The sequence below is a fragment of the Palaemon carinicauda genome, chromosome 5 (assembly GCF_036898095.1).
Source record: "Palaemon carinicauda isolate YSFRI2023 chromosome 5, ASM3689809v2, whole genome shotgun sequence".
NCBI classification, from domain to species: domain Eukaryota; kingdom Metazoa; phylum Arthropoda; class Malacostraca; order Decapoda; family Palaemonidae; genus Palaemon; species Palaemon carinicauda.
In genome coordinates, this window is record NC_090729.1 from 106888029 (window position 1) to 107032207 (window position 144179).

General features: G+C 39.9%; 3 long non-coding RNA genes across 4 annotated transcripts; 2 read left to right on the forward strand and 1 right to left on the reverse strand.

The window, feature by feature from the left end:
* The first annotated feature begins 6572 nt into the window (after window positions 1-6572).
* Window positions 6573-52923, forward strand: LOC137640500 (uncharacterized). 2 transcript variants are annotated; one of them, XR_011044368.1, is made up of 7 exons: window positions 6573-6718; window positions 17984-18200; window positions 18944-19037; window positions 19639-19808; window positions 20857-21036; window positions 51922-52007; window positions 52412-52923. It is a non-coding gene; the product is annotated as an uncharacterized lncRNA (long non-coding RNA). The 2 variants fall into 2 exon arrangements; XR_011044369.1 differs by lacking the exons at window positions 51922-52007; window positions 52412-52923 and adding an exon at window positions 28461-29067.
* A 1607-nt stretch (window positions 52924-54530) lies between these two features.
* LOC137641387 (uncharacterized) lies at window positions 54531-67964 on the forward strand. Its single transcript, XR_011044508.1, has 3 exons — window positions 54531-54649; window positions 57555-59474; window positions 67612-67964. It is a non-coding gene; the product is annotated as an uncharacterized lncRNA (long non-coding RNA).
* Window positions 67965-99980: 32016 nt separating this feature from the next.
* Window positions 99981-114726, reverse strand: LOC137640501 (uncharacterized). The gene is made up of 3 exons (XR_011044370.1): window positions 114628-114726; window positions 102374-102539; window positions 99981-100803 (listed from the first exon to the last, which is right to left on the reverse strand). It is a non-coding gene; the product is annotated as an uncharacterized lncRNA (long non-coding RNA).
* Window positions 114727-144179: the final 29453 nt, after the last annotated feature.

The following is a 144179-nucleotide window of genomic DNA, read 5'->3' on the forward strand; positions in this document are numbered from 1 at the left end:
CAGCTCACATTTTTAAGTCCCTACAGAAGGATGTGAACAGGCTGTGAGCGTGAATGTCCTGGCTGTTATCATGAAGGGACTCGAGATTTTACTTACTCATCAAACTCGTATTCTCTTGCTTATCTGTATAAGCTGTGAAGGGTGAAAGCCGAATCAGCATTTATAAATTACTCTAATTGAAGCCATTTTATTGCCACCTTCTCCATATGTAGGAATAATGCCATCAATGCACCTAAAGCAGGAGCACTGTAGGCATTACTTAAATGTTAGCATTGTCATTTCGACCCCTATCTGGACCTAGATTTTATCCCTCGACTATACTTCAGTCTCCATTTAATTTCTTGCATCTTGATGTCCAGTCATTTGACTTCCTTTCATACAACAACTGCAGAGTTTCCTCCAGTTTCACAGAGGTATTGAACGGCCTCCCAGGCACCAGTGCCTGACTTAAGTATCTCCCTGAAAGGCCAACAAATTTCCATAGATTTTGTCATGAGGTTTATGTCAGTAGACTGGGTTTCAGACGTTCGGATATTCTCCTTTTGGGGAGTGTATTTTGTATAGATTGGTCAGAAACTGTCCAAGGATACTGCAGTCTTGATACGTAGTGTTTGTAAGCAACTTGTAAATGGGACGTTATTATTATTATTATTATTATTATTATTATTATTATTATTATTATTATTATTATTATTATTATTATTATTATTATTATTATTATCATTATTATTATTATTATTATTATTAGCTAACCTACAACCCTAGATGGAAAAGGAAGATGCTATAAGCCAAAGGGGTCCAACAGGGAAAAGTAGCCCAGTGAGGAAAGGAAATAAGGAAATAAATAAACGATTTAAGAAGTAATGAACATTTAGAATAAAATATTTTAAAAACATCAACAACAATTAGGAAAGATATTTCATACATAAGCTATAAAAAGACTTACGTCAGCCTGTTCAACATAAAAACATGTGATGCAAGTTTGAACTTTTGGAATAGTTCATTATACATAACATTGAGTCAGTTCATATTGACTTTTTAATTTCATCCAACAACTATTTATATCCGAGTTATTTCTATTCATATATTACTGTGTATATGTTATAATACCGATTTTTACATGGTTTTAGTCATTTATTTCATATATATATCACATCTGGCTATTATATGAACTTGGGATATTTTGTATATTTGTAATAAAATCATTCGACAGAAGAGATGAAGATGGATGTGGCAGAGATGAGAACGTTGAGATGGATGTGTGGGGTGACAAGAAGAGATAAGATACGGAATGAGGTAATTAGGGGGACCACAATAAGATAAGATCCAAGAAAGTAGACTGAGGTGGTATGGTCATGTCATGAGAAGAGATGAACAGTATATTGGGAGGAGAGTGACGGAAATGGAGGTACAGAGAACGAGAAGGAGAGGGAGACCAAAGCGAATGTGGGTGGACTGTATCAAGGATGACCTTCGATCAAAGGGATTAACCGGTGATGAAGTGTGGGACAGAGGTAGATGGAGAAAGCTGGTCAGAAACATCGACTCCACATAGAAGTGAGAAACGATGTAGACAAAGAAGAAGAAGAAGAAGAAGGATTATCTCACCATCTACACTGTTAGAAAGACAGTAATTTTAGCCGGAAATTCTTAGTGAAATATAAATGGTTCTCAACCGTATTTCAGTAAAATACAGACGACCATAGTTTTACGTTACTTCGTTATTATCTTTTACGTGTCCAAGGTCCGTATTTTATGCCAATTTCTTCAATTCCAAATCATAAGCTTTGCAATTTCTTAAATTCAGTTTATAATCACCAGGTTTGTTCAACTTAGTGTAGTTTATATATTCTATTTGTCATTAGTCTTGAACTCGCAATCATTTTTTTTTTCTAAAATGTCCTTACCTTTGTGAGGGATAGGTGAATATGTGGCACATATAACACGTTATAAGTAGCAGACTTATCTCCTCTTCTATAATTAAAATCTAGCCCAGGTAGCAATTACTTTAAAATAAAAGCATTTACTCCTCCATCTTCATCATCGTATACATTGCATAAACATTATTTTAGGTTTTGATTTTCCCATTTTTATCATCTCTGTGTTGGCCACCATAGTTTGGACTTGGTTTACTTCTTCCTCGCTGACCTTTTCACCAGCATTTCCATTTGAAGTTGACCTCGTATTGAGAACTGGTTTAATCTTCAGTGCATGTTCAACATCATATTCCCTTTTAGTTATTCTAGTTTATCTAGTTATTAGTAGATTTTTCCCTTGACTTTATCAGTATATATAATTTTCTATACTTTTGGGTCCATCAGTGTTTGACGTGTTAACTTAATAGCCTCCATGATCTTTATCAGCTTGTCCACCTTTTCAGTAAAATTGTATATAATCTACAAATTTAATACTTGTGGATTTTTTTCCTTTGTCAGCATATGTCATTTTCTCATGTTTGGGTCCATCAATGTTTGAAATGTTAACTTAATTAATTCCACAATCTTTGTCAGCTTGTCCACCTTTTCATTAAAATTGTATATCGTCTGTAAATAGTTTAAACTTCACTGCATGCTCCTGTAGTACCTCTGATAGACCAATAACATAGATACACAATAAATCTGGGCCCAGTAAACTCCCCTGGGGTACCCCTCTGTTCAATTATTCATATAATGAACGAGTTTCCAATTTTTTTACACAGCATTTTCTATCAAACAAGAAATCTTTTAAATATTCAAATGCTTGATGGACCGTACTATTAGTAGCAATTTTAGACAGTAATCTGATATATTTTAACACAAATCGTAAAAAAATGGTATGGATAATCATATATCAGGGATAAATATGTCTCCACATAGAGTTACTGTGTACGATTATTGCTTTTTATGATAAATTTGGAACCAGTTTTAGCCAATAATCTGATAAATTTTTAATAAAAATCGTATAAAATGTTATGGATAATCTTATAATTTGGCTAAATACGTTTACACATAGAGTTACTGTTTACGATTATTTCTTTTTTAGGTAAATTTGAGGATAATTTTAAAAATTCCATAGACCCGGATTCTCAATTCTCGCCCCAAGAAGTAAAAGAACAACTCTTGTAAACAAGACCGTAGGCGTGCCATTTGTACGATAATTATCCTACATGTACGATTATTTTAGGTCCGGTATGATGTACGATACATACATTAGGTATTTACATAGGTGTGTGTATGTATTTAATTAAACATTTATACTGAAATATTTTGAAATAAGTCAATCATGTAACTCCTTAATAATTATGTAGAAAGCGTGTACGATAATTTTGTTTTGAAAAACGAGAATTTTAAGGCTCATGTACGATAATCCAGTGGCTTTACTCAGTGAAAACCTGTCTCCTGACCGTCCAACAAGTTTATCATATATATCTTCATTTAACTTTGTTCTGTAAGTATGACAAGGTAAAACAAATGAAGCTAAAGCTTTATTTAATGCTATAGGTGTCATTATATTAATTAAAAGCTTGAAAGCTTAATTATATCCTAAGATATTAACCGATATTGAAACACGATTTCTCGTACGATATCGGAGGTGCTTCGTACATACAAAACGTGTTTTTAAATTGAACTAAGACTTTTTTTTAATTAAATATAGATATTTATAAGTAATGAATATATATTATACATGTTTTATGAACAATTACTTGTAGATATACAGTATAATTTGATTTAATAGCTATAATTAGGTGAAGGCCAAGACTAGCCTAGGCTACCCTAAGCTAGTTCGGTGTAGATATTTGCTATTGAAAATTAGGGTAGTTTGTAGCGCTACGGCCAACTGTCCTAATTTGCTTATTATCGCTCCGACTGTTATCTTGTATAGAATAAAAACTTTGGAAATGGTCTACGGATCTTAAATATGTTGTGTAAGGGGGGGTCCGGGGGGGGGGTGCAGCCCCCCTGGGTAAGGACACGGCTTTTAGCATAGGTTAGGTGAGTTTTTTAAGTTAGCTTCTCCCGTCGTACTCGTAGGTAAGGAAACTGTTGTGTAAGGGGGGGTCCGGGGGGGCGAAGCCCCCCAGGGTAAGGATACGGCTTTTAGCATAGGTGAGGTGGGTTTTTTAAGTTAGCTTCTCCCGCCAAAATCGTTTTTAGAACGACGGCCACAGTTCAGAATATTCCTGTTTTCTACGGGATCTGGCCGTCACCCTACAAAGCCTCCGAAAATTAATATTAACTGTGTCCTAGGAATTAAGATGTACCTTAGTATATATAACTAGCTTTTATTGGAAGTAACATTAAATTCTGGTCCAGTAAGTTTTCCAATTGTGATAATGCTTTTTACGGGTTACAGAGATTCCGCGAATCACTTTCAGAAAGTAGGTCCGTCCTAGATTAGGTTAGGTAAGTGGGATACAGAAGCACAATGCCTAAACAAGCATAGATATTGTGGATTAGACCTGGTTAGAATGCGAGATTGCAATATACAGAAGGTCCGAAACTTGAACTTGGAGCCTTTGTACATCAGCGGCCAGTTCCTCACGCGTTCGTTAAAAAGGGATGTCAACTTACCTAAACTTTCCCCCCTAACCTAGCCTACAAGCCGTGTCCTTACCTACTTACCTAACGGGGTGGGGGTGGGGTAACGCCTCCCTGCCACCCCCATTACACTGCCGTATTCTAAGTTAGGCATAATAATACAGGGGGCTGCTATTGTACATACAACCCTTGAGCTTAATTGGTTCCTAGAAGCTGTTTTTAAGTCGATTTTTGTTACATTTTGGCCTAGGGGTGTATGTACGATAACGGCCACCTGTATGTATTATTATGTCTAACTTAGAATACGGTAGTGTAAGTAGGTTTCATATGAAATAGATATCAGGTTATCATAAATGTTTTTTCTTTTTTACCGCATTAAAGGATATAATATTTTTTTTTTACAGTATTTCTTTATCTTATCTTTGTTATTTTCAGTTAGATTTGTTTGTTTGTATAACCAAATATTTGTAAGTTTGGACCTTCTATATATATGTGCCTCTGCGTCGATGACAATTTATGGTAAAATTATACAATAGTACAATGACCTATGGAGAGAACAAGACTATTAAATGATGTATTTTAAGGTGATTTAAATGATTTTGATAGAGATGACTGGTGGAAACCCATAGTTTTTCCAACGCAATCACCAACCTTCGTTTTTTAATAATGAACTTGGCAGTTAAAAACGTACAAATAGATGTTAGCAGTAGGCGGTAGATACTGGGTAGTGGTGCGAAAGCCCCCCGCCTCTTCTGCCGGCTGCAATCTAATTGAGGTTACAGTTTGCTAAAGGGGAGACAACCTTTCAGGGAACTACCTTCCGCAGCTAATTGAGGTTACAGTTTGCTAAAGGGGAGACAACCTTTCAGGGTAACTACCTTCCGCAGCTAATTGAGGTTACAGTTTGCTAAAGGGGAGACAACCTTTCAGGGAACTACCTTCCGCAGCTAATTGAGGTTACAGTTTGCTAAAGGGGAGACAACCTTCCAGGGTAACTACCTTCCGCAGCTAATTGAGGTTACAGTTTGCCAAAGGGGAGACAACCTTTCAGGGTAACTACCTTCCGCAGCTAATTGAGGTTACAGTTTGCCAAAGGGGAGACAACCTTTCAGGGTAACTACCTTCCGCAGCTAATTGAGGTTACAGTTTGCCAAAGGGGAGACAACCTTTCAGGGTAACTACCTTCCGCAGCTAATATAGGTTACAGTTTGCTAAACAGGAGACAACCTTTCAGGGTAACTACCTGCCTGGTGTTCATACCTCGTTAACCCTTTTACCCCCAGGCTATTTGGAACTTTCCAACCCTTAACCCCCTGGGGTTATTTTTTTTTTCAAGCACATTTTGCAGTATATTTTTTTTTTAGATTGCTCTAACAGTCTTAATTTTTGTCATAGAGAGGTCAGGTTGGTCTCATTCTCTTGGAAAATGCCCGAAGTTTCTCAAAAAATTATCAAAAATATGCAAAAAAAAAAAATATAAATAGCAGTTTTTTCCAAGATCATACCGGTACGTCCATGGGGGTAAAGGGATGAGTTTTGTGAAACGTACCAGTACGTCCTTTTGGAGTAAAAGGATTAAAAGTTTTAACTGCCGTATCCTAGCTTCGATGTTATCCTTCTCCTATGAGTAAAGAACTCAGGTTTGTATAATTAGGAAAATACAAATTACTTCTTACATTTTTCATTTTTAATCTGGGTTAGACAAATTAATTTAAAACCTTGTAAAAATACTATTGAGTAGCCGTTCAATGTGAGGATCTGTAGAAAATGCCTTTTACAGTACTGCTACTGGAGGCATCGATGTCGTGCAGTTACCGAGGGGATTGCGTCTAAAATTGAATTGTACATAAAAATTAGCTAAAGTAATTGTAAAATGAAAATTTTGTACTAGAAAATCAATTTTGTTTAAAAAAATTTTTACTCTGATGTTGATATTCATTATGCTTATACATTGCTCTAGTACTTGTTCAGATATAATGCTGTATTTAATACATTGAATTTTATTGATTACTGTACAGTATTATGTGCTGATATTCTCTCTGACCACTTCAGGACTTTTTGCTGTGACATCGAAAATGTACGACGCCGTACGCGAGGCTCTGGGGACGTCGCGCTTCGTCGCCACAGATCAGATTGGAGGCGGGTGCATCAACGAGATAGATCACGGAAAGGTCTATTCGAAGAGAAGCTCCAAGGAAAAGGTACAGTATTTGAAGTACGTTAACTCCTTCACATAAAATCTTGTAGTACGTGGAAAGGGTATTTCATCCTTATGGTTTTTTCAAACGGTATTTTGATAAATTATATGTGATTCAAATGAACGAGTTATTGCACAGTTCTCTTCAATCACATGTCCCTTTTCTACCTTGCTCTCTGAGCCATTATATGAGTTATTCACCGCTTAATTCCATTTAAACCACTTCATTGACTTATCCAATTTCCTAATCATCTCGATTTTTGAAATATCTATGACGTCCATATTATTTTCAATTGTGCTTCACCACACTTCCCCTTGTCTGCACTTCCCCTTCCCCCCCCCCACACACACACATGACCATTATCTTTTGATTTGTTTTAAGTCAAGAGTTTGAATCAGACATATGACAAAAGAAGGAAAGAAGAATTAGACTGGAAAGAGTTTGGGGTGGGGGGGGGACAACAAATGGAAAGACTCATTAGATGTGAAACATGTTGAAATGAAGATCTAGGCTTAAATTGCCTAGAATTCAAGGGAGCTGTGAAAAAAATCTGTATGTCTGACTCCACGTAGAGGTTACTACTCAATGGTTTAGTACAGAAAAGTACACTATAGTTATAGGTCAAATTGTGTTTGCTGCATATTTACAGTGGTTCCAACACGAAGTACTTACCTCGAACTACTTTCTTAGGAGTATCTGGGATCTCCTCCCATCCGACCAGAATTTTGTGTAGTTTACCCTACTCCCGTTTTCTATGCGGGGCATTTCTGGTGGAGTGATACGCGCCCAGAGATGACCCGGGGTCAGGGAGCATGCTTGCTCAGGTCTCGCTCTCCAGTAAGTTTCTGGTCGCGTCGGCGTTAACACCCCGACGCTCTCTCTTAACCTAGTGCGACCCTTTCTGTCCCTGATTCCTTTGTGTCTCAAGCGGTCTCTACATGATCGCTGCATATTTACAGTTTTCATACCATCAGGGTCTTCTTATACAAATATTTTTTCTTTCTTTTTAACAGTGTGATGAAGAAATATCTCCCTTTAAGTCGTCCCAAACTTTAATCTATTTGTCAGTACAAAGGTTATATAGTTTAGTTTCCCCATTTTTAAGTGAAACTTTTGATGGGCAGCAGATAAGGTCAGGGCCCTGAAGTCAGTCGGCATGGGTTGATGGAAAAGCAACAGTTACGAAACTTATGAGCAGTTCGTTTAAGATCAGGTTAGTGATGACAGTAGGGCTATTATTGAGGCAGTTCTCATCTTGCTGTAAACATGTTCCTTGGTAGTGCTATTTTTATAGCTAGAAAGGACTAAAGAGGCTTGTTTTATATATAATTTCTCCCTCATCTGTAATTCCTCTGGTTTTTAATGTTCAAGAATATTGGGCAAAAGATGAAGACTAGTTTATCTGAATAGCCGTAGTATTATTACCAGCTTAGTCACAACCCTAGTTGGAAAAGCAGGATGCTGTAAGCCCAAGGACTCCATTAGGGAAGAATAGCTCAGTCAGGAAACAGATAGAATAGTGTTTATGAGTGCACCCTCATGCAAGAGTACTCTACTCCAGGACAGTGGAAGACCATGGCACAAGCTATGGCACTATCCAAGACTGGAGAACAATGGTTTGATTTTGGAGTGTCCTTCTAGAAGAGCTGCTTACCATAGCTAAGGAGTCTCTTCTACCCTTACCAATAGGAAAGTAGCCACTGAACAATTGCAGTGCAGTAGTTAACCCCTGGAGAGAATAGCTGAAAAGAGACATCTATAGAAAGGTGAAAAAGTCTCATTTAAAAAGCAAGGGGTTACTTGAAGTGCAATGGGTTTATGGTTTTGATCGATGCGATAAGAAATTTATAGTTAAATGGATAAATAGTAGCATACAGTACAGAAAAGGAATGATAATAATAAATTTTTTTTTCTGGGTTCGACCTGTGTTGCTCCGTGAAATGCTCCTTATAGCACCGTTTCTAAGGTATAAATACTGCTAAATATACCAGAGAAAAAAGTTGCATGGAATGGCAGGAATATACCCAGCTCACTCACTCTAATAGAGTGTCGGTATAGTAACTGGGGCGTGTTATAACCACTACCAGAGGTCCCTTACCAATTAGTCCTCTCCTTCCTCAATATCCCTGGATACTACGAGGTGCCATTCTACATCCAACTACTGCCCTCTACTACGACTACCCCCCACCCCTACCACTACCCATGCTTCTTCCCTCATTCCTTTTCTAGCGCCAGTGAGATTCGGACACGTTGCTTTCATAGCTTTGTGTTTCGGTGTTTTTTTGAAGATGTCAGTCGTTTTGGAGATCCCTGCTCCCAAGTTGAGTGTTATAATTGTCTGTTTTGATAATTCTAGGTAGCGACACACGTTAATTTTATAGTTTTGTTTGTTTTTAGTCTCAGCCGCTCTGCATGATGCTTTCCCTTATGGGTATATTGGCGGCCATTGAATAATAATACTGTATGCCATATGAACATTTTCTGTGAATTAGTATATCTCAGATGACAAAAAGAAATTATTATTATTATTATTATTACTTGCTAAGCTACAACCCTAGTTGGAAAAAGCAAGATGCTATAAGCCCATGGGCTCCAACAGGGGAAATACTCAGTGAGGAAAGGAAAATGAAATATTTGAAGAAGAGTAACAACATTTAAATAGATATTTCCTTTTAAAAACTTCAACAAAACAAGAGGAAAGGAAATAAGATAGAATAGTGAGCTTGAGTGTACCCCCAAGCAAGAGAACTCTAACCCAAGACAATTTTTATACATGTATATAATTTCTTTTAATTGAATTACTGGTTTATCGATGCTTATGGTTGAATGATGTAACTCAGATGTTGGTAAATAGAATTTCTTGCTGATGAATTACCTTCAAAATTTTGCGTAGGTTATGCAGTCACTCCTGTCTGTTTGTTTGTATGTAAGCAACTTTTACACAAAAACTGTCTTACCGATTTTGGCCAAACTTGGTGGTCATGTTTGGGATGACCCAAGGATGAATCTGTAACATTTCAGATAAAGTACAGCTAAGTACAAGTACGCAGCGGTACTTTAAGAATAATCACAATGCTAAGTAGATCGCAAATGTTGTGTTAGTTTATTTTTTCGTGAACAACATTATGGAAAAACTACTGAACAGTTTCAACAAAACATGGTGGACATAGTCTAGCCTATTCTTTACAGATTCTCCTCTGTCCTCATACACCTGACAACACTGAGATTACCAAACAATTCTTCTCCTCTCAAGGGGTTATTTACAGCACTGTAATTGTTCAGTGGCTACTTTCCTCTTGGGTTGGGTAGAAGAGACTCTTTAGCTCTGGTTGGCACCTCTTCTAGGAGGACACTCCAAATTCAAACCATTTATCTCTAGTTTTGGTTAGTGCCATAGCCTCTGTACCATGATCTTCCACTGTCTTGGGTTAGAGTTCCCTTGCTTGAGGGTACACTCGGGCTCACTATTCTGTCTAATTTCTCTTCCTCTTGTTTTGTTAAAGTTTTTATAGTTTATATAGGAATTATTTATTTCAATGTTGTTCCTGTTCTTAAGATTTTTTATTTTTCCTTGTTTCCTTTCCTCAATGGGCTATTTTCCCTGTTGAGGCCCCTGGGCTTATAGCATCCTGCTTTTCCAACTAGGGTAGTAGCTTAGCATTTAATAATAATAATAATAATAATGTGGTGTTTGACCCAAGGACAAAGCTGTTAGCTTTAGAAGAAAATTCGTTGAAGTACAAGTACGCATTGTAGTTATGAATGAAATGAGAGTGCTTTGTGTGGCAAAGGCATGCTCTTGGCTGAGTGCCCCTCTAGTTTATTTATGTTGATAGAGATATGTCGTCAGTAATTGCCTCCTACGACAGGCAAATGTTCAGTTATGTATCGTTACATAAACGGTGACATTATATCACCGTGCGTGTAATGCACGAGTAAATCTGTCCCTTATGGTGCAGTGTGCAAGGCATACTTTGAGCCGTTGTGCAAAACATATGAAATGGTTATTGAGCAAGAAAGGTTTTGCATTGGGAGCTATCAGTCCATTGCTATTTTAACCCTTTTACCCCCCAGGCTATTTGGAACTTTCCAACCCTTAACCCTTGGGGGTTATTTTTTGTCAAGCACATTTTGCAGTATATTTTTTTTAAATTGCTCTAACAGCCTTAATTTTTGTCATAGAGAAGTCAAGTTGGTCTCATTCTTTTGGAAAATGCCTGAAGTTTCTCAAAGAAATTTATCAAAAATATGCAAAAAAAAATGTAAATAGCAGTTTTATGAATAGAACTTACCTGGCAGTTATATATACATAGCTAATTATCTCTATTTCGGCAGAATTTTTCTAAAACTAGGCAACCGCCTTGTGGTGGTTGGGTGGTAACACCCGTTAAAGGGTGGTAGGAGGAATCATTCCCGTTTTCTGTTCTTCAGTTCATCTCTGCCGGCCGGATCGACAACACGTTGGTCCGTCATTAAGAGTTTTTCTTCGCTTTCCCTGCTCCGGTGTACCAGTCTGCTTTTTTGGTGAAGTACTCTGATTTGGGGTTTTGGCGATCGTTGTATTTTGTTTTCTCTTAGCTTTTTTTTGCTGTTTTTCATTATGAGTGAAAAGAGTCATTACCGTATCTGTGCGAATGAGGAATGTAAGGTGAGACTACTGAAAATGGCGGTAGATCCTCACACCGTTTGTTCTAATTGTAGGGGTTTTGTTTGTGCCCTTGATAATAGGTGCGGGGAATGTAAGGTTTTGGATGAGAAAGATTGGTTAATTATGAAGCGCTATGTGCGTAAGCTAGAGCTCGATAGAGTTAGGAGAGCTTTTAGGTCTAAGTCTGTTAGTGGTAAGGAAGACGAACTTAGCGTAGATTTATCTATTGATCCTATTATTGATTCCTCTTTGGAAGTTGATCCTTCCCTTGAGGTAGTAACTCCTGCACCTCCTACAGGTTCCGTATCTACGGATGACCCTCGGTACGCTAGCCTGGCGGCCGAGTTGAAGGCCATTAAAGAACAACTGGAGGCCTTTAAAGGTAAGGAAAGTGAAAGTGCTTGTGTTAGTGCAGTGGAGGTGGCGACTGACCGAATCTGTCTTACCCCTAGGCCTAGACCTCTACCAAGCTCCCAGGACCAAGGGAGAAGGTACGTCGATGACCGAAAGGGGGTGAGAGGTACGTACCCTCGGTCAGCCGTCGCCTCAGACAGTCCTGTTGTCGATTCCCAGGCTGCTCTTGACCGTCACGGGAAAGACGTGTCGGATGTGTTGTTTTCTTCTCCGAATTCGTCCAGACGTAAATGGAAGTATGAAGCTTCAAGACCTACTAAGAGGAGATGGAACCGCGACGAACGGTCTCGTTCTTTCTCTCCCGGTTCTAGCAGTTATGAACCTTGTCCATCGGAGGATGATTTCGACTCCGTGCCTGTGAAAAGGGCGAAGCCTGCTGCCGAAGATCCTCCCCCTTCTACGAGTGTTATTCGTCAGCCCCCCCCTTCGGGTCCGCAAGACCCAGCTGATGTTGCTAAATCCTTTATGTCTGTCATGCAGGAACAACTTTTGACCTTAGTACAAGCCTTTAGCCGCCCTCACGCCCAGTCTGACAGACGTAAAGACGACTCGTTGCCGATTAAGAAGTCTGCTTCTAAGAGAGAACGGAGTTCTTCTTTAAAGAAAACTTCTCCCTCGCTACGCCAGGATGAGGAATGTGTGCTTTCGCCAGGCGATACTTCTTCGCGATACCAGGGCGATACGTTTTCACGTTCTCGATACCTGGACGATACCTTATCGAACGACGCTGCTTCTCGTTCTCGATACCAAGACGATACCGCCTCCCGTTCGCTTCGCCACGACGATACCTCCTCTCATTCGCTTCGCCACGACGATACCTCCTCTCGTTCGCTTCGCCACGACGATACCTCCTCTCGTTCACGACGCCACAACGATACCGACCCTAGTTCTCGACGCCACGACGATACCGCCTCTCGTTCACGACGCCACGACGATACCGCCTCTCATTCTCGCCACCACGACGATACCGCCTCTCGCTCTCGACGACAGAACGACTCTGCCTCTCGTTCTCGGTCCCAGGGCGATACCACCCTGCCTCTTCGGGACGATACTGCCTCTCGTCCCAAGGATTCTTCTAGCGCGGGACTCCAGGATGCAACCCATCTTTTGCAGGATGATGCCTTTGATTTGCCCTTGTCGGGTTCTAAGGATCCTTCTTCTCTTTCGAAGGATATTGCAGATGTGGATCAGGACCTCGAGGATGTTTCTGATGACGATGATAATCCTGCCGACGCGCTGTGGGAGATTACAAAGTTCTCTCTCGCTCCCTTCTTGAACTTTTTGGAGAGGAATTCCAACCTGCTGCCCCTCAATCTCCTCAGTCCCAATTTAACAGAAAGAAGGCCAAGAAACAGTCGGCCTTCATCAAGATGAAGCTGTCTATCTCCGCAAAGAAGGCTCTCACGAAGATTGATGACTGGATGATGGAGCGGAGACAAACAGTTAAGACTTCCTTCTCGTTTCCACCAGCTCGTCTTGCTTCAAGAGCGGGTATGTGGTATGCAACTGGAGAACCTTTGGGTCTGGGAGTGCCTTCCTCCTCCAAGGGTGACTTCTCTGGTTTAGTGGACTCTGCTAGAAGGCATGCTCTCAACTCAGCCAAGGTCATGTGGTCGATGTCGGAGCTGGATCATCTCGTCAAAGGTATTTTTAGAGCCTTTGAGGTTTTTAGTTTCCTAGACTGGTCGCTTGGGACTCTCGCAAGGAAAACTGAACACATGGAAGGATCTAGGGACCTTACCAGTATTATGTCCTGTATGGATAAGGCCCTCAGAGATGGGGCGAATGAGTTGGCTGCTCTGTTCTCAGCTGGGGTCCTAAAGAAGAGAGCTCTGCTTTGCTCTTTTGCTTCTAGGTCTGTTACCAATGCACAAAAGTCTGAGCTTCTTTACGCCCCCCTCTCTCAACATCTTTTTCCCGAGTCCCTGGTTAATGACATTACGCGTTCTCTGGCCCAAAAAACCATCCAAGACCTTTTATCTCGTTCTGCTCGTAAGCCCTTGGCAGCCCCTCCTTCTTTGAAACGGGAGGAAAGGAGATTCCAGCAGCCCTTTCGGGGCAGGACTACTTCAAGACCAGATTTTAGAGGGAGAAGGCAAGATTCAGGACCAAGATCTACCAGGGGTTCTTTCAGACCTCGCTCCAGAAAATGAAGTTCGTCTCCTCCAGACAGTAGGCGCAAGACTGTCAGGTTTTTGGTAGTCTTGGAAGAGGAGAGGGGCGGACACCTGGTCCCTCTCAGTCATCAAGGAAGGATACAAGATCCCCTTTCTGAAAAAACCTCCTCTTGCAGATGCTCCGCTGGCCTTAGTAGCCCGGTACTCAGATACGGGGAAACAGAAGGCCCTAGTAGACCTTGTCAACCAAATGCTAGACAAGGGGGCGATAGAACCGGTTCGGGATCTATCCTCCCCAGGCTTTTACAATCGCCTGTTTCTGGTCCCCAAGAACTCGGGCGGATGGAGACCCGTCCTGGATGTCAGCGCTCTCAACGTATTTGTGGAGAAGACAAAGTTCTCCATGGAGACGACTCAGTCGGTGCTGGCGTCAGTACGTCCAGGGGACTGGATGGTGTCCCTCGACTTGCAGGACGCATATTTCCATGTCCCCATCCATCCGACTTCGAGGAAGTACCTGAGATTTGTAATGGAGGGCAAGTGCTTCCAATTCAGAGCTCTTTGCTTCGGTCTCAGCACGGCTCCTCAAGTCTTCACCAGGGTAATGGCTAATGTTTCAGGTTGGCTGCATCAGGAGGGGATAAGGATATCCTTCTATCTGGACGATTGGCTGATTCGTTCACGATCGAGGGAGAAATGTCTGGAGGATTTACGGAAGACTTTTATGATGGCTCAAGATCTAGGCCTGGTCATCAACAGGGAGAAGTCTCAGATCAGACCGAATCAGACTATTCTCTATTTGGGGATAGTTCTGAATTCAGTTCTTTTTCGGGCTTCTCCCTCTCAGGAAAGACAGACCAAGTGTCTCGTAAAAGTCAGAACTTTCCTGGACAAGAAGAGATGCACAGCGAAGGAGTGGATGAGTTTGCTGGGGACTCTATCCTCCCTCGAACAGTTTGTCTCTCTGGGGAGACTCCACCTAAGGCCTCTTCAGCACTTTCTTTCGAAGACATGGAACAGAAAGATGCAGGAAGACTCCTTTTCCTTCCCCATTCCAATAGAACTCAAGACTCTTCTGAAGTCTTGTTAGGGGAAGGGATCTCCTTACACAAGAAGAACCCAGACCTAGTGTTGTTTTCAGACGCATCAGAGTCAGGCTGGGGGGCAACACTAGGAAGCAAGGAGGTCTCAGGCTATTGGGAAGGAATTCAGCTGGGATGGCACATCAACAACAAGGAGCTAATGGCCATTTTTCTGGGGCTAAAGGCCTTCAAGGACTTGGTGTCTGGGAAGATTGTGGAGGTCAACTCAGACAACACCACAGCTCTTGCTTACATCAGGAAGCAAGGAGGGACTCACTCTCTGTCTCTCTTCGAGACAGCAAGAGAGCTCCTTCTTTGGGCGAAGGAGAACAGGATAAACCTGCTGACGAGGTTTGTTCAGGGACAGAAGAATGTGAGGGCGGACATGCTCAGCAGGAAAGGGCAGGTCCTTCCCACAGAATGGACCCTCAACCAACAGGTCTGTCAGAGTCTCTGGAGGCTGTGGGGGAGACCCCTCATCGATCTTTTCGCCTCCAACTTATCCAAGAGGATCCCCATCTATTGCTCCCTAGTTCCGGACAGAGAGGCAATAGCAGTAGACGCCTTTTTGATGGATTGGACGGGGATGGACACTTATGCTTTTCCCCCGTTCAAGATCATCAATCTGGTAGTCAGGAAATTCGCCCTCCGCGATTCGGGACGGATGATCCTGATAGCTCCGTTCTGGCCGATGAGGGAATGGTTCACGGAGGTGGTGGACTTGTTGATGGACTTTCCAAGAAGCCTCCCTGCAAGTCCAAATCTGCTCAGACAACCCCACTTCGAGAGATATCATCAAAACCCCCTTCGCTCTCAATCTGACTGCCTTCAGACTATTGAGAAGCTCGTCAGATCGAGAGGCTTTTCAGCGCAAGCTGCGAAAGCTATCGCCAGAGCGAGGAGGGTCTCTTCGCAGAGGGTCTACCAGTCCAAGTGGGAGACTTTTAGGGCTTGGTGTAGGAAGCACAAGATTTCCTCATCCACTACCTCTGTGAGCCAGATTGCGGATTTCTTGTTGTACCTCAGACAGGACGCTAAGCTAGCTGTGTCCACTATCAAAGGGTACAAAAGTATGCTCTCTTCCGTCTGTCGGCATAGAGGCTTGGACTTGTCTCGCGATAAGGACTTACATGACCTCTTGAAGTCTTTTGAGACGACCAAGCAGACCCAGTTAAAGCCCCCTTCTTGGAACCTTGATGTGGTTCTTAAATTTCTGTGCACCAAGAGATTTGAGCCCATCTCACAGGCTCCCCTTAGGGAGGTTACCAAGAAGACCCTCTTTCTTTTGGCCTTAGCAACAGCTAAAAGAGTTAGTGAAGTCCATGCAATTGAAAAACAGGTAGGCTTCAATCTGAATGGGGCAGTTTGTGCCTTGAGATTAGACTTTCTCGCTAAGAACGAGAACCCTTCTAAGCCCTGGCCGAGGACCTTTGAGGTTCCTAACTTGACCAACCTAGTGGGTCAAGAGCAAGAGAGGCTGCTCTGTCCAGTACGAGCCCTCAAGACCTACTTGTCTCGCACGAAAAGTGTGAGAGGCTCTTCTAGCTCCCTGTGGTGTTCTGTGAAAGATCCTCAAAAGCCCCTTTCCAAGAACGCTTTGTCCTTTTTCCTGAGGGAAGTGATAAGAGAAGCGCATCTCTTGTGTGAGGAGGAACACTTCGGACGTTTAAAAGTGCAAGCTCACGAAGTGAGGGCCATTGCGACCTCGCTTGCTTACCGCAAGAACATGTCGCTCCGTCAAATTATGGATGCGACATTCTGGAGGAGCAACTCTGTGTTCGCCTCTCATTACCTCAGAGAGGTGAGGGTGGATTATGAGAAATGTTATACCTTGGGACCATATGTAGCTACGGCTTCTGTATTAGGCAAAGGAGTTACTACCTCCCCTCAACCTTAGTTTTGTTTACTTGTACATAGGTTGGTGTATTTTTTATTGGTTGTCTGAGGACTTCGACTTGTGTACAGTCACCTCAGTCTAGTTAGATAATTTTTATCTACTTTGCAAATGTTAGGTGGTTGGTTTGGTAAAGTTGCGGTTTTTTATTTTGGGCAATAGGTAGTCCTGAAGTCTAGTCAGATTGTTGGTCTCACCCCGTTGACAGACTCGATTGAGTGTTTTCAGCACTGCAGGTCACATCCTGGCTGACACTCCTAAGGGAAAGCGACTCAAGAGGCAGGAACCTTTGAAGTCAGCTACCTTAGCAGGTAAGGAATCAAGGTGTTTATATTTATCCTACAACTTTTTTGGTTGTTTCCCCAACGATGTTACTGTCTATCACCCTCCTCCAAGTGTGTTAATCAGCTATGTATATATAACTGCCAGGTAAGTTCTATTCATAAAAATGGAGTTTTTATGATAAAACAAAGTTTTATGAATACTTACCTGGCAGTTATATATACATTCGAAGGCCCACCCACCTCCCCTCAGGAGACAGGTCGGGCATAGATGAACTGAAGAACAGAAAACGGGAATGATTCCTCCTACCACCCTTTAACGGGTGTTACCACCCAACCACCACAAGGCGGTTGCCTAGTTTTAGAAAAATTCTGCCGAAATAGAGATAATTAGCTATGTATATATAACTGCCAGGTAAGTATTCATAAAACTTGGTTTTATCATAAAAACTCCATTTTTTTGCAAGGATGTAGGCCTACCGGTACGTCCATGGGGGTAAAGGGATAAGTTTTGTGAAACGTACCAGTACGTCCTTTTTGAGGTAAAAGGGTTAACATTTATCATATATTGAATATGTATGTACTGTATAGTTTTTCTTATAGATACCAGTCATCTGACATTATCCGAGGGGATAATTTGAATGCTGGATTTTGGATACTTACACCTTCAATTTATATGTATGATTAGAAAAATGATGGTATTTATTGCCAGCAGTCAGTCATTTTATATATCATTTGTAGATGTCAGAGTAAGTTAAATTTCAATTTATATGATTAAATAAATGATGGTTTTATCACCAGCAGTTTGTAATTTTATTAATCTTGTTTTTAGATATCACAGTTAAAACATCAAATTCTCGTCAGGCGAGTGTGATGTTCGACGGAGAGTTCGAAAGTCCGAAGGCCACGAAATTAACGGGGATAGTGAGGGTCCCCACTCCGCACATAGTCGTAGACGACCCCGCGGGCGGAGCCGTGCCGTGCGTGGAATACCTAGACATGCGCAGTTTGAATCGGCACACGAGAATGCTCGGGAAGCAGCTGGCAGAGTGAGTGCTTCTTGCGTTTGAAACTTGGAGATGTTGTAATGTTCTAATTCTTGATTGAAAGTATAAATAATGTAGAAGGTTGTCAAATTAATGCTATTTAACTTTTATAACATATTTGCTTTTCTGGTTTTAATTGAATATTCTTTTAATCTTTATACTAAACGATATCGGCGTCAATGACCTTCGATGTCAAGATGCCAGAGAACTTCGAATCAATCAATCAATCTCAGCTTTTAAAACATTTAGAGATACAAACAAAAATCTAACTGAAATTATAAATCTTTGATATTGTGTCAAAAGTTCCTAATGAAATACTGTATTAACCCTTCTACCCCAGGCTCTTTGGAACTTTCCAACCCTTAACCCCCAGGGGTTATTCTTTTTTCAAGCACATATTGCAGTATATTTTTTTTTAATTGCTCTATTCTATCTGATTTCTCTTCCTCTTATTTTGTTAAAGTTTTGATAGTTTATATTGGAAATATTTATTTTAATATTGTTACTCTTCTTAAAATATTTTATTTTTCCTTCTTTCCTTTCCTCACTGGGCTATTTTCCCTGTTGGGGCCCCTGGGCTTATAGCATTCTGCTTTTCCAACTAGGGTTGTAGCTTAGCAAGTAATAATAATCATAATAATAAATAATAATATAAATTATTATACAAGAGTGAGAATACTGTATATCGGGTCTGCAGTCAGGGTTACGATAACCACACGTTTTCAAGTCACTTTTTTTCCCCGCAGATGTTTTGCAGGGAAGGGGAGGAAAATGCCGCAGCGGCCATCTGGTTCCAGACGCCCGAAGAGAGCGTGAGGTCGTTGTTTCACGAAGGCTCGGGTGAGTACTGCTATGCCAAAGTGAAGTCTGAGTGTTTAGCATTTTGGAGTTATGACTTTGAGAAACAAAGTTACGAACATGTTGGGGCCCTTTGGTTTATAGCATCCTGCTTTTCAAAGTGGGGTCTTAGTTTAGCTAGTAATGATGATAATGTCCAGTCGCAAAGGACATAAGGTCGTATCTGCGACTTCCCTCGTAGTAGCTACCATCGGTATGCCTTACTTACGTCTTCCTTCTAAGGGAAATCCCTTGGGAGGATTTTAGTATTTTGGAGTTATGGCTTTGAAAAATTTTAAAAGTTGATGACATGTTGGAGCCCTTGGGGTTATAGCATCCTGCTTTTCCACTTGGGGTCGTAGTTTAGCCAGTAATGATGATGATAATGCCCAATCGCAAGGACACAAGGTCGCATCTGAGACTTCCCTCGTAGTAGCTGCCAACAGTGTACCTTATACTGTGTGTAGTATGCTGAATAGCTTCTTGGCCCCATCTCCAGGTCATTTACCTTAAATATAATCAATTCAAAGCCTATTTAGCTTTTACAACTTGAAGGAAAGGTTACCAATATCAGCACCACCATAATGACTTCGTGTCTCGGCAGGATCCTTCTCGTGGTTGACGTTGAGCGTGTTCTTCGTCTGCTACTACTTTCTGGCCTGCTGGACCTACGGCCTCGGCATACCCGCCGGCCTCTTCATCCCGACGCTGCTCTGCGGTGCAGCCTGGGGCCGGATCGTCGGCAAGACCATGGCCACCCTCTTTCCCGACCAGGTACGAGAACTTGAGCAGTCGCTGTTGTTGATACTCACTTGTGAAAACATTCGTCTTTTTGTTCTATCTTGTTTTTCTTTGCTTTTTCTCTTTTATAATTTGTTCTCCACATCTCAATTTAATGTTTCTGCTTTGTGTTGTTTACTTTTGCTTTTTTACTTTTATAATTTGTTCTCTACATCTCAATTTAATGTTTCTGCTCTGTGTTTTTTATATAAATGATCTTGGACAGTTTGTGTGACCTGGGTACTTCCAAGATAAACTCAATTTGCAAATCTTTATTGTAATTGGAAATCAGAAACTTAATGAGTAAAATTAGTGCAAAATTAATATCACGATTAACTCAAGTTGCAAATCATTATCGTATTTGGAAATCAGAAACTGAATGAGCAAAATTAGTGCAAAATTTATATTACAGTTTAACTTCTGATATATTTTGTCAAACACATTCGAAAGTAGAACATCAAAATGCAGATTTACACCGACTCGCAGGGTTGCCCTTTTAGCTCGGAAAAGTTTCCTCATCGCTGATTGGTTGGACAAGATAATTCTAACCAATCAGAGAGCAGGAAACTTTTCTGAGCTCAAAGGGCACCACTGCGAGTCAGTGCAAATGCGCCTCATTAAAAATAATTGAGTATAGTCTCCATCTTCTCCATATGCCACTTTCCGCTATTTAAATGAAGACAGATCCACTAGTCCATACTATAGTTTACATAGGAAATATTTATTTTAATGTTACTGTTCTTATTTTATTTTTCCTTGTTTCCTTTCCTCACTGGGCTATTTTCCCTGTTAGAGCCCCTGGGCTTATAGCATCTTGCTTTTCCAACTAGGGTTGTAGCTTAGCAAATAATGATAATAGTCAATTCTTTTTAGTGTGGCAGATTTACACCGACTCGCAGGGGTGCCCTTTTAACTCCGAAGAGTTCCCTGAAAGGGGACTGCTGCGAGTCGGTGCAATTGCGCCTCATTGAAAAAAATTGAGTATAGTCCACCTCTTCCATGGTACATGTACAAAGATCTAATCTCGATTGCAACTTCGCAGGACTGGGTTGACGAGGGGAAGTACGCCCTAGTCAGGGCGGGGGCCATGCTGGGAGGTGTCGTGCGCATGACGCTCAGCCTCACGGTGATCCTCATGGAGGCCGTCGGCAACATCACCTTCGGCCTTCCGCTGATGATCGTCCTGATGGTGGCCAAGTGGGTCGGGGATTACTTCAATGAGGTGACTTGTGTTTTTTTCTTATGAGTGAGGGGAACCCTAAAGTAGTTTTATATGCAGTCATTACATTCTCTCTCTCTCTCTCTCTCTCTCTCTCTCTCTCTCTCTCTCTCTCTCTCTCTCTCTCTCTCTCTCTCTCTCTCTCTCTCTCTCTATAAGTAAGAGGAACCCTAAGGTAATTCATTATATGTAGCTGTTACAAGTCCCTTTTTTTATTTTTATATTTGAAGAACCTTTAAGTAATTCTACTTGATTTGTAGCCTTTAAAAGTCTTTTTATAAGTAAGAGGAACCATTTATCTAACTCTACTTATTTGTATCTTTTACAAGTCTTTTTATTTATAAGTAAGAGGAACTGTCAAATTAATCTACTTTAGTATTCATGGCCGTTAAAAAGATTTTATGTATATTCAGTCTAAGAAAGATTTATCAGCACATTGTACAGTGTCTTTGCAGCATCCCATTGGGCCTTAGTTGCAACTGCTTCAGGTTTTTCAATATTAATCTTACCCGATGATCATGTAGCTGTCAACTCCGTTGCCCGACAGAAATCTACGGTCGGGATACGCCAGCGATCGCTATCCAGGTGGGGGTGTACACAACAGCGCCATCTGTGAGTAGGTACTCAAGTACTTCTTGTCAACAAGAACTCAATTTTTCCTCTGTCGTGCTGCCGGCAAGACCTACTTGGATACGCTGTTGATTCTGGAGTTTTTGTTCACGATTTGGTGATGTATTCACTCTAGAGTTTAGCCTTCGCTATTCAGGAAGCTTTATCATTAGCTTAGCAAGCTTTTGGAATTAATTTGGATTAATTGTTAACGAACTTTGCTAGATTTTGGAATTCCCCCTTGACTACTTCTTAAATTCAAGATGTCTGACCAGTCTCAAGTCCCTAAGTACAGGCAGTGTAGCGTTAGGACTTGTGCTAGGCGTCTTCCGAAGGCCTCTATAGATCCTCACACCGTTTGTTCCAATTGTAGGGGTAAATCCTGTCAATTGGAAGATCGATGTGGGGAATGCGCTGGGCTTTCGGAATTCGATTTTAACGAATTCCTTAAAAATGCACGTAGGTTAGAGAAGGAGAGAATCAGGAGGAGTTCTTCTCGCTCTGTGGATTTTTCCTCTCCCCATGCCCCTCAACCTTTTCCTTCCCCTGTGGTGGTGACTCCCGAACCTGCTACTAGTGCTCAGCCATCCATGGCGGATATGATGCGTGCCATTCAGGCTCTCGGTGACAGAGTGGAGTCATTGGCTAATGACCGTAATCAGCTCTTGGCAGATGTCAAAGAGCTGAAAGCGAAAAGTGCAGTGGGAAGTGTTATCAGTGCTAGTGATGTGCAAAGTGTCAGTGTCAGTGTTGCGCATGAGGGTACATCTGTGCGTGCCAGTCGTCCTCCCAGTCCGGGACCTCTTGCAAGCTCCCAAGCCCAGGGGAGAAGCAATGTCGAAGGACCAAAGGGTTCGGCAGGCCTTGATCGGCGCACGGATGTATCCTCAGTGGTTGCGGACGTATCTGTCAAAGATCGTCCCATCCACAAACAGACGAATGAGCCCTTACATTCCTCGTCTGTGGAAGAAGTTTCCAGGAGGAAACGATGGACCAAGGTTTCACGACCGCTCAAACGTAAGGTCCCTTCCGAGCGAGTCCAACGGCCCAGGTGTAGCCACTGGGTCAGTTCGGACTCGCTGCAGTCATCCGATGACTGCACACCTCCCAAGAGAGGTAGAGTGGTTCCACAACAGGCTACTGCTCCGTCTGTTGCTGCTCCAACCACGGTAGACCCTAAGTGGTCCATGCTGCAGACTATGCAGTCTCAGCTTGCGGTTTTCATGCAGGAGTATCATGCTGAGAAGGTTAACACTGCACCTGTTAACCTACAACCCGCCGAGGTTGTGCGCTCAGCAGATACTGCGGCTGCCTGCTCACACACTCCACCTGTGAGAGCTCCACCACCGATGCGCAGTCCACCCTGCCAGACGCATGTTCTTGCTGCACCATCCGTTGACATGCGTGAGCTACCGCATCAGCAGTGGGAAGGTGCTGTAGAGCTGCCGGGTTCTGTCACTATGCGGCATTCTCCGCATACCATACAGCATGCTCCGCATACCATACAGCATGCTCCGCAACCCACCACAACCCCTCCCACGCACCAGCACTCTGCTTTTGTTGTTGCCAGCTCGCAGACTGACCAGCAGCGGCATGATGTTGGATCCTCAGCAGCTACGCATGCACCCGTACTGCCGGATTCAGCCGTTCAGCTTTCTGCTATGCCTTTGCCACTTCCTACTCAGCTTTCGGATGATGGAGTATCAGATGACGAAGCTGCACATTTGGATGAACCGCACTCCGACTTTGAAGGGCCCAAGTCTACGCCTCCCTCCTTAGACTTTCGTAAAGTCCTTGCCTTGTTCAGGGACTTGTATCCTGAGCAGTTTGTGTCTGCAACCCCTCGCTCTCCTCCCTCCGAGTTTGCTCTGGGCATGCAGTCTGCTGCTCCTGCCTTCACCAAGCTTGTTCTCGCACGCTCATCCAAGAGAGCTTTGAGGGTTATGGGAGAGTGGTTGCAGTCCAAGAAGCAACTGGGAAAGACTGCTTTCATCTTTCCTCCTACCAAGCTTGCTTCTAAGTCGAGCGTCTGGTATGCCACGGGAGAGGAACCCGGCTTGGGAGTTCCTGCCTCTGCCCAGGGCGACTTCTCAAGTCTGGTTGACTCTCCCCGCAGGTTGGCTATGAGACGATCGAAGATCTGCTGGTCCTTTTCTGATATGGATCATCTGTTGAAGGGAGTCTTTCGTGCCTTCGAGATCTTCAACTTTCTCGACTGGTGTTTGGGAGCTTTAAGCAGAAAGACTTCCCCTTCGGATAAGGACTCTGCCATGCTGATCATGTCTAGCATGGACAAAGCCATTCGGGATGGGTCTGGTGAGCTTGCGGCTTCGTACGTGTCGGGAGTGCTTAAGAAGAGAGAACATCTTTGCTCCTTCTTATCGGCTGGTATCACCCCTTGTCAGAAGTCAGAGTTGTTGTTTGCTCCTCTCTCCAAGTGTCTGTTTCCGGAGGAGCTGATTAAGGGGATGGCTGCCTCTCTTATCCAGAAGGATACCCATGATCTGATGGCATCTTCTGCACGTAAGGCTAAAACCTTACCTTCCGTGCCTAGACCCTTCCGCCCTGCAGCAGTAGACACACCTGCAACCAGGTTCATCCCGCCCTTTCGTGGCAGAACCTCCAGCAGAGGAGGTACCCGTGCCGACAGTCACCGTGGCAAATCCAAGAAGGGTTCCAAGTCCGCAAAAGGCAAGTTGTGACTGCCTTCCTCTCCAGACAGCAGTGGGAGCCAGACTCAAGACCTTCTGGCAAGCTTGGGAGAGCAGAGGTGCAGACTCAGTCTGTGAAGTGGCTAAGGGAGGGATACAGAATTCCGTTCTGCCGCAGTCCCCCTCTAGCTACAACTCCCATCAACCTCTCTCCCAACTACAAGGAGAAGGACAAGAGGCTAGCGTTGCAACAAGAGGTGTCGCTCTTGCTACAAAAGGAAGCGGTAGTCATAGTCCGGGACCATCAATCCCCGGGCTTCTACAACCGTCTCTTCCTGGTAGCGAAGAAGACAGGAGGTTGGAGACCGGTGCTGGACGTCAGTGCTCTCAATGCTTTTGTCACCAAGCAGACGTTCACGATGGAGACGACGAAGTCGGTCCTAGCAGCAGTCAGGCAGGAGGACTGGATGGTCTCGTTAGACCTGAAAGACGCGTACTTTCACGTCCCCATCCATCCAGACTCCCAACCTTTCCTAAGGTTCGTCTTTGGAAAGGTTGTGTACCAGTTCCAAGCCCTGTGCTTTGGCCTAAGCACGGCACCTCTTGTGTTTACCAGACTGATGAGGAATATTGCGAAATTCCTTCACTTGGCAGACATCAGAGCCTCCCTCTATTTGGACGACTGGCTTTTAAGAGCTCCAACAAGTCGTCGCTGTCTGGAGAATCTCAGATGGACTATGGATCTGACCAAGGAATTGGGCCTCCTGGTCAATTTAGAGAAGTCCCAGCTCGTCCCATCCCAGACCATTGTCTATCTAGGTATGGAGATTCAGAGTCGAGCTTTTCGGGCTTTTCCGTCGGCCCCAAGGATCAATCAAGCCCTAGAATGCATCCAGAGCATGCTGAGAAGGAACCGATGTTCAGTCAGGCAGTGGATGAGTCTAACAGGGACACTTTCATCGCTGGCCCAGTTCATCGAGTTAGGGAGACTCCACCTCCGCCCCCTTCAGTATCATCTAGCTGCTCACTGGATAAAGGACATGACGCTAGAGGCGGTCTCAGTGCCTGTTTCCGAAGAGATGAGGTCTACTCTAACGTGGTGGAAGAACAGCATTCTTCTCAAGGAAGGCCTACCATTGGCTGTTCAGACCCCCGACCACCGTCTCTTCTCGGACGCATCGGACACGGGCTGGGGTGCGACACTGGACGGACAGGAATGCTCGGGCACATGGAATCAAGAGCAAAGGACACTTCACATCAATTGCAAGGAGTTGTTGGCGGTTCATCTGGCCTTGATAAACTTCAAGTCCCTCCAGCTAAACAAGGTGGTGGAGGTGAACTCCGACAACACCACAGCCTTGGCTTACATCTCCAAGCAGGGAGGGACTCATTCGAGGAAGTTGTTCGAGATCGCAAGGGACCTCCTCATTTGGTCAAAAGATCGAAAGCTTTCGCTGGTAACGAGGTTCATTCAGGGCGATATGAATGTCATGGCAGATCGCCTCAGCCGGAAGGGTCAGGTCATCCCCACAGAGTGGACCCTTCACAAGAATGTTTGCAGCAGACTATGGGCCCTGTGGGGTCAGCCCACCATAGATCTATTCGCTACCTCGATGACCAAGAGGCTCCCGATGTATTGTTCTCCGATTCCAGACCCAGCAGCAGTTCACGTGGATGCCTTTCTGCTGGATTGGTCCCATCTCGACCTGTATGCGTTCCCGCCGTTCAAGATTGTCAACAGGGTACTTCAGAAGTTCGCCTCTCACAAAGGGACACGGCTGACGTTGGTTGCTCCCCTCTGGCCCGCGAGAGAATGGTTCACCGAGGTACTGCAATGGCTAGTCGACATTCCCAGGACTCTTCCTCTAAGAGTGGACCTTCTGCGTCAACCTCACGTAAAGAAGGTACACCCAAACCTCCACGCTCTTCGTCTGACTGCCTTCAGACTATCGAAAGACTCTCAAGAGCTAGAGGCTTTTCGAAGGAGGCAGCCAGAGTGATTGCCAGAGCAAGGAGGACATCCACTCTCAGAGTCTATCAGTCTAAATGGGAAGTCTTCCGTAGCTGGTGCAAGGCGAATGCAGTTTCCTCAAACAGTACCACTGTAACCCAGATTGCTGACTTCCTGTTACATCTAAGGAACGTAAGATCCCTATCAGCTCCTACGATCAAGGGTTACAGAAGTATGTTGGCAGCGGTATTCCTCCACAGAGGCTTGGATCTTTCCACCAACAAAGATCTACAGGACCTCCTTAGGTCTTTTGAGACCTCAAAGGAACGTCGGTTGTCCACACCAGGCTGGAATCTAGACGTGGTTTTAAGGTTCCTAATGTCATCAAGATTTGAACTGCTCCAATCAGCCTCTTTTAAGGACCTCACATTAAAAACTCTTTTCCTTGTGTGCTTAGCAACAGCTAAAAGAGTCAGTGAGATCCACGCCTTCAGCAGGAACATAGGTTTTACATCTGAAACGGCTACATGTTCCTTGCAGCTCGGTTTTTTGGCTAAAAACGAGCTTCCTTCCCGTCCTTGGCCTAAGTCGTTCGAGATCCCAAGCCTGTCCAACTTGGTGGGGAACGAACTAGAGAGAGTACTTTGCCCAGTAAGAGCTCTTAGGTACTATTTAAGAAGGTCAAAGCCATTACGAGGACAATCAGAAGCTTTATGGTGTGCTATCAAGAAGCCTACTCTACCGATGTCTAAGAACGCAGTTTCTTACTACATCAGGCTTCTTATTAGAGAGGCACATTCTCATCTGAAGGAAGAAGACCTTGCTTTGCTGAAGGTAAGGACACATGAAGTGAGAGCTGTTGCTACTTCAGTGGCCTTCAAACAGAACCGTTCTCTGCAGAGTGTTATGGATGCAACCTATTGGAGAAGCAAGTCAGTGTTCGCATCATTCTATCTCAAAGATGTCCAGTCTCTTTACGAGAACTGCTACACCCTGGGACCATTCGTAGCAGCGAGTGCAGTAGTAGGTGAGGGCTCAGCCACTACATTCCCATAATCCCATAACCTTTTTAACCTTTCTCTTGAATACTTTTTATTGTTGTTTTTTGGGTTGTACGGAAGGCTAAGAAGCCTTCCGCATCCTGGTTGATTTGGCGGGTGGTCAAATTCTTTCTTGAGAAGCGCCTAGGTTAGAGGTTGTGATGAGGTCCTTTAGTATGGGTTGCAGCCCTTTATACTTCAGCACCTAGGAGTCGTTCAGCATCCTAAGAGGACCGCTAGGCTCAGTAAGGAAGACGTACTTAAAAAAGGCAGAGTAATAGTTCAAGTCGACTTCCTTACCAGGTACTTATTTATTTTATGTTTGTTATTTTGAATAACTGATAAAATGAAATACGGGATACTTAGCTTCTTTGTTAACATGTATACTGGTCTCCACCCACCACCCTGGGTGTGAATCAGCTACATGATCATCGGGTAAGATTAATATTGAAAAATGTTATTTTCATTAGTAAAATAAATTTTTGAATATACTTACCCGATGATCATGAATTTAAAAACCCTCCCTTCCTCCCCATAGAGAACCAGTGGACCGAGGAGAAAATTGAGTTCTTGTTGACAAGAAGTACTTGAGTACCTACTCACAGATGGCGCTGTTGTGTACACCCCCACCTGGATAGCGATCGCTGGCGTATCCCGACCGTAGATTTCTGTCGGGCAACGGAGTTGACAGTTACATGATCATCGGGTAAGTATATTCAAAAATTTATTTTACTAATGAAAATAACATTTTTCCACACCTCCATTCCTGGTCTCCAACTTTTTTTTAACTTGAGCACCAAATGCTCGCACAATTCCTAACACCAGGCTCTAGATGCCAAAATCATAAATCCAGGTTGCAATTGGTGCATCGTCTGTTCACGTAGTTATATAGAGAATTTATTTACCTTTTTATTGCTATTTTCAGTTTTTTTCTATCGATATTCCTTTTTAAGTTTCGCTAAAAAGAGTCAGTATTAGTATGTTGACACGTGACTACATTACTCCCTGGTAAAGTCATGAGCTTAACGGCCATTTCTACACAGCCCAGATCAACGGATGGTTAATCTGTGTTAATATAATAAAATAATTCCCAATCTTGCTTTTATCGTCTTGGTTTCTCGGTATAGAAAAAACTACATCTTTGTATGGCACCCAAACCTCCTCCTTCGTCCGCAGGGTCTGTACGATATTCACATCCAGATGACGGGTGTTCCCATCATGGGCTGGGACGCCCCGCCCCTTTCCAACAACATCTACGCTTCGGAGGTGAGTTACGCCGAGCTTCGGAGTTTTGCGGGGAAGTTAGGGTAGTGTTTTTTAACTCGGTGAAGCTTGGGTGATCAACGGTAGAGGATGTCGAGGTCAGAATTATGGGGAAGTTTAGTAACAGAATGTCTAGTAATATCGAAAGATTAATCACAGACAGACAAAACAGATATCTAAATAAACAGATCATTTTATAACTTTGGCGGAGGTAATAATCAGATAAGGAAATCAGGTTATGCAAGTCTGCCAACGTTGCAAAATATCACTAGGTATTTATTCAGTTTGAGAGAAGAGCGCTGTACAGTGAACCCTCGCTACTTCGCGGTTCGACCATCGCGGATTCACCACTTCGCAGATTTTTTTCATAACCCATATATATATACATATCGCGGATTTTCCGGAAATTTCGAAAATACCGCGATATCTGAAGACCTCAAATACGATATTTCGTTACCTGTAATTCCATTAATACTGTAATTAGTAATATCTGCTCTTACTGATTGTTCATTGCATTACATATGACATATAATTAAGCACAGAAAGAAATAAAACACGAAAAGAGAATGTGATCATACGATAATTCAGTACTGTATACAGTACGTAGTAAAATTAAATCGAACATGAAACGCAAATCAGATGCAGTCATACCATATTAGAATGGTGTAAGGCTGCTGTTGGCTACTACTGTACTACAAATGTAATGGATGTGCTTCTTTTCCATGAATCTTTTGTATGTATACGTACGTAGTACTGCATCCAATAATATTCTTTGTTGCAAAAATCACATTTCGAATAAGCGTACGAGAGAGAGAGAGAGAGAGAGACACATCCTACAACAAAAACGTAAAATAGCGTACGTAAAGCTGTATTATTATTGTTATTATTATTATTATTGTTGTTGTTGTTGTTATTAAAATTCTTGTTATTATTATTATTATTATCATTATTATTATTATTATTATTATTACAGCATCATTATTTATTATTATTATTATTATTACTGTACAGTATACTGTACACAGGGTATCTTGTACTTTGAATTGGTAACCTACGTAGCATATAAGACGGGTTGTGATTGGTTCAAGCGCTGATAGATGACGAATCAGAACTCAAGTTTTGTTATCTAGCCTGTGATTGGTGTTTTGCCCGCATCTCCAACCCGCAGCATCTACGTATTCGCGGTCACTTTCTCTCCCGCCGTATCGCTGTGTAGACGTTGTTAAGTTTGTGAACTTTAATCTGTGCTGTGCGTGACTGTTTTAAGTTGAACTTTTCGTTGAACTTTCTGTTAAACCCTACTGTACTATGCCTCCCAAGCGTTCTGCTTCTACTAAGGCTGGTAGTGAGCCTAAACGCCACCGAAGGATGATGATGATTGCTGAGAAGGTGACGCTTCTCGATATGTTAAAAGATGGTAGAAGTTATGCGTCCGCAGCCCGCCATTTTGGAATCAATGAATCCACCGTTCGCTATATCAAGAAGGACGAGGCGAACATTAGAAAGACGGCTGCAATCACCTTTAGCAGATCAGCGAAGCGAGTCGTTACCACGCGTAATAAAACGATCGTACGCATGGAAGGTGCTTTAGCTGTGTGGATTGCCGACTGCCGGAAGAAGAACATAGCCTTGGATACGAACACCATCCGAACAAAGGCTTTAAGCTTGTATGAGAATTTTGCGGCAAAGGAACCTCAAGACGATGATGGCGACCATGCTGAAGATGATGATGATGTAGATGAACCTCAACCAGGGACATCCACTGATTCTCAGCGTCAGAAACAACGTTTTTCCGCCAGCAAAGGATGGTTCGCGAAGTTTCAGAAACGCTTCGGCCTGAAAAGCGTTTCCCTGCATGGCGAGGCTGCTTCCGCTGACACTGCCGCTGCTGAAACTTACGTGAACCAGACGTTCAAGAATATTATCGCCGAAGGTGGATACAAGCCGGAACAAGTCTTTAATATGGATGAGACCGGCTTGTTTTGGAAGAGAATGCCGTCGCGAACTTTCCTGTTCAAAGAAGAAGCCAAAGCCTCTGGCTTTAAAGCATTCAAGGATCGCGTTACCCTCGTGATGTGTGGCAATGCTGCTGGATTTTTGCTAAAGCCGGGGCTTATTTATAAGTCGAAAAATCCTCGCGCTTTGAAAAATAAAAACAAGAATTACCTTCCCGTGTACTGGATGCATAATCCAAAAGCATGGATTACGAAGCTGCTGACCTCCAACTGGTTCCACCAGTGTTTCATCCCGCAAGTCAGTGAATATCTCTTAGAGAAGGGCTTGCCATTCAAGATCCTTCTCCTTATAGATAACACTGGTGGACACGCAACTGACCTGTCGCGTGAGGGCGTTCAGGTTGAGTTCCTGCCACCCAACACCACGTCATTAATTCAACCGATGGACCAGGGGGTTATCAGGGCGTTCAAGGCCCTCTACACGAAGAATACCTTGGCGGACCTCGTTGCGTGTGTGGATGCTGCCCAAGATGATGAGGATGAAGATTTTAACTTGAAAGCGTACTGGCGGCAGTACACCATAGCCACGTGCCTGAAGAATATTCAGAAGGCACTGCAAGAGATGAAACCTGCAACTGTGAATGCGAGCTGGAAGAAGTTGTGGCCCCAGATTGTTTACGACGACGAGGGATTTACTCCGTCTGAAATCCAACACTCTGCAATACGCAAATCTGTGCAGTTGGCTGCCATAATTGGAGGTGACGGGTTTGGCGACATGACGACTGAAGACGTCGACGAGTTGTTGGACTGCCATCCCCAGCCGCTAACTGACGCAGACCTAGAAGACCTGACGAAATCAGCCAGTGAAGAAGAGAGTGAAACGCAGGAAGAGACCCAAGAAAATGTCGAAGAAACGGGCTTAACATTAGAACGGCTTGCCAAGTTCTGCAACCATATGAAGGAGGCGAAAGAAATGTTGCAAGAGTGGGACGAGGATATGGTTCGGTCTATGCAATTCTCCAACAAGGTCGATGACATCATGACTCCCTACAAGATGCTCTTAGAGCGAAAAAAGAAGCAGCGGCAGCAACTTCCGATCACAATGTTCTTCCAGCCTCGCAAAAAAGAGCCAGTTCCTCCTGCTAGTACGCCTTCGGAAGAAATTGAAGAAGTTTCCCAGGAAGAAGTTGAAGAGGTGTCCCAGGAAAAGACACCTCCGTCTGAAGAGACGTAAAATACTACTATCATTGGCTGCACAGTAGAAGACATCATCAGCTTCATCATCATCATTTCTACTGTGCAGCAAATTCATTGCCATCATCATTCAAGTTTTTCTTCAACTTCTTTCGTGGTGAGTACAGTAACAATCTTTATTTTTTACTTTAATATTCTAACATTTTAATTTTTGTGCCTGTTTTAGTTTAGTACTGTATGCATTAAGTTAAAGGGAAGGTTTTAAAAGTCTGAAGAGTATACATGTTGTAACCTATCATATTTTTTTGTTTAAGATTTACATTTACGTACGTAAAACAATCTCTCTCTCTCTCTCTCTCTCTCTCTCTCTCTCTCTCTCTCTCTCTCTCTCTCTCTCTCTCTCTCTCTCGTAAATTGTTTTCCTGCTTTGCTACGTACAGTATGTACTGTATGATTTTATATAGATACGGTAAGTAATATATGTTATAACATATTTTCTAAAAGCTTTTACTGTAGATATCATTATTTATCACTTTCATCATGCGCGTTAAATGCCTTCTTTGTTCTGAGCGTGGTTGTTTACTGAGCGTACTTTATGACGCCGTCGTTTCAGGCGGCGTCATAAAGAAAAACATTTCATTTGGAAGTCCTAAGAAAAATTAAGTAAAACATTGGTAATAACAAAATCAACATACTGTACTGAATAATCAATATAATCAATGCAAAAATATACATGTTAAATAAATAGGTAAATATGGTGTCACTACTTCGCGGATTTTCACCTATCGCGGCCGGGTCAGGAACCTATCTACCGCGATAAACGAGGGTTCACTGTATTTACATAATCTTGAAGGATATAATATCGTTTGAATTATGTCATCGAATAAAATCACAGGTTTTTATGTAAAAGTTTGGTCATTTATTGTTTATATATATTTATATATAGTTACACCCCTCCTTACATTGTTAACCCTTTTACCCCCAAAGGACGTACTGGTACGTTTCACAAAAGCCATCCCTTTACCCCCATGGACGTACCGGTACGTCCATGCAAAAAAAAAGCTATAAAAATTATTTTTTTCATATTTTTGATAATTTTTTGAGAAAATTCAGACATTCTCCAAGAGAATGAGACCAACCCGACCTCTCTATGACAAAAATTAAGGCTGTTAGAGCAATTTAAAAGAAATATACACCAAAATGTGCTGGGAAAAAAGTAACCCCTTGGGGGTTAAGGGTTGGAAATTTCCAAAAAGCCTGGGGGTAAAAGGGTTAATCATTCCAAGAGACCTGACTCAGCAATTTTTTACGTAGGTGGGATTTTCCCATAATAAAGTGACATGTGATTAACACAAGATCATGTAATCTAATGCAGTAAGCAAGATGACATTTGTAATATGAAACAGGGTTGTTTGTTGACCTTTGCAGCTGAAAATCGTAGGCATGTGTGTTAGGTTAGCCCCAACCTAGGACAAAATTTAACAAATTTCGACTAAAACATCTTCTTTGAACCTATTAAGTTCGTTAGTTGAAGATTGATTGAGTGATTTAAAGTTTTCAGCCATCCTGACATCTACGGTCATTGACGCCGATTGTTAGTTGAGGACTTTTGAACGCAATATCAGTTAGGATTTGCTACTTTTAAGTTTTTTAGAACTTTCTTATCGCTTTTTTAAGATATATTGAATATGTTGGTGTGATTGACCTCGATGTATTTAACAGACTTTTGAATTATTATTATTATTATTATTACTAGCTAAGCTACAACCCTAGTTGGAAAAGCAAGATGATATAAGCCCAAGGGCTCCAATAGGGAAAAATAGCCCTGTGAGGTAAGGAAATAAGGAAGTAAATAAATGATGAGAATAAATTAACAATATAAATCATTCTAAAAACAGTAACAACGTCAAAACAGATGTGTCCTATATAAACTATTAATAATGTCAAAAACAGATATGTTTTATATAAACTATAAAAAGACTCATGTCAGCCTGGTCAACATAAAAACATTTGCTGGAACTTTGAACTTTTGAAGTTCTACTGCGGTTTGAAATGCTTTCGGATTTTCCTTGCTGTTGGCATCCACAAAAACATGTCAGTTATCTGTCTGTTGTTGAATGTTTTAGTTATTTTTCAGTTTTAAATACCTGCATTGACTAACGTATTTACGAGCGGGCCTTCAGGTTGAAATCTAACGATAGTAGAACTATTTTGAATTTAGAGTTGCATCAACAGAGAATTCCACAAGCAGTGCCTTATCTGTGTGGTGGTAATCATGAGCAGACATCAGCCAGGAAGGTAGAACATCGTAGAGCAAAGTGACCAGGTGGTTTTGGATGCTAAACAGTCAAGAACTTATTCTTTGTTTATCTAAGGACATTTGAAAGGTTTAAAAGCTGTTCATGAATGGAAGAGGCAAGGGACGAGACTATGTCCTAGAGCCTGACCATATACTGTACACATATGATCAACACTTGATCCCTTTTCCATTAAGATATGATACATCTCTGCCTGTCCATATTCATTTCTTATTTACTTGAGTAATAAGTTGTTAGTTGAATTATGTAAATTGTAAATTAATTTCTTCTGAGTCCTTGTCAGTGACTGCTCCCGCCTGCCTGCCGAAGCAGAGCGATCGTCGTGGCGAGTAGAAGCCGAGGCCAGAACAGTTGAGCGGGCGCAAGACTCTTAGTCGAAGACCTTCAGACTCTCGCCGGGGGTTTGGTCTAGGCAGATGTCTGCTCCCTTCGAGTGCCCAACCGTAAGGCCTCTCGCTGTCTTGCCTTGCACGGGAAACCCGTGAGCCCCAAGGAAGGTTGCTCTGAAAGAGAAAAAGACATTTTATGAAGCATCAGGAAAGTTGCTTTTAATCATGAACCGGTTAAAATGGTTGAGGGGTGAGAAAGACTACGTCTTTACCGAGCCAAAATAAAAAGTGACAGTCAGTCGCTAGTGCTAGTGAGAGCAGGGTGGCTAGCTGACCCCACTATCCCCTCCCCCTACGCTAACTAGCGGTGGGTGGTTACACCTCGAAAAAGCTTTAACCCTTTTACCCGCAAAGGACGTTTCACAAAACACATCCCTTTACCCCTATGGACGTACCGGTACGTCCTTGCAAAAAACTGTTATTTACAATTTTTTTTGCATATTTTCTAAAAATTTTTGAGAAACTTCAGGCATTTTCCAAGAGAATGAGACTAACCTGACCTCTCTAAGACAAAAATTAAGGCTGTTAGAGCAATTTAAAAAATATATACTGCAAAATGTGCTTAAAAAAAAAAAATAACGCCTAGGGGTTAAGGGTGGGAAAGTTCCAAATAGCCTGGGGGTAAAAGGGTTAACAGCTATATTCAGCTCTGCGGAAATAAACACCCACGCGTAAAGAGCTCCAGGTTTTTATCGCTAGGAAAATTACAATTTATTCACAATTTTGTTACTTTTCCTAACTAAACAAACCTAAGTCCTTTAGATTACAGTATACTTCTCTCCTCAGCCACTCCTCTCAGTTCTGTGAAGAAACTCCAAACTCCATAGGTAAGGGGGCGGAGCACCTCGGTCTGCTCCCACTTGTTGCTTAACTGCCCGTTAAAAGATGCAACGGCCATCCTACCTAAACGACTTGTGGTTGATAATTAGGAAAAACACAAAATACTTTTAAGATTTATAATTACAATGTGTGGCTAATCGTATCCTGGGATATTGGTAGCGTGGTATCCGAGTCTCTCAAATATAAAATGCCACAGTTTCAACCCTTAACTTTGTTGACGTCAGACAATAATGTTAATATCAAATTAAATATTCAATAGCTGAAGATCTTAACCCTATGAATAAGTAGAGGAACAACTAAAGTCTGCTGTAGTTGAACAGCAGTCAGTATCCATCTCAGGGAGTCTTTTCAAGAAGAGGAGAGAAATCTAAAGTCAGTCTTTATCAACGTCTTCGCTTGTTTCGGTGAGATGATGATAGACTAGCTTGGAACAAAGCAACTATTTTATGCATAGATTTATGAGTGCCAAAGGGTCATGGAAAGAGAGGTGGATGAGGGAAGGAAGAGGGGAAGGTCAAAGTTCAGATATGGCAAATGATTTGCGGGAAAAAGGATGAAGAGAACAGGAGGGCCTGGACAGAAGATAATGGAGAAGGCTTATACAAAACAGTGAGTAAAGGCTGTAGACAAAAAAGAATTCAGGTTAAGTAAGATGCAGTAGTTAGCTAGGGAACTAAGATGAAAATCTTTGTTGAGGAAACAGTTAATTCAGAGACCGCCAAATAATTTCATAAATATCTTCCACTGTCTTGTTTTAGAGTCCTCTTGCTTGAGGGTACACTCGAGCACAATATTCTATCTGTTTTCTTATTTCCTTTCCTCACTGGGTTATTTTTCTCTGTTGAAACCTTTATAGGGCTTATAGAATCCTGCATTTCCTACTAGGATTGTAGCTTGCTTAGTAATAATATTGCTCTAAGGGAAAAGTATCATCATTAACAATGAGGTTTGGAAAAGATTTGTCAAGTATGCAGTAACATCATAAGAAATTCATTATCTCCTCTTACACCAATTGACGCAAAGGGCCTCGGTTAGATTTCGCCAGTCGTCTCATCTAGAGCTTTTAAATCGATACTTCTCCATCTCCCACTTCAGGCTTCATTGTCCTCAGCCATGTAGGCCAGGGTTTTCCAACTCTTTTAGAGCCTTGTGGAGCCCAGTTGAAAGTTTTGTGAACTGATCTGTCTTGGGGAGTTCGAAGATTATGCCCAAACCATCTCCATCTACCCCTTATCGTGATCTCATCGACATATGGCACTCAAGTAATCTCTTTTGCAGTTTCATTTCTAATCCTGTCCTGCCATTTAACTCCCAATATCCTTCTGAGGGGTTTACTTTAATAAGTATTTTTAAAAGAATGAGATTCTGGTAATTTTATTTCAAGTATGTTATTGGACCCCTCATTATTGCAATATGAAAATCAGATTAATTATCGGGAGAGAGATATGTGATAAATTCATGGTAAGAGGAATGGCGATGAAAATAATGATAATGAATTTCCAAATCCTCACATACTATAACATTCACCGTAGCCAAGCAATTTTACTGTTGCAGAATAATTTTGCAAGAAAAAGATTAATAAGTCACTCATGTTTTCTATTAAGAGGATACTCCAGATTTGAAAGTATTCCTTCCGGCTGGAGTTTCAGAACCAGCTGAAGGGAAAGATTTTAGAATGATTTGTCAAAGCTGTCGATTCAGCTACGCTTAACCCTTTTACCCCCAAAGGACGTACTGGTACGTTTCACAAAACTCATCCCTTTACCCCCATGGACGTACCGGTACGTCCTTGCAAAACACTGCTATTTACATTTTTTTTTGCATATTTTTGATAATATTTTGAGAAACTTCAGGCATTTTCCAAGGGAATGAGACCAACCTGACCTCTCTATGACGAAAATTAAGGCTGTTAGAGCCATTTGAAAGAAATATACTGCAAAATGTGTTTGAAAAAAAATAACCCTTGGGGGTTAAGGGTTGGAAAGTTCCAAATAGCCTGGGGGTAAAAGGGTTAATATGGGCAGACAAAAGGCTGAATCCTCCTGAGATTCAAAGACATGTCTTTACACTTGATATTTGTATAAGTAGAGTTGACATCTTTTTGTTTTCAAGGTCACAAAGTAGAGGATCATCCAAGATGGAATAGAAGTTCTCCTTGTTGATCGTTTGAAAATGAGAAGAATTTCTCACAACTAGTTTTATTTCTTGTATTTGATAGAGGAGATCATATACAGTACTGCACAGTGTGGGGATAGAGCTATGCTAACTCCCAGTGCAAATTGGAAAAAAATATTTTATTTCAGTGCAAGAGAGACAGTCCTTCGAATGATCTCGCCATATAATTCAACCTGAGCTTCTCCCTTTGTTTGGTACAGGGTCATGTAGCAAGTGGCTCTTCTATGAAGCAGAAGTATTATTAAACTTTATAAAATGTGAAGGCTAAGTCTTCTGTTGAGCCCTGTCCACACGATCGAGCATGCCCGACGGGCAAACAGCGATACCAGACCACAATAGTTAGTGAAAATGAAGGTTGATGACGTCAGAAGCGGGAAAACCGCAGACAGGGATCTGGCATCATACAGTGTTGCTAGATCCCTGTCTGTGGTTTTCCCACTTTTGACGTCATTAACCCTCATTCTTACTAACTATTGTGGTCTGGTATCACTGTTTGCCCGTTGGGCATGCTCGATCGTGTGGACAGGGCTTTGGAGTGATTGAAGTTAATACACTGAACAAATATAAGACGATTTGCATATGTGCGTTAATGACCTTTGATGAGGTATCTTTGCATGGCATTGCAAATGGGAACTGTACTGCAACAAACTATTACTTATTATGCATCTGCAATTGTGATGGTCATTTGTAATCCATGCTTAAATATTACAGATGCTATGTAGTCTTTATAACCACACAAGGAGGTACTAAAATTACTTGTGGTTTTCAGTCCAGCACATACAGTGGTACCTCTACATACGAATTTAATTCGTTCCACAACCAACTTCGGATGTAGAAAATGTTCGGATGTAGAAACGAATTTTCCCATAAGAATACATGGTAATTCATTTAATTTGTTCCTCAGCCTAAAAACCCATAATAAATCCTTAATAAATGGCAACACATAATTACACATAACAATAACATAACTGCATAATATGAAAGAAGCATGTAAAAAAGATAATTATTAAGAAAAAATAAATAAAAAATGTGTTTTATTGCCACTTTACCTTAGAGACAGGCCAACGCAGGTGTAGGATTTGCTACGCCAGTAGGAGACGGACGATCGGCGAGAAGGTAGACATGGTGTTAACATGTTCTTTAAATAAATACTCTCTCTCTCTCTCTCTCTCTCTCTCTCTCTCTCTCTCTCTTGTTCTTCTTCACTGTTAGTGTTAGAGACGAGAGAGAGATTAAACAAAAATGAGAGATTAAACAAAAATGTGTTGTGTACATATGATTTTTAACAGCGTTAACGAGTTGAAAGACAGTTAAATGTAACTAAAAAGCAATATCAGCGAATCTGAATTCCTTTATTAACTAAAACAAATATTGATACAAATACACTCGTGTGCGTATGCGCAAACACACACACACGCACGAGGAGACACGATCGGCGAGGAGGTAGAGATGGTGACTGCGATAACATACCGTAACTTACACTACGGAAATTTTAATCTAACTTAGCTTATTTATTTCTTTTTTATTTTTATATTTCATATTTTTTACATTTATTTTTCTTTTGATTTTTTATTTTCATCACTTTCAGTGACGAGTTACGGTACGTTATCGCAGTCACCATCTCTACCTCCTCCCCGACCGTCCCTCTTACTGCGTAGCAATTTTTGCACCTGTGTGTGTGTTTGTGCATACGCACACGAGTGTGTTTGTATCAATATTTGTTTTAGTTAATAAAGGAATTTAGATTAGCTGTTATTACTTTCTTAGTTACATTTAATTGCTTTTCAACTCGTTGACGCTGTTAAAAATCAAATGTACTCTAAACACATTTTTGTTTAATCTCTCTCTCTCTCTCTCTCTCGGAAAAAAAATAATAGACGTATCTAACACTATAACAGCGAAGAAGAACGAGAGAGAGAGAGAGAGATATTTTATTTAAAGAACATATTAATGCTATGTTTAGAGAGAAACAGAAAAGGAGAGAAGTCTTATTTAAAAGAGCTTGTTAATGCTATCATGGTTTTCTTTGCTTCACTTTTTTCTTTTTTTTCTGTTCATCACGCTGGCCCTTCTCACAAATGATCGTTGCCAACAATCTCTTTGTCCTTTATCCTTATCAACAAAATGCGTTCTATCTCTTCCAGGGTATTGTTAAGATGTCTTGTAATAATGGTGATCCCCTTCAATGGTTATTTGCTTTAATGGCTGCCTTCAGCTTGATGATCCTCGAGATCATAGGCCTATTCCGGCCATATTGTTTAACCATACAGTATCACTCACATGCACACTGCTCTCAGGTTTTTCTATAATTTCTTGCTTCAATTCTAATGAAAGAATTGCCTTCTTCCTGTACTGAAACTTAGCTTCTTAGGCACCATGATTATAGGTAAAATCAAAAAGGAAATGTGAGAAAAGGAAGAAATTAAGCACTGTTAATAACAGACCAAACAGAGGACAACCACACGATACACACAAGAATAGAGAACTGAGCACTCGACACTCAATGGCGTAATGTTTACTTTGTGTGTCGAAATAAAATTCGGGTGTAGTAAAAAATTTGCTCGAATTTTACTTCAGATGTTGGAAAATTCGGATGTAGATACGTTCGTGTGTAGAGGTTCCACTGTATCTCGTAAGATAACACATTACCTTTGACTTTTGTAAAATGACGAAATCTTATGAGTTGACATAAAGCAAGAGTCAGGTTAAATTTGTACATACATACATACATATACCAGGCACTTCCCCCAATTTTTGGGGGGTAGCCGACATCAACAAATGAAACAAAACCAAAAAGGGGACCTCTACTCTCTACGTTCCTCCCAGCCTAACAAGGGACTCAACCGAGTTCAGCTGGTACTGCTAGGGTGCCACAGCCCACCCTCCCACATTATCCAACACAGATGAATGAAATCATGTTGTGAGTTCTTGAGAGATGATAAAAAGTAAAAATTTTATTTGGAATGACTTCAGGGGTCAGGTAAAATGTGGTAATGTCCTGGATATTTAAAAATGTCACTTCTTCAAGCAGGGCACTTGAAATAATGTTAGTGACTAAAACCAGCACTGCTTCCTTGAAGTAAAAGCTCCGATCAAAGAACATATATAAGGAGAACTTGTTTTCAGTAAAAGAACAGTTGATGTAGCCGTCAGAATCACTCCTGTAGCTGATGACCCATTATGTAAACAAGAACAGATGTTGAGAAATATTTTTGGGACAAATGTTGGAAATACACTTAGATTACTGTACTGTAATTCACCTGTGATAATGGGAGCTATGACCTTTTTATGTTGGTTTTGATATATTTACAATTGCTTAATACTCTTGATGTGTCACAAAATGCAATTTAGTACTCTTGATATACGATTTTTTGATAGTAGCATCAGTAAGACAATAGCAAGCTATTGTTATGATTATCAAGGAGTACATTCCCAGTCCCCTGTGGCCGCGGGGGCGTAAAAACAATTAGAATAGCGCCAACGTATCCCTGCGTGTCGTAAGAGGCGACTAAAAGGGACGGGACGAGGGGCCTGGGAATCCCCTCTCTATTATATACTCCAGTGAGACATCGATGTACATTCATTATTTGAAGAAGGGGACTTCTTGTGGCACACCTAGTTCTTATGAATGGGACTTCTGTACGTACACCCTTTTTCATGACATGCAAGGATTTCTTCTACAGCAATTGACAAGCATCCTTTGTTTTAGTCATGTCTTGTGTAATCCTTCTTTCTCTTTATATGATTGGTAAAGTTGGTGATTATTTAGCGAATCGACTGTGACATGGATATATCGGCTGTTGATATCTTAAGAAAACTGACGTACAGTGAGCCCTCGTTCATCGCGGTAGATAGGTTCCAGACCCGACCGCGATAGGTGAAAATCCGCGAAGTAGTGACACCATATTTACGTATTTATTTAACATGTATATTCAGACTTTTAAAACCTTCCCTTGTACGTAGTACTGTTAACAAACTACCCTTTAATGTACAGAACACTTAATGCATGTACTACAGTACCCTAAACTAAAACAGGCACAAATATTAAAGGCGATTTTATATCATGCGTTTCCTAAACACGCCAAAAAGCACGATAAAAAATGGCAACCAATGTTTTGTTCACGTTTATCTCTGATCATAATGAAGAAACAAACGCATTTAGTGTACACATCTGTGTATAGGTTAGTTTTTGCATCGATTATATTGATTATACAGTATGTTGATTTTGTTATTACCAATGTTTTACTTAATTTTTCTTAGGACTTCCAAATGAAATGTTTTTGTTTCAGGCGGCGTCATAAAGTACGCTCCATCTTCGATCGTAATAAACAAACGAAGGCATTTAACGCAAATGATGAAAGTGATAAATAATGATGTGACAGTAAAAGCTTTTAGAAAATATGTTATTACAAATATTATTTACCGTATCTATATAAAATCATACATACGTAGCAAAGCAGGAAAACAATTTACGAGAGAGAGAGAGAGAGAGAGAGAGAGAGAGAGAGAGAGAGAGAGAGAGAGAGAGTTGTTTTGCGTACGTAAATGTAAATTTTAAACAAAGAAATAGCCCCATTTCATATAAAATAGGTTATTACAAATATTTTACTTTATCATATTACAGTAGTCTGTATAATACTGTGAAGTTCAGTACAGTATGTTGTTGTTAGTCGTGGCGATGAAATTCTCATGAAACAAAAACACGGCATTCGATTACAACAGCTGATTCATTCTCTCTCTCTCTCTCTCTCTCTCTCTCTCTCTCTCTCTCTCTCTCTCTCTCTCTCTCTCTCTCTCTCTCTCTCTCTCTCTTTGTGTTATACAATACTTACATATAGATGAAGAAACTAAAATTAGTTTTCTTAGTGTCAATTAAATACGAAACGAAAAAATTATGCCGAGTTTACATCCATTTCAATCGTTGCTAAAAATACAGCACCCGATTTCATCAGCAAACCACTATTTTTTTGGGAAACATCATTTTATTCTAGAAAATAGGTACTCTTTGAATAGTTAATTGCACATTAAGAAAGCGTGTACTTTTGTTTTTAAATTTTGGGTGTGTTTTAAAAATTGAGTATTGTTGACTTCTTTTTGTGTTACTTTTGGCTGTGATCAGATCAGCTGACGTATTGCTGCCGCTCTTGAGAGCGTACGAATACACTAACAAAGTATCGTTTATACCATTTCTTAACTTATTCAAACCGTCTATACAGTTGATATTACATAAGCACCAATGTTTTATAACCTATCAAATTTTTTTGTTTACAGTACAGTATTACATTTAAAACAACACTCTCTCTCTCTCTCTCTCTCTCTCTCTCTCTCTCTCTCTCTCTCTCTCTCTCTCTCTCTCTGTGGGCTACTTTTCACTACCTCCCATTCCTTACCTCTTATCTCTCTAACAAATGATATCTTTGTTGCTCCTCAAAGTTTCATTTATATTGAAAATCAATCATGATTCAATTTTCCTTACTTTCTCCAATCTCGCACCATCGGTCACATCGCGGTATTTTCGAAATTTCCGGAAAATCCGCGATATATGTATATACATGCGTTATGAAAAAATCCGCGAAGTGGTGAATCTGCGATAGTCGAACCGCGAAGTAGCGAGGGATCACTGTACAACATCTTTCACGAGCCGTGGCATCGCTTCGGCTTCACGCCTGGAGACACTACGCTGCCTCCTCGAGAAGAGACAACCCGCTACAGTCGCGGAGCGGAGGTCGCGTCACCTGCGATAGTCATCCGCAGGGGTCTACCAGGCGAAGTGGAGAGTCTTCTGTGGTTGGTGTCGTGGGAGAGATACCTCTTCCCTTGAGGCCTCTTCTCCAGCAATAACAGAGTTATTGCTTTTCGGGGGGAGGAAACTCCTTTCCGCTCTCGGCAGTGAAGCCTGTCGCTCAGCCTTTCCCTGGCCTTCAGGCTGAAAGGAATAGACTTTTTCCTTCCCGCTGGACCTTTCTTCACTCATGCGAAGCTGCGAACGTCCCTGCCCCCAGTCGGAGTGAGACCTCCTTCTTGGAGCATGGTTCGGACTTTTTAGTCCCTTAAGAGATCTTCTCAAGAACCGTTACGTCAGGCCTCTGATCGTATTCCATCTTGGGGGACGGTGCTCCTGCTCACTCTGGCCTCGGCCAGTGTGTAAGCAATCTTCTTGGTCTCGTACGACTCCGCCCTTTCTAAGGAATAGGGGAAGGCAACATTCAGGTTCACTCCTGAGTTGTTTGCTAGACTCAGAATATTGGGGTCCCGGCCCTTCGGTCCAACTCCTTCCAGATTTTGAGTCACCATTCTGTATCAGATGACCCAAACCTTCTCCTTCTTGCCAGTAAAGGAATCGAGGGGTTATCTTTGGGAACAGCTGCAGTTTGTCCTCACGTGCAGCCGGGTTGGGAGCACAGGAAGGACACGGGAGAGTCACCAGTATACCTCTTCAGCTCGGACCCAAGGACATTCATCTCGACCTGAATCCAGACCCTCCCCCGTCACGTTGCCCTACAGCACGATGTCGGATCATCGCAACGTCCCTCGCCTTCGAGTAGTACTACTCTGTGACGCAGGTGCTACAAGCTTGAGTCTGGAAGCGTCTAATGACCTTCGCAGCCCGCTTCCTGCAGGACGTGACCCACAGGAGTATCGATACGTTTCTATCGCTCTGTGGTGGCTACACAACAGCTGGTCTAACCTCAGGCTCCTTTTTGGACAGGTAGCAGAAGGTTGAGGGCATTGTTATCAGGTTTTAGCCTGCATGAACGAAAGAAGTATGTCTGGCCCTTACTTCTTTCTTCATCGTCCCCTCTACTGGGGAAGCAGCATCCTGGTCTCTGCATAGCTGACCTCAAACCTCTGCAGGTAAACCATGCTTCCTTGTGTTCCGAGTATTGAGTCAATACTGTCGCGTCCCCCATACCCTGACGAGGTGGTATTGGGAACGTCCTAACCCAGAGTTCCTTCTGGAACTCCAGGTCAACTGCCTAGGACGGGTCACACTTCTTCCTTCACACACAAGCTTATGTAGGCCACACGTTTCCTTGCTTAACAAGGAACTTGTGAGGTGCAGGGACTCCTTTTCTCGAGTGCGACTCACTCGGATTCTGAGTCCCCGGGTAAAGCCAAAGCCAGTAAGGCTGGGGACTTTCCACCCTTCCTAAGGGGTAAGTCACCCAATGTAAATAGCGTGGTTTGTATTTCGGTTACGGAACAAATGACAAATTCGGAGATAATTTGTATTTTTCCTAACCATACAAACCTTAGCTATTTACACATATTTGCCCGCCAGCCCTGTCCCCCAAGACAAGTCCTACCTCTAAGTGAAGTGAAGCAGTTCACCGGTGTGTGAGGGGGGGAGGGGTAGCTAGCTACCACTCGCCTACCCCCCTGCTAACTAGCGCGGGGGTAATACACCCACGTTAAATTCTAATGGCTCGCCATTTCAGCTACGCCGAAAGGTAAACCCAATGTAAATAGTTAAGGTTTGTATGGTTAGGAAAAATACAAATTATCTCCGAATTTGTCATGTTCTTTTCCCTCGGGGTTCCTCTTCGGAGTTCCCCCGGGGAATGAATGTTAACTAATTATTTATTTTATTTTCACAGTTAACTATCTAGTTTTTCATTTGCCTATTGTGCCAACGAAGCAGAGCTGTCCTGTTTGGGCCTGTGGAGTCTGCTGTTGCCGCCTCCTCTCTAGGACTTGAGTCATGGGCATGTTCCCTTCTCCTAGAAGTTCTACCGTGACAACTGTCAGCCCCTTAGTTCATTTAGAACGCTCAGGAGGTTCGCCTCCATGGGTGGGTAACTTCCCTTCTGAGGGGGGTTCCCTTCCCAGGTATGAGTTGTTTTTTCCCCTTCAGGGGGGGAACTTCTCTTACCTTAATAATTCCTGGTTGGTTTTTCCTGGTCCTCGGGCGGTTATGCTCTTGGTGCTGAGCGACCGCTTTTGTAACCATGCTCAATGGGCTGAGCGGTTGCAAGGCCGGACCTTGGAATTCGTGCAATTATGCTCTTGGTGCTGAGCGGTCGCACTTGCAGCTACGCTCAAGGGGCTGAGCAGCTGCAGGGACTCCTCTTCGGAGGACTCCCCTGCTGTTGTTACTGAAGGCTCAGTTTCCCCCTCCGAACATCCTTCGAGGGGGCAGCTGAGTCCAACGGTCTCTCCTGCGAGTGTCTCTCCCCCTCGGGGGAGTTCACTAACTGAGACTCCTCTTCGGAGGACTGATGATGGTGCTCCTGTCCGTGGTCGTCTTTATCTTCAGCCGCAGAAGATCCTCCTCGACGAGAACAGACCGTTGCAGCTGCTTCGCTAGACCTTTCGGCAGATCGTTTGCGATCTCCGACACCTGCCAGACCTTCTTGTCTTCCATCTCCGTTCCTGGACGCAGATGCGCTGTGGGCGCCACTCCACCCCGTTTGCTTATCTCACAATGTGAGTAAGTCCCTTTAGTGCCAGGTTTTTACCTGTGCAACCTCGTTCTCCTGCGCGCAAATTCTCTCCTGCTGTGGACCAATCTTCTGCTGAATCAACACTCCAGCGATCTCCTGTAGCTGAGTCTCGCCGTAGATCTCCTGATCGCCAACGCTTTTGGGACCTTCTGTGCGGCTACGCGCCTTGTGCACCAACGGTCTCCTGAACGCCCACGATCGTCTGCTCGCCAGCGCACATCTGATCGCCCTTTTCTGATGTGCGCAATGCGTGCCAACATTCGCCCTCGCGCCCACGATCTCCGGATCTGGGCGTAAGCAGGGAGACTATTTCTTCGCTGAACTCCACGTTCACCTGCGCTCCCTTTCCTGATGTGCGCAATGCGCGCCAACATTCGCCCACGATCTCCGGATCTGGGCGCAGGCAAGGAGTTTATTCCTTCGCCTCTTCGCCGACGATCTCTCTGGTTCTGCACCTTCGCTGATATCTTCTGGCCACGCAACTACGCGCCTACGATCTCCCGGTTCCTGCCTCGTCGTGCGCAGTTCAAGAAGTTCCTACGCTAGAGTACAGGCGCTCACAGGCTCTTCTGGAGTTTCGCGCCAAGCGCGCCCACGCGCGGTTCCAGTTCCAGCGCTCACACGCTTGCCAACGCGCCAGCACGCTTCCACATCACACCGCGCCGCCCAGGAGGCACCTAAGCTAGCGCACGGGCGCTCACAGGAACCCCTGGGCTCTCCTAAGCGCCTGCGCAATTCTTCGCCTGCGCGCAAGCGTTTTCAACGCGCCAACGCTTCAATCGTCATATGTTTCTTACGCGCCCACACGTTACCTCTCCTGTACGCGATCGGTCGCTTTGCGCCACCACTCGCCAACGCGCCTTCGCCCGCCTACGAGCCATCGCTCGCCAAGACGCGCCATCGCTCGCTTACGCGCCATCGGTCTCCCGGCCGCCTGCGCTCGCCGTTACGACCGCGCACATGCGCACCCATGTTCGCCCGCGCGCGAACCAACGATTTTCCATCTCGCGATCGCGAGCTTCGGCGCGATTTCGTCTGCGATTCCCGTCGGGTTTCACAACACAGGCAACCTGGCGAGTCTTCTGGAGCGCGTACATCCAGATCATTGTCGGCTCGATCTCTCACCTGTAGACGCAAAGCAGCGCACATGCAGAAGCAGGGAGATGCTTCAGAGAGGTCTGGGCAACATTCTTCTTCTTTTCAGGCAGGCCCCATCATCTCTACTCCTCAGGATCACCCGATCCCCTTCCCTCCAGCGGAGTCGCTGACACTGCGTCTGTCAGCCGTCAGCAGACGAGGTACTTCAAGATTATGGGGAAGCCTGGTTTAGGTCTGCCTCTCCATTATTCCATGGAAGGGATTCCAGGGGAATTTCTTTCGAGAAATTCTCCCCCCGGCAGGGGACTTTCTCGGCTTCGGAGATCTTGAGCCAGATGAAGGCCGCAGAGTGTGCCATACAGGCCACTTTGTGGCTGGTCGTCTGGCTTGGATCTCCGGGCATCCTGTTGTTATCCGAGGACTTGTCCAAGGGGAACACCAGGAAGACCATGGAAACTTTCCTCTTCTCGGGCACGAACACCATCGTTTTCCGGCTCACCAAGTTTCGAACTTGTGGGCAAACTTGATGTTGGAGCATTGAGATGCAGTGACCGAGAGGTTCTTCTCGAAAGTCTCTACCATTGACATCGGCAAGCTCAGACACTTCCATCCTTGGAAAGAGCTTGTTTGAGCCCAAGGACGTGGTACGGTCAGCTGAGAGGTAGAGGAAATCGGATCTCGATTCGCCCCTCCAAAGGTGCTTACATCCGGACCCTACAAGCCTCCAGCACCTCAACAACAACACCCGCGTCGGCCTAGGACATCGGAGCCGGCTCCGACGGCAAAGACAAGGTGTCTAAACAGCAGCCCCCTCCTGTCAGGGACAAGAAGGACACGAAGTCCTCCTGGGGAGGCAATAATCCTTGAGGAAGCGGCCGAGGCTGCAGACGCTAGGATTGGCACCCCCTGCCCCCAGTGGGGGGATACCTAAAGTTGCGTGTTCAGGTGGCAGCAACTCGGGGCCGATTCCTGCACAATCTCCGTGATCAGGCAAGGATATCGCGTCCCATTCATAACATCTCTACCTCCCCTGACAGCGAATCCAGTGCGCTGAGCCCCTATGCCATGGGATCGGCAAAGGGGCTAGCCCTTCGGGCAGAATTCGAGACCATACTCTAGAAGATGCTCTCCATAAGGTCGTCGACGGCTCTCCCCGGCTTCTGCAGTCGACTTTTTCTTGTAAAGAAAGCATCTGAAGGCTGGAGACCCGTCATCAGCTCTGAACAAGTTTGTCGAACAAACTTTGTTCAGCGTGGAACAGCAGTGTCGTTCAGACTTGCAGTGAGACCACAAGTCTTCAGGTGCACACTGGATCTGAAGGACGGGTACTTCCAGATCCCAATCCATCCGTCTTCCAGGAAGTACTTGAAATTCAGCCTAGACAACAAGGGCTACCAGGTCAAGGTGCTGTGTTTTGATCTCTCCACAGCACCGTAGGTGCTCACCAGAATGTTCACCCTGATATCTTCGTGGCCACACAGGATTGGCATCCGTCCCCTTCGCTACCTGGATGACTGGCTAACCCCGGCAGTCTCGGAATCGACCCTTCTTCGACACCGAGGCAAGCCTCTGGGACTTTGCCAAGATCTAGGGATCATGGTAAATCTCGAGAAGTCTTCTCTGCTTCCATCCCATCAACTGGGATATGTAGGCAGAATGTTAGATACCAATCTCCGCAAGCCTTCCCATCAGTCGACAGGATAGCAAGGCTGAGGAGAGGCGCAGAACCTTTCCTCAGACGAGGAGAACTTCCAACCCAATCTTGGTTATGTGTCCTAGGTCACCTTTTCCTCCCTGACCCGTCTAGTTCCAAACGGCCGTCTCAGGATGAGATCCCTGCAACGGCGGCTCAAGTCTCGGTGGAACCAAGGCAACGATTCCCCGGACAATCTGGTCCCTTGGGACCTGCAGAACGAATGTACCCGCAGTGGTGGTTGTCCTACGGGAACCTTTGAAGGGAGTGGATTTTCGCGTCCTTCCCCCACATTTGATGCTGTTCTCGGACGCGTCAAAAGAGGGGAGGGGGGCCACGTTCTGAACCAAAGGATCTCAGGCCTATGGTCAGAATCAGTAAGGTACCTCCACTTCAATCTGCTAGGAATGAAGGCCGTATATCTAGCCCTTCAACAATTCCAACAACCATGGCGGATCACTCCGTGAGCGACAACACCACGGTAGTGGCTTATTTCAACGAGCAGAGAGGTACCTTTCATAACAGCTTTCCCATCTTGCAGTAGAGATACTGAGATGAACCGTTTCCACTCATTACCACTATCGGCTCGCTTCATTCCGGGCAAAGGAATGTGCTCTCCGCAGTCTGAGCAGAGCCTCGCAGATGGTGAGTGCCGAGTGGTCTTGGGGACCCTTAGTAGCCAACAAAGTCCAGACTTTGTGGTCCTGTTCGGGACAGCCTTCAACTTCAAGCTGTCGCTGTACTACTTCCCCAGGGCACTCTGGCAAGATGCCTCCATACAACAGTGGGACAACATCGACGTCTACGCCTTCCCACCGTTATGTCTGGTGAGAAGAGTGCTCAACAAGACCAGATTATCGGTCAACCTGTCGATGACTCTGATAGCTCCGCTACGGCATCTTGCAGAGTGGTTCCCGGACCTTCTGCATCCCCTGATGGGACTCCCGAGAGAGCTTCCCCCACGACACGAGCTACTCGAGCAACCCCACTGCAACATCTGCCACAGAGCCGTAGCATCGCTTCGGCTTCATGCCTGGAGACTGTCCAGCATTCCCTCTGAGGAGAGGAGTTCCGCAACAAGTTGCGGAGCGGATGTCTCGACACCTGCTAAAGTCATCCGCAGGGGTCTACCGGGCCAAGTGGAGAGTCTTCTGTGGTTGGTGTCGTGGGAGAGGTATCTCTCCCCTTGATGCCACTATTCCAGCAATAGTGGAATTATTGTATACCTGCGGGAGGGAATGCGCCTTTCGCTCTCGGCAGTGAAAACCTATCTCTCAGCATTAGCCTGGCCTGCAGGCTGAAGGAATAGACATTCCCTCCTCACTGGTTCTTTCTTCGCTCATTCGAAGCTACGAACTTACCTGCCCCCAGTCGGAAGTGAGACCTCCTCCATGGAAACATGGTTCGGGCCCCCAGGGCTCTCAAGAGATCTCCTTGCGAACCATTACGCCAGTCTTCTGATCGTCACCTGACTTGGATGACGGTGCTCCTGCTCGCTCTGGCCTCGGCCAAGCGTGCCAGTGAACTTCATGGTCTCTCGTACGTCGTCGCCCATTCAAGAGGAGAGGGGGAGGTATCGTTCAGGTTCGTCCCTGAGCTGGTCACTAGTCTCAAAATCTTGGAGCCCGGACCCTCGGTTCGACTCCTTCAAGATTTCGATTCTCCGTTCTGTAACAGATGACCCAGACCTTCTCCTACTATGCCCAGCAAGGAGTCGGAGGTGTTATCTTAAGAACAGCTGGAGTTCGTCCTCACGTGTAAGCCCTGTTTGGGAGCACAGGAAGGACGGAGAGGAGGGTCACCAAGAATACCTTTTCAGCCTGGATTTGTAGGGTCGTCCATCACGCCCTGAATCCAGACCCTACTCCATCACATCGCCTTAGGGCACGCGACGCCAGAGGCATCGCAACGTCCCTGGCCTTCAAGAGTAACTACTCTTGTGCCGCAGGTGCTACAAGCTGGAGTCTGGAGGCGTCAAACGACCTTCACAGCCCACTACCTGCAGGACGTGACCCACAGGAGCTTCGATACGTTTTCTATCGGCCCTGTGGTGGCTACACAACAGCTGGTCTAAACCTCAGTCTCCTTAATGGACAGGTAGCAGAAGGTTGAGGGCATTGTTACCCGGTTTTAGTCTGCATGAATGAAATAAGTTTGTCTGGCCCTTACTTCTTTCTTCATCCTCCCCTCTCTTGGGGAAAGCAGCATCCGGGGTTCTCTGCATAGCTGACCTCAAACCTCTGCAGGTAAACCATGCTTCCTTGTGTTCCGAGTATTGAGTCAATACTGTCGCGTCCCCCATACCCTGACGAGGTGGTATTGGGAACGTCCTAGCCTAGAATTCTGTCTAAGGGATTTCAGGTCAACTCCCTAGGACAAGTCACACTTCATCCCTCCACACACAAGCTTATGTAGGCTGCACGTTCCATGCGGAGCAAGGAACTTGCTAGGTGGAGGGACTCTTTTTCTCGAAGTGCTGCTCACTCGGATTCTGAGTCCCCGGGCAAAGCCAAAGCCAGTAAGGCTGGGACTTTCCACCCTTCCTAAGGGGTAAGTCATCCCATGTAAATAGCGTGGTTTGTATTTCGGTTACGGAACAAATGACAAATTCGTAGACAATTTGTATTTTTCCTAACCATACAAACCTGAGCTATTTACACATATTTGCCCACCAGCCCTGTCTCCCAAGTCAAGTCCTACCTCTAAGCGAAGTGAATCAGTTCACCGGTGTGTGAGGGGGGAGGGGTAGCTAGCTACCTCTCCCCTACCCCCTCGCTAGCTAGCAAGAGAGTAGTTGACCCTCGTTAAAAATCTAATGGCTCGTCATTTCAGCTACGCCGAAAGTAATACCCCATGTAAATAGCTAAGGTTTGTATGGTTAGGAAAAATACAAATTATCTCTGAATTTGTCATGTTTTATCACAGTATTTCATTGTGAAATTTTGATACAATATCCAAGATTTACTATATCAGTTGGACTTATGTGTGTATCTCCAAAGATTTGGAAGTTGAAGAACTTCCACTTAATTGATATTTTGTCCTAATGATGATAATAATTATGGTAATGGTGCTTAAGGCCAATTTACTTGGGGATAGTTCACTGGCGCCAGTAACTAGTGGCAAGTAAACTTTCCAGGATAGTAAGCGTTTGCACGATAACACTTTGCCTTTGCACGGGGATAGTTTGCTGATGGTAGTAAAGTATCCCCTGTAAACCAGCCTTTAGATACAGTAGTGTGAGTTACATTAAAAGTTTTCTCTCCCTCAGATGTGAGCGTTGGCATCAGCAGTATGAATACAAACCTTCCCTGCCTATTTCAGGGATGTCATAACCACTTTTAAATACTTTTATTGGTAAGTGTTTTTGTGGCTGGTGTCTGTTGTATTGAAGATATTTCCCATTAATTCTGTTTAGGATTTACAGTTTTGAGCCTAGTCAGTTTACATGTCTTATACTTGTTTCCTTGAACCCTGATATTGATTTTGTGTATTCATCTTTTTGGATTAAACTTTAGTTCCTTTAGTATTCTAATAATGTATAAACTGAATGCAGTATTTGGTCTTAGACGTACGATGTGAAGTACAGTTTCGCACGTGTACGTCTAATGCATTACTATACTAATTTTCATTTACCAAAAAAAGGAGACAGTTCAGTATGCAAATCATGCATTAGACATACCTTATGTTAACTATTATTCGTGTAGTAAGTCCCAGTCTTTTGCATTGCTCGTTACCTTTTACTTTTTCGTCTGCTTCAGGTTTCTTCAAACAAGATCAAGAAATAAGTATACATTGCTGTAATCAGTTTCATCGAAAGGGAATTGTCGGAGTCTCAAGGTGTATTACAAGGACTTGTCAAGTATTATTTTGCAAGGAACCCAATCACATTATTCAAGTGTGATGATGACTGTATTGAACGAGCTCTATGCTTACCTGGCCCCAAAAGGACCTTAACTTTAGTCGGCTCTTGTCCACTCCTAGACCTTCGTCGTGAAACATCATGTGTTTGATAAAAATTGAGCGTTTTGTGAATGATTAGCAGTCAACACAACATTAAAGTAACAAATAGAGATGGAAAATGTAGAAAAAATGTCAGGGCGCCCTCTAAACAGCTTGTATGAAGCAGAGAGTATACACCTCGGGTCAGCCACCAGCCAGTTGGTTTTTGGACTTTAACCCACCATGGAGTGAGTCTCCGCTATAAAGAGCGTAATGGTTTCTTTGTAGTGTCGGAACAAATGACAAATTTCAAAATAATTTGTATTTTTCCTTACTATACAAACCTGGTTTGTATATGTAATATGATAGGCCAAAGAAGTAAGGTTATCCATCTTAGAGTAAGCAAGACCTACTTTTTGTGTATCATTTTCAGTGCTGTTCCTCAGCACTTGTTTCAACGGTTTTCACAGATGATGGCAACAGACAGAACAGTTAGTGTTATAAGATTTTTAATTATCTAAATTTAAGTGGAAGTTACAAGGTTAGTAACTATGTCCTACATATTTTAGGGCCACAAATTAGAAAGCACACCAGCTTATATTTCATCATAGTTGAAGTTGTTGATGGAAAATGGCTAGATCTAATTCTGCTCTCTGGCTTTGCCATATTGAAACCTTCCAGTCGTAGCCTGAAATCGAGGAGTCGTTATATGTGCATTAATGTATGAAAACTTGTAGCCTTTTGGTTTAATAGTTTTGAACCCCTGCAAAGATGAACTGCTTCTCCTGCATTTGGAACCGCGTCGTCTCTGTCCACTGTTACCTCTGTCAGTGTCACTTCTGTTTTAGTTTAAGTTTAAATCTGTCTGACTTAATCCACAGTACGTGTTCGTCTCCTCATGACTTAATCCACAGTACGTGTTCGTCTCCTCATGACTTAATCCACAGTACGTGTTCGTCTCCTCATGACTTAATCCACAGTACGTGTTCGTCTCCTCAGCCGCATTGGTGATGAACTTTCACCCTGTTGTTACTCTTCATTATTATTACTAGCCAAGCTGCAACCCTAGTTGAAAAGGCAACACAAGCCCAAAAAATGCAACAGTAGAAAAAGTTGAAAGGAGAAAAATAAATATCAAGATGAATAACAATGTTAAACATAAAAGTAAATTATCAACTATAAAATGAAACTGATTTGAACTAGGTCAATAGAAAAGCATTTTGTGCCTAGTTTTAACTTCTGAAGAAGATCCACTGATTCAACTATTTGATGAGGAAGATCATGCTACAATTAATCATTGCTTGACTGAAACTCATGGTATACTTTGTAGTATTGAGACTCATGAAAAGAAAAAGTAAGACTCACAAATGTGACTGCCTTTAGGTTTTATTTGAAGCTAAAATTGTAAAAGATGAAGCTAAAAATGTAGAGAAAGTGTAGGGTATAAAGGATGAACAAAAACTGGATTAGCTGCAAGTTTTCAATGTCTTGGACAAGCAGATACTTTTACTACAGAAATGCATCTTTACGTCCTGAACTAATTAAAAGTCTTTGACTTTAAGCAAGAGAAAAGCCATCCCTTCTGGAGCAAGGCTGGGGCATATGGGAACTAAATGTCAAAATCTAGAATCCACACCAAGACTGTCAAAAAGACCATACATATATTCAGTTCTAAAGGTACGGAGAATAATGAAAAATTCTTAAGGTGAGTAGGGTGTAAAACTGTTCAATTTAAAGCAATGCAGTACTGTAGTATCCTGGATTATGATTTATATAAGAAATAACAGAAATTCCCTCTATACATTCCACAAGTCCTCAAGTAAGAATATGCACTCCTATTTAAAGGTTTTTGATACAATGTCCAGTTGAAATTTGTCTTTGGAGCATTTTGGTTTTCTCATAATAATAAGGATCATAGTACATACTGTATCGTGTAGTGTGAATTACAATAAAGATCTCCCTTTTTTCCAGGCATGAGTATTTGTCAACCAATTGTGGACAGTTCTGCATTTTCCAGGGATATATATTTGAAGAACCACTTTTGGATTCTTTAATTTGTGAGTATTTTGTAGTTGGTATTTTTTGTAATAGAAATATTTGTTACTCATCTTGGCTACTTTGATATCAGACTTACTTTAAGGGATATTTGTTCATACACATAATACAAACCTTCAACCATTGGTAAGACTGTGACTTCAACGAAGGTAGAACAGCCGTTCAAACTTTTAACAAGGAATTAGTAGTAGCTAGTGGGTAGGCCCCTCCCACCTGCTGTGTAGCATAACCTTCAGTTGGACTTTGACTGTCGGAGAGTACAGACATACTTCTCATCGGGCTCCTCTGGCTGTTTTAATCTTTTGTTTTTTTTTAATCAATTTTATTAAGTGGAATTGTAGACCAAATCCATAGAGTGCCTATCTAACTAAGGCAAGTGACTCCCCAAAAGAGATTAGTTCACCAAACATTTAACTGGGCTCCGCAAGGTACTAGAAGAGTTTCAGACCCAGGTCTACATGGCTGAGAACTATGAAGCGTGAAGTGGGAGATGATGAGTTGAGAAGTACTGAGACGACTGGCGAAATCTAGCCGAGACCCTTTGTGTCAATAGGCATAGGAGGAGATGGTGATAATGATAGTATTGTAGACAGTTATGTTTGAGTTGTGTTAATGGAAAAAAGTCTAAGTTATGCAGTGGGAAAGAGTGTGGTACCAGGAACCTTCTTTCAAGAGGCTCCCATAGCGGAAAGAAACATTTTTCACACAACTCTCATTTGAACCGAGCATCGGTTACCTCCCTGTCACTTCTCTGGTGGAGACTATCCAGTATCTCCTCCGAGCGAAAGGCTTTTCGCGAGGCAATGTACAGATGTCTCGATATCTGTGAAGATCCTCTGCATCTTTCTACCAAGAAAAAATCTTCAGACCAGCATATCCGGCGTCATTTGAAGAACCAGAACGAATTTTACAAGCACGCGCTTACAAAATCAGGGTGATTGATCTGACACTGGCCTTCAGAACAAACCTGTCACCATTGCAAGTCTTGAAGGCTTGATTCTGGAAGCACCAGCCAACCCTTACCACTCACTACCTTTGTGATTATACCCATAAGTCCCAGGATACTTTTACCCTTAGGCTCCTGGTAGTTTTTCAGCAGGTTGATTAGCAAACCTACCTGTGTCACCGGACAAGAAGCATCTCCTCCAAGATAGCAGTTATGACGTAAGTCCAGGAAGAGATGTAAGAATGTCAGTCATTTTTCCACTTTTGTTTTCCTTCTCTTAGGGTGCAGCGGCCGTGCTTATATTTACTGGATTGGACATTTGATGCCGGTAAGCATCCCAACCAATGAACTTTTCTGTACATTTTAAGTATATAGCTTTTCTGTATATTTCAAGTATAGAACTATATCTCCTGTCCTCCTTTCAAAGATGATGATGACTGGAGATGTATACGAACCCATTGCTTTTAATGACCATACATTTCAAACTTTTATTATAGATATAGGTTCTTCCATGACCGTCTGGCAAGATTTGGTGGAAACCTACGACATCGTTTTCCCAGCTTTCGAATTTGGCAGGAGTCATTACTTCCGCTCCTTTTGTATGTCAAAGTCTTTTGCCGTTCCGGTATTTAAACCAGCTAGTGTTGTTGTTGGACATTCTTCCCTCCTAAGGATAAGTCTCCTATTAAAGGATGAGGTTTTGTATTTGTGTAGGAGCTATTTACCAAACCAGAGTCCTTAAGTTACACATCATGCCTCAACTGTCCTACAAGTTTAAAGGTTTAAAGGCCACTCATGAATGGCAGAGGCAAGGGACAGTCACATTGTCCTATCAAGCAGGACTAGGCCCTAGAGACTGACCATATATACATATGATCAGCGCCCAACCCCCCTCTCCATCCAAGTTAGGATCAAGGAGGGCCAGGCAATGGCTGCTGATGACTCAGCAAGTAGACCTATAGGCTCCCCCAAACACTCCAACTTTAGCTTACAATGATAGTGAGGTTACAGCGACCAAAGAAACTAACGAGTTTGAGTGGGACTTGAGCCCCAGTCTGGCGATCGCCAGTCAGGGACGTTACCACATTGGCCACCACAACCCTAGGTTTAGGCTCGAAGTGGCTTCTCAGTGGACTGTCCATTGGGGACCAGTTTACTTATCGGTCTTTTTCTTCTTTTTCTTAAAGCTTGTCCCTATTTGGGGTCGTTGTAATGTTCTTCAACACATTCTTCCATTTGCTTCGGTCCAGTGCATCTTCCTCGCTCAATCACAGCTCCCTCATATCTCACTTCACACAGTTAATCCATCGCAATTTTGGTCCATGTATCCCTTTCCTACCTGGTACAGTAGTCCCATATCCATCATCTTCCCTATTGGACTGCCTTCCTCTTATTTCTTTATATGTCCATACCATCTCGGTCTACTTTCCCTCACCTTGGTTGAAGCTGGTGCTATTTTGAGAGTGCTTCTATGTTCGTTCTTAACTCTATCCTTTCTAGCAAGTCCACATTGCTACCTCAACTTCATCATCTCAGTTACATCAATCTTGTTCTCATCTCTCCTTCTAGTTGTCCATGTTTTGGACAAGTACAGCATTGCAGGTCTCACAGCCTGGCGCTGGATCTTGCTCTTTAGTTTTATTGACATCTTTTGAGCAAACAGAACCCTGCTGTATTTCCTAGTTACTTATCAGTGACCTTGTAGTAATGACCACCACCTTGAGTTCAGCTTCACTACTCCCATTTAAGGACTTAGGTTTGTATAGTTAAGAAAAATACAAATTGCTAGAAATTGTTTTGATATTCTGATCATTGCAGTAAATACTTAAATGTAAAATACTTTTGACATAAAGAACAAATAGTTTTTAATGTGTCATACATTGAATTTTCTCATTTAGGGTACTGCCATTCAAAAGCAAGTATTGTTTCTTTCCATATTCATTTAACTTCCTTTTTTTCAGATTTCTTCATTCCGTATCAAGATCAACATGAATTCAGCAGAATTGGAAAACTTGTTCCTCATCATGACAGTTCTGCGAAATTTACAGTTTCTTGTTCGTGAGGTAGCTCCCTCCGAAACAAGGCCTGGCTTTAGTCCACCTTCTCTTAGAATCATCTGGATATATCATGTGGTCTTTGAAAGCTTTGTTCGAGCTAGATATCTCGGGAAGTCCTCTGTTACGCATTTGAAATTGAATCAAGCAACAAATAGAGATTGATAAGATTGACCACGTTGATCAGCAGAGATACGAAAATGTCTTTAGAATTGTGGTTGATGAGATAAAAAGAATGAAGTTGCTCTGATCATCGTTAGAAAGCCTTCCATTTATGCACTGTTATCAATGCTGCTCTCAAGCACTTCTTCCAAGTTATCATGGATGATTACAAAGAGCTCTGAACATGTATTACCATCAAATTTCTTTGAAAATAATTCCTGAAATTTATGATTGGAGCTTTAGTCATATCTAGCAACTACTGTATTACTTTAACAATTTATTTCTAATGACTTATTTAGAAGATATTTTTCAAGTCTCTTTATTGAAGGAAGGAAAATTGTCTCCTTAATGATTTGCATCAACAAGGAACAAACACATGGTTGTATGTGGAATGACTGGCTGCCATCTATAATGAAGTTTGTTCAGTCTTCCAAATTAGTTGGACCTCCGAAACTGTAACCATGAAAGAACACCTCTCAAGACATTTAATCAGTGATGGCGAATTTAGTGACTAAATTTTGTTCCTCGACTTTATCAAGTTGAAGTCTTTCAGTTGTAACCTAGAAAGTTTGGAAGAGTTTTTATTATTATTACCATTACTGTTACTAGCTAAGCTACAACCCTAGTTGGAAAAGCAGAATGCTATAAGCACCAGGGCTCCAACAGGGATAAATAGCCCAGAGAGGAAAGGAAATAAGGAAATAATTAAATTACAAGAAATGTAATGAACTATCCAAATAACAGTCTGTCTTTTAAGAATAGATCTCTCATACATAAACTATAAAAAGAGATTTACGTCAGTCTGTTCAACATAGCATTCGATGCAATTTTGAACTTATGAAGCTCCACCGATTGAACTACCTAATTAGAAAGATCATTCCACATCTTGGTCACACGAGGAATAAAACTTCTACACAGTATTAAGCCTTATGATGGAGAAGGCCTGACTATTAGAATTAACTGCATGTCTAGTATTATGAACTAGATGGTAAAGGATGTTCAGAATTATGAAAAACCTTATGCAACATGCATAACGAACTAACTGAACAACAGTGCCAGAGAGTCCTATCTAGATCAGGAATAAGAAATTTAATAGACCATAAGTTCCTGTCCAACAAATTAAGATGAGATTCAGCAGTTGAAGACCAGACAGGAGAATAATACTCAAAACAAGGCAGAATGAAAGAATAAAAACACTTCTTCAGAATAGATTGATCACCAAAACTCTTAAAGGACTTTCTCATCAAGTAAATTTTTTATGCAACTGAAGAAGGTACAGACCTAATGTGTTTCTCAAAAGAAAATTTGATATCAAGAATCACACCTAAAATTTTAAAAGAACCATACAGAGTTAAAGAAACATTGTCAATGCTGAGATCCAGATGTTGAAGAGCCACTGTTCTCTACCTACTTACAATCATACTTTGAGTTTTGTTATGGTTCAATTTCATCTGACCTACCATATTGTGTATATTTCTGTTAAAGTTTTAAGAAGAGCAAACAAGACAAGTATGATGAATGTGTATGCAGAAACAAAATCGGAGGCTAGGAAAACAAAGTCTGCAAGTTTAAATGACACTTCAAGATCTGCCAAAGCATTCCATGTAGACGTGACGCCAGAGACATGGGAAGCAATACAATTTATTAAACGACGGACTTACTAAGGTGAGCGTTGTAAACTACAATTTGATTTCCTATACAGGATTCTTCAATTCCTTAATGTTAATTTTTCCAAAATTGTTATTAATATATTTCAGTTCCTGATGAAATAAACTTTAAGATCAATTTGTTCTTGCGTGAAATACAAACCCTCTTTCTTTAGCATAACATACCTTATTAAGGAGAGCTGCAATGGTAATTGTAGTTTTGAAGCAAGAGAGCTCTTGTTTGTATACCGGGGAGTTGGGGTATCCACCAGTCTTCAGAACGAAGGCTCCTCATTATTCTTCCAGCTGTAGTTTGATATGAATATGTTTACTACTCTTTTTACCTTCTACCTCGATTGTATTCAAACATAATACATGCTTATGTCATGCGTTATTTCTTTGTTCCTCCAAGATTGTGTCTATTGTAGGCTCTAGAGCATTTAAATATGTAGCCCTGACACTATACAATAACCTCCCACTAGACATCCTGAAAAATTAGAAATATTAAGGCTTTCAAGATGAAACTGAAGACTTTCATGTTCTATGAGTGCTTTGATAGTGTCGATTTGACAATAAACAAGCAATATGCGGTGTGGAATGTCGAAAGCTTTCAAACAACTATGATAAAATGACTGTGGAGGTCCTGTAGAGAGTAGGGTTCCCCTGCTGTATAGGGCCAGAAAAGCAGCCCTTAAAGTAAAAGTAAAGTAAGTAATGAACGAATAATGTTTGAGGCTCAGTTTTTGTAATACCACTGTAGTGCAATGGTGAAAGTTAAATCAATGTTTGAGGTTTTAGTTTTCAATATTAAACTTAGCCGGTGATTATATAAGCTGCAGCTCTGCTGCCCGACAGAAAAACTCTACGCTCAAAATCCGCCAGCGATCGCTATGCAGGTAGGGGGTGTACTTCAACAGCGCCATCTGTCGTGCAGGTACTCAGTACTCAATGTAAACACAGAACTCAATTTTCTATCTGTCGTGCCACCGGCAAGACCTACTAAATTCGCTGTTGCTTACTGGATTGGTTTTCACATATTTTGGTGAAGTACACATTTCTAGTTTTGAGCTTTCGCTTTGCAGACGTTATCTTCAATACATCCTTGCATTCTTTTGTTGATATCGGATTATTTGTTGACGACTTGGATAGTTTTTTTGAATTCCCCTTTGACTAATTCAAAATGGCTGACCCTTCTCAAGTCCCTAAATTCAGAAAGTGTAATGCTAGGGACTGTTCAAGGCGTCTTCCGAAGGCCTCTATCGATCCTCACACCGTTTGTTCCAATTGTCGGGATAAAACCTGTCAATTGGAAGATCGATGTGAGGAATGCGTTGGGCTTTCGGAATTCGATTTTCTCGAATTCCAGAAATATACACGTAGGCTAGAGAGAGATAGAGTCAGGAGAAGTTCATCTCGCTCCGTTGAATTTTCCTCTCCTCATGCCCCACAACCTATTCCTTCCCCTGTAGTGGTTGCTCCTGATCCCCCTTCTAGCACTCAACAACCTTCGATGGCAGATATGATGCGTGCCATTCAGGCTCTGGGTGAGAGAGTCGAGTCCTTGGCTAGTGACCGTAACCAGCTCATGGCAGACGTCAAGGAGCTGAAGTGCAAGAGTGCAGTGGGTAGTGATAAAGTGAGTGGTAGTGTTGTGGATAGTGTTGCGCTTGAGGGTTCGTCTGTTCGTGCCTGTCGTCCTCCCAGTCCGGGACCTCTTGCAAGCTCCCAAGCCCAGGGGAGAAGCAATGTCGTACGACCAAAGGGTTCGAGAGGCTTTAATCAGCGAACAGACGTTCCCTCCGTGGTTTCGGGCGTATCTACCCAAGATCGCCCCACCCACACGAAGACGAGAGAGCCCATTTATTCCTCGTCTGCGGAAGAGGTTTCTCATATGAAACCATGGACCAAGGTCTCGCGGCCTCTTAAGCGCAAGTCGGTCCCTTCCGCGCAAGTCCAACGGCCCAGTTGTAGCCACTGGGTCAGTTCGGACTCGCTGCAGTCTTCCGACGACTGCTCACCTCCTAAGAGAGGCAAAGCGGTACCGCATCAGGCAGTAACACCGTCTGTTGCCGCACCTGCTCCTGTAGACCCTAAGTGGTCTTTGCTGCAGACCATGCAGTCACAGTTAACGTCATTGATGCAGGACTTTCGTGCGGAGAAGGTTGACGCTGCACCAACCTCTAGCCTACAACCAACCACGGTTGTGCGTCCGGTGGACGCTGAGGCTACCTTCTCCCGCACTCCAGCTGTGAGAGTCCCGCCACCCATGCGTTCCAGTGTACCCTGCCAGCCGCATGTTGACGTTCAGCGACGCACGGAACCTTCCGTTGACGTTCGCGAGGTACAACAACAACCTAAGTTGTTTTGTTTTGACGCGGTGCGTCAACCTCCGCAACCCAGTGTGGTTACCACTACTCACCCACAGCAGACTAGACAGTCTGGAGTAGACGCTATACGTCCCCGCGCTGCTATGGTTGTTGCCAGTTCACAGACTGGGCAACAGTTCCATGACGTTGCGTCCGGTTCAGTCACGCGTGCACCCGTGCTGCCGGACTCAGCTGACCAGCCGATTCCTACTCCTTTTCCGCTTCCTCCTCAGTTTTCAGATGATGGACTCTCTGATGATGACGACGCTGCACACATTGACGACCCGCATACGGACATCGACGAACCCAAGACCACGCAACCCTCCTTGGACTTTAGAAAAGTTCTCGCCCGCTCGTCCAAGAGAGCTTTACGAGTTTTAGGAGATTGGATGCAGTCCAAAAAGAACCTTGGGAAGACAGCATTTACGTTTCCCCCTGCGAGACTCTCTTCCAGATCGAGCGTCTGGTATGCCACGGGAGAAGTTCTCGGCTTGGGAGTTCCTGCCTCTGCCCAGGGCGACTTCTCAAGTCTAGTAGACTCTCCCCGCAGGCTAGCCATGAGACGCTCTAAGATTTGTTGGTCTCCTTCAGACTTAGACCATCTGTTGAAAGGAGTGTTTAGAGCCTTCGAGGTCTTTAACTTTTTGGACTGGTGTCTGGGAGCTTTGAGCAGGAAGATCTCCCCTTCTGACAAGGAAGCTTCCTTGCTCATTATGTCCTGCATGGACAAGGCCATACGTGACGGATCCAGTGAGCTTGCGGCTTCGTTCGTATCCGGGGTCCTCAAGAAACGGGAAAACCTTTGCTCTTTCCTGTCAGCTGGAGTAACACCGTGTCAGAGATCGGAACTTCTGTTTGCTCCTCTCTCAAAGTGCCTTTTCCCAGAGGACTTGATAAAGGAGATTGCTGCCTCCTTGATTCAGAAAGACACCCATGACCTGGTTGCGTCCTCTGCCCGCAAAGCCACCCCTTTGCCTACCTTGTCTAGACCCAGGATGGACACTCCAGCGTCCAGATTCATTCCGCCTTTTCGTGGCAGAGCCTCCAGCAGAGGAGGTGCTCGTGCCGAAGGGAGACGTGGGAAGAAGAAAGGTACCAAGTCCTTTAAAGGCAGAGTCTGACTGCCACCTTCTTCAGACAGCAGTGGGAGCCAGACTCAAGAACTTCTGGCAGACCTGGGAGAAAAAGGGCGCAGATGCACAATCTGTGAAGTTGCTCAGAGAAGGGTACAAGATCCCGTTTGTACGCAAACCCCCTCTAGCAACATCTCCCATCGATCTATCTCCCAGGTACAGAGAGGAAGACAAGAGACTAGCTTTGAAGCAGGAGGTGTCTCTCTTACTAGAAAAGGGAGCGGTAGTCAAAGTCCGGGACCATCAATCCCCGGGCTTCTACAACCGTCTCTTCTTAGTGGTAAAGAAGACAGGAGGGTGGAGGCCGGTGCTAGACGTCAGTGCGCTGAATGTCTTTGTCACAAAGCAGACGTTCGCCATGGAGACCACAAAGTCCGTTCTAGCAGCGGTCAGGAAGGAAGACTGGATGGTCTCTTTAGACCTAAGGGACGCTTACTTTCACGTCCCCATCCACCCAGAATCCCAACCTTTGCTGAGATTCGTTTACGAAAAGGTTGTCTACCAATTTCAAGCCCTGTGCTTTGGCCTAAGCACAGCTCCTCTTGTATTTACGAGGCTGATGAGGAATATTGCCAAATTCCTGCATTTAGCGGATATCAGAGCCTCCCTCTATTTGGACGACTGGCTTCTAAGAGCTTCTTCCAGTCGTCGCTGTCTGGAGAATCTAAAGTGGACTCTAGATCTGACCAAGGAATTGGGTCTCCTGGTCAATATGGAAAAGTCCCAACTGGTCCCATCCCAAACAATAGTGTACTTAGGGATGGAGATTCACAGTCAAGCTTTTCGGGCTTTTCCGTCGGCCCCCAGAACAAGTCAAGCCCAAGGATGCATCCAGAACATGCTAAAGAAGGAACGATGTTCAGTCAGACAGTGGATGAGTCTGATAGGGACGCTTTCATCCCTGGAACAGTTCATTTCGTTAGGGAGACTACACCTCCGTCCCCTTCAATTTCACCTAGCTGTTTACTGGGAAAAGGACAAGACGCTAGAAGCGGTCTCGATCCCCATTTCCGAGAAGATGAAGTCATCACTGACTTGGTGGAAGGACAACATCAACCTCAGAGAGGTCTGCCCCTGGCTGTTCAGACCCCCAACCACGTTCTCTTCTCGGACGCATCGGACACGGGCTGGGGTGCGACATTAGACGGTCGGGAATGCTCGGGAACTTGGAACTCGAATCAAAGAACGTTACATATCAACTGCAAGGAGCTACTGGCAGTTCATCTGGCCTTGAAAAGCTTCAAGTCCCTCCTTCAAGGCAAGGTGGTGGAGGTGAACTCAGACAACACCACGGCCTTGGCGTACATCTCCAAGCAAGGAGGGACCCATTCTATGACGTTGTACGAGATCGCAAGGGACCTCCTCACCTGGTCAAGAGATCTAAACCTTTCTCTAGTAACGAGGTTCATTCAAGGCAACATGAATGTCATGGCGGATTGCCTCAGTCGGAAGGGTCAAATCATTCCAACAGAATGGACCCTACACAAGGATGTGTGCAAGAGACTATGGGCCACATGGGGCCAACCTACCATAGATCTCTTTGCAACCTCGATGACCAAGAGGCTCCCAATATATTGCTCACCAATCCCGGACCCAGCAGCAGTTCATATAGATGCCTTTCTACTGGATTGGTCCCATCTAGACCTTTATGCATTCCCCCCGTTCAAGATTGTCAACAAGGTACTGCAGAAGTTCGCCTCTCACGAAGGGACAAGGTTGACGTTAGTTGCTCCCCTCTGGCCCGCGAGAGAATGGTTCACCGAGGTACTTCAATGGCTGGTGGACGTTCCCAGAACTCTTCCTCTAAGAGTGGACCTTCTACGTCAGCCACACGTAAAGAAGGTACACCCAGGCCTCCACGCTCTTTGTCTGACTGCCTTCAGACTATCGAAAGACTCACTAGAGCTAGAGGCTTTTCGAAGGAGGCAGCCAGGGCGATTGCTAGAGCAAGGAGGACATCCACTCTTAGAGTCTACCAGTCGAAGTGGGAAGTCTTCCGAAACTGGTGCAAGTCGGTATCAGTATCCTCGACCAGTACCTCTGTAACCCAAATAGCTGACTTCCTATTATACCTGAGGAAGGAAAGATCTCTTTCAGCTCCCACTATCAAAGGTTACAGAAGCATGTTGGCAGCAGTCTTCCGTCACAGAGGCTTAGATCTTTCTAACAACAAAGATCTACAGGACCTCCTTAAGTCTTTTGAGACCTCGAAGGAGCGTCGTTTGGCTACACCGGGTTGGAATTTAGACGTGGTACTAAGATTCCTTATGTCAGAAAGGTTCGAGCCACTACAATCAGCCTCCTTTAAAGATCTCACTTTAAAGACTTTTCCTCGTTTGCTTAGCAACAGCTAAAAGAGTCAGTGAGATTCACGCCTTCAGCAGGAACATCGGATTTTCATCTGAAACGGCTACATGTTCTTTACAGCTTGGTTTTCTAGCCAAAAACGAGCTACCTTCTCGTCCTTGGCCGAAATCGTTCGATATTCCAAGCCTTTCAAATTTGGTTGGAAATGAACTAGAAAGAGTCTTATGCCCTGTTAGAGCTCTTAAGTTCTATTTAAGACGAACTAAACCTTTACGAGGACAGTCAGAAGCTTTATGGTGTTCTATTAAGAAACCTTCTTTGCCTATGTCAAAGAATGCAGTTTCCTATTATATCAGACTGTTGATACGAGAAGCTCATTCCCATCTGAATGAGGAAGACCATGCTTTGCTGAAGGTAAGGACACATGAAGTTAGAGCTGTCGCAACTTCAGTGGCCTTTAAACAAAATAGATCTCTGCAGAGTATAATGGACGCAACCTATTGGAGAAGCAAGTCAGTGTTCGCGTCTTTTTATCTTAAAGATGTCCAGTCTCTTTACGAGAACTGCTACACCCTGGGACCATTCGTAGCAGCGAGTGCAGTAGTGGGTGAGGGCTCAACCACTACATTCCCCTAATTCCATAACCTTTTTTAATCTTTCTCTTGAAATGTTTTTTATTGTTGTTTTTGGGTTGTCCGGAAGGCTAAGAAGCCTTTCGCATCCTGGTTGATTTGGCGGGTGGTCAAATTCTTTTCTTGAGAAGTGCCTAGATTAGAGGTTTTGATGAGGTCCTGTAGTATGGGTTGCAACCCTTGATACTTCAGCTCCTAGGAGTCGCTCAGCATCCTAAGAGGATCGCGAGGCTCAGTAAGGAAGACGTACTTAAAAAAGGCAGAGTAATTGTTCAAGTCGACTTCCTTACCAGGTACTTATTTATTTTATGTTTGTTATTTTGAATAACTGCTAAAATGAAATACAAAATCCTTAGCTCATAATAATGTAAACAATTAATGCTGGTCTCTACCCACCCCCCTGGGTGTGAATCAGCTTATATAATCACCGGCTAAGTTTAATATTGAAAAATGTTATTTTTATAATAAAATAAATTTTTGAATATACTTACCCAGTGATTATATATTAAAGGACCCTCCCTTCCTCCCCAATAGAGACCCAGTGGACCGAGGAGAAAATTGAGTTCTGTGTTTACATTGAGTACTGAGTACCTGCACGACAGATGGCGCTGTTGAAGTACACCCCCTACCTGCATAGCGATCGCTGGCGGATTTTGAGCTTAGAGTTTTTCTGTCGGGCAGCAGAGCTGCAGCTTATATAATCACCGGGTAAGTATATTCAAAAATTTATTTTATTATAAAAATAACATTTTTCATATTGTTTATATCCATCTATTGTTCTTATCTTTGCCCTTTCTTAGGAGTGTAATTTCATCGAAGCTGGAACTCTGTTGTCAAGATTCATAACGAGGTGTCGGTAGTTACTGGCAAGTGGCAACCCTCCAACACACTTGAGAGTTTACTTTGTTCTGGATTTTAATGATCTAATGTTTGAAGAGTTTGGAATCTAGTATAGTTTCATAAAGTCGAGTGTTCGTTGTTTTAATTGAAGGATTCTTGTTCCTGGTTTATTTTCCTTATGGTTTCATAGTTTCACCCTTCGTTTGATTTCTATTTCCGTGTATTTTGGCTTTGCGCTTATGTTACTTTTCTAATTTCTTTTGTTGCTTTTATTTTTCTTTTGTTTTCTTTTTCTTTTGTTACTTTTATTTTTCTTTTTCATAAGATATAGTATTACAATTATGTTACTTTGTTTTCTGTTCCGTTGGATATTTGCAGTATATGTGAATGGTTGGATTTAGTTATTCTTAGTAGCATTTATTCCAAAGAAAAGAATCTTGGAATGTTTAAATGGAGAATGAATGGAAGTTTGTCTGAGACATTAGATTGTTTTTGGGAAGAAACGAGGGAGATTTTATTTTTTATCCAGATAATTTGGATTTGGAAAATCTCGGCCTAAGAAATTTTTATCCACATATTTTGGAAAATCTCGGGCCTAAGATATTTATTGGTAAATAGTTATACTAAACCACCAAGTTAACTAAAACGTAAATAAGTATTGTGTTACAAGTGTACATCAGAAATTATGAAAATTATCTGAACTTTTATGATGAAACTGCTCCACTGTACAATATATTTTTACGAGCATTTATATTAATTTATATAAGGTTTTATTATTTAATATGAAATATTTATAACCGTTTTACTTGCTATGAATATTTTGTTAAATGTTTTAATGCAAATATTTTTAATACCAAAACTGTTTTGTTTCGTTTCAGATAATATCATCTTGTGTGGAATCAAATGCTGTAAAATCTCCCTCAAATACAGACCAGCGCTCAAGTCTTCAGCGTCCTTTTAACTCAACCAGGGGAACCTCCATGCTGGACCATAGCATTTATGCAGTTCAAGAGTCTTCATTGGATTGAATACGAAAATCCTCTCTAATTCTAGCGTCATTAGTTTTGATGTTAAGCTTTCAGTATGAAATTTGAGCATATCTGTTTGTCTGTGTGTATGTATGATGGACATTAGACTAGATACATCATTCATATACATGTCACTAGTTCCTTAATTAGAAATGAGTCGTCTTCAGCTTCGAAGTTTGACACATTTTGTATTATAGTATGGTCGTTCTCTTCACTTTTATATGATAGGATTAGGTCTCTTAAGAGTTCCCTTGCTTAAGGGTACACTCAGGCACACTATTCTATCTGTTTCCATATTTCCTTTCCTCATTTGGGTACTTTGTATAAGGGCGTATAGGATCCTGCTTTTTCAACTAGGGTTGCAGCTTAGCTAGTAATAATAACAGAGATTTTCATTTCATATTAGTTGAAGAAGGGGCTTCATTTTCAGCTAGATTGATTTTAAGTGAAAGTGGGAACATAGACGTGGTTCAGAATTGGTAACATTTTTGTTAGCTAAAGATTTTAAAGAATATTTAACTTTGTGAATGAAGGTGCTTTTCCAGCTAGGGTTGTAGCTTAGCTAGTAATGATGATAATGATAGTAATAATAATGCAAAGGAAAGACCGAGTACTTGCTTGAGGTACGATCATTTAAATACCTGAGTGCTTGGATGATAGAAATGCTATTGAAGATTTTAATATATGATGTAATCAAAACCATGTAATTTTTAATTAATTTTATTACAGAAAGTCCTCAACTTACAAACTTAATAGGTTCAAAGATGATATTTTCAAGTCAAATTGTTTGTAAGTTAAATTTTATTCAATTTTGTCTTAGGGTAGGATTCACCTAATTCACATGACTATGATTTTCAGCTGCAAAAGTAAACAAATAGTCCATTAAAGGCTGCTCATGAATGGCAGAGGCAAGGGACAATGACATTGCCTTATCGAGTAGGACAATGCCCTAGAGACTGACCATATATACATATGATCAGTGCCCAAGCCCCCTCTCCACCCAAGCTAGGACCAAGAAGGGCCAGGCAATGGCTGCTGATGACTCACCAGCAGATAGACCTATAGGCTCCCTCAAACTCCCCATCCTTAGCTCACAAGAATGGTTGCAGCGACCAAAGGAACTAACGAGTTTGAGCGGGCCTCGAACCCCAGCCTGGCGTTAACCAGTCAGGGACGTTACCTCATCAGCCACTACAATATTATACTATATTGTTTTATTACAATATTTCATTATGAGTTTTGATACAATATCTGATATTTATATCAGTTGCATTTGCATTTATATCTCCGAATGTTTGTAAGTTGAGGACGTTCTGCTATTGGCTGAATTGCCTGAAATAATTTGAGTCGTTAAGGCTTTGTAAACAACCAAGTGTCAGGAAGTGTTTAAACTCATTATGGATCATTATGAATCTATTGTTGAAATAAGGGTTTTACTTAAATTCAAGTTTCGGTAAATCTTTATCATTACTTTAGAGAGAATTCTTTTTTGTCTAGAGTTGATTGTCTTGTCTGAATCAACTGATGTAAACTTTAATTTGTAGTTATCAAGGTAAATACCTTCCTGACACTTTGTGTTGTTGTTCTGTTTAATTTTTGCGTTAGTAAGGAGTTATATTAGTTTTTGAAAGTTTTTATAACTGGCAGATCACATTTTACTTATTGGAGAAGAGGTTTGTGTGAGTGAGTGCGAGTGTGTGCGTGTGAATGGGTAAATGATTTTACTTATTGGAGGAGAGGTTTGTGTGAGTGAGTGCGAGTGTGTACGTGTGAATGGGTAAATGATATCCTCTTGTATGAGGAGTAGATGCTGAATCAGGAAGAATAAGAAAAAGTGTATGGACAATTAGTTTGAGTATATGCATGTGTATATTTAAAGGTATAGAGTTAATTACCTCAACAAAACTACCTGAGAATCATATACTATTCATTCAAACGAGGAAAGGCTCAACTGTTTTGAAAAAAATGTTTATGACATAGTGCATGTAAGACACTTTTTTTGCTTGCTAGAACGAGGCACGGGGTTAACGAATATTGCCTTGATTTTATTCAGGGATGCTTGGATTAGTTCCCGTTTGGTTAACCAAATGAAAAGTGTTCTTGTTTGTATGTGAGTGTGTGTGTGTAATCTAGACCTCGACATCAACCGATAACTACTGTAGTTAAAGAACTCTCCTTTTCTGTAGAGAAACTCCAAATGGGGTCTGCCAGTTATAAACATCGTAGGGTTAATGTTAAGGTTTTATTGCAGCAGTGGTCAAATTGTATTTATTTTAGAAATCTAAATTGTATAAAATTTAGATATCTGTGTCGGTCATTATGAACTGCAGTGATTTTCTACACAGGAATCGGTGTCCTGTTAGTTTGCTACACATCAAAACAGAGTTTTCATCTCAAATTTAGGCAGGAGGACAGGTAGATTAATTACTTGTTAAGTAACTTAAATATAGGTTCAGTTACCTTATTTTTAGATTCTTCACAGAACAAAACTGTTTTTTAAAGTAAGAATTAATAATCTGTTCCTTTAAAGTAGAATTTATTATTCTGTAACTTTAAATTCAAATTTAATATATGGTTTTTTAAAGTAAAGTTTGAAACGCACATGCATATCTGTGCGTGGAAATAAACAATTGGCAGATTTTAATAGGTATTTAAAGGAATTTTGACGTAGGAGAAATCTATTTTTGGGTGAGATAGCCATGTCGTCCTGATGGAAGTTCCCTCCGGTTGCTTCCTACTGTATGATATTTCTGCGATTGATATTATAAGAGAATTACTGTCGGGTATCACAGGGTTCTAACCCCCGGAACGACTATCCGAAGATATCGTGTGTAAATTAGGGACGTATCGTAAGATAACCGATTGTACAGTATTTAGGTATCTCGTTTGAATTATATTCACTATAGTATGGCTTCATAGAGGTTATGTTGCCATATGAATGAATATCAGGTTTACTCAAGTCTAGGTTTGTCCTGAGTTAAAAACTATTTGATTTGTCCACTGCTGCAGTAATGTACATTTTTTATATTTATATATTGTACATCAAAACTTACTATGTACAGTAATTTGATCATTGTAAAAGAGAACTTATTTTTATATGTTTAGATTAATTTCTCTTGACATAAATCTGAACATCCTTTAGCTGCTTGATATTTGTAGCTATAGATAGGAATTGTCAGACTTTTATTAATGATTTAGCTTGAAAAAACTTATCTCGTTCATATAGAATATTGTAGATAAGTTGTTACGGAAATGAAAACTGTCGATGTTAGTTTTTCCTTTTGAAAGTTGTAGCATATCTAGATTATTTAGTAATGTTTCTAGGTTTCGTAGCATATCTAAATCATTCAGTAATGTTTCTAGGTTTTGTAGCATATCTAGATCATTAAGTAATGTTTCTAGATTTCATATCTGAACCATTTAATAGTTTTTCCCGGTTTCGTAGCTATTTGTAGATATAAATGAGAATCGTCAGTCTTGGGAGAACTCACCTCACCTGTATATAATATTACAGAAAGCTTCTTAGGGAAAAGAAAACTGTTAAAAGTTAGTTTTGCCTTTTTAAAGAACGAGTTAATGTTAGCGAAGTTGAACAGCCAGGTAGGAACAGAGTAAAATTAAAAGGAAAGAAAATTATGCAGTTTGTGGTTAAATTTTTGCTGCAGAAATAAATTAGTGTCAGATATAGTTGAATAACTTTTAAGAGTAGTAATATATGAACAGTTATTGTATACGCTATTTGATAGTACTGTACATGGAATATTATAGGTGTAGGAATTCATTAAGAATCTTACAACAAAATAGCTGTTGTGTGAGATGAGGTGAGACTGAGGGTGTAGATGAAGTACTAAGTATTTAGGCGTAGAATTCCTGCAATCTTCACTGTTTAGTTATTCTTACGATACTTTGGAAATATAAAACGAATTATTAGCATGACGTTATAGCAACTAAATTCTCAAGTTTAAAGAATTATGTCCTTTACTAATTAGTTTATGAAGTTACTAGGAAATATTCCTTTTATTGCTATTTGTATATTTTCTGATAGGATACTTAAAAACTTGCTAATTGTGGTCTAAGATTTATGTCTAAGGGAAATTATTATATCACTGATGTTATGTGAAATTGCTGTTGTATCCAATCTTAAGACAGAGTTCTCTTTCAGACGTAGTCGTAGTAAACTTGGAAATGTTAAAAAACAATAAAGGCAAGTGCCCGCACCCCTAGGGGCTGGCCTTGGAGGACTGATTGGTTGGCGCCAATGAGCAACCCCCTTCTGTCCCGTCGCCAGAGGCCTCTTGGGAGTCAGAAGCGATCTCGGGGGAACTCCCGCGACAAGTCTGGAGTCGTGCGTCTCTTCGCTTCGCGAGGGAATAGTCTGGCAAGTGACGACTGTATCCGGTTGCCGGGAGCCATTTTCTGCCACTTGAGCAACTTCCATTTGGTAACTCTTAACTGAAATTGGTATGGAGACAGCTTGATAAATTAATCTAAAGATGTTTATAGCCTAAGACTATATTGTTGAGATCTTGTTATTATTGGTAGAGGTTATTTTACATAGCATAATCTTAATTTGCATAGGTTTTTGAAATAGCAAGCAATTAGATAACGCTGAATCTTGAGATGGATTCTGAATCTGTTGTAACTCGCTGAATAGTTTAAATATTTCCCGTTCTACTTTGGTAACTTGGAGCTAAATTACCTCGTACTGTATAAGTCTCCCGAGGAAGTGAAAACAGAATTTGAGATGTTTAAAAGCGCTTTCAGTTATTTAAGACGTCTTTGAAACTCCAATTCATAATTTTTTCAAACTTTTACAGTAAGAATTTCCTCCTTGCTAATATTGTACCTGGCATAAGATTACGAGGAAAGTGTTGTCAATATGACAAAGTTTTTTGGTAATTTTCATATAGGTTAAAGTTTCTTTTCATCAAATGTTTCTTAAGGTAAATCAGTTATGCTCTGTACTATATATGCCATAATACAGTTCATATCCCAAATGTTTAGCTCATTAATTATGAGAACAGAATTAAAAGAAAACAAAATGATAAATTATAGACCTATTATTCTTTGAGAGTAAAAAGATTTTCATAAACAGAATATTTTCTACTGTGAGGATGTCATATTCACTAAAATGTATATCTTGAATAGTACCATCAGAGTTAAGCAAACATTTCTTCATATTGTACAAATGTATCAATTACTTGTAAAACATTTCTCGATTTTTTTTATATGTATGTTCTTTTATTTGGGCTGAAAATGAACAGTTTTCAGTGTGTGTTCAATGTTATGCGTAGATTTGTGGATGCAGTATTGCTATTTGTGGTTCTGTGTTATATAACGTGGAATATATTTACATATATATCATTGCATTTGAAGAAACGCTGAAAAGTCATGAGAAGGTGAATATTGAGAGTCATTATCCATAGGGTATTTTTAGTTCTTAAAAGGAACATGTCCCACTGAAAGTTATGGAGGAACTTTGTGTATGTTTTTATTATATTTAGGATACTAAATCTTTCAGGAAAAGGAAACAGTATTACTATAACAATTAATTTAGAGGGAGAGAGAGAGTTCATGAGATTCCATTTCTCAGGTTCAGAGTTTTGATATAAACCAATGTTGTCTTGTTTCATAAAATGGCGTAGAAATCATTTTGTGATTTGCTTAATGAGAACTTGATATGCCATCAATGGTATCGTTCACAATAGGTATGCAAATAGGAATATTCTTGGCATTTTATAATGTTTACTATATTGTGGGCCTTTTTATATGGATATATGAATCGCATGGAAGCCTTGCTTAGGCATGTGATACGGATATGGTCGCCATTTCATATTTGCTACTGAATGCTGTAGGTAATATGAAGAGAGTTTCCGTTGTCTTTTTGTCCTTGTCGATGATCTTCTAATATCTCGTTGGTCTTTGCGATACATTTTAGATGCTTCGTGAAGTTGAAATTTATGTCTGATGTCTAGGGCAATGGAATACTGTAGCAGAAAATGTTTTAGGAGAAGACTTCTTTAATTCACAGAATTTTCTCTTCACCTATTCCTTTTGTTATGCTGTTTTTGATGTGAACAGCATACTGGTATTAGCAGTTTTTTCCTTGTGGGTGATTCTTGTTGCTTGCTTCTGTCAAGAGATTCTATAGGTTAAAGAGTTGCTTACAGTAGTCATAAGAGTCGGATTAACTTGATCGCAATGTTAGAATCCTTACCTTTCAAAGACTGGTCAGTAAGTAAACTGTATTTGACTATGAAATCTACTTTTGATTACGTGTAATCTACGCCAAAGTATCGTTCTGACGACTTATAAGAATTCCAGTGAGAATTTTTTGTTTTGACACAGCAACTAATCTTGGTTTCAATCACATTGAAATTGTAGGCTTAGGAAGGACTTTTGAAGTTGATTATAATATTCAGAGATTCTCGTATCATTGCTGCGTATTCTTGGTGATCTGTAATTTTATTTTCTCTCTACAACATTTAGAATTCTTCCAGAATGCAAAAATCACTGGGTCACCAGCATTTCCACTTACTGCATAGCTTCTATTACGTTTACAGTGCCTCCCGATGGCTAAGATCAATGGCCGCACCCCAGTTGCACTAAATGCACAGCGTCTGAAGCGATATCAATGTATGTTTGTCGGTTGGAAATATTATTTAGAAAGAAGTATGGGGACGAAGGCATAAATGGGAATGAGCTAATGAAAAAGTTTTTGTTATTTAAAGTTATACCAGTATGTTGCAGTAAATAAAATCCCTATTAGAGATTTTGCTTTTAGAATAATAGGTAACCTAACATTTTGCATTGATCAAAATGCAGTGCTGAAATGAAAGTTTTATTTGAAAATGAGGGATTTTACTTATAAAGGTTGCATTAGTGCTAGCTATATAAACGTACCAAAGCATTTATGAGGCAAAGTTTAACTGTGGAAAAGAATCTTGTCGGTTTTACAGATTCTTTCATATGCACCAACAATAAAACTGTAAAAAATCTGAGATATTTACCCATATTAATAGTAGCTATTTTCTCAGTTTTCTGAGCCAGTATTTTCTTCAGGCAATTTGGCCTTAACCTAACGACAAAGAATTCAAAAGTAGACTCGGCACTTTAGTTGAATACAAAGATAAATTGAGCGGATAAATTATTTTTCTGACTTTTCAAGTATTGTTTCCTTATTTCAAGAAGTTTTTTTGTGTTGTGTAGCCCTGTGACATTCGTAGTAAGTCTCAGAAAGTCACGATACATATTGGAATGAATTGTCTTGAGGAAGTTGCTGGAATGATATACTCCTGTGAGTATTATTTCTCTCATTCCCCCGAGGTCCTTTTGATGTTCACCTCGAACATTATAATCTCTTTTGTTTATAAGTAAACAGTAATTAGCTTATGATTGGCTTCCTTTTTCCTTTTTAAAGGAAACTTAGAAAACTTTTCACTTTACTTAATCCTGTTCTCGCAATGGAGACTTATTCCTAAACCCAGTTCTTGCTTGCATTTCCATATTCTGGATCTAATTCTCTTTTGGCCAGAAGAATTGTGTAGTACAAGTATTCTAATGTCTTTTCTTAATGTTCCCACATAAAAGGAATTTTTCCGGTACTATACCTAAGCTTCTGAATCCATAGTGATTTCTTTCTCTGTGGTCCAAAGGATTTAGCAGACCTAAATTCATTAAAATGTGCCCTAATGGTCGACCTGGTCTTATTTAAAGATTGTATTATACACTGAAATTTACTGTATTTTGTCTTTGCATTTGTAAATCTGCTATGGATTTTAGTCTATTGTATAAAGAATTTTCCATTTGCTTGGATTTATAAGGACATTTCCCTTCATTTGTGGCAATTGAGAGATTTTCCCTTTCGTTTACCATGGAAGTCTTTAAAATTAAGTTGGTTGCTGATGTGTTATAAGAGCTTTCTTATGCTCTCTTTTCACCTTGGTTATGGTACCCTAATGGAAGCTGGATTAGGGTTTGAGACCCGCTCAAGCTTTATAGCTTCTTGTAGTATCTACAACCTCGCTATACTTGTAAACTAAGAATGGGTGTTTTGGAGAAGCCTATAGGTCCACCTGCTGAGTCATCAGCAGCCATTACCTGGCCCACCCTGGTCCTAGCTTGATGGAGAAGGCCCTTGGGTGGTGATCATATGTATATATGGTCAGTCTGTAGGTCATTCTTACTAGGTAGGGCATTGTCACTGTCCCTCGCCTCTGCCATTCATGACTGACCTTTAAACCAGCCATTTTTCAGGTGCTGGTTCAAAAATTGTCATATCAATGACTCTGTTGTTTTGTACAGTACTTCTATCTCACTATCTTTTCTGGATGTCATACTTAAGGTAATGTTGTTTTGAGCAGCTTGTCTAAATACTGTTCCTTTGCCATGTATGATATAATCTAGACTTTGTATTCTTTCACTCTTGGACATTACAAGAGCCAGTTGATTTTATCAGGTATCATCGTAACCTCTGTTATAAGAAACTTGTTTCTCTCCTGTGTCTTTTTGTGTTTTGTATCCTGTAAGAGAAGAGAAGATATTATTGTATTCATTCTCTACATGATAGATAAAAGCGGGATGTTCATCTTGCAGTTTATAAGAAGTAACTATTGGTCACTTCTCAAATTTCATCCATTTTTCCTAACCTGGTTGATTTGTTCGGTCTTAACAGAATACAATTCGGGATCATTAAGAATTTTAATCTTCGTTTGATCCGTGATATACTAAAATGATCTCTCTCTCTCTCTCTCTCTCTCTCTCTCTCTCTCTCTCTCTCTCTCTCTCTCTCTCTCTCTTGGCACAGTTCAACATGTGTACTCTTACAATGTTTTCTCTCTACTGTAGAGGAAACATTTATTATATGGGCTTAGATTTTTTCCTAATCAGGTTGAACTTTCTTTCACTGTACCTGTAACAGTAGCTTTATATTTATGCTTACTGGAACAGATCATGCCCTTCCTTGATTCTTTCATGTTCTATATGGTATCTTTGCTGAATTTATCCAGGTTTCCATGAATTTCCAGTCTTGCATTTCTCCTTGTTCTGACCCTCATGGATTAAGCTGTACCTTACTTTGTGTATTGTGGATATCAGACGTTTCCTCTCTCAATTGTTAGGGTCACAGCGAACCTGTAAATCTCTCTTGCATTTCATCGTCTCTGTAATCATGTTTAGAAACCAGGTTACTTGAATATTTGATCATTACTTAACTGAGAAAGTCAGTTTTTGTTTGCAATTGCTTGTGAATACCACTTTGTGCTTGGATCTGAGATCTTTGTTAAAAGTTCTTCATTCTCCGTATAATTTACATATAGATTAGATTCTAGTTTGGATAGTATTCGTGTCTGTATTATGTACTCTATATTAACTGGTCTATCTTAGTATGTATGAAATCTTTCGTTTTGAAGATTGGCAAAAGTGGTAGCAGTACAAATGTTATAAGTCTTGTCCTGGTTATTACCCAGTAGCCAGAAAGGAGATACAGTATATGGATTGGGCAAAACAGGTTATTTTGGTTTTTTAGTCCATCCCAGTTCTGATTAAGTATTGTGGTGGATAGAAGGTGTTTTCTTTGAGACAAATGAGTATAATGATGGTGACTCCTGCTTCAGAGGTACTTGGACACTTAAGGAAGTAATTCATGAAGTTTATTCATACTATATGCTGGCTCTTTGCTCTTTATTTTCCTGTTGCAAGGATAGCAAGTCTTTACCTATCACAGGGTTCTTTGTGATAGAATATGGTTGAAGGTTTTAGACTTGTACCACATTACAGATGTGTAATGTTGTTGACACCAATTTGGTTTCTTGCAAATTTGACATTGAGTTCTGTACCCTATTTGTATTAGGTTTGACTTTCATGGTGCATTAGTGTATCTTAGAATCCAGTTTAAGGTCACCCTCTGTTTTGGTGTTAGTTTGCTATTTCATATGTTCACACCATGGGAAATATTGTAAATTTCTCTTGGTATAAATGCTGTAATAGCTTGAATTCTTTCTTTGAAATGAGTGTTGAACAGGAGTTACTGTTTCTTAATGGAAGATTTCTGAAGTCCAACTATTTCTCCTAGAATCGCTTGTGTTGTGGCCATATTGTTTTGACAGAATATCTGCCTTTTGTAAAAATGTGGGCAGATTGTTGTATCAATGGTCTGACTAACTGATCCATTTGTGTAAAGCAATAGGTAGTTGGAGCTCTTGTTCAGCTGATAGCCTCTGTGTAGTTCTTTATAGCTGCAGGTGCTAATGCTAGTAAGAGTTGTTGTTCCTCTTCAGTTTGTATCATTGTTGAGATATAGAAGTTAGAGTATTGTATGTTGTAAGCCCTCACCTCCTGTTCTTCCTTTTTAACATCCCTGCCTGTTATTATGCTTGACTGGGATTCAAGACCCTCTCAAACTCGATAGTTTCTTGTGTCTGCAACCTCACCATTCTTGTGAGTTAAGGCTAAGGGGATTTTAGGAACTTGTAGGTCTACCTGCTGAGTTATTAGCAGCCATTTCCCGGCCATCCCTTGTCCTAGCTTGGGGAGATAGGGGGCTTGGTTGCTGATCATATGTATATATGATCAGTCTCTAGGGATTGTTACTGTCCCTTGCCTCTGTTATTAATGAGCAACCTTTAAGTAGACTTACACAGTCCTTGACCTTATTAAGTGATGTACTGTCCATCCTCAATTCATAGCTCGGGATTGGTTTTTTTACTGCCTATTCTGTTAGCTAGGTCATGTAGGCTAATGTCTGCTTGTGGCTGGGATACTATAGTCAAGATGATATCTTAATGATTGTGCTTGAGTCCTTGAAGGCTACTCTTGCGCTAGGTTGGCAGGCTACAAGTGGATCTCTATTCAAATGAGGGCATCAGTTTATTGTATTTGAATAGTCTGTTGTACACTGTCTTTAGTTGAGAGATGGTTTGGCAATGAAGATCCTTTGATCTTGTCTTTTAAGGTTTTTTCAATCTCTTCATTTATGCTAAATTAGAGTTCATAGTTATTCCATAGAAAATATTGTTTCTACTCCAAAATAGAGAGGTACCATAGTAGACTTTGTACTCTAATGAATGAATGAATGATTTGAGGTTCGCTGGCATCCTGACATCGAAGGTCATTGACGCCGTTTGTACTCTAAATGTAGAGGTTCCATAATTTGGAAGTTCTTTTGTGCATTGACATGTTTGAATGCTATTGTCTTGATAAAGTACAGATTTTATATTTTCCATGTCATGGTCAGGGTCCTTTTTGTTTTAAATTGGGACTTTGATGCAGTCAAGAAGACTTTCTTTTCTGCAAGCAATCAAAGTTGAAAGGGACTATACATTCTTTGAAGTTGGTTGAATAAGAATGGGCTGACAATTTCTTGTGGTACACTTAAGCAGTTGAATGAGAATTTCGTTGTTAGATATTAAGTGTGATTACTAGATTGTGTGTATGCACTTTTGTTTCTGAATGCATTCCATACCTAGAGTAATCATCAGTTACTTGTTCTTGAGTGCTTTTTTGACAGATTCTGCTTACACTATGAATTATGATGGCATACTATGTAGTCTGCTCCATCAGTGACAATATCGACTGATGCGTTTGTGTAGTAGGTGGCAGGAGCTTGTTTGATTGTAAGTCTCTCATGTATTTTTTAATATCTGCAGGAGAAAAGACTAATTCTTGTTCACAAGTGTTGTAGTTGACTGCTTTGGGACTTATTCCCCTCCTGTTTGCATCATTGGTTAGATGTTTGCAAGCGTGGCAGTTGGGATATTTTTCCGTCCCTCAATCTATCTCTAGTGAGATCTGCATCTAATACCCCAAGTAGATTGTGACAGCCCTTGATCTTATCAAGTAACGAACTCCCGTCCATCTTTAATAGTCGGCTCATGGTCTCTATTTCTCTAATTTTGGCTATCTTAGTCCAACTTTTATAGTCTGCTCATGGTCACTATATCTCTGATTCTGACTATCTTAGTCCACCTTTAATAGTCAGCTCATGGTCACTATATCTCTGATGCCGGTTATGTTAATTAGAGCTCATAGGTTGGTGTGTCTTCTGCAAGGGAAGCTTAGAGACTTAGTTGCTCTTGATACTTATCTCTTCTCTTCATATGGTGCATGTGCAAGGGTTTGGCTTCCTCAGACTGGATCTGTGTATTTAAATAATGATCTTATATATTGTACATGGAAAGTCTGATGTACTGGTTATCTCATTCTTATACTTGTTCTGTTGAAACTCCGTAGTTTTGATGATTGATGGATAGATATTTGATTACCAATACCTTGGTTACTTTAGTGTTTTGTACATTTCTGTCATAGTCATGACCCTTTGAATTTCAACTTGTGGTTTTTAAATGCTGATGCAATCTGCTTCTCATCATCTGCAAGTATGAAGGAAGTAGAAAGGAGTTTGATTTTCTCAAATTATAAGAATAGACTGAAGATGTCCCATTGCAGTTTGCAGGTTGAGTCATACTTTTTGTCTGCTTCTTAGCATAGTTGTCAGTCTAAGCTCTTGGGACTTGGGTTACTCAATGCATCAGGTACTTCACATCTGTTGCTTTTCCTTGAGTGCTGGTAGTTATTTGTATTGATCATAAATTTTTCATGGCTGAAGAGTACAAAAAGATGGATGTATTTATGTACCCAGCAGGTTGTTTTCATCTCCATTAAATTCACTTGTGTTGAAAAGGGAATATGTTTCGTTTAAGATTAACTCCTCCTTGGTATGTAAGGTAGTCTTTGTACCAGTGATAAGTGTTTCAGTTTATTTTGCTGGTAAGCTTTGTATGATGTTACATCATTATAGGGGAAGCTATAAGCCCTTGATTAAACACCTTATTAGCTGGAACATCATAATTGTACCATTACAAGAGCTATTGAATCATATAGTTTGGGACACGTCTTTAGTTCCACTAGTTTTTATGAAGATATTATCCTGGTATAAGAAATTGTACTTAAAGTGACTCCATACTTTAGTGAACTTGAGACTTTTACCCATACTAGAAATGTCTGAACGATAATGATGTTAGATTCGTATTCAGGTGACTTTTCAGTGTTGATGATGATGCAATGATATATCATAGATAGATTTCAGGTTGTATAGCACAAAGACCACACACAGCAGTACTGCATTCCATAAATCATGTGTTTAATTGAGCAAACACTGTGTTCATTTTCAGAGCAAATAGAAGACATCTCGAAAAGTTGGGAAATATTTGATGGTAATCAGATAACTTTTTGTGTTATGAAGAAACGTTTGCTTGACGCCGATGGTGATATTCGAGATATTGTCATACTTTTGGTGAATTTTGACTTTATAGTTGAACTTATTCTGCTTATGAAAGTATTGTTACAAGAGAATTGTAGAACTATGGTTATATCACGTTTCCTTTAGATTCTGTTATCATACCAGAGCTAAGCATTTGAATATGTACTATATTATGGTCTTTTAAGATACATAGCTAAATTGATTTACCTTAATAAACATCAGATTGAAAGAAAAGTCTTTAATTTCTATGGTGTTTTCCAAATTACCTGTCTTAATGCAACATTGTATGTTAATCTTTGTTAGTTATAATGTTAGTTATGGACCCGTTTTGACTGGTAAAAGTTTAAAGGGATTTTGAATCGAGTAAAAGACGTCTTTTATTACCGATTGCGTTTTTAAATATCTCTATTCCAGTTACTTCATGTGGAGTCATAATTATACAGCACAAGATAACTTTGATTCAAGTTAGCAAAGTGGAATTGTAAAGTTTGCCTGTTCACCAAGTTATAACAGATTAAGAATTTTTCCCAAGTCAGTGTTTCATTTGATTGTGTGACATTTCAAAAACCTAAAAAAATTGGTTATGCTTTGTAATGTAACTCCTACCAATATAACTCTCAACACCAGTCTTGGGGTATTAACATCCTTAGAGTTTTTGAGCTTGTCTTTATACCAACTTCAGTTAAGAGCTACCAAATGGAGGCTGTCCAAATGACACAAAATGGCTTCCGCTAATCGGATGCAGTCGTCGCATGCCAGACTACTCGCTCGCGAAGCGTAGGGACCCGCGACTCCAGACTTGTCGCGGGAGTTCCCTCGGGATCGTTTCTTACTCTCATTTGGTCTCTGGTGACAGGACAGGAGGGCAAAAAGCTCATTGGTTAGCTGCCAACTCAGTCCTTCAAGGTCAGCCCCTATTTTGGGGGGGACACTAATATACACAATTGTAAAAAAAAAAATAAAAAAAAAAAATTTTGGTAAATAAAATAATTTGTTTAAATCTTTTGTTTTATTTTATCTTGATTTTATTATACATTTTTAGTTTTGTTTACAAGATTTGTACATAAAATTATATACCTTTTTCTACATCATATTCAAAACTTATGTGAAGTAATGACAAAGCTTAATTATTTTCTCTTTATCAGGAGAAGCTGAACTCTCAAATAAGGGTAAAAATTTCTATCTGGTTATCAATGTAAATGTGACAGGATTCTCATGTTAAATGCAAAGTCAAGATCACAGTTAATGCATCTAAGTAGGCAGATACATATCCTACATATATGCAATTATAGTAAAGACAAAATAATAATTAACCAAGATCCTTCCTTAACTTTATCACGAGATTCCTGTCACCAATACATTTTCTATAACGGACAATTTTTATGACCGTTTTAAACATATCGGCAACGTGTCTCATGATAAAAGGCACTTAGAAATTTGATTAAACATTTAGTTTTTACTAATATCGCATCTACATAGGATTAGTAATAGCCTACTTAGATGCCTTAACCGTGATCTTGACTTTGCATTTAACATGAGAACCCTGTCACATATACATTGATAACCAAACAAATTTTTACTAATAAAAGTTCAGTTTTCCCCTGATCAAATTTACTGAAAAACAATTGAGATTATTGCTTCATTTGAAGACAAAATTAACTATGATTACTAATTATAAACATTGTTTAATGAAGTCAAATTAGCAAGATTACTTTAAACCTTTTTATCTAAATAGACATACTTTTGATAATTTAAATTCATGATTATGCTGCTACCGTTTGCAAAGTTAATTACTAAAACAGGGTATGTATGATTGTCTAAACTAAGTCTTGTGAATTCTTACAAAACTGTTCCTCACCATAAGATAAAAATAACTTGGTTAAGAAATTGCTCATAATGAAAGGAAATTTAATGATGATGTAGATGTTGGCATTTTTATGCATGTTTTCAAAGATTAAATATACTGATAAAGGACTTACAAATTTCTCAAAAAAAGTTGACTTAATATTTTCTCATTTGGAAAATGTACTTGAAAGTGATAATTTATTCTTTTCTGGGAAAATTAATTTTCATATTGGGAATTGTAACTCCAAAGAAAGGGTCTTTATTTAATCACCTCACAAACCTATAAAACTAAGAATAATTCACAATACTAAGAAACTGATCTGTCTATGGCAATCTATAAATAAAAAATGTATTAAGCTTTTTCAAGATTTTCTAGGCTTTACAGAACTATTCAATTTTCAAGGATAAGGCAAAGATATTTTTACTTCAAACACTATATGGTTTCACTAATTAAGATTGACAAGTGGCCAACAGAATATAGTTGACGAATTTACTTCAAACATATGGTTTCACTAAATATTGAAAAGTGACCAACAGAATTTAGTTACCAAATTTTACTTAGCTCAAATGAAAAAGCAAATGATAATTATGCATAACTGATATATGGCACACTAACGAAAATTCTTTATTGTATAACCTTACAATATTTAGATTAAAATTTACCCATGATAAATAAATCGGATTACCTACTGACAAAAAGCTGAAGGGGACACTACTTTTCTTCCAAATGAAATCATTTGAAAACATGCAATTTTATAAAATGCCAAAAATACACCTTTAGAAATAAGAAAACAAAACTATTCTAGTTATAAAGTCAACCATTAGGCATGCACAAACTCAATCTTCTTTAATAAACCTTTTTATTTCACTTATGCATTTGCAAGAAAGTTGGCCAAGAGGTCTAATCATTTCGAGAAAATGGATTTTCAAAGTCAAGTAGTGTAATCTAATATTGTACTCTACTAGCATATTACCTAGGCATTAATCAAAGCCAAGATGAAACTACAAAAAACATTCAACACAATTTCTTAGGGAACAGTTGCAAGTCTGCCATACTTTGCAATAACGAAGCACACTGCTATCAGTTGTCTATACAAACTTTTAGTTGCTAATTCCTGACTATAGCTGTGTCTACATATCTTTTCCACAAACCACATTCTAATACATACTATGAAGTCCTATACATAAACACCACAAAAAGACAAATGAGATTCTAAAAAAGGACTCTAGAAAGACGTAACCTTGACACCTCTAACCTAATGTTCTACTTCACAAAGCCATAACACTTCTAAATACTCCAAGACACTGAAATTAAACTATACCTTACCCTATCTGCTAGAAATTGGCCTTCTATAAATGCTGACTGTGTTGACATGGGTCAGCAACATTAAAAAAGGATTGCCCCTCAGTACCAAGCACATGCTCAAAGGGTAATGTTGAATACTGTACCATTAGATAAAACTAAACCAACATAAGGAGTCTATACTATCATTCAAATGACTTAGTTCTGACTAGAAAACCAAACAATCTAATCCCAAGACTGCAATAAAATGCTTTACAAGCTTAAAGGTTACACCTAGCTTAACTCCTAGGGCAAATTTTTTAACAAGATTCATTGGAAACAACCCCCGGCCACCAAACACGGGCAACTATACTTTAAACTGGCTTGAACTAGATTCTCTCAGCTGCATAACTGACAAGATGGCAAATCTCTAACCATATTAACCAAGATAACCTCAATGACTATTTCAAAACAGACATTTTTAAATTAACGTTTATTTTACCTAACTATAAAAACCCCAGTACTTCAGTATGAGTATGACTTTGACGATGCTGGAATGGTCGTTTAAACTTTTAACAAGGCAGATATCATTGCTGGCAGGTGGAGAATAGGCCTTTCCCCACTTGCCATCTAGTGACCTTCACTTGGACTTTTAACCTAGGACTTTCTGGGTGGCCAAGATGGACAATGTAAATTACAAGACTAGGGTTTGTAGTTAGGAAAATTACAAATTACTTTAGAAATATGCGATTTGTTCCTACACAAATACACACCCTCATCCTTTAATAGGACACTTATCCTACGGAGGGAGGAAGTCCCTATAACCAAACTGAATGGTTTACATATCCAGGAAATATGCCAAAGCAATTTGATCCTATGGAGAAGGAAAAATGGCGATTCCTGTCAACCTCAGGTCAAAGATGTTGCAGTAGTTATGCTAGGGACCTTACAAGAGATTGGTAGGTGGTCATTGAAGAGCCGATATCCTAAAGGATTTGTTTGAATGCATTGTCATTTTGAGAAATGGATTTCCATCCTACCCTTGTCTGGGAAGATAGCAAGATACCTTAATACAAAATGGAACAACTGCTTCATTCCAATAAATGCGAAGGAAAAAATGGCCACATTTTCACCTCTCCTCCACGACTTACACTGCAACTGGTATCTTAGACGAGATGCTTTTTGTTCCGTGTGGGAGCTATGTTCAGTGGCTACCACAGGAACAACGATAAGATTATCCAGGCTAGTGGGCAATGAAGGTAGTATTGCCATACCAGACTCCTATCTTCAGGACTAGCACCAATGACAGGTTCTTCCTGAAGGTGAGAAACCCAAGACTCAAGTGACATCCCAAAAGGGAATTTGAATTCTTGAAGAGGGAAGACTGTTTGGAGCTACTCTTGAGCAAAGGCTGAACCTCTGAAGGGGAAGGGTCCAAACTCTATAGACTGAAATCTGGTTAAAGGGCAAGTGACAGCCTTTTACCACTGTCCCTTGAGGGAGGAAGATGGGGAGAACCGTAATCCACTGTAGAGAGGCTTTGACTGGAAAAGTATGCCTCCTTTGATGCCCAGAATAATAAAGGCTTACACCACAAATAGGATTATGATCGGGGACCTTCTCAGGACACAAAGTTGACTTATTCTTCGCCTGCTCACTACTCATCAAAGTAAATTCACAATATCACGATATTTCAAATAATTTTGTGAATTTTTAATTATTAAACGCTCAAAATTGGAATCTTCTGACTAAATTGAGATGGGTAGATCTTCCTGTACTTTGAAGATCAATAGCTAAACCAGATACCAATTAGTGTGGCATTAGACAGCTGCCAGGGTTATTCGAGTCATATCATCGACAGACTATTGAGCAATCGGTAAACCAGGTAAATAGGCTGAAAGGCTATGGGAAACATTACTTGGTCAGTGAACGGAATGGGGAGATCCCATGTAGAGAAAGCATAGACGAACAAGTGATCAGTGGTGTCCTTCAATGACTAAATTGTCTCTGGCTCTCCAAGGCTAATGGAGCACTAAATATGTCAGCCTTTGTAAAGCAGACGATAGATTGTACTAGCTTCACAACAGTGGCCATCCTTGGTTGGAGAGGATTCCTGCCAACAGCCACGCAAGCATAATGAAGCATCTTGATGCTGGTATGAGAGTTCAGATTGGACCCGAGGTGTCACCTGCTCCAACAGATATTGCACGAACGAGTGTGGAAACATCAAGGCTTAGACTGGTCCTCGAGAATGGGAAGATCTACGTCGTAGGACAGTCTCAGCAAGTTACAGCTCTCGCGCATTGAAAGAGCTTCAGGCTGGTGGTAATGGGAAGGAACAGATAAATTTCCCAGGTGACTTGAATGTTGCAATCATCTGAAGAACCAATGCAAGTTCCAATCAGGTGGAACCTGACTATGGCGAGGAGCGAACACAGGAAGACTAGTATTACAAGGAACGAACACAATTGAAAAGTTAAGAAGAAAACACAAAGGGAAAGACCACTAAGAAAATTTGGAGCTCGTGAAAGATATCGTAGCCCATACGAGTTATGGGAATGATCAAAGTTTCGTAATCTACCAGTATCTTGGACTCGAAAAGTTATAATGAAACAGAAGCCCAAAGGTCTGTGACCAAAGTCACAGAACAGGTGCGAAAAGTCTAATTGTTAGGTGTCAACCAAGGGCATGTCAGATTGATCATGTAGTGACAAGTCACACAAAGAGCGCTTGAGCAGTGAGGGAGAGCGTGGAGACTGGTGGTGTTATGGACGGAAGGGCATGGAACCTTTGAGCTGTAGTGAACGTGCTTATGGAGAGTGACTGACCACGATGGAACTGATTACATGAAGGCGAGTGAAGAAGTAGACGCTGCTTGCTCAACTGAGAGAAGAGCGATCGGCAGAGATCATCTTCGCTCCAGTACAAGATGGAGCACTGGTAGCATTCATGTGAACACCTGTACTGCCTACTGAAACTCAGTTTCAAGGAAGTAAGAGTTTCTGTAAATAAAATCTTGCCTTATGTAAGAAGCTAAAGAGTCCTGGGATTGTCTTCCTTGTTGTCTGTAACAGTAGGAGCATGAAGTTTCGATACAACTTCCCGGAGGGATAGTTCTCGGCACAATCACGTCTTGGAAGGAGATGGCACATAGGTAGCAATCCCACTTCTCTCTCTCTCTCTCTCTCTCCTTACAAACAAAGAAAAGAGAGAATCGTTCAGGAAGGGGTTAAGACGACCAGCTGTGCATGTGTGCATTTTTGTAAGAGTTGCTCGTGCCATGTTTCTTCTCTCAATGGGACAACTTTCGGCACCTGCTCCTACCGATGTAAGAACAAGCACTGGCAAGTGTAAGTGCGAGTACCCTGACACCTCAAGAGATGCGTGCCGAGGTTTCTTGCAAGGAACAACTCTTGGTACTTGATGCCCTTCTTTGATGACATATTTACTTTTCTCCGCATAGAAATTGCAGCAGACTCCGATGATGATGAGGCAGGTGAGAAGGAAGAGTTATGCCAGTCGATGACTATACAGTACTCTCACCAGGAATGTTACGTAAACAGCACGACTACATGACAAGTCCTTGGCATCTTTCCAGGTGCTAGGATCAGATTGACATTGGAGGAAAGAAGAATATTGGTGCCCTCCCTTTCACATTCAGTCGTCAGCAAAACTTTTCCTTCAACGGCCCACCAGCGATATTTAAGGAAAACCAATTTCCTTAGGGTCGCATTGAAGGATAGAACCGCAACAGAATTGCTACCTGACTGGAGCAAGTACCCTGGATAATGGCAGGTACCACCAAAAACTCACTCACTCAATTATAATTAACAGGAAAAACTGTATATCCTCAGCTTCTTCCATTGAAAATCCCTTGAATATGAGAATCTGCAAGCAGATATATCCAATCCAAAAGTAGAAGATTAAAAAAGCCACATTAAGAGAGCAGAGTAGCACATCTAGTACTGAACTGCAGCCTAGGACAAATTGAAAATTGCTCTACCTGGGGAGTGGATGGCACCTACCCTCCAACTGCCAGCAACTATTTTTACCTCAATAAAGGTTTAAATGATCATTCCAGCTTTGCTGATAGCATACTCCTATCAAAGGACTCTAGTATTTGTGTAGGAACAAATGCATAAGTATACTGAAAGATTTACTGCTTGTATGAAAACTTACATACATACATATACCAAGGCACTTCCCCCAACTTTGGGGGGTAGCCGACATCAACAAATGAAACAAAACAAAAAAAGGGGACCTCTATTCTCTACGTTCCTCCCAGCCTGACAAGGGACTCAACCGAGTTCAGCTGGTACTGCTAGGGTGCCACAGCCCACCCTCCCCCGTTATCCACCACAGATGAAGCTTCATAATGCTGAATCCCCTACTGCTGCTACCTACGCGGTCATCTAAGGCACCGGAGGAAGCAGCAGGGCCTACCGGAACTGCGTCACAATCGCTCGCCATTCATTCCTATTTCTAGCACGCGCTCTTGCCTCTCTCACATCTATCCTCCTATCACCCAGAGCTTTCTTCACTCCATCCATCCACCCAAACCTTGGCCTTCCTCTTGTACTTCTCCCATCAACTCTTGCATTCATCACCTTCTTTAGCAGAGCCATTTTCCATTCTCTCAACATGGCCAAACCACCTCAACACATTCATATCCACTCCAGCTGCTAACTCATTTCTTACACCCGTTTTCACCCTCACCACTTCGTTCTTAACCCTATCTACTCGAGATACACCAGCCATACACCTTAGACACTTCATCTCAAACACATTCAATTTCTGTCTCTCCATCACTTTCATTCCCCACAATTCCGATCCATACATCACAGTTGCTACAATCACTTTCTCATATAGAACTCTCTTTACATTCATGCCCAACCCTCTATTTTTTACTACTCCCTTAACTGCCCCCAACACTTTGCAACCTTCATTCACTCTCTGACGTACATCTGCTTCCACTCCACCATTTGCTGCAACAACAGACTCCAAGTACTTAAACTGATCCACCTCCTCAAGTAACTCTCCATTCAACATGACATTCAACCTTGCACCACCTTCCCTTCTCGTACATCTCATAACCTTACTCTTACCCACATTAACTCTCAACTTCCTTCTCTCACACACCCTTCCAAATTCTGTCACTAGTTGGTCAAGCTTCTCTTCTGTGTCTGCAACCAGTACAGTATCATCCACAAACAACAACTGATTTACCTCCCATTCATGGTCATTCTCGTCTACCAGTTTTAATCCTTGTCCAAGCACTAGAGCATTCACCTCTCTCACCACTCCATCAACATACAAGTTAAACAACCACGGCGACATCACACATCCCTGTCTCAGCCCCACTCTCACCGGAAACCAATCACTCACTTCATTTCCTATTCTAACACATGCTTTACTCTGCAATAAACAACAAGCTGAATGTGCAAAATTTTACTTTACTAAACGAGAGAGAGAGAGAGAGAGAGAGAGAGAGAGAGAGAGAGAGAGAGAGAGAGAGAGAGAGAGAGAGAGAATCATGACCTCATAAACAACCTTTTGGTAGTAGAATAGTAGTTTTTAACTCTTTCAACTGATATATAAAATAACTTTTTCATTGTTTTACAGAAAAAAAAGAACAGTAATATTAACCTTATCGTGAAGTTCTATTCAGAATATCTTTATGAGCAATTTCTTCCCAAACAGCAACAAGACAAAACATTTGTTAATTTCAAGAAAGTGGAGCAAAATATCATTACTTAGAAATACATAAAAAATTTTTAACTATTATGATCAAGTTTGAATACATACTGCAACAAAATTCCAAATACATAGGTTCAATTGCAAAGTTTACCCTAAAACATAAAAAAAATAACTCCTACTTTCTCATTGATGAAAACATTCGTGTGGGCAAAATTTCAATCCATATACAAGTGAGGTTTACAGATTACATTACGAAATATAAAAAATATTGAATTTACCAATAACCCTTTTGCTAAAAAATAAGGTCGAAGAAACCACAAGAGTAAACATTATTTCATCTTAACATTCTAAACCAATGACCAATATTTAAATAAATTTTGTTTAACAGTACCATGTCAAGAGATGACCTTTCTGTTTCAAAATGCTAAGAAAGTTTTCAATGGCCTAAATATTGAGTGTAACATGCCAAGAGATTACGTTTTTTTCAAATGAAATGAAACCTTTCAAATGACTAAATATTAAATGTAACATGCTAATTAGAGATTACCTTTTTGTTTCAAAATACAAAAAGCTTTCAAAGGACTAAATATTAACTGAATATCTACAATTATAGTGACAATATACTGTAGAGTAACTGCTTATCTATAAGTATAAATATAATTACAGTGATGAGATGTAGAGTTGGTATTTGAAATAATGTATTAATAGTGGTGGTAGTTTACCATACAAAACCTAAGGATATATACTGTATATATAAAAGAACTCAAAATATCTTTTGGGAAAACAAATGCTTCTATAACTTGTACCACAGTAGTGAGACGATACTCTCTTCCCTGGATCTAATATTTGAAAAGTCAGTCATTTCAAGTACCACATCACTCGGGAGCCTCAAAAAATAATTTGTATTTACTTCCAAAAAAAACTATCTATAGCCTACAAATATTTGTTCCAAACGATCTTCTACAATAGATAATAATGCCTTTCCTTCCTCCTACCCAAAATTATTCCTCGGTTTCCTCAATTCTCCAACCAACAATGTGTGTGTTGGATACTAAACATTTGCAAATACGTTGAGCAACACTAAGTTCTACTTTCATCGACACAAAATTCTATTGTTAAATAAATCATTCCTTAGGTCTAAATCTTGACTCTCAAGCCTGGCCCGAAAGGTTAACGACTAGTTTAAATCATAAGTTGAACATTTAAGACTTAAAACTTTGGTGAACAAAACAAAATAAAAAATTTCCTTAAATTCAAAGATTGGTTTAATAAACTGATATTATGTCTGTCATCGTCTAGCAATCACTTCCTCCAGGAAATTACCTATAGAATTCAATGTATCCCCAATTTGAAAAGTGATATTTCTTGTTAAACTTCTTTCCAAAACAATATTCTCCCCAAAATACTTAAGTATACTTCTAGAATTCATTAGCCTTTAACTACTATAACGGTCCCTTTCCATTTCATACTACACAAGAACTAAATTCCATCTCAAATTTCACTACTGTATTCTATAATAAAAATTTACATTCTTTTTCTTGAACCTTTTAAACTTATTTTCCATTGAATTTTCCACATATTTATTCACAACTCCATTTGGAAATGACCTCCCACTGACAAAGACTACTTTGCTCAAATAAATATTTCTTAATCAAATTTATATTACGAAGCACAGAGATCAGAAACATGGCCGATGGTACAGAAAAATGTTAAGACCTTTAAAAAATGGTTCATAATGCAAAGATTCATGAGTGGCATATGGTAAGATTATCACATTACAAACAATAAACTGGGGGAAAACACGGCAGAGAACACAAAAGTGAGATGGTCTAGGCTTGGAATGAAAAGGGTGAGAGAGAACTTGGTCATCGAGGCAGTAGATATATAAATTGATACATAAAAGTAAAGAAATAAAACCAGAAGGAACGTCCATAAAACTTATAGAATATAAGACAAACCAAGAAACCAGGCATGTGTTTAAGATGACATTACAGAACAGAGGTGATGGGGGAGAGAACAAATTTCTTAAGAGGAAAGCCAACACCTATTTGACATAAAATGTTCCTAATTTTGTTCAATCATTTACCCGTACAATCGCAAGTTATGGCTATTGCATAAACGTATAGCTATCTGTACTATAAAAAAAAAATATATCAAATTTTCAGTCTACCATTAGTGTGTATGTGCTCATGTGAGACCTTTAGAATGTAACACAGTATCAGTAACATTACTATTAATACTATTATTATCAAAAGTATTATAGTTTCACTTTATCATTATTGGATCAAACATAAGTATAAAATTACATTACTTAAACTGTCATAACTGCTATGTCTAGCTTAAGATTTGCACATCTAAACTATAGGCATTAAATTAAAAAAAAAAAAAAAAAAAAAAAAAAAAAAAAAAAACAGCATACATAATCAAATGTAGTTTATGACAACTTTCCAGCTAAATCATATAACTAGTAAACATGGAACAAAAAAGTCCATTTCAATCATAACTGTCTGCAAGATTTGGAATAAACTGTATTTCCTACACCGTGTTTTGATTTTTTTATTATCCTGTAGAAACGGGCGAAAGTATTTTTTGGAAGGATGAAATGCAAAGTCGACTAATGATATGTAAACCGAATGTTAAAATAAACCTGAAAATCCTAATATGAAAATTTAGTAAAGACGAACTGGAAAAAAAACTGACATATCTTGAAATAGATTTTTTAAGTCACATAAATATTGCTAGCTAGTGATCACACTAATTGGCAGTTTTTGTTCAATTTTGTCTATTAGCAATATTGAGTTATGAATTTAATTTTTTGGATAGCAATTTTCAAAGTTTATTTCTACATAAAGAGCTTGAGGGGGGGGGGGGGAGTCGGCGGTAAAAATGACAAACAATAACTGGAAACTATCAGCTCTCAACTTCTGTCGAAAGGACTGAAAACTACGAAGCTGGTGGTCACTAACTTGAAACATTATTATTCAATATAAATATCTTGAAAGATGTCTCTTTTATAGATTCTTGAAGGGCTTAAAATTAGTCTACTTTGCATTTCAAAGTGTGTATAATGTAGTCCTATTATTATTCTTATTACTTGCTACCCTAGTTGGAAAAGCAGGATGATATAAGCCCAAGGGTTCTAACATGACAAATTCGTAGATAATTTGTATTTTTCCTAACTATACAAACCTTAGCTATTTAATATGGGTTATTACTTTCAGCGTAGCTGAAATGACGAGCCATTAGAATTTTAACGAGGGTTTACTACCCCACCGCTAGTTAGCAGGGGGTAGGGAGGGTAGCTTGCTACCCCTCCCCCCCCCCCTCACACACACTTGAGCTCACTTTGCTTAGAGGTAGGACTTGAAGGGGGATAGGGCTGGCGGGCAAGTTTGATTAAATAGCTAAGGTTTGTATAGTTAGGAAAAATACAAATTACCTACGAATTTGTCATTTGTTCCGTAACTGACATACAAAACACGCTATTTAATATGGGTGACTCACCCGTTAGGAAGGGTGGAAAGTCCCAACCAGTACTGGCTTTTGGCTTTGCCCAGGGACTCAGTATCTGAGTGTGTCAGCACTCAACAATAAGGAGTCCCTGCACCTCGCTAGAACCTTGCTACACAAGGGCTGCAGCCTACATAAGCTGTGTGTAAAGGTATGAAGTGTGACTCGTTCTAGGAAGTTGACCTGTAGTCCTTTAGATGGAAACTTTAGGCTAGGACTCTCCCAATACCACCTCGTAAGGGTATGGGAACGTGACAGTATTAGCTTAATACTAGGAACACAAGGAAACATGGATTACCTGCAGTGGTTCGAGGTCAGCTGTGCAGAGAACCCAGGATGCTGCTTTCCCCAAGAGAGGGGAGGATGAAGAAAAAAATAAGGGCCAGACATACCTTTTCATTCATGCAGACTAAGACCGGGTAACAATGCCCTCAACCCTCTGCTACTTGTCCATTAAGGAGCCTGAGGTTTTAAACAAGCTGTTGTGCAGCCACCACAGGGCCGATAGAGAACGTATCGAGCCTCCTGTGGGTCACGTCTTGCAGGTAGTGGGCTGTGAAGGTCGTCTGACGCTTCCACACCCCAGCTTGTAGCACCTGCGTCACTGAAAAGTTTTTCTTGAAGGCCAGGGACGTAGCTACGCCCCTGACGTCATGTGCTCTAGGGCGACGTGACGGAGGAGGGTCTGGATTCAGGGACAGATCCCTGACGTCATGTGCTCTAGGGCGACGTGACGGAGGAGGGTCTGGATTCAGGGACAGATGGATCACCCTACGAATCCATGCAGAGATGGTATTCTTGGTAACCCTCCTCTTAGTCCTCCCAGTGCTCACAAGCAATGCCTGCATCTGGGGACGAACTGCACCGTTCTTTTGAGATATAGCCTCAGACTCCTTACTGGACACAGTAGGAGATGGTCTGGGTCATCTGTTACAGAACGAAGACTCGAAATCTGGAAGGAGTCGAACCGAGGGTCTGGCACTCCTGGATTCTGAGTCTTAGCAATAAACTCAGGGACGAATCTGAACGTTACCTTCCCCCATCCCCTTGAATGAGCGATGTCATAAGAGAGACCATGAAGTTCACTGACTCGCTTGGCCGAGGCCAAAGCTAGTAGGAACCCGTCTTCCAAGTTAGGTGGCAATCTGAAGCCTGGCGTAATGGTTCGTAGGGAGGTCTTTTAAGAGACCTGAGAACTCAAACCACGTTCCATGGAGGAGGTCTCACTTCCGACTGAGGGCAGGTAAGTTCATAACTCCGTATGAGTAGGGAAAGTTCCAGCGAGGAAGAAATGTCCACTTCTTTGAGCCTGAAGGCTAGACTTAAGGCTGAGCGATAGCCTTTCACCGCCGAGACTGAATGGCGCATTTCTTACCGCAAATACATAAAGAACTCCGCTATTGCTGGAATAGTGGCATCGAGTGGAGAGATACCCCTTCCACGACACCAATCACAGAAGACTCCCCACTTTTCCTGGTAGACAGATGCGGATGACCTTCGCAGGTGTCCAGACATCCTGACCGCAACTTGTTGCGAAAATCCTCTCTCAGCGAGGAGATGCTGGATAGTCTCCAGGTGTGAAGTCGTAGTGAAGCTACGGCTTTGTGGAAGATGTTGGCATGTGGTTGTTTGAGTAGCTCGTGTCGTGGAGGGAGTTCTCTCGGAAGTTCCGTTAGGAGTTGCAGAAGGTCCAGAAACCATTCCGCGTGATGCCATAGCGGAGCTAGAAGGGTCATCGAAAGATTGATCGATATTCTGGTCTTGTTGAGCACCCTCCTCATCAGACAGAACGGGGGAAAGGCGTATACGTCGATGTTGTCCCACTGTTGTTGGAAGGCATCTTGCCAGATAGCCTTGGGATCCGGGACTGGGGAGCAATACAGCGGAAGCTCAAGTTCAGCGCTGTAGCGAACAGATCCACAGTCGGGGAACCCCACAAAGTCAGGACTTTGTTGGCTACTAGATGATCCAAAGACCACTCGGTACTCACTATCTGAGACGCTCTGCTCAGACTGTCGGCGAGCACATTCCTCTTGCCTGGAATGAAGCGAGCCCATAGTGGAATCGAGTGGGCTTCGGTCCATCTCAGTATCTCTACTGCGAGATGGGATAGCTGCTTTGAAAAGGTACCTCCTTGCTTGTTGATGTAAGCCACTACTGTGGTGTTGTCGCTCATCACCACCACAGAGTGACCCGCCAGGTATTGTTGGAACTGTTGAAGGGCCAGAAATACGGCCTTCATTTCTAGCAGATTTATATGGAGGCACTTTTCTGATTCTGACCACAGGCCTGAGGTCCTATGTTGCAGAACGTGGGGCCCCCACCCTTTCTTTGAGGCGTCCGAAAACAGCATCAAATCCGGGGGGAGGACGAGAAGATCCACTCCTCTTCGTAGGTTCTCGTCGTCACCCACCACTGAAGGTCCATCTGTTCCGCAGGACCCATAGGGATCATGACGTCAGGGGAATCGTAACCCTGATTCCACCGAGACTTGAGTCGCCATTGGAGGGATCTCATCCTGAGGCGACCATTTGGAACTAGACGAGCCAAGGATGAGAGGTGACCGAGGAGACGTAACCACGATTGAGCTGGAAGTTCTTCTCGTCTGAGGAAAGGACTTGCGACCCTCCTCGGCCTTGCTATACTGTCGTCTGATGGGAAGGCTTTGTGGAGATTGGTGCCTATGATCATGCCTAGATATACCAGTCTATGAGTGGGAAGCAGAGAGGACTTCTCGAGATTTACCATGATCCCCAGATCTTGGCAAAGTCCCAGAAGTTTGTCTCGGTGTCAAAGAAGGGTTGACTCCGAGTCTGCTAGGATCAGCCAGTTGTCCAGATAATGGAGGAGACGGATGCCGATCCTGTGTGCCCACGACGATATTAGGGTGAACACTCTGGTGAAAACCTGTGGTGCTGTGGAAAGACTGAAACACAGCACCTTGAACTGGTACACCTTGTTGTCTGGGCTGAATCTTAAGTACTTCCTTGAAGACGGATGGACTGGGATCTGGAAGTACGCGTCCTTCAGGTCCAGTGTACACATGAAGTCTTGCGGTCTCACTGCAAGTCTGACCGTGTCTGTGGTCTCCATGCTGAACGGAGTTTGCTTGACAAACCTGTTCAGAGCTGAGAGGTCGATGACTGGTCTCCAGCCTCCAGACGCCTTCTTTACAAGAAAGAGTCGACTGTAGAAGCCTGGGGACCCGTCTACAACCTCCTGGAGGGGCGTCCTTCTTCAACATGGTCTGGAATTCTGCTCGAAGGGCTTGCCCCCTTGCCAATCCCATGGCAAGGGAGCTCAACGACACTGGATCCGTTGTCAGGGGAGGTAGAGATGTTGTGAACGGGACGCGATATCCTTGACTGATTACGGAAATCGTTCAGGAATCGGCCCCGAGTTGCTGCCACCTTCTAGCGCAACTTTGTAGGCATCCCCCCACTGGTGGACATGCAGGGGGACTGCCAATCCTAGCGTTTGCGGCCTCGGCCGCTCCCTCTAGGATTCTTTCCTCCCCTGGAGGACTTTTTGCATTTCTTGTCCTTGACAGGAAAGGGCTTAGACACCGTCGTCTTCGCTGCAGCTGCCGGTTTCGTGGTCTTGGTAGGACGTGGTTGCTGGGGTGCTGGAGGTTTATAGGGCCTCGATGTTAGAGTCCTATGTAGGAGAGTGTCCTGGTTGGACTTCCTCCACCTCTCAGCCGCCTGTTCCACGTCCTTAGGCTCGAACAAGTTCTTCCCCATAACGGAAGAATGTCTGACCCTGCTGATCTCGGTACTGGGGACCTTTTGATGGAATCTCTCAGACACCGCATCTCGACGTTTCAAGATGGTATTAGCCCACAAGTTTGAGACTTGGTGGGCTAGAAACTCGATCGTACGAGTGCCCGAGAGTAAAAAGGTCTCCATGGCCTTCCTGGTACTTTCTTTGGACAAGTCCTCTGAACGTAAAAGGATGCCTAGGGACCCTAGCCAGATGTCCAGCCACGATGTTGCCTGCATGACACACTTCGCTCCCTTCTCCTGGCTAAGGATCTCCGTCGCCGAGAACGAGACCTGCCGGTTGGAGAGTGACTCAAGAGGGACTCCCCTGGTACGCTCTTCCAAAGAGTGGTGTAGGGGAAGAGCTTAACAAGTCTCCTCAACGATATCAAAGTACCTCCTCTGGACACGAGGAGGTGGGAGGAGTTTGTTGCCAGCGCTGGATTGGCTGGAGGAGGCAAGCTCGGAGAGCTGAGCTTTGACCTTGTCTCTGGCACTCTTAACCCCTTGAGACCAGGGCAAAGCCGCACTAACCTTTAGGGCTTTTGAGTCCCAAAGACTGTCCAAGACCGTGTCTTTGCCCTCACGAGGGGGATCTCTGGATCCGCAAACCCATTGAGATTCCTCATAAGGGTCAGAACCTGCCAGAACGCATGCTCTGACTCCTGCAGCTCTCCTCCTGAAGGGCTAGCAGCGAAGTCTCCTGTCCCCAAAGGCTCTTCTTGGGGGGACTCGTGGACGTTCTCCAAGTGCTTGGCTGGGTCCGGTCTAAGCCTTGAAGATGACTTCGGCACAGTCTTGGAGTCCTTCGACTCCCTCCTGGGAAGGATACAGGACTCCAACAACGATGGTGGGAGGCTCTTCTCCACCCATACCCGAGAAGACTTTCCAGCGCGAGGTGGGATTTCCCTCATTGGTGCGAAGGGGGAACGCCTCACCTCGCGTGACTCCCCTGAGGACGGAAAATCTTCGTCCAAAGGGGAAGGAGTGAAAGTCTGGGGGGGGGGTGAGGAGGCCTTCAAGGACTTACGAGGAGTCGGCTTCGCCCTTGGAGAAGTTACCACATTCGACACTCTCTCTTCCTCTTCAGGGGAGTAGAAGCTGCCAATGATTTGTGGCCCAGCTCAGAGAGAACAGGCTTAAAAGCCTGCATGACCGCTCTGACCAGGGACCCAAACCAAGGCTGCTGATTGACAGCTGTGCTGTCAGAAACTCCCTCTGGAGGGAAGGGGATCGACCGATCCCTAGGAGGAGTTACCAAAGGGGGGTTCGCCTGAAAAGATGAAGGAGAAGAAAAGTCCCTGGACCTATCCGGAATCTTCCCCACTGCGCCCAGATCAGAAGATCGTGGGCGTGCAGGAGATCGTTGGCGCGCAGGAGAACGAAGGCGCGCATGGCGCACTTTAACAGGAGCTGCTTCTGCTGATGAATGCTTGTGCGCAGGTGAGCGTTGGCACGCAGGAGACCCCTGGCGCGTAAGGGACGTATGCACTAACTTGCGCATACGCCCTTGATACCCCGAAGGAACTGTTGCCTGTTTTACAACGGGATGCGTTGGCGCCCACAGCGCGTCAGCAGCCAGGAACGGCGACGGCAGGTCAGCAGGTCTGACGGGTGGAAGGTCGGCGTGTCATTTGTAAGGACGACCTTCCACCGAAGGAGATCGCGAACAACCTGCAGAGAGGTCCAGGGTTGTAGCTGGGAGAGTCGGAGAACGATGGCGAGGTTCCTCTGCGGCGGACTGCGGTGACGATGAACCGAAGAGGTGCCTCCCAACACCCTTGTGAGGTGAAGGAAGGCCTCGACAGCGAAGAAGAAGGCGGGCTTTACGACTTATACGCCCTCTGGGGGCTGTGGGGTCAGCGGGCTGACCATCAGCAGTCCTCCGAAGAGGAGTCTCTGTCAGTGAACTCCACCGAGGGGGAGAATCACCGGCAGGAGAGACCGTTGGACTTAGTTCCTCCCTCGAAGGATGTACAGAGGGAGGAACTAAGCTTCCAGCTACAGCAGGATCATCACGGGCAGAGGTTTGAGATAACTCACCGGAAGCCTCTGCCACGACAACGTCGACGATAGACAGAGGATCAACCTCTGCTAAAATCGGCGATTGTTTGACAGCGGCCCCCAACCAGATCATGTCAAACAAGGCTTCCTTGGAGGGCGAACCCTCAAGCCCCAAGGAAGCCCAAAGCTGAAACAAATCATCATAAGTTACAGGAATATTTAAATACTCCCCCGGGGGAGGAGTAGGAGCTGCCTCGCTATAGGAGGCAACTCCCTCTCCCAAAACCCGAGATCGGGCAACAGAACTATGGCCTACGCTACCACTTAAGTTTCTCGGAAAAAAACGATCGAGTGGGAGCTTCAGAGGAGGTTTGGGCCACGGAAGAAAAGCCCTTGGGATTTTCTCCTTTCAAAGAAACCTTCAAGGAGAAATATCCCGCCTGGACTTCTTCTTCCGACGCCGAGGAAACCTCTCCCACTGGGAGGTAGACCACTCCTTACACACTTTATTTATATCACACCGCTGGCCCCTACAATAAGGACAAAGGGTGTGAGGGTCAGCATCGACCGCCGACATAAACGTGCCACAAGGGTGGTCTAGTAATCCAGGACACTTTCGCATAGCAGAGGCCAACTTCACGCAAACCTGTCAAAGGAAAAGCAAAAAGCATTAAATGGCTGTCAAAGAAGGCAAGGGTGAAAGCGGACACATCTGACTACCACCCGAGCCGAGAGCAAAGTGAGCTCAAGCACAGGTGTGTGTGATGGGGGTAGCAACCCTCGTTAAAATTCTAATGGCTCGTCATTTCAGCTACGCCGAAAGTAATAACCCATATTAAATAGCGTGGTTTGTATTTCAGTTACGGAACAAATCTCTTTTATAGATTCTTGAATGCCTTAAAATTAGTCGACTTTGCATTTTAAAATGTATATAATGTAGTCCTATTATTCTTATTATTACTTGCTACCCTAGTTGGAAAAGCAAGATGATATAAGCCCAAGGGGTCTAACAGGGAAAATAGCCCAGTGAGGAAAGGAAATAAGGAAAACTACAAGAGACGTTTAAGAATAACAAAAATAAATGTTTCATATATAAACTATAAAACTTGGAAATAAAGAGAGGATAAAAATTTCAAAATAACAAGAGGAACCGAAACAAGATAGAATAGTGTAGAGGAGTGTACCCTTAAGCATGAGATCTCTAATCTAAAACAGCGGAAGACACTGGTACAGAGCCTATGTCACTACCCAAAACTAGAGAACAATGCTGTATAGAGAAAAAAATTGTTAAAGTTGCATTATAAAGAGATAAAAGAAATCTTATATCTATGTGGCATGATTGCAATCCTACAGAAATACATAAATTGAAAAATCATGAAATAATTGTACCCCAACAATTAAAATAAAATTTCATTTGTCACAAGGTGGCACTTTGCATTTCTTCCCTAACCACCACTAAGGGTTAGACATATGTGACTTATAAATGAAGACGCTTTTGGTGCTTCAGAAAATCTTGGAAGAACTTAAACTTCAAGAAGCAGATCTTGTATTCTATTATCTTGCAACAAAACTGGTTGACTCTTGAGCAGACTTTCTGACAAAATTTTTGTCACAATTCGTCGACGAACTTGAAAGAACTTTTCTGGGCTCAAAACTTTTCCCCTGATTTGCTGGCTTGGCCCTGTCACCTGAAAATTGCATTGGAATGAATTTAGATGTACTAAATTACAGCAATGATAACGCAATCAGATGTCAATTATTTTAAAACATATCTACACATTCATAAGTTATGGCCCAATACATTTTCTCTCACGTAAGGGGTTTGTAAGACAGAAAAGTTCCAACTAATATCAAATCATGGTAATCCTACTGTAATTAGGATACCCTTAACAATTTAAAAGTCAATCTTAGCATTTAACTTTTAAATCTTAGCATTTAAAAGTGCTGTATCCAATATGTTTTACCCATACAAAAGTTTTTAAGGCTAAAAAGTTCTCACTAATATCACATTAATCGTTAAGGTTAGTGCTTTCAACACCCAAACTTTGAGGCTAAAACTCAAAAAGGTTTGTTCAAGTCTTATAAAACAATAATGCTGTGATCGTTAAGTTGATATATAAATGGAGTTTAACTTCGCTTACACAATGCTAAGTTTAAATTTGATAACTTCATGAGAATAAGATTGAAAAGAATACTGTTTACATTCAAGTCCTGCCAAGGGCACTGGTAGATGAACTCATGAGACAGTCAAGGCCTAAAATCAAGGACCAATTCTTGAATTGAATACAAAAATTTTGGATATAAGGCTCAAGCAATGGGGCCTGGGAGTCCATTCATCACCCATATATAGGTGAAGATTAAAAAGAAAGTGTAGCTAGTGGCCAAAAAAGATACTGTACACCACCAAGTAATGCACTGATGGTGCTACTCCATTTATGAGAGATTCAATTATTAGGATATCCTTTCATATGGAGTTTCAAATCCCATTTAAAAAATCCTATTACCATGCAAAACTCGGGTACATTTTCCATATTACCTTTTATCACATTGTTTAGTTCCCAGTGTCAATTCAGACTTGAGAATGCTCTGTTCTGGCGAAGTCTCATACACCATTGCATTGTTGCTATAAAGGTCACCTAGAAGAAAAACAAATACATTATCAATAACGTTTACTTAGTTATGGATAAACTAATTAAAAATTTACTTGTGTAAATAAATGATGCAAACAGATTTACTTAGGTGTTGATATACCAGGACAGGCGTAGCCTACACTGTGCAACATGTATAGATCTTGTATTGGGTCTTGAAATGATTGCTAATTCTGCTGGGTGTTATAGTACACAGGATGAATTTAATACTAGTGTGAACCTTCATTGGTGTCGGCTATTTTTGGAGATTTAATTTCTACGTGCTAGAATGTTTTATGCATTTAGAACCGCAGAGCGGATCAGTTAGAAATTTGACAGACATTTTCTTAGCTGGGTAAAACAATTTTATGAATTTTACATTAAAAGTGTCCTGAATAGTATTAAATAATGCTAAATTGATATAAAGTTGGTCATGTGTCCTATCAAAAGTAGTCACTTCATTATTGTTTGTTACCATGGATTACATACCCTATACACACCAAGGCCTCATTTAGCGTAAGGGCATTAAAAAAAATCAAAACAAACTTGACATAGGTCTGCAGAGAACCCCATGAAGGGAAAATCAAATGTACGATAAGAGATTACCATTAAAGGTCTCTGTGATACTTGCCTTTAACATATTGGATGCATGTAGAAAGCTATTTTCTCTTCTCTCATCAGGTGTCTCTTCTGCTCAAAATGTCTCTCTCTCTTATTGGAGAAACCCTAGGGTAGGTCGAATGGTGCTCAAATTCTTTAGACATTTTTCCTTTCGAAGCGACAATGTATGCCATCATCTGCAAAAAGATATTCCATAAGTATATACACGTAATGCAATAGCTACATTATCTAAATTCCTTTCTTAAAACTGTACCCACATATATACCTACTTAAGGCCATATAAATACAAATATATAGAATGGAAATCAACCCTTTTTCTTTGATCCAAGAATGTCTTGCACAGCAAATTATAAATTCTCTACAAAATTGACATTTGAACCCTATCAAACACACTATCCTGAAACATGTTCATCTTCAACTGATTAAGTTTAGGCAGTTTTTTAATATCCGTTCTCTCCGTTGGTGTGTCTCAAAGAATTTATACTAAGTGGCCTCCCCCAGTGTACTTTAGATATCAATAGTTAGTCTCCATAAATGACAATAAAATAAATATAATTTCAAAAGTAACTTATACTTTTCCTGGCTATGCAAACACGAGTCTTTAAAATAAGGAATGTCTTCATGGTACTTGAAAAACTCTTGAATTCATTAATGAGGTAATTAATGACAGGTGGACCTTGTTAACATCATGTGATGTTTGCGGGTGAATAGTTCTACCCACGTGCCAGTCAGACAACTTCTGACCTTCAACTCAGGACTGTGAGGGGTGGTTGAGATAAAAAGTTAAACTTAAAGACTCAGCTTTTTATAGCTAGGAAAAATATTACTTGCTTTCAAAATTTCTTTGCTCCTATGCATATACAAACCATTTGTCTTTTAAACAAGACACTTTGGTAATTGGTGGACAGGAAGTTCCTCCTAGAACTGAACTGACAGGTTCTTTTTCTTCCCTGGGAGTGTCAGTCTGCCTGATCTCGTATGGGAGAAAAGAAGAGGACTCCAACTCGCTATCAGTAAATCACAAGGAATCCCTTTCCCAAAAGGGGATAGCAGTCTGGGATGATATACCTGGCATATGATGTTCAATAGGTTGGTATACAATCAGCCATCCTCCTCCTCGTCAAGGAGGGACGGGGGAGATAGATAGATTCTAAAGAGTAGAGCTCGGAAGGAAGCATAGCACACCAGCATTGTCAGATCTAGCGAGTAACGGTTTGACTGTTTCATGACCAAGATAGAGGAAGGAGAGATTAAGACCAGACGGTCATTCTACTTTAGATCTCAGATTCACAACTATGCAATACCACAGAGAACATGCTTCTTGTCTTGTGAGGGACCTAGAAACCACACTGGTTACTCCAACAGGAACTACAAAACTAGGGAACAATATTACAGTGGAAGTTAAGACACTCACTGGGGATTACAACAAAGATGCTGGGTTTACAGCAAGAAGGAAACATGAAACCGGTCACACTTAGGAAACACTGCACAGGGAGATTACCACAGGGGTCATTGGTATCAGGGTCACAAAACTAAAATTACTAGTGTCAACACTGAGCTCACTTGGGTGACGTAGCCTTAGCTACCCACTCCTTCAAAAAGACATTGAGGGCTTACCTGCAAGACTCAAGGCTAAGCAGGGTGAGATTGGATTGGGGAGGAACCTGTCAACTCAGCCAAGCAAGACAATATCTGTGGACTCATGTTTGTCTCTAGCAGATTTTATTCATTGTGAGCGTGGTGATTATGTCACCAAAGCGTCTTGGGAACGACCCAAGGCATGTAAGGACGAAGGCAGCTGCCTGCTTCCTGACACACAGTACACGTACTTGGTCGTACTCTTGCACGAGACCTTAAACGGGCAGAGCCCTTCATTTCTGCCTGCAGTGCATATGCTCATTCTCTTAAAGAACAAGAGCGGCTGTACCACAAACAGAAGTGTACACTTGAAGATATGAATGTTCCTTGTACGTACCATCTCGCCCCGTGAATGAGTCGAGAACGTACTGGGATCCTCTCCCCGAGTAGAACGTACCCAGTACTGTACTCAAAGAAAAGGATTAAAACAGCCGGACGTGGATGCCGAGAAATACTTCTGTACTCTTTGGTGGCTGAAGACAAAGCAAGTGTTTATCCGAACGGCAACAATGCTTACCTCGTCAAAAGTTCAAGTGGCCGTTCCTGGTTCGCTTACGTTACAGTGGAATTATTGAAGGACTATATTTTTTATTTGTGTAGGAATGAACTACGGCAAAGACTAACAAGTAAAGAAATAAATGAGAGGGTTAAGTAAATAAACAATGAAATGGAACCTTTCCTTGCCTGATTAATCCTAATCTTATGTTAATATGTATATAAATGCCCAAAATTTCTAGTAAAAATAAATTTCAACTGACTACTGTACCTACAAACATATATGTCCTCAAATGGATATACGAGTATATATTTTTTTAAACATTCACTAAAACTCTAATTTCTCACCTAATCGAAAAATAACTCTACGCTGGTGGTGGAACCTTAGTTGAACTTAATCAATATGAGTCTGGAATAATGAATCAACCATTTCCACACAATTTCTTTTACAACCCTTCTCGTAACTTATGAAAAATTTTCACGGTCACACTATTAAAACTATATATGTACCCTCTTTACGCAAAATTTAACAGAAAAATTCAACAATTATCAATTAATTACTGAATAAACCCATTTTACTGAAATTTTTTGATAAGGAAGAAGCCAAAACAACCATGCATTTGCATCAATGTTCTGAAATGCATATACAAAAATTAACGAATTGGAAAAACACAAAAATACATACGGTTCATGTGATTGGTGTGAAATTAATATGTTATTTTTATTAGTAAAATAAATTTTTGAATATACTTACCCGATAATCATGTAGCTGTCAACTCCGTTGCCCGACAGAATTCTATGGAGGGATACGCCAGCTATCACAATACTAGAAGGGGGTGTATTTACCAGCGCCACCTGTGGCCAGGTACTCAAGTACTTCTTGTTGACACCTCCTCAATTATTCCTCGGTCCACTGGTTCTCTATGGGGAGGAAGGGAGGGTCGATTAAATCATGATTATCGGGTAAGTATATTCAAAAATTTATTTTACTAATAAAAATAACATTTTTCAATATTAAACTTACCCGATAATCATGTAGCTGATTCACACCCAGGGGGGTGGGTGAAAAACCAGTGTACAAGACTAAAGGATAGCTAAGTATCCCGTATTTCATATAATCAGTTATCCACAATAACAATGAAATAATAAGTACCTGGTAAGGAAGTCGACTTGAACCGTTACTCTGCCTTTAATAAGATCGTCTTCCTTACTGAGCGCAGCGTTCCTCTTGGGAGGCTGAATCAACTCAAAGGTGCTAAAGTATACAGGGCTGCAACCCATACTAAAGGACCTCATCACAACCTTTAACCTCGGCGCTTCTCAAGAAAGAATTGACCACCCGCCAAATCAACAAGGATGTGGAAGGCTTCTTAGCCGACCGTACAACCCATAAAAAGTATTCAAGAGAAAGGTTAAAAGGTTATGGGATTATGGGAATGTAGTGGCTGAGCCCTCGCCTACTACTGCATTCGTTGCTACGAATGGTCCCAGGGTGTAGCAGTACTCGTAAAGAGACTGGACATCTTTGAGATAGAATGATGCGAACACTGACTTGCTTCTCCAATAGGTTGCATCCATAACACACTGCAGAGAATGGTTCTGTTTGAAGGCCACTGAAGTAGCCACAGCTCCCACTTCATGTGTCCTTACCTTCAGCAAAGCAAGGTCTTCTTCCTTCAGATGAGAATGTGTTTCTCTAATCAGAAGCCTGAATAGTAAGAAACTGAGTTCTTAGAACTTGGAAAAGAAGGTTTCTTGATAGCACACTATAAGGCTTCTGATTGTCCTTGTAAAGGTTAAGACCTTTTTAGATAGTACCTAAGAGCTCTAACTGGGCAAAGTACTCTCTTCAGATCATTCCCCACCAAGTTGGACAGGCTTGGGATCTCGAACGACTTAGGCCAAGGACGTGAAGGAAGCTCGTTTAGCAAAAACCGAGCTGCAAGGAACATGTAGCCGTTTCAGATGTGAAAACAATGATCCTGCTGAAGGCGTGGATCTCACTTACTCTTTTAGCTGTTGTCAAGCACACGAGGAAAAGAGTTTTTAATGTGAGGTCCTAAAAAGAGGCTGATTGGAGAGGTTCAAATCTTGATGACATAAGGAACCTTAGGACCACGTCTAGATTCCAGCCTGGAGTGGACAACCGACGTTCCTTTGAGGTCTCAAAAGACCTAGGGAGGTCCTGTAGATCTTTGTTGGTGGAAAGATCCAAGCCTCTGTGGCGGAAAACCGCTGCCAACATACTTCTGTAACCCTTGATCGTAGGAGCTGAAGGGGATCTTACTTTCCTTAGATATAACAGGAAGTCAGCAATCTGGGTTACAGTGGTACTGGTTGAGGAAACTGCATTGGTCTTGTACCAGCTACGGAAGACTTCCCCTTGAGACTGATAGATTCTGAGAGTGGATGTTCTCCTTGCTTTGGCAATCGCTCTGGCTGCCTCCTTCGAAAAGCCCCTAGCTCTTGAGAGTCTTTCGAAAGTCTGAAGGCAGTCAGACGAAGAGCGTGGAGGATTGGGTGTACCTTCTTTACGTGAGGTAGACTTAGAAGGTTCACTCCTAGAGGAAGAGTCCTGGGAATGTCGACCAGCCATTGCAGTACCTCTAAGAACCATTCTCTCGCGGACCAGAGCGGAGCCAACCAACGTCAGCCGTGTCCCTTTGTGAGAGGAGAACTTCTGAAGTACCCTGTTGACAATCTTGAACGGCGGGAATGCATACAGGTCGAGATGGAACCAATCCAGCAGAAAAGCATCCACGTGAACTGCTGCTGGGTCTGGAATCGGAGAACAATACAACAGGAGTCTCTAGGTTATCGAGGTAGTGAACAGATCTATGGTTGGCTGACCCCACAGGGCCCAAAGTCTGTTGCAAACATTCTTGAGAAGGGTCCACTCTGTGGGGATGACCTGACCCTTCCGTCTGAGGTGATCTGCCATGACATTCATACCGCCCTGAATGAACCTCGTTACCAGTTAGCTTTCGATCTTAAGACCAGATGAGTAGGTCCCTTGCGATCTAGAACAACTTCCACGAAAGAGTCCCTCCCTGCTTGAAGATGTAAGCCAGGGCTGTGGTGTTGTCAGAGTCCACCTCCACCACTTTGTTAAGCTGGAGGGACTTGAAGTTTATCAAGGCCAGAATAACCGCCAACAACTTCTTGCAAATGATGTGAAGTGTCCTTTGCTCCTGATTCCATGTTCCCGAGCATTCTTGTCCGTCCAAAGTCGCACCCCAGCCCGTGTCTGATGCGTCCGAGAGGAGACGGCGGTCGTGTTTCTGAACAGCCAAAGGTAGACTTCCTTGAGAAGAAAGCTGTTCTTACACCACGCGAGAGAAGACCTCCTCTCTTCGGAAACAGGAACTGAGACCGTCTCTAGCGTCATGTCCTTTATCCAGTGAGCAGCTAGATGATACTGAAGGGGGGGAGGTGGAGTCTCCCTAACACGATGAACAGGGCCAGCGATGAAAGTGTCCCTGTTAGACTCATCCACTACCTGACTGAGCATCGGTTCCTTCTCAGCATGCTCTGGATGCATTCTAGGGCTTGGAAGATCCTTGGGGCCGACGGAAAAGTCCGAAAAGCTCGACTCTGAAGATCCATACCCAAGGAGACAATGGTCTGGGATGGAACGAGCTGAGACTCCTCAAAATTGACCAGGAGGCCCAGTTCCTTGGTCAGATCCATAGTCCATTTGAAAATCTCCAGACAGCGACGACTTGTGGGAGCTCTTAAAAGCCAGTCGTCTGACGGAGCCGGACACAAGATCATGATACTGCTGCACAGTCTGTGAACTGTCAATCATGGGCAAGCGAGGAAGTACAGTGACAACCCGAATCTGTCTAGACTGTCTGGGTCGTACAGACAACTCCTTATCGGGTTGCTGAGGTTGCCGCACTGCGTCACAACAAGTCACTTCTGTTGGTTGTTGAACGTCTTCCCCGTGACACATTGACTCCGTAAACAAAAAATCCTCTAACAAGGACTAAGCTTGGACTGCATGTCATGCAACACAGCTCAAGGTCTATGGGAGCAGGTGTGGTAACAGACGGGATTAGCGACTGAAGTGGAACCATTACCTTCCCTGGAAGCATGTTATGCTTAAATAAAAGTCCATAAGAGGTTATGCAGCTAAAGGCTCCCTCCAAATGACAGAGTCCTCAAGGGAATATCAGAAGGAGGGAGAAAAGAACTTTCTCATCTACAGGGACCATATCCTAGAAAAGCTAAGTTCTCTCAGTGAGGGTTCACTGGTGCAAAAGCAGCAGACTAGAAGGCAACGTTATGAAACTGCTTGACAGTCTAGTGAGTTGGCAACAACCAAAGATGTGTGACTGAGAAGCATGCGGTAAGGTATGCAGAGCATGTTGTATGCAGAGTATGCTGTATGCAGAGCATGCTGTATGTAGAGCATGTTGTATGCAGAGCATGCTGAATGCAGAGCATGCTGTATGCAGAGCATGTTGTATGCAGAGCATGCTGAATGCAGAGCATGCTGTATGCAGAGCATGTTGTATGCAGAGCATGCTGTATGCAGAGCATGCTGTATGCAGAGCATGTAGTAAGCAGAGCCTGCTGTAAGCAGAGCCTGCTGTAAGCAGAGCCTGCTGTAAGGAAAGCAGAGCGTGTGCATGGCGTTTAACATTTCTCAGAAATTCCATGACCAGTGCTAGAGTGCTTTATGCATGCTTGCATGGGGTTTTAATATCAACATAATATTACCTTACATTCATAACTCATGATTCATATTTTTGCCATATTTTGCGATCTTGTTAAAAATATATTGCAAGGAATACAAATATATTTTTATAAGTAATACAAATAACCTCCATTATCATATGGTTTGAAAATGGAGGTAAGGTATGCTGAACAGCAGAGTCAGAAAGAGCTGGAACAACAATAGTTGTGGTTTCCTCTTCAAGACTCTGTTGAGGGAACACCTGAGGCTCAGTCTGCAAAGGCTGAATAAAAGACAAGCAGAAGGAAGGCGCATGGGTGGAGGAGGCTGACTCCTAGCATGAGTGGTTGAACCCAAGGGTTGCGCTTGCTGAGCGGTTGGCGGAAGCGGAGTAGCAAGTTCCAGTTCCTGTGGTGTGAGCGGAGCGCGATGAGGAAGAGGCTGCGCAGAACAAGGTAAATGTCTCGCAAGCTGAGGCTCCTGAGGCGCAAGGCTAAGGTGTTGTGGTGCTTGCCTTGTGGAGGGTTGAGCTCGCTGCAGCGAGAGCTGAGGAGACTGACTCATGGACGGGAGAGGTTGTTGTACCTCAACCGAGTGTTGCATCACTGGTGGAGCAGCAAGTGGAGGCGGAGGAAGAGAGGTATAATCCTCCTGATCCCATTGTAAAGGTTGCCTTAAGGAAGGCGGAGGCTGAACACCACTGGGAACAGCAAACTCAGCACGTGGCTCAACATCGTACGCCTGGCAGGTGGTACTGCGATCAGGCGGAGCGAGCGTAGGCGGAGGCGCAACACTCTCAGCCCGACACTCGCGCATCAAGTCCGAAAGCTGTGCTTGCATGGACTGTAGTAGAGTCCACAACATCGTACGCCTGGCAGGTGGTACTGCGATCAGGCGGAGCGAGCGTAGGCGGAGGGAGTGTAGGCGGAGGCGGAGGCGCAACACTCTCAGCCCGACACTCACGCATCAAGACCGAAAGTTGTGACTGCATGGACTGCAGTAGAGTCAACTTGGGGTCGGCAGACACTAAGGTCTGCTGAGGTAAAGCCTTAACAGCAGAGATCTGTTGCGGCAGAACCTTACTCCTCTTAGGCGGAGTGCATTCAACTGATGACTGAGGAGAGTCAGAGCTAACCCAATGACTGCATCCGGGTTGTTGAACTTTAACTTCGTACGTCTGGCATAGGTCTGGACTTTACGTTTAAGAGGTCTTGAGACCTGAGACCAGCGTTACTCTGCCTTTATTTCTCCCCTAAATCTCTTCTGCAGACGAGCAAAATAAGGGCTCAATCGTCTGCGGGTGGGAGTGACGGTCTCGGTAAGACACGCCCACAACCACCGAGGATACTTCTGTGCGCCGATCAAGGCCTGCTGAACCCTTATGCCCTTCGACATTGCTTCTCCCCTGGGCTTGGGAGCTTGCAAGAGGTCCCGGACTGGGAGGACGACTGGCGCGCACAGAAGTACCCTCACGCACAACACTGACATACTTTGCGCTAATCACTTATCACTTTGATTTCTGTTTGCACTTATTTCACTGAACTCGAAACTTTAAGTGGTTTGTACCTGAAACACGCAATTCTATCCTTTCTCAAAAGTTAGTAATTGCGAAAACAGAATTACAATGTAACAGAAAAATCTAATGAAAGATAATTCAGTGGCTGGAAAGAGACTAAACACTAGATCACTCTAGAAACGTTTAGTTTCTTCCCCTAAAGAGACTAGGGAGAAGAGCAAAAACGATAACGACGTTACTCGTACGCCTGGCAGGCTTGAATGAAACGTTTATCCTCCTCTTTCTCCCTCCGTCTCTATCTCTCTCTCTCTCTCTCTCTCTCTTGACTTAGAACCTGAGAGAAGAGCCCAATCATATATATCGTTAAAACATATTATTGTTAAAGGAAAAAACTGAAATATTTCCCAAAATGAAAAGTTCCTTTATTAGGATCAAAACCATTAAGTTAAGAAAGAATGAACAAAACGCTAGACACGGTTACTCTTACTGCAACGTGAAACCGTGAACATTCTTTCTCTATCGTAACGATAGAGTGCAAGTTGAACGTTCTGAACGTCAACAACTGCAGAGACAAAACAAAACGTTAGTTCAACTTTGAAAACAGTACGAGACTATCAAAGAAATTCTTTCAAACTCTGTGGCGGAAATAGCATAATATGTTAACAGGTAAAACCGAAATGACGGGCTCAATGTTAATTAACTTCGGTACCAAGAAAAGACCGCCTACTATTAGGAAGGTCGAATATAAACAAATATAAAAATTAATTTTAATAAGTTTATAATAAAAGGAAGTTAATCGAAGAGGCCTATAAGAGGCGGAGAGATATAAAATAAATCTATAACTTTTGTTAAGCAAAATTAAGAAAGAGAGTCTATACTCTCTTAGACACCAACACTTCCGTCTAAGGGAAGGGTCGGCCATTGAAAGGTGAACGAGAGTCCATACTCTCTTCGTCACCATAATTAATCAAATTAATTCCAAAAGCTAACTAAGCTAATATAGAAGTTTCCAGTAAAGCGACAGCCGAAATCAAAGAGAAATACTTCACCAAAGTCGTGAAAATACTCCAAGAACATAAGCGTATCCCAGAACGTCTTGCCGGAAGCACGACAGAGGAATAATTGAGGAGGTGTCAACAAGAAGTACTTGAGTACCTGGCCACAGGTGGCGCTGGTAAATACACCCCCTTCTAGTATTGTGATAGCTGGCGTATCCCTCCATAGAATTCTGTCGGGCAACGGAGTTGACAGCTACATGATTATCGGGTAAGTTTAATATTGAAAAATACCATAATTATCAATAATCTACAAGTCAGTCAAAAGGGCTTTACTGCCATGTGGCTCGCTTCACTTGCAAATTTACATTTTAACGGGAATGTACCAATCTGGCAAGATGATATGGATATGCTGCGCACACCAACTTTGTGGGTCGCTACTATTTTTTGGTTAATATTCAATACAGTATATTAGCTTCTAGCAAAACTGGAATTAGCTATAAGATATGGACATGTGCTACCTAGTTTGGTATTTTTCTTAGTACATTATGATTAACGAGAGCTGCGACATAACTTGTCGATCAATTGAAATGTGAACGCTATTTTGGAGTCAAAGTCAATTGCTTTCGTTTGGAAGACCGATTGTGGGTTACTATGCACTCGCTATTATTATTATCATTAAATGCTAAGCTACAACCCTAGTTGGAAATGCATGATGCTGTAAGCCCACAGTCCCCAACAGGGAAAATAGCCCAGTGAGGAATGGAAATAAAGAAAAAAAATATTTTAAGTATAGTAACAACATTAACAAATATATTTCCTTTAAAAACTATAAAAAAATTTAACAAAACAAGAGGAAGAGAAACTAGATAGAATTGTGAGCCAAAGTGTAACCCTCAGCAGGAGAACTCTAACCCAAGACAGTGGGAGACCATGGTACAGAGGCTATGGCACTACCCAAGACAAGAGAACAATGATTTGATTTTAGAGTGTCCTTGCATTTGCTTTCGACAGCTTTGTTTTTTTAATGAATAAAAATTTTCTGGCTTTTTGAACCACTTAAGAGCTACGAAATATCTATGCTTAAGTTCCCAGAGGTAATTTTACATGACCCTTTTATACCACTCCTGCTTCAGATCCTAGTATGACTATAGTCAATTTATTTTAACGAGGTATATTTGCACCGACTCACAGGGGTGCCCTTTTAGCTCAAAAAAGTTTTCTGATAGCCGATTGGTCGGAAGTATTCGGACAAAAATAATTCCGACCAATCAGCTATTAGGACACTTTTCCGGGTTAAATGGGCACCCATGCTAGTCGGTGCAAATCTGCCTCACTAAAAAATATTAACTATGCTCAGAAGACATACCATAGTGGAGTTCAATCAATTTTCAAATCTAATGTAAATTCACCTATTCTGAGCAATGGAGGAGCATAAACCATTTTAGAAATGAGTGCTCAGGGAAAAAAGATACTTCACACAACGCTGCTCGAGAGAGAAAACGGTGTACGAGAGAGGTACTGTACTTCTGCCGTCATTAGTTTGTAGGCGTTTCACTAATTTTGGCATGAAAAATAATTTTTTCTGTTATTTTTGTTGTTGTTTTGAGTCTCGCTATTATCATCTTTAAACCTTTGGTTTTTATTTTAATCCACCAAAAACCCGGATTCCCACCTGGGGAACCTGATTGAAGGTGGTCCTCAGAACACGATAGTTTCCCAGAATATAATAATAACGCAATAACACTAACAGAAAATGGGATTTTTCATGCAAAAAAGGCTGGGTGTAGTCCAATGAAATGTTACCAAAATAATAGCGCAGCCAAACCGCAGACGTAAGATAGGACGCAAGAAAAATAAAGTGGTGGGCATCACTAATATGGAGTGTGGCCAGTATGGATGCTGCAATCTGAGTCAGGTTAGGTTGAAGTACCTTAGAGTAAGTCATATCCTTTTAATTTCCTTACAAGTCATGTCCAACGGCTACGAACAACCAGTCGCCAAAAAACCATATAGGCTACAAAAGTATTGAAACTCAGCTTTACCTTGCCACTAACAGACTAGTCAGCAAATACATATTCATACCTGTATTTATTTAAAAGTATTTTCCCGCAATTGAGCAGTAGTCATAAATCGTTGAGAAGAGCATGAGTTGGACAAAAATACTTGCTTAGCCCAGTCAAAGTAATGTTGATCCTCAAGTTACGATTTCAAGAATCCCCCCCCCACAAAAAAAAGTCTTTAACCACAGACAGCATCACAAAATCAACTCCATATATTTTTGACAATACAATTTATGAGGCACGGAACATATATCGGTAAAGAGCGTAATTTTTTCTATAAGAAAAAGTAGTTTTTATACTAGGTTACATTGCCCTGTAATACACTACAATAATACCATATTTTTTTACACTACAATTTAAAGGGCACAATATATCTGTCCCTACTAAAGGATTTATTACTGTACCTTTAAGCCTGAAGTACACTGTAGAATGAGTCTTTAGGCATGACAGGAAAATAGCTAGCATTATATATAAATTATTCTACACAACCATTAATACAACCTAAGCTAAGAGGCATTCCTATCCCGTACTAAATAACCCAGTAGTTATGGTGATAAAATTTCGATTGGAATTTACCTTCGAGGTATAATTCATCATATATCAAATCCTCCACAAATTTCAGTGCAAAATATGAACTATACTATTGCCAATGACTTCAGCCTTGAACAAGCAATAATGATTCATAATTATCAGAAAATATATACATGAAAATCGTCTACCCCATGGCCGCCATTGGCCAGGACAAAACATTTTAGTCTGACAGAACAATTTTGCGATTTATGAGTAATTAACAGCAACTATGTCCCATTTTAAGTTTAATACATGAACTATAGCAATGATATTCATTACAAAAACAGTAGAAATAACTGAACTTACATGGAAATATGTATAACTATGAAAATGGCACACGTCTACAGGAACTCACTTGACAACGGACAATAAACAAATGACGAACGCAATTTGCTGAAGCTAAATCAGGGTTGCCAGGTTGGCATTTTTCGGGCTATAAAACTCAAATTTTAGCCTTTTTTCGTGCTAGATACCTATATTTAGCCTTTTTGAAATTGTTTAGCCTTAAATGCTGTATTTTCGGTGTTTTTCTACTATTAGGTTGGCCTTTTAAAGCTGCAGTTAATCAAAAGTTGGCCTTTTCTCATTTGGAAAACCTGGCAACCCTGAGCTAAATGACTGGAGGAGTGATGTCTGCCAGATGTACAAAAATGACATTGTTCTTTTATTAATTTTCTTGATATCTATTACTTTGAATATACATAATTCACTTAATTTAATTCTTTATCTATTCTAAATTGAAATAAGCATAGACATTTGTATCTGAATTAGGTTTAAAGCGTGATAAATAAGTAAAAGTGGTTAAGGACACAAGGTATTTGTGGAAGCTTTATCAAAGTTGATTTTGCGGCGAATAATTAAGTTTTATTCACATTTTAAAGGAAATTACGGAATTAATTGTCATTGTTATATGTAATTTAGATATATGAACAATTAGACAAACTTTTCACAGAATATCAAGAGTAACAGCACCTAAAACTGATACATATATAAAGATTTAGAATATCTTTTAGCAAAAATATACGTCGACATATTTGTCAGTAAAGAACATATTGTCTTTAAATTATATTTATTATCAACAAATAAGATTATTTATAGGTAAGAAGTAAAAATTAGCAAAATTTATGAATTTATCAAACAATATAAGATATAATTTCATATATTACATATATTTAAGAAGTCTTGAAGGGGTTTTTGTAAACAAGATTTGGTAATACAAAAAGATGTGCCATTTAAAATGGAATATTTTAAAACCACGAAACAATATATTGAAATAAATAAAGGCTTCTGGATAAAACTACAACTTTATTTTATGAATAAATTGTTTAATGATAATTATAATAAGCAGATAGCTATTCGGAAAAGGCCTTAAAGCGTTGATGACAGAAAAGGGGGCGTGTCCTATCCAGTGACTGACAGCCATAGAGAAGCTGCCACATACGGAAACAATATTCAATGGGTCTTTTGCTTTTACACATTCATTTGTCTACATTTATGCATCAAACTATTCATATATATATTAATTTGTTCTTCTATATACTCAAAATATATTAAATGTAGGAAAATAGGGAATAATAGCTATTCGGGAAAATAGAACTAGGGAGAGTATAGACATCTGGTAACAAAGGAAAGAACTAAAAATAGGAGTCAACCACGGGCTTCGCTACAGTATCGCCTCCTATTGACTGATAAAATAACTAAATTATCATAGGAAAAACTTTAAATGTAAACAATGAAGGAAATCGAAAAATTTAACCAAATTATGGCTATTTTTATTGTTTTGATATGTCAAAAGGGAAGAAGATAGATCTGCATTTACTTTTCACATAAAAATAGTTGTTCATATTAGCTAAAACTGATAAAAATAATATAGTTTAAAATCTTTACTAGCAACGTAGTTAGGAAGTTTATGTCAAAACAGAACTATTGTTATAATTTTAATAAAAAAATCTTAAAAACTATTAAACTTATTCACCGTCGAGTTAATTTAAATATTTACTCTGATTACTAGAAAATATTTGAGTTTAATTTACTTTTTTACTAGAAAATAATGATTCTTGTTAGGGTTTTTGGATATATAATGTTGGTAAAACAAAAGAGAAAACAATACAAATAGAGAGGTTTTCGAAGCTTTGAATGGATACAGAATAAATACAAGAAATTTATTAAGAAAAGGACACTATTTCTATTATTTCAATTAATGAAAGCTATAAAATTTAACTATCTATTCGAGAAAATCATAAACTACAGAAGGCAATATGGAGAAGACAACACATATTTTAAATGCCAACTGCAAAATTACTGATTTACTATTATTATCATTACTAGCTAAGCTACAACCTTAATTGGAAAAGAAGGATGCTATAACCCCAAGGGCTCCAACAGGGAAAATAGCCCTATGAGGAAAGGAAATTAGGAAACGAATAGAATAGTGTGCTCGAGTATACTTGTATATCCGAGTTTGCTTTTTGTTATGTCTCTCATTTCTTTTAATTTCGATACTCTGTCACTTTTAATGACCAAATTGGTAAGAAAGGATATCTTAGAGTAAGATTTTAAAAGAATAATAACTATTTTTCTTTTTCCTCCATTATACCTACGTTAAATGGTCGGTTGCCTGATGCGAACTCTTCCACCAAACCTCTTCTCTCCATATTATCCTTCACCTTATCTCGACATCTAATTCTCTGCCTCCCTCTCAATCTTCTCCCCTCTTCACTCCCTCCTCACCATCCATCCTCACCACTACCCACACCAGTATCTGGACAAAATCCTACAGGACATAATTCCCACAGACAAATTCCCACAAGATACAATACCACAGGGCATAATCCCACAAAGGGGAAAAGTAGACAATATCATACGGTATGGCAAGGTAATGTTTTTAGTATTTTATTTATTTATAATTTAAGTTCCTATCAATGAGTCACTTCATGTTGACATGATATGCTCAACCTATCTGCCCTTTACATAATTTATTCCAGTTATTTTATCCTTATTTGATGACTAGAACATTATTATTAGGCCCTGCTGCTTCCTCCGGTGCCTTAGATGACTGCGGAGGTAGCAGCAGTAGGGGACTCAGCAGTATGAAGCTTCATCTGTGGTGGAAATGTGGGAGGTTGGGCTGTGGCACCCTAGCAGTACCAGCTGAACTCGGCTGAGTCCCTGGTTAGGCTGGAGGAACGTAGAGAGTAGAGGTCCCCTTTTTTGTTTTGTTTCTTGTTGATGTCGGCTACCCCCCAAAATTGGGGGAAGTGCCTTTGGTATATGTATGTATGTATGTATGTATGTATGTATTATTATTATTATTATTATTATTATTATTATTATTATTATTCACTCTTTTCATGATCTTGCACTACAAAAAGACGAACTATTCTTCCTGCCAGTTCATGGGCTGCCAACGATGTTTTGCACAACCTTAGACAGGAAGTCCTTGGGAAGAGTGTGTGGAAGTAAGTCTAAAGTTCTCTGTATTCCCAAAGAATGCGTTTCTGAGGGTGTCTGTCCAAGCAAATCCTGGGCGTTGAGTGTTGCTTCCTTGATGTGCTCTATGTTCACATTGTCTTTGACAACTTTTATAGAGACTGGATTGGGATCACGATTGTGTATTGTTCCAACTTCAAGATTGTCTATACTTATGGAAGTTTTCAGACTACCCTTGCAATGGTCATTGCGAATACAAATGCGAGATTTCCTTGGTATTCTTCTTGGTATAAATCTTCTGGCCATCCTCGTCACTGGCAGTGACCTCCATGGCGACGGTTGAAGTTGAACAATTTCCTCTGACTTCTATTCCATACCACGCTGAAGTCACCTCTCCTACTAACCCATTACAGCCTAGCGGCAGCAAAAGCTGCCACTATATTCTGAAGTGTCCAGAATCGTCTGTATGTCTTACAGCCTTATCTTACATTATGAGCATATTGAAACAAGTTCATTCTTCCTGCTGACCGGGCCACATTACCCTCCAACTCACCTAATGCTGTCAGTTGAGCTTAGATTGTGAATAAGTTAAGATGGGCGAAAAGAGTACTACATTTAGTTGTAAAGAAAGGTATTTTCTATATGAAATTTACAATTATTTCAAAACATTATTGCTGTGTTTCTGTGATCTAGAGGTTTCTTTTTTGTGTGTTATTCATAAAATATCTCTGCAATTTTTTTCAAGGCCATCACTGAGAAAAGCATTTCTAATAGCAGCTTTTGCTGCCGCTAGGCTATAACGCAATCATTTTTTTCCGTTTTCTTATTTAGAGTTCATTTATTTTTCAAATAGTGGTCAAAATCTTATTAGAGTATATTCAGTTCGTAGTTCCATGACTGAGAGAAGAAATTAGCGTTGAATGAACTCAATTCTTTGTTTGCTACTCGGCTCTACAGGAGTTTTATAAGAAAAACTGATGCAATTTTTCTTGCTCACGGATGTTTTATCTTGCAAACGTAACATTAGTGTTCCTACAAAAATGATAGTACATGTATGTGAATGTCGATATATAGGTCTATATGCAGGTAAACACACACATACACGCACACACAAACACACACACACATATGTATATATATATATATATATATATATATATATATATATATATATATATATATGTATATGTATATATATGTATATATATATATACATATACATATATATAAATATATATATATATATATATATATATATATATATATATATATATATTTATATACATATATATATATATATATATATATATATATATATTTATATACATATATAAATATATATATATATATATATATATATATATATATTTATATATATATGTATATATATTTATCTATTTAATTATATATATATATATATATATATATATATATATATATATATATATATATATATATATATATCTTCTCTGCTGACTTACTTAGAATGAAATCTACGACCTTCTGGATGAACATGACAATAAAGAAGTAGATGTTTCTGTAAATCTCCCCCTCCCCCCCCCCCTTGAGGATCCGGATGCAGACATTGACCAAGACTCGGATGCTTCAGATGATGAAGTTACATGCAATCCTGATCATTTTCCCAGAAGGATTCTCGCCACAGACGTCGCAATTGACAAATTGAAAGAAAAAGTAAATAACCATGTCGACAGCATAAATCTTTTCTGAACTGAACAATAGATTGAAGAACTTTATCATCAGAGCACAACATATGCAGAACAAAAGTCGTTCTCTAAAGACCACATCACACCACAAAATGTGAAGATTTTTCTTTCGATTCCTATACTTTCTGGCTACAACAAACTTCCCTACCGAAGAATGTACTGGTCTGAAACTCCTGATGTATTCAATAACTGGGTTTCTGAAAGCATTAGGAGATATACATTTGATAAAATTCTTAGAAGTCTTCATTTTGCTGACAACATGAAAATGACCGACGACCGGTTTTACAAGGTAAAAGTTATGTTTCTTTTTATACTATAATCTCATATTATGGTTTTGATGATTTATCACATAAATTATGTTTGTCGATTTATTTCTCCTCTTTTGTACGATATACTGAAGAACTGAAATATATTGACCAGTAAAACCTTATCTTTATTATGGCATTCTAAATTTTCAGGTAAATCCACTTTCCCAGCACGTCAATAATGTCAGCAATCTTCAGCTTCAGCAATAATTCCATAGCATAGATGAAATTATGATCCCTTATTATGGAAAACACCGGGCTAAGCAGTTTATAAGAGCGAAACCAGTAAGATTGGGTTTCAAAGTTTGGGCTGCATGTACTTCAGACGGATCTCTTCTCTATTGTGAGCCCTATTGCGGGTCTGACACTAAATTCCCTGATATAGGACTGGGCTAAGGTCCAAATGTCGTAGTAGAGATGTCTAATGAGATCAATTTACAGGCTGGCCAGCATGCAGTGTTTGAGAATCTCTTCACCTCATAACCATTGCTGGAAAATTTAGCAAATCAAGGAATAGGAGGTACTGGCACACTAAGAGAGGATCGTCTTCATGGTGCCCCACTAATGGAAAAGAAGGAAAAGGAGAAGAAAAAATATAGTGGGTACATGGAAGAGGCACTTACTGGTAGCACATCAGTAGTAAAATGGAAGGTAGCTGCTGTGGCTTCAAAGTAAGAATGCTTCAAGTACAAAAAACAGGGCGATGGAGCAAACTTGAGAAAAAGCATATTGAGGTTGATATGCCCAATTCCATCCAGGTGTATAATAAACAGATGGGTGGTGTTGATATATTTGATCAACAACTATCGGCCTATAGAACTCGAATTCGTTCAAGAAAATGGTGGTGGCTAATCTTTGCTTGGAGCATCAATGCTCAAGTTGTCAATTCATGGATGCTTTATCGCAAACTGGGAAATATAGTCCCATTGAAAGACTTCATCTGGCATTTTGTAATTGCCATAATGAAGCAATATGGTGCTCCTCATACATCTCCTGGACCTAAGAGACTGTCTTCTGGAATTGCAAAGGATTCCGTGCTGTACAATGGTGAGCAGCACTGGACCAAGAAAGGAGACCAGCGTCACTCAAGATGCCGCGAATGTTCTCGACACACAAAATACATTTGCAATATGTGTTCTGTACCTCTTCATCCAGAATGCATGTTGCCCTATCATAAAATACCTCAGTACAGTAGTGTATAATGAACAACAGACTGAAATCATTTGAAGCTATCTAGGGATAACCTTTGTACAAGAAAAATAGAACAGTGTGGATATGCAACCCATGCAATATGTTTAGGTATTTTTTTCTTTTATATTATGAATCAGTAAGAATTTGGAGTTTTTATGGTAATGGGCCAGATTAGTGATGATAATTACTAGAGATAATGAAGTTATGTTTGAAATACCTAGGTTTAATGTAAAATTATATTGTATGTCAAAAACAAAGATTTTGTGCATTCAAAGTGGCTAGTGGCAGTAAGATATGCTATAGGATTGAATTTTTTATGCACTATAATTCAGATAGAATTTGCAGTTCTTTTCATAAAAGGCATGATTAGTAATGATAATTACTAAGTATGATAAAGGGATGCTTAAAATACTTATGTTTGTTAAAAAAAAAGATATGTTATGTCTAGAATGGAAAGATTTTGTTCATTCAAGTGCCTAGTGGCAGCAAAAGCTGCCATCAAATAAATCATACTTAAGAAAGGAATTTTTTTATGGTCATGATTTTATGTTGATAGTAGACCAAAATAAAGTATTTTCTGCAAATATGGTGCTTTTAAAGCCAATAGATAATTCTCGTTCTTAATGGGTTACATGTTCCCTTCTTCCTTCAGGGTTAAGATGACTGACTATTATTATTATTATTATTATTATTATTATTATTATTATTATCATTAATAATACCTAAGCAACAACCCTAGTTGGAAAAGCAGGATGCTATAAGCCCAAGGGCTCCAAGAGGGAAAAATAGCCCAGTGAGCAAAGGAAATGAGGGAATAAATAAACGATATAAGAAGTTATGAAAAATTAAAATAAAATATTTTAAAAACATTAACAACATTAATACAGATATTTGATATATAAACTACAAAAGGACTTATGTAGGCCTGTTCAACATAAAGACATTTGCTGCGAGTTTGAACTTTTAAAATAAAGATTCAAAGAATATTGCTCCTGACATATTTCCCAAAGAAATTTGCTTGTTATTAAAATAGATGAGAACTACAGTATTCTGCCAGTATTTTGGTGCTAGTTCTGATAGTTGAAAATCGAATACTGTAATTCTTTACCTTCGTGGGAGAAAACTGATGTTCTATTCGGAGATTTCTGAACCAGTAGGAACTTTATCCTGTATTGGTTTAACGATCTCATATTATCATCGTCATCACCAGCCGTTACTAGTCCATTGCAGAACAAAGGCTTCAGACATGTCCACAAGAAACAGGAAAGTGAAAGACCAGGTACCAAGTGCTTCAACGTATTACTGATTAAGGAAATGTGTATTTTATATCATTTTATGCATATATATATATATATATATATATATATATATATATATATATATATAATATCATCATCATCAGCCGTCACTAGTCCACTGAAGAACAAAGGCCTCTGACATGTCCTTCCATTTGCGTCTGTTTATGGTCTTTCTGGGCCAGTCCACACCGGCAAACTTTCTTAGTTCGTCACCCATCGTCTTCTCTTCCTTCCTCTACTTCTTTTACAATTTCAAGGGACCCATTCTGTTATTTTTAATGTCCATCTATTATCTGTCCTTCTCATTATATGGCCTGCCCATGTCCATTTCTTTTTCTTACATGTTAGAATATTTTTTACTTTGGTTTGTTCTCGTATCCATGTTTCTCTTTTTCTGTCTCTTAGTGTTATTTTTTGTTCTTGTATCCATGTTGCTCTTTTTCTGTCGCTTAGTGTTATTTTTTGTTCTTGTATCCATGTTGCTCTTTAGCTGTCTCTTAGTGTTATTTTTTGTTCTTGTATCCATGTTGCTCTTTTTCTGTCTCTTAGTGTTATTCTTGGTTCTCTTTTCCAAGTTGCTCTTTTTCTGTCTCTTAGTGTTATTTTTTGTTCTTGTATCCATGTTGCTCTTTTTCTGTCTCTTAGTGTTATTTTTTGTTCTTGTATCCATGTTGCTCTTTTTCTGTCTCTTAGTGTTATCTTTTGTTCTTGTATCCATGTTGCTCTTTTTCTGTCTCTTAGTGTTATTTTTTGTTCTTGTATCCATGTTGCTCTTTTTCTGTCTCTTAGTGTTATTTTTTGTTCTCGTATCCATGTTGCTCTTTTTCTGTCTCTTAGTGTTATTTTTTGTTCTTGTATCCATGTTGCTCTTTTTCTGTCTCTTAGTGTTATTTTTTGTTCTTTTATCCATGTTGCTCTTTTTCTGCCTCTTAGTGTTATTTTTTGTTCTTGTATCCATGTTGCTCTTTTTCTGTCTCTTAGTGTTATTCTTGGTTCTCTTTTCCAAGTTGCTCTTTTTCTGTCTCTTAGTGTTATTTTTTGTTCTTGTATCCATGTTGCTCTTTTTCTGTCTCTTAGTGTTATTTTTTGTTATTTTATCCATGTTGCTCTTTTTCTGTCTCTTAGTGTTATTTTTTGTTCTCGTATCCATGTTGCTCTTTTTCTGTCTCTTAGTGTTATCTTTTGTTCTTGTATCCATGTTGCTCTTTTTCTGTCTCTTAGTGTTATTTTTTGTTATTTTATCCATGTTGCTCTTTTTCTGTCTCTTAGTGTTATTTTTTGTTCTTGTATCCATGTTGCTCTTTTTCTGTCTCTTAGTGTTATTTTTTGTTATTTTATCCATGTTGCTCTTTTTCTGTCTCTTAGTGTTATTTTTTGTTCTTGTATCCATGTTGCTCTTTTTCTGTCTCTTAGTGTTATTTTTTGTTATTTTATCCATGTTGCTCTTTTTCTGTCTCTTAGTGTTATTTTTTGTTCTCGTATCCATGTTGCTCTTTTTCTGTCTCTTAGTGTTATTTTTTGTTCTTGTATCCATGTTGCTCTTTTTCTGTCTCTTAGTGTTATTTTTTGTTATTTTATCCATGTTGCTCTTTTTCTGTCTCTTAGTGTTATTTTTTGTTCTTGTATCCATGTTGCTCTTTTTCTGTCTCTTAGTGTTATCTTTTGTTCTTGTATCCATGTTGCTCTTTTTCTGTCTCTTAGTGTTATTTTTTGTTCTTGTATCCATGTTGCTCTTTTTCTGTCTCTTAGTGTTATTTTTTGTTCTCGTATCCATGTTGCTCTTTTTCTGTCTCTTAGTGTTATTTTTTGTTCTTGTATCCATGTTGCTCTTTTTCTGTCTCTTAGTGTTATTTTTTGTTCTTTTATCCATGTTGCTCTTTTTCTGCCTCTTAGTGTTATTTTTTGTTCTTGTATCCATGTTGCTCTTTTTCTGTCTCTTAGTGTTATTCTTGGTTCTCTTTTCCAAGTTGCTCTTTTTCTGTCTCTTAGTGTTATTTTTTGTTCTTGTATCCATGTTGCTCTTTTTCTGTCTCTTAGTGTTATTTTTTGTTATTTTATCCATGTTGCTCTTTTTCTGTCTCTTAGTGTTATTTTTTGTTCTCGTATCCATGTTGCTCTTTTTCTGTCTCTTAGTGTTATTCTTGGTTCTCTTTTCCAAGTTGCTCTTTTTCTGTCTCTTAGTGTTATTTTTTGTTCTCGTATCCATGTTGCTCTTTTTCTGTCTCTTAGTGTTATTCTTGGTTCTCTTTTCCCAGTTGCTCTTTTTCTGTCTCTTAGTGTTATTTTTTGTTCTCGTATCCATGTTGCTCTTTTTCTGTCTCTTAGTGTTATTTTTTGTTCTTGTATCCATGTTGCTCTTTTTCTGTCTCTTAGTGTTATTTTTTGTTCTCGTATCCATGTTGCTCTTTTTCTGTCTCTTAGTGTTATTTTTTGTTCTTGTATCCATGTTGCTCTTTTTCTGTCTCTTAGTGTTATTTTTTGTTCTTGTATCCATGTGGCTCTTTTTCTGTCTCTTAGTGTTATTTTTTGTTCTCGTATCCATGTTGCTCTTTTTCTGTCTCTTAGTGTTATTTTTTGTTCTCGTATCCATGTTGCTCTTTTTCTGTCTCTTAGTGTTATTTTTTGTTCTTGTATCCATGTTGCTCTTTTTCTGTCTCTTAGTGTTATTTTTTGTTCTTGTATCCATGTGGCTCTTTTTCTGTCTCTTAGTGTTATTTTTTGTTCTTGTATCCATGTTGCTCTTTTTCTGTCTCTTAGTGTTATTTTTTGTTCTTGTATCCATGTTGCTCTTTTTCTGTCTCTTAGTGTTATTTTTTGTTCTTGTATCCATGTGGCTCTTTTTCTGTCTCTTAGTGTTATTTTTTGTTCTTGTATCCATGTGGCTCTTTTTCTGTCTCTTAGTGTTATTTTTTGTTCTTGTATCCATGTGGCTCTTTTTCTGTCTCTTAGTGTTATTTTTTGTTCTTGTATCCATGTTGCTCTTTTTCTGTCTCTTAGTGTTATTTTTTGTTCTTGTATCCATGTTGCTCTTTTTCTGTCTCTTAGTGTTATTTTTTGTTCTTGTATCCATGTGGCTCTTTTTCTGTCTCTTAGTGTTATTTTTTGTTCCTGTATCCATGTTGCTCTTTTTCTGTCTCTTAGTGTTATTCTTGGTTCTCTTTTCCAAGTTGCTCTTTTTCTGTCTCTTAGTGTTATTTTTTGTTCTCGTATCCATGTTGCTCTTTTTCTGTCTCTTAGTGTTATTTTTTGTTCTTGTATCCATGTTGCTCTTTTTCTGTCTCTTAGTGTTATTTTTTGTTCTCGTATCCATGTTGCTCTTTTTCTGTCTCTTAGTGTTATTTTTTGTTCTTGTATCCATGTTGCTCTTTTTCTGTCTCTTAGTGTTATTTTTTGTTCTTGTATCCATGTGGCTCTTTTTCTGTCTCTTAGTGTTATTTTTTGTTCTTGTATCCATGTTGCTCTTTTTCTGTCTCTTAGTGTTATTTTTTGTTCTTGTATCCATGTTGCTCTTTTTCTGTCTCTTAGTGTTATTTTTTGTTCTTGTATCCATGTGGCTCTTTTTCTGTCTCTTAGTGTTATTTTTTGTTCTTGTATCCATGTTGCTCTTTTTCTGTCTCTTAGTGTTATTCTTGGTTCTCTTTTCCAAGTTGCTCTTTTTCTGTCTCTTAGTGTTATTTTTTGTTCTCGTATCCATGTTGCTCTTTTTCTGTCTCTTAGTGTTATTTTTTGTTCTTGTATCCATGTTGCTCTTTTTCTGTCTCTTAGTGTTATTTTTTGTTCTCGTATCCATGTTGCTCTTTTTCTGTCTCTTAGTGTTATTCTTGGTTCTCTTTTCCCAGTTGCTCTTTTTCTGTCTCTTAGTGTTATTTTTTGTTCTCGTATCCATGTTGCTCTTTTTCTGTCTCTTAGTGTTATTTTTTGTTCTTGTATCCATGTTGCTCTTTTTCTGTCTCTTAGTGTTATTTTTTGTTATTTTATCCATGTTGCTCTTTTTCTGTCTCTTAGTGTTATTTTTTGTTCTTGTATCCATGTTGCTCTTTTTCTGTCTCTTAGTGTTATTTTTTGTTCTCGTATCCATGTTGCTCTTTTTCTGTCTCTTAGTGTTATTTTTTGTTCTTGTATCCATGTGGCTCTTTTTCTGTCTCTTAGTGTTATTTTTTGTTCTCGTATCCATGTTGCTCTTTTTCTGTCTCTTAGTGTTATTTTTTGTTCTTGTATCCATGTTGCTCTTTTTCTGTCTCTTAGTGTTATTTTTTGTTCTTGTATCCATGTTGCTCTTTTTCTGTCTCTTAGTGTTATTTTTTGTTCTCGTATCCATGTTGCTCTTTTTCTGTCTCTTAGTGTTATTTTTTGTTCTTGTATCCATGTTGCTCTTTTTCTGTCTCTTAGTGTTATTTTTTGTTCTTGTATCCATGTGGCTCTTTTTCTGTCTCTTAGTGTTATTTTTTGTTCTTGTATCCATGTTGCTCTTTTTCTGTCTCTTAGTGTTATTTTTTGTTCTTGTATCCATGTTGCTCTTTTTCTGTCTCTTAGTGTTATTTTTTGTTCTTGTATCCATGTGGCTCTTTTTCTGTCTCTTAGTGTTATTTTTTGTTCTTGTATCCATGTGGCTCTTTTTCTGTCTCTTAGTGTTATTTTTTGTTCTTGTATCCATGTTGCTCTTTTTCTGTCTCTTAGTGTTATTTTTTGTTCTTGTATCCATGTTGCTCTTTTTCTGTCTCTTAGTGTTATTTTTTGTTCTTGTATCCATGTGGCTCTTTTTCTGTCTCTTAGTGTTATTTTTTGTTCTTGTATCCATGTGGCTCTTTTTCTGTCTCTTAGTGTTATTTTTTGTTCTTGTATCCATGTGGCTCTTTTTCTGTCTCTTAGTGTTATTTTTTGTTCTCGTATCCATGTTGCTCTTTTTCTGTCTCTTAGTGTTATTTTTTGTTCTTGTATCCATGTGGCTCTTTTTCTGTCTCTTAGTGTTATTTTTTGTTCTTGTATCCATGTGGCTCTTTTTCTGTCTCTTAGTGTTATTTTTTGTTCTTGTATCCATGTGGCTCTTTTTCTGTCTCTTAGTGTTATTTTTTGTTCTTGTATCCATGTTGCTCTTTTTCTGTCTCTTAGTGTTATTTTTTGTTCTTGTATCCATGTGGCTCTTTTTCTGTCTCTTAGTGTTATTTTTTGTTCTTGTATCCATGTGGCTCTTTTTCTGTCTCTTAGTGTTATTTTTTGTTCTTGTATCCATGTGGCTCTTTTTCTGTCTCTTAGTGTTATTTTTTGTTCTCGTATCCATGTTGCTCTTTTTCTGTCTCTTAGTGTTATTTTTTGTTCTTGTATCCATGTTGCTCTTTTTCTGTCTCTTAGTGTTATTTTTTGTTCTTGTATCCATGTTGCTCTTTTTCTGTCTCTTAGTGTTATTTTTTGTTATTTTATCCATGTTGCTCTTTTTCTGTCTCTTAGTGTTATTTTTTGTTCTTGTATCCATGTTGCTCTTTTTCTGTCTCTTAGTGTTATTCTTGGTTCTCTTTTCCAAGTTGCTCTTTTTCTGTCTCTTAGTGTTATTTTTTGTTCTTGTATCCATGTTGCTCTTTTTCTGTCTCTTAGTGTTATTCTTGGTTCTCTTTTCCCAGTTGCTCTTTTTCTGTCTCTTAGTGTTATTTTTTGTTCTTTTATCCATGTTGCTCTTTTTCTGTCTCTTAGTGTTATTCTTGGTTCTCTTTTCCCAGTTGCTCTTTTTCTGTCTCTTAGTGTTATTCTTGGTTCTCTTTTCCAAGTTGCTCTTTTTCTGTCTCTTAGCGTTATTCCCATCATTATTGTTTCCACAGCTCTTTGAGTTGCAACGAGCTTATGTTCTAAGAAGAAGAAGAAGAAGAAGAAGAGGAAGAAGACGAAGACTAAGAAGAAAGTTCTCCAAGTTTTCTGGCCGGAGGCAATTATGAAACTTCTGATGACATTCCCGGTAATTTACATGCCTGTTTCAAACCCTCCGCCACCACGCACTCTAAGGAAACCATTAAAACGATTTCAAGGACAAAAGAACCCGAGCAATTAATTAAGATGTTTACTATTGACTAACCGAGCACGAAGGGAGACAAATGGACGCTTCGGGAAAAGAAAGATTAATGAGAGAGAAAGGGTTGGAATGGGAATTTGCTGCTTCACAGTTACTTGATGGAATTTATTATATGCTCAGATTTTCGGTCCATGGTTCCCATACATTTTTATGTAATTTCTTATTTGTATCTTTATATTGTTATTTGCTTTGATTAAACGCGTTCGTAAATGTAACAGATGCCATGTGAATACAAGACCTAGTAAAATTAAATGCAATTACTTAGAATATAGAAATGTCCATCCAAATTATTTTTAAGGTAATTATTGATTTTTTAAAATGAATAAAATGTTCATATGGCACTTGAAGAAGTTTTTCTCTGACTTGAATAAAACTGAATATGAATAAAATCCATGGAAATTTAAACACTTGAATTTAACTACATATAAAATTACCAGCCAAAGATTATGACGACATAGATTAAATATACAATTTAGATTTTAAGTTATATACTCCCGATAAAACTAACTTACAAACAATAACTATAAAATAAAATCCGTTTGAATGAACTGGTTAAAATGGTTAGAATAAGACAAGTTTACAACATAAACGCAAATCTGCCAAAGTGGTTAGGATTATAATTTCTCTGGATTATTGATACAAAAACAGGATTGAGAAGCCTTCAGAATGCTCCACTGATGCAAAGGTACGATGAGTGGTGGCCTATTGGTAACGTCCTTGCCTGGTGATCGACGGACTGGGGTTCGAGTCCCGCTCGAACTCGTTAGTTTCTTTGATCGCTAAAACCTTACCCTCCTTGTGAGCTAAAGATGGGGGTTTGAGGGAGCCTATAGGTCTAACTGCTGCGTATCAACACCCATTGCCTGGCCCTCCTTGATTCTAGCTTGGGTGGAGAGGGGGCTTGAGCGCTGATTATACGTATATATGGTCAGTCTCTAGGTATTGTTCTGCTTGATAGGGCAATATCACTGTCCCTTGCCTCTGTCATTCATTGGCGGCCTTTAAGCCTTTACAACTGCCAGAGTGTGAAGTAAATAGAGATGTATATCTGTATTGATTGTTGGCCTTATGCCGATACGGCTTCTTTCTGGCTATAGGCCTATATGACTTATAGCATCTTGCTTTTCCAACTAGGGTTGTAGCTTGGATAGTAATAATAATAATAATAATAATAATAATAATAATAATAATATGAGTCATTATTTATGGTTGGAATCATCATTCATTATTATTATTATTATTATTATTATTATTATTTGCTAAGCTACAACCTTAGTTGGAAAAGCAGGATGCTATAAGCCCAGGGGCCCCTAAAAGGGAAAATAGCCCAGTGAGGAAAGGAAACAAGGAAAAATACAATATTTCAAAAACAGTACCAAACATTAAAATAAATACTTCCCAAATAAACTATAAAAACTTTAACAAAACAAGAGGAAGAGAAATTAGATAAAATAGTGTACCCGAGTGTACCCTCCAGCAAGAGAACTCTGTTTTTTTTTTTTTTTTTTTTTTTTTGACGTTTTTATAGTTTATAAATAAAAGATTTACATTAATGTTGTTACTGTTCTTAAAATATCTAATTTGTTTATTACTTTTCTTGTAGTTTATTTATTTCCTTATTTCCTTTCCTCACTGGGATATTTTCCTTGCTGGAGCTCTTGAGCTTATAGCATCCTGCTTTTCCAACTAGGGCTGTAGCTTAGCAAGTAATAATAATAATAATAATAATAATAATAATAATAATAATAATAATACAAAATACTTATAGCCGAAAAATGTAAGTTCTAAAAATCACTTCCAGCCTAAGTGATAATCTAAGGAAAGGGGATATATTGCTGGATTTTATTGCCTCCCAAATCTCAACCCTCCGAATTTATTTCGTGAAAACTTCACCCTCAAACCGACATTACGAAATTAACTTCTTAGTTAACGCTGTGGCATCTGCAGTGGCTGGAAAAGAAATTTATCTTGAGGTGTTTCACTTCTATAATCTTTAGTTCAATTTTCCACTAGAAGTATCCCCCAGAATAGCCATCTCCCTGACCGAAAATGGCAGTGAAGTGAACGAAGAACAAAGATTCAGAAGCAAGTTCGCAATCCCGAAAGAGCGGAGGATTTAGTGTCTCCAAGGCCAAAGATTTGGCCAATTAAGGGCCGAAAGAGGAACCGTGTCCAGCTTAATCCAATTTCTTTTCTTTCATCGCCCCTATACGGTTGTGGTGGCCGATGCGGTAACGTCCCTGACTGGTGAACGCCAGACTGGGGTTTGAGTCCCGTTCAAACTCGTTAGTTTGTTTGGTCCGTGCAATCTCACTATCTTTGTGAGCTAAGGATGGGGAGTTTGAAGGAGCCTATAGGTCTATCTACTGAGTCATCAACAGCATTTCCTGGCTCTCCTTGGTCCTAGCTTGGGTGGAGAGGTGGCTGGGGCGCTGGTCATATGTATATATGGTCAGTCTCTAGGGCATTGTCCTACTTGATAGGACAATGTCACTGTCCCTTGTCCCTGCCATTCATGAGCGGCCTTTAAACTAGAAAGAAGAAAGGCAAGTTCTCTGTAAATAAAACCTATACGAAGAAATTGACTTGAGATGAGAACTTGAATTATACCAAATTGGAAAAGTGAAGAGACATTTGAAAACGCGTGAAGAATACGAATCTTCTGATGAAATAGAAAGAACAATTTTTTTTTCTATAGAATATGACAAATGAAGTATAAAATATAAATTAGAAAATATAAAAATAAAAAAAAATATAAAAATATAAAAATACAAAAATATAAAATATGAAATATAAAAATATAAAAATTATAGAATATAGAAATATAGAATATAAGATATAAAAAATAAAAAAAATATATAAAAACATAAAAATATAAAATATAAAAATGAAAAAAAATGAAAAAAATTAAATGTCAGGAAAATGTGGAAAAAATGTATAAGGTATTTTTGAAAGTAGAAAGAATAATCAATCAAGAAATTATTATGATAAAAGACGAAACATAAAATGATGATTAATTGCGACCAAATGCGCTTTGGAAACTAATTCAAATGTATTATTAAGATATTATAACTATAAGAAATCAAAAAGGTCAGATTATAATAAAAAACCTAATAAAAGTATAAAAAACTAATCACATAAGGCACATACTTATCTTTAATTTATAGATATTCCATAAAGTTTGGAAAATATATGATTTTTAGTTCAGATAATTCCAAACAGGCAGTTTATTAAGTGTTATTCTTCATGGTACAGTTCAAATGACATTATGAAAAAAATTCTTAAAGCCAATTTGTCTCTTTCTTTTTTTACCTCCGCCAGCGAAGTTGGAAGGAGGTTATGTTTTCCCCCCTGTTTGTGTGTTTCTTTGTGTGTGTGTGTGTGTGTGTGTGTGTGTTTGTTTGTGAACACATTCCAGGCCACAATTTCATTTTTGTTTATTTCAAAAAGCCAATTTGTCTCTTTCTTTTTTTTATCTCCGCCAACGAAGTTGGAAGGAGGTTATGTTTTCCCCCCTGTTTGTGTGTTTCTTTGTGTGTGTGTGTGTGTGTGTTTGTGCGTGTGTGTTTGTTTGTGAACACATTCCCGGCCACAAATTTCATTTTTGTTTATCTCAAAGGTGCTTGTAACGTGAGGTCTTTAACTTACTATGAATAATAGACCCTTTCACCCCCAAAGGACGTACCGGTACGTTCTTGCAAAACACTGTTAATTACATGTTTTTATATATTTTTGATAATTCTATGAGAAACTTCAGGCATTTTCCAAAAGAATGAGACCAAGCCTGTTAGAGCAATTTAAAAAAAAATATATAGCAAAATGTGCTCGAAATTTAACCTTATGGTGGGGGTAAAAGGGTTAAGAAAATTTTCGGTTTTGCATTTTAACAACAAGTCTTTAGCGCTGACTGTAAGAACTGCTGAAAATATAAGTATTAGCCTCATGAACGTCTGGTGTTAACGTCCACTTACTGTCAGTGATAATAACTGGAATTCGTTCCAGAAAGCAAGATTAGATGACCATTGAAAACAAGATTGTAAATTTCGCAATTTATATATTTTATTTTTGAGACGGACCACATTTTTTGCTTTCTTATTAATATGAATGGCCGCAATATTAATTTTTTTTTGTAGTAGGACAGGAAATTTCAAGTACTTCAAATTTAGTTATTAATATTATATGGATTTACTAGAAAATATGATAATGAATGAATACTCCGAATTTTTTTTTGGCTAATCTAACTGGGACACACACACACACACACACACACACATATATATATATATATATATATATATATATATATATATATATATATATATATATATATACTCCGAATTTTTTTCTGCTAATCTAATTGGGACACACATAGACACACATACAGACAGAGAGACAGACGTGCGCACGCACACACACACACACACACATATATATATATATATATATATGTGTGTGTGTGTGTGTGTGTGTGTGCGAGCATGTTTGTATGTGTGCCTGTGTTATGTTTCTGCTTTCTCCTTTTCCGACAGGAATTGCAGATAGCCATGTATTAATAATATAACAATAATAATGATAATAATAATAATGAAATGGAAATTATAAAATTCAGCATGAATAAAATAGAAGCAGCCAGCGAGATTAGTTTCAGCTTTCGAGGGGGAAAATGTATAAAACACACTATTTCCAATTTAGAGATATGCAGTATGCATGAACATGCTTTAAAATCATACTAACAGTTCTTGAATACACACACACACACACACACACACATATATATATATATATATATATATATATATATATATATATATATATATATATATGCGTGTGTGTATATGGGAGATACATTGACAACAACTCATAATTTGCAGATGACATAGTTCAGATTATTGAATCATGAGACGAAATGCAAATGATGATAGAAGATTTGAATAGAGAAAGCCGAAATGTAGGCCTGAAAATGAATATGAGTAAAATTAAGATAATGTTCAATGAAAATGCAGAGAGAACAAATAAGAGTTATGGACAAGCCTCTAGAGATTGTCAATAAATATACGTACTTAGGACAGACAGTAAGTGTTTCCCCAGGACATGAGCCCGAAACTAAAAGAAGGCTAAGCATGGGATGGAGAGCTTTAGGTAAACAAAATGAGACCATGAAAAGTAAAATGCCAATTTCTCTAAAATTCGGATGGTCCTACCAATATTTACTTACGCATTAGAAACTTGGAACCTTACTAAAGCCTTAGAACATAAGCTAGTTGCAACTTAAAGAGTCATGGGAAGTATAATGACAGAAATAACACTAAGAGACAGAAAAAAAGCAACATGGATATGAGAGCAAACTAAGGTAGAGGATATTCTAACATGTAAAAAAAAAAAAAAAAAAATGGACATGGGCAGGACATATCATGAGAACTGAAAGACAATAAATGTACATTAAGAATAACAGAATGGGTGCCTTGAGATTACAATAGGAGCAGGGGAAGACGATGCATTGACGAGCTAAGAAAATTGGAGGATATAATCTAGTTATGCTGATGACGATGATAATACATGTATTATATTATATATTTTATTGTGTGTAAAAGATCAAAACCTTTTTCAAATTACCTTACTTTTAACCCTTCAATTCTAGGTGTAAATGACAAGCATTAATGCAAAATAACACGCATTTACCCTTCTCTCTCTCTCTCCCCCTCTCTCTCTCTCTCTCTCTCTCTCTCTCTCTCTCTCTCTCTCTCTCTCTCTCTCTCTCTCTCTCTCCAAGACCAAATTTCATATTTCATCCCGCTGCTCGTCCATCTTGAAGAGGAGGCCATCATCTCTCAAGTTACAGCTTAGGGAGATTTCTCCAGGCAGTTTGTATTCTTTGTACGTTTGCCGAGGCTCGTCATTCTTCATTAGAGGAGAATACTCTGATTTCAGGTCTAGCCATCCTTTAAACATGCTTTATCTTCCTTTTTTTCTGACAGCTATATTCTCTCTACTGTATTCTAAAGTTATAGTTCGTAATTGACACTGATTGGCTGTTTGTCTAATGGCAGAGGTTAACTGCCAATCTTCTCTCTTTTACTTTTTTTATAGCTGTCTGGTATCTGTCATACGGAACGATAATGATGTATCATGGAGTACTATTTTCACCAGACTTTTAAATCACGCACACACATACATACTGCATATATATATATATATATATATATATATATATATATATATAAAATCGATATATGTATGTATATGTTTGATACGTTTGTGTATATATACATATATATATATATATATATACATATATATATACATATATACATATATATATATATACATATATATATATATATATATATATATATATATATATATATTAAATGCAGTACACACACACGCACATACACATACATAAACACACACACACACACACACATATATATATATATATATATATATATATATATATATATATATATATATATATATATATAAATTAAGGAAGAAGGAAAAAAGATCTTGTCCACCAACACTGTCCTAACATTTGTTTTGATGTGATTCTAGCCATCTCTCTTATTTACCAAATCACTGTAACGTTATTAGATAACAAGTTTTGACGACTTGCAAACCCAATATGAATCCTGTTCGAAATCAAATATTTTTTTGTACCCAATAAATGCGATCTTAATAGATTACAATTGATTGTTACGCCATATGATGTGTTCAACCATCAGAAATGAAAAGAAATTGTGTAATTTTGAAGTTAGTGTTAAAACATAAACGTTTAACAACCTATTCATTTTATACAATATTGAGGTCTTTATTGGCCTTTGTTATGATAAAAGATGTGTTATAAACATTAGTAGTACAGCCCAAGTCCATTAAGCATGAAGCTTTCATATGGGCCCGATTTAGTTAACTTAAAAATAAGAACATGTAATTGTTATGGCCTAGTTGAAGGCGCACACATCGATAAAAATACATGTAAATACGCAAATAATCATTGCACGACAAAGAGTATCGGAGAATGGGATTATTTTCAAAATAGTGATAATCTACAATCTTGCCATTTAGATATAAATATCGTATTAAAATGCTGATAAATATGCTTAACGTTATTATCTTGTATGTACAATTTTTGTGAACAATAACATTTATTTTACTTATATTGTAGGCTCCTGGTGCTGTTGTGTCCGATGACTTAAAAAAAAGCGCTGCCTTTTAGATATTCTAGGTATCACAAAAAAAAAAAAAAAAAAAAAAAAAAAAAAAAAAAAAACCGCATGTTCAAATTCTAACAATTACGCTGTGTTATATCTTTTATGTACACTATGTGTGTTTTAATATCGTATATTATATTCTACTTTTATAGTAGGCTACGGGTATTGTTTTGTCCGAGGTTTTAAAAGACGGCCTTGCCTTTTTGATTATCTAGATAACACAAGAAAACTCTAATGATAAATATGCTAGATGTTATTGTCTTGTATGTACAATTTTTTTTTTTTCTTTGTGAACAATCACATATGTTTTACTTTTATTGTAGGCTACGGGTGTTGTTTTGTCCGAGGACTAAAATATAGCCTCTCCTTTTAGATTATCTAGATAATGCATTAAACTCTAATAAATATGCTAAATGTTATTATCTTGCACGTACACTTTTTATGTGAACAATAAAATTTATTTTACTTTAATTGTAAGCTCAGGGTGTTGTTTTGTCCGAGGAATTAATAAAAGCCCTGTCTTTTAGATATTCTAAATGTCAAGTTAAAATTCTAATAATTATGTAGTGTTATATCTTTTATGCACACTATTTGTGAAAAATATCATATATTATATTTTACTTTTATTGTAGGCTACGGGTATTGTTTTGTCCGAGGACTTAAAAATAGCCATGCCTTTTAGATATTCTAGTTATCACAAAAAAAAAAAAAAAAAAAAAAAAAAAAAAAACGCAAGCTTAGTGTTCACTTGAAAAATGTTCGCCTCTCCGAGGGCCTGTGCCAAAAACTGTTTCCGAAAAAGGAATAGAAAAAGCACACGTTCTCTCGCGTCCCAAAAGTATCGGTTGAAATTTTTCAGCAAATGCTAGACTCGTGTATTTCTTATTCCTTTCTTTGGCAATTTACCTACAGGGTTAGCACGAGCCCTCCCAGGATCCCCAGGTCCCCATACGGAGGAATAACTCGGTGTTATCAATTTACTTTCCTTCATTTTACGAGACTTCTCTTAAGGCTGGTTTATACGGTCGAGAAGACAAAAACCAAGAACTTTGATGAAACATAACAATGTCCATAAATTTTCATGACCTTTCCATGGCTGTCTCAGCAATTATATTGGTATGATATATGTGTTTGTATCTTCAAGTGATTATACAGCCATGTTCAACAAAGTACCATGAGGTCACAAGAATAATAACACCATTGGCTTGGCTACGCCCCAGACGACTCCCACATCCGTATCCTGGAAAGTCATCCTGATCATGAAAGAAAATCCAAGCCTTAATGATATTCCGATGTTTCTCCTAAGTTCCAGCAAACAGAAGAATAAGTCACAAGAACGGCATTAAACCCCATCACCCAAGAAGACTAGTTTGTGGTGGCCGATGTGGTAACGTCCCTGACTGGTGAACGACAGACTAGTGTTCGAGTACCGCTCAAACTCGTTAATTTCCTTGATCACTGCAACCTCACCATTCTTGTGAGCTAGGGATGCGGGGTTTGGGCTTTCTGCTAAGTCATCACCAGCCATTGCCTGGCCCTCATTGGTCCTAGCTCGGGTGGAGAGGGGGCTTTGGCTCTTATCATATGCATATAAGATCAGTGTGTAGGGGCTTGTACGGCTTGATAGGGCAATATCTCTGTCCCTTGCCTCTGCCATTCATGAGCGGTCTTTATACCCCAGCTGCTGCACCAACAACCAGGAGAGGAAAACATCTTAAAGGAGGAATATTACTCCAAGGCAAATACCTCTCCCAGAGTCTTCCTCTGCCTAGATACTTCTCTCAGCTCAGCGAGATAGCAGTAAGCTTATTTTGACTCAGCGCGCGCCTCGGTCAATCAATGGGCAGATCCCAGGGGGGCTAACCTCTTGGAAAATTTCAGAATTCTAGTGAGCCGGCACGAGCCTATAAATAAACACGATACTCCAGGCATTATTGAGTCTGTCTTTACCTGCTAGAAGATGAGTGGTGCTCAGCTCGAAACATCGTGAGAAAACTAAGGAAGAAAACAAAGAGAGAACCATTAGGTATATACTGGAATTCTGTAGAGCAATTCCTTCGGAAGTCATGTAAACATACACAATTCTTACAAATATTTTATTACTTAAATATTTTTTTTTTTTAAATTACTATTCATCTTTCTATGAAGTATGCATTTTGAAACTCTTCTGTCGGAATGCAGTAGTAAACTAGAAAAGCATTCTAAGAGGGCAGACCTCCAGCACGACAGATCAATTCTCGAAACCAGCTTGCCTTTTCCAGAATCAATTTAGACCGTAAGCGTATTTGAAGCCTGTGTGACAACCATGTGCAAACTTGGGGTTAAGGTTAGGGCTAATTCGGTCGACCTTTTGCTCGACCTTGACCTTGGCCTTTGGTTCAGGACTTTCAAAACTGAATCACTTCCATGTCTTAATATAACAATTAATCCCCGAAAGTTTCACTATTCTATGAGTAAAATTGTGACCAGGAAGTCACAAACCTCCTTCCAACTTCGTTGGCGGAGGTAAAGAAAGGAGAATGTTTAGAGGTCCCGAATAGAAGACGTCAAAGAAGCCATTATTTACAACGAAACATATTACTACTATTATTGTTATTATTATTCTCCTTCTTCCACCACATCATCTCTAGGAAGGGCCAGAAATTTTACGACATAGATTTGATTCTATGAAAAAGTGAGTAACTTTCAACAAACGGTAACTATTATGACTCCAGAATGGAGTATGTGTAGCGACACATGAGATCAAGGTAAGGGGTAGATGGAGATGGTTTGGGTATGCTCTTCTTACTCCCCATGAGAGATTAGTTCAGCAAACGTGCAGCTGGGTTCCACAAGACACTAGAAGAGTTGGATGACCCATGCATACATGGCTGAGTACTATGAAACGTGGAGTGGGAGATGATGAATGGAGAAGTATTGATTTATAAGTTCAAGATAGAGACGACTGGCGAAATCTAACCGAGGCCCTTTGCATCAATAGGCGTAGGAGGAGATGATGATGATGAGGGTAGCGATACCATATCCTGTTTTTACTATCTAATTTTAGTGCAGAAAGAACAATAAAATGTCAGTGAATAATATGCAAATATCTTAGGCAATGGCAGGATATAATACAGTCAGGGAAACAATGAATATTTCCCGTAAATAATAATTATTATTATTATTATTATTAATATTATTATTATTATTATTATTATTATCTGCCAACCATATTCAAATCCAACCAAATAACGAAACATCACGAAACAGTTAATTCAAAATGGTCACGCTCTACAAATACATATTTCAGGATTTCTAAACTGGAAATTTCGCCCCGATCTCTGAGCAAACAGCGGGGCAACGCGACTGAACCAACAAAATAACACATTTGTTTAGTTTCAGTAATAGGTTAATATTGTTTTTACCAACAGCGCGCAGGTATATCGCCAACTCCATTGGTAATTTATCTTACGTAATATGAAACCACTGGTAAATGAGAGAGAGAGAGAGAGAGAGAGAGAGAGAGAGAGAGAGAGAGAGAGAGAGAGAGAGAGAGAGAGAGAGAGAGGTATTGAGAAAAACAGAAAGATGGCTAATATATTTGACCTTTCATTACTTTCGAGCATACAGTGATATTGTGAAGATGAGAGAGAGAGAGAGAGAGAGAGAGAGAGAGAGAGAGAGAGAGAGAGAGAGAGAGAGAGAGAGAGGTATTAAGAAAAACAGAAAGATGGCTAATATATTTGACCTTTCATTACTTTCGAGCATACAGTGATATTGTACAGATGAGAGAGAGAGAGAGAGAGAGAGAGAGAGAGAGAGAGAGAGAGAGAGAGAGAGAGAGAGAGAGAGAGAGAGAGAGAGAGAGAGAGAGGGTATTAAGAAAACCAGAAAAATGGATAATATAATCGATCTTTCATTACTTTAGTGCATACAGCGATATTGGTCAGATTAGACAGAGAGAGAGAGAGAGAGAGAGAGAGAGAGAGAGAGAGAGAGAGAGAGAGAGAGAGAGAGAGAGAGAGAGGCATTAAGAAAATCATTACTTTAGAGCATATTGTGATATTGTGCAGTTGTTTACCTACTTTTATCAACTGTAAAATTCGATTAATATATAAATTTGAGATACAAAATGTTTCTTGTCTCGTGAGGTTCAGCCACCAACTTTCTGCATTGCAATTGAATTTGAATAGTTACACTACATGTTCGAATGAAACTTCCTGTTCGTAATACTAGGCAGGCAGTTCATTCTAATAGCCAGGCCTTCTCCATCACGAGGCTCAATACTACGCAGTACTCTAGAAGTTTTATTCCAGCTGTGACCAAGTTGTGGAATGATCTTCCTAATCGGGTGGTTGAATCAGTAGAACTTCAAAAGTTCAAAGTTGGAGCAAATGCTTTTTTGTTGACCAGGCGGACATGAGTCTTTTTATAGTTTATTTATGACATATTTGTTTTTGTTGTTGTTAATAGTTTATATATGACATGTCTGTTTTGACGTTGTTACTTATTTTAGAATGATTTAATGTTCATTTGTTCTCTTCATTTATTTATTTCCTTATTTCCTTTCCTCACTGGGCTATTTTTCCCTGTTGGAGCCCCTGGGCTTATGGCATCTTGCTTTTCCAACTAGGGTTGTAGCTTGGATAATAATAATAATAATAATAATAATAATAATAATAATATTAATAATAATAATAATAATAATAGTGTAACCCGAAGTTGAGCAACATCATCAATTGCTCTGATAGATATATTTACCAATAAAAAAACATGCACACTTTGCACAAACTTTTAAGGATAATCCAATCAAAGAGTAATATAAATTCTACCCCTAGAATAGCAGGTCCTTCATACATTACAAACTCCACTTTTAAAATCAATCAAAACAGACGGAATATTCACCTATATATATATATATATATATATATATATATATATAATATATATATATATATATATATATATATATATATGATAAATTTTTCACATTTAGACGTGTTTTTCATATACAAATAAGCCATATATATTTTTGATACATTAATGTCTTTGTGTGATTTCGCCTGGGGCTCTGATCCCGAGGTCGTTAAGAGAATCCAGACATTAATGTATCAAAAATATATATGGCTTATTTGAATATATATATATATATATATATATATATATATATATATATATATATGTTAGTCTTATATGACAAAACAATAAAGGAAAGAGTAAATTCAGTATATTTTGTATATTGTTCCCTCTTATTCAATGTTACCATGACAACAGCAATTATCCCCTGCCGCTGCCTGAGCCAAACTAGTATGACAATGAAACTGTAATTCAATACAAAGACTAAAAAAGCCTACAAATCTGGCTTCATTGCCCATTATATCCGTTTATATAAAAATACTATTGAAACTATAATGTACCAAAACTGTTCATTAGAAGCTAATTTTATAATGAGGTTCTCTATTTTTCTATCTTTAAACCTTACTCATCTATCTTCTTTTTCTGAAATTCTTGTTTAATTTTAGTCCGAGCAATAAAATGGCATTGAGTTGCATACTCGTTAACCATTCTTTGTACCAAAACGGTACATTAGAAGCTAATTTTAGAATGAGGTTCTCTATTTTTCTATCTTTAAACCTTACTCATCTATCCTTTTCTTAAATTCTTGTTTAATTTTAGTCCGAGCAATAAAATGGCATTGAGTTGCATACTCGTTAACCATTCTTTGTACCAAACCTGTACATTAGAAGCTAATTTTATAATGAGGTTCTCTATTTTTCTATCTTTAAACCTTACTCATCTATCTTCTTTTTCTGAAATTCTTGTTTAATTTTAGTCCGAGCAATAAAATGGCATTGAGTTGCATACTCGTTAACTATTCTTTGTACCAAACCTGTACATTAGAAGCTAATTTTATAATGAAGTTCTCTATTTTTCTATCTTTAAACCTTACTCATCTATCTTCTTTTTCTGAAATTCTTGTTTAATTTCAGTCCGAGCAATAAAATGCCATTGAGTTGCATACTCGTTAACCATTTTTTTGCTGGAATTAAAATAAGTTGATTTCTGTTATCATCAACATCTCCTTTTACGCCTATTGACGCAAAGGGCCTCGGTTAGATTTCGCCAGTCGTCTCTGTCTTGAGCTTTTAATTTAATACTTCTCCATTCATCATCTCTTACTTCGTGCTTTATAGTCCTAAGCCATGTAGGCCTGGGTCTTCCAATTGTTCTAGAGCCTTGTAGAGCCCAGTTAAACGTTTGGTGAACTAATTTCTTTTTGGGAGTGTGATACAATGAAACTACAATTGCATGGGACTTATCCAGATTTATAAGACAAGTCATCTGAAAGCTAAGAGCTTCTTATTTCGCAATTTTTCTCAAAGGACTTTCAGCCTTTATTTTCATGAAATAATAGTAATAATTACATTGTATATCAACGTTGGTGGCCCATAACATCTTCAATATTTGGAAATAACCGTAGGCCCTTTGGTTTCCAAAGGTATTTTAAATCACTGACGAAACGTATCTTCAAAGATTTCCCAAATTCTCAACTTATTCATGAAAAATTAGTTGCTTCCATCCAATATATATATACAGTATATATATATATATATATATATATATATATATATATATATATGCACACATATATATATACATATATATATATATATATAAAAATATAAGTATATATATATATATGTATATATATGCATATATATACATATACAGTATATATAAACATATAAGTATATATATATGTATATATATATACATATATATATATATATATATATAAGTATATATATATGTATATATATGCATATATATATACATATACAGTATATATAAACATATAAGTATATATATATGTATATATATGCATATATATACATATACAGTATATATAAACATATATATATATATATATATATATATATATATATATATATATATATATATATGCATATGAGCTTTAAGATTTTATGTAAGTATACTGAAAATGTGTTTTGTTTATATGAAATAATACTTATTATGGTGCTTTCATATAAAAAAAGACGAGTCCCCTTTGAGTAGTCGTGCTGAAGACAAAATTAGGGAAAAAGAAAGAAGGAAAAATCTATGAAAAGAAAGCTTATTGTCACCAAATACAATGAAGAAAAACAACCATCCTTTTATTCTAATAATAAGAAAACTAACCAATGCCATATAAGAAAACCCCTTCACCACAAAACTTGAACAAATACCAAAAGGATATAACCTTTCCGATTCCTTCATTCATGGACATTGCATTAAAGAATTCTCCCTCTCCAATTGTGGAGATAATAAAAGAGATGGCTGGATAAAAAAGAAGAAGATGGAGTTCAGATAATTTATCAAAGCAGGACCACAATGAGATTATTCTTTTCTCTCTTATCCCTTTATCCTTCTCATTATTCTTTGTGGATCATTTTTATTAGATTATTTGATTCACATCCTTAAGGATGAAAAAAATACATTTAAAATTAATAACATATTAAAAGCAATGGGTTTCTGTACTTTAGAATGAAAAAAATACATTTAAAATTAATAACATATTAAAAGCAATGGGTTTCTGTACTTTAGAATGAAAAAAATACATTTAAAATTAATAACATATTAAAAGCAATGGGTTTCTGTACTTTAGAATGAAAAAAATACATTTAAAATTAATAACATATTAAAAGCAATGGGTTTCTGTACTTTAGAATGAAAAAAATACATTTAAAATTAATAACATATTAAAAGCAATGGGTTTCTGTACTTTAGAATGAGTGGTGTGTGAAGAAGCAGATAAGGAATAAGATGGGTTTAAATTTTTAAAGGCTGCTCATGAATGGCAGGGGGAAGGGACAGTGACATTGCCCTCTTAAGCAGGACAATGCCCAAGAAACTGACTATATATATATACATATGATCAGCACCCAATCCCCCTCTCCATCCAAGCTAGGACCAAGGAGTGCCAGGCAAGAGCTGCTGACTCAGCAGATAGATCTATGGGCTCCCAAAACCCCCATCCTTAGCTCACAAGGATGGTGAGGTTGCAGCAACCAAATAACGATCGTAGTCTTAATTATTATAGAAAAACTGCTTACGTCATCACTGAGTTCCCATTTAGGCTGGTATTCGAAGTTTAAAAACTCTTGGCCAACACTTTATTATTATTATTATTATTATTATTATTATTATTATTATTATTATTACTTGCTAAGCTACAACCCTAGTTGGAAAAGCAGGATGCTACAAGCCCTAGGGCTCCAACAGGGAAAATATCACAGCGAGGAAAGGAAATAAGGAAAAACTACAGGAGAAGTTGAAGAACAGTAACATTAAAATAAATCTTTCACATACAAACCATAAAAACTCGAAAATAAACAAATGATAAAAACTTCAAAATAACAAGGGGAAGATAAACAAGACAGAATAATGTGCCCGAGCGTACCCCGAGACAAGAGATCTCTAACCCAGAAAAGTGAAGCTAGCAGTATAGAGATGAACCATTTCATTTTACCAAAATCTAAAAGAACCATACTGTTTTCCATTCCTAAAATTCATTTAGATTTATGGAAAGTTATTCATAAGGTGTGTAAAACGTGAAGTTAACGGAAAATTGAATTTGAGGAGGCTACACTATTATCTATACGGTT